The sequence below is a fragment of the Copadichromis virginalis genome, linkage group LG20 (assembly GCF_057382275.1).
Source record: "Copadichromis virginalis isolate Kocher_CV1m ecotype Utaka linkage group LG20, C_Virginalis_male_GT1.1, whole genome shotgun sequence".
Classification (NCBI taxonomy): domain Eukaryota; kingdom Metazoa; phylum Chordata; class Actinopteri; order Cichliformes; family Cichlidae; genus Copadichromis; species Copadichromis virginalis.
The window spans coordinates 7,229,220-7,340,000 of NC_140637.1; the positions used below are offsets into that span (position 1 = coordinate 7,229,220).

The following is a 110,781-nucleotide window of genomic DNA, read 5'->3' on the forward strand; positions in this document are numbered from 1 at the left end:
TAAACCAGAAAAAATAGCTTAAAAAATAACAACAAAAGGCGAAAACGCTAGAAACGATTCTTCTGCGTTTCTTTATTTTCAGAATGAAAAAGCAAATTAGTACACAATTGAAATGCTGCCCTTATAGTCAAACTGATGAGACTTTAGCTCGTAGTCCAGCGCAGAACATTGAAACCAAACTGGGTTCAACTTCAGAGAGCTTTAAAACATTTAATCTTGTTGCTGTTTTCTATTTTTATTTCATGTCATTTTATTTTATATTATTTTTCTGTACTATTATAAGTTCCTGCACAGTCCTTCAACCAGTGAGTGGGCGTGGTCTGCAGGGGTGCCCGCCCACAGACAGAAGCGTCTCTGTCACTGAGCCTCCAAATCTCGTGTTCTAAAAGGGCGCTCAATACAACCTTAGCCATCAGACTGACTACACGGGACTTGATCCACGAGCACAGGATCGGCGTGTCACACGTGGTATGTTTTTCACTTTTAATTTAAACGGCATCATACCCTTTCTGATTACAAAATATATAGATAAAAGTTAGATACAGTGTAGTAGTGTTGCTTTTTGTAGGAGAGTTTAGCTATTTATAATAACATTTGTCTGCTGTTCTTTTATTTTAATGGATGTATATATTTGAGATATTTGGTGTCACAATTTGAAGTAGACTATGTTGTTTGCGCTGTAGTGATATGACACCTATAACTAAAACTGCTATAACACGTGACCATGGGGTTTTACAGTATTGTACATTATCTTTAACAATGCTTACAAAGGGAACACTGGGAGTCCATCTTTTGAGTTAGTCCAATTATGTTTATCTGCAGCAGAATAATATAGCTGAGCTTAACTTTGAAAATAAGCTTGTCTTTTTATTCGACTCACTAGAGCATCAGAGTGCTGCCAAGGCCTTTTTGAATTTTTTTGCTGCAGGTGTTGCATCGTTAAAACGCCTGTCTTGTCAAATTAGTTGTCCTGTTTCTGTCCGGCACTAATGACCCTGAGTGTGAGAAACTCTGACCGCAGATATTCTCACTGCAGCTCACGGATGACTGGGTCGCTGTGGAGCAGACATCACGGCTGCAGGGTAAGTTCAAGGGGGCACAAGACGTCTACGTTTTGTCTCAAAGGCTGTGAGAACAACAGTAAAGGAAGTTTAAAGAAAGAAACTTTAGCAATATGATGGTAGGACTTGTCAATAATGCCGTATGCTTAATATTTCTAAAAGTGCATTGTTTCAGGTATCATACTGTAATAATGCAAATTATTCAATAACTATTACTATAATAAAAAATGCAGATTATCTTTTAGGGTGTTACAAGCCTGGAGTTTATTAGTCTGAGAGGAAAAAGGTATAATTTTACACAAAATCTGCGCTCAACCGCAGATGTTAAAAAGTAAAAACTCATTTATATATGTTCAAACTGTAGGTGCACTCATATTTAGATTAAAAAATAGGAACATTATAGAAGAATTACATACTTTATGTCTTTAGAGCACAAATGTTCATATTTTCTAAATATATGTTGTCATACCGACTTAAGCTGCAGAAAACTGAATTTTTTATTAGGCCTATACAAAAAACGTACAGCTACAAATACAAAAGGGTTGTTGTTCATTTAAATATCTGGAGTATGCTCTATTCCGCATTACAATAGTAATTCAATCTATGCATTGTATCAATTTCAAGAATATGCCAGTCAAACCGAAAAGAAAGAAAGAAAGAAAGAAAGAAAGAAAGAAAGAAAGAAAGAAAGAAAGAAAGAAAGAAAGAAAGAAAGAAAGAAAGAAGGCATTTGGGGATGGGAGAATGGAAAAGAATAAAGAATAAAGTATTTTCCTCGCTTTGTGTGTTGGTCTTCTTTCAGCAAATAAAGTTTATTTTTGGTGTCTGGTGTCTTTTTTATGATCAGTAATCTTACCACAGTCCTTTCGTGGGGTTTTTTTAATATTACATAATTACGTTGTTTGTTTGGGAATTTTAGATTTGACACGATGATGATAAAGACACACCTGTGTTTATGGTTGAGTATGCCCTGCTGCACACCGGAGGAACCTTCCCTGCACGCGCCCGAGTTTACCCAATCCAAAGCAATTCCTCTGTGGCACGCGCCGACCAGCAGGCTGGACAGGGAGCTATTACTCTGGCATATAGCCTAGAAACGGGTTTTCAAAACTGTGCCTCCTCACACGATAAACTGAGACTGGAAACTGAATGAATATATGGTGGCTTTAATAAAGATGATAACGCATTTATCGTCAGTAGGTTAAAATGGTCAAGCTAAAGTTACAATTTCCAGTATTTATTGAGGATTCTCCCTCTTTTTTAATAAAAAACAAAAAACAAAAAAACAAGTGTACTATTTGTGGCAGTCATTGACCACAGTAAACTCTCACGTCTAGGTTATTTTGGGATCTTATTGTGTCAGAAATACTGAATTTTACAGTTGTTGGGTTACAAGAGGTTGGTTTGAACTTGGTAGAGAATATCTCATTTAAATGTTCCCGCGCGGCAGCAGATGTGAACACACAATAGGTTAGATGGGGCCCACGCTCTAAATAATCGAGTCCAATTTGAATAACTGTCGCACTTCTGACGCGTGCAAGAAATATCCCAGCTTTCCCAGGCTCTGAAGGAGGGGGAAACCGTTGGCAGCTTCTTTCCAGTTCAATGGGGATTTGGCTCCTCACTGGTTGAGGTTGTTGGAATGTCTTTTAACAGTCTGGGAAAAGACTCCACAATTTCCTACACTTGATTAAACCCTGTGTTAGACCGATCATCAAAAGCTACAGCTGCAGCACAAAAGTACCCCGTCTTTCACGTCTAGAGTCCACATACCAAAGTGGGAAATAATAAGCCCAAAACAAGGAGATGGGATTAGTGTGGCAGTCAAATAATCTATACCGTATTTAATAAACGGACAATCCAATTTTAGTGAGTAGCTGGAAGTTGAATACTCTACTATAAAAAGGTCGACAGTTTTTGAAATTGTGGGTCTCGTGATAAATAAAAAATAAACTTTATTCAGATTCAGCTGAGGTTATATTCAGTTGAAGGTCATTTTTTCCTGCGAGTCAGGGCAGTGTGTCTGAAAATAAACAAACAGTGCTAGCGTATGGAAATGTGCGAAGATTTAATAGTGCCCATAAAACGACCACAATGTGCTTTGCTTCCGAGCTAACGGACTTGTTCCACATATATGTACTTTAGACTGAGCTAAAAAATCTTCTAGGTTAAATGACCTCTCCTCCCCCCTCGTTTATCTCCAGCCTTTTTGAGAGCTATTACTGTCCATTTCCTCTGGGGAATTGTAGTTAGCACGCTCGTGGGAATTCCCCCCTCCTCCCTCAAATTGGCGCGCGGTGTCCATGACAGTTGGACCTGTGAGACAGATGGGCGGAAGAGGCACGCGCCGAGCACGAGACTCGCTCATACCCCGCCCCCCGCCACCACCACCTCCAAATACTCAGGAGTGAATCTACCCGCATACTGCAGAAATTGGCTGAGCGGAAAAACCAATCGAGTTAGTCTGGCAGAAAGTTAACCTGGTGTGAAGCTTCATTATTTTTCAAAATTTGCCCCACATCTAATCATTTAAATACCCTAGTCTTAGGCTGTAACTATAGAATAGTCTTGTTTAAATCCGGCAGTGTATACCAAGACTGTATGTTTACAAAGCAGTTAGGGGAGCATATTGCTGAGTTTTGCTTATTTTTTTTAGATAAAAATGAAGACTTTCAAATTTGTCGTTTTTAAGACATGTTATCTGGCTCTTCCGGTGTGCAAGCTTATTTAAATTTGTCATTTTTCAAATAACTTGAGGTATCATCACCTGTTCCAGGTGGAGATAAGCTGCAGAATACGAGGCTTTCCTGCCACCGTTTGGTGGTGAAATGTATTACAGTTCTTTGCAATATGTTCATGAAAATACAGACAGCCTATCTGCATCATTTGCATTGAAACTTTTGTTAAAACTGTCAGTAAGGCCACATAGAAGATAATGCTCACCAACATGTGCTTCTATACCTTCCGCAGGTATAGCTGCTAAACGTTTAAAGTAGGTAGCTTTTGCACTATATGGACAAGAGTACTGAACATCTATACATTACACCTACAGGAGCTGCTCAGCCCATGCCGGAGAAGGTTCGCAGCCCTGCAGTTATTGGGTTAGAGCTTTGGAGACTTTTACTCAATGTGCGCCTCAGTACTCGGCGACCCTGCTCCATAACTTTATTTGGTCTGAAACTTTGTCTTAGTTGCTGAAGTTCGGTCAAATTTTCAGCAAAACCACTTACAATTAGTTGATCGTGGAACATCATAGGGGGAAACATCAAGACATTTCAATGGCATCCTGTCACTAATCGTGCTCCAGAAAGCCCCATTGTTTCACAAATATTTGCAAAGTCAGAGTGCGGCAAGGTGCTTGATTAGACACTGAACACATGAATTCAAAGGCTCAGTGGGTTTTCTCCATAAAGTGCACATAGGTTGGACTTCAGTATCGCTGGAAGACCAATTTGCTGTCTTATATGTAATGCAAAAAAAATAAAAAAATAAAAATCATAAAACTGCTTTTGCAATCTTGCACTATGAATATTTACTTTCTCCAAATGTAAAAGATGAAACTTTTTTTTTTAAGAGTCCTGCATCTGTGCCTTATCTTGCTGTTGGATAGCTTGCAAGCAGCATTTTGTTGTGGTTGATTAAGGGAATGTTAATTTAAGCTATTTTATTTCATGTCTGGCACCCAAACAATGAAACACACACCACTGGCGTAAATGCACTAAAATGCATAAACGATCATTGGGCAGGACTACTTCTCATGATTTATCCGGTTTCAACATCAAGTTTTTATTCCTCAGAAATAACTTGTTCATCTTTTAATCTGGCATCATTTAAGATGTATAACTATTTCCAATTGACGTATTAACATGCGGTCTATAATAACAATCAATATAGTTATAGTTATTTTTTTTGTTTTGTTTTGGGGTTTGTTTGTTTTTTTTTTTGGGGGGGGGGGGGGGGGGGGGTTACACTCCCCTGAAATGCCACTAGATGGACCTCTGTAGTGTGCAAAAGTGCTCGGATCCTGTGATGCTGATTTCACTGCTACATGTAATATTAATGCTGTTTGCAAACAGGATCTGGGGTGTGTTCAAAAAGTTCATTGCTGAATTAATGTTTCCTTGTGAGTCTATCTTGACTGGCAGCGACGAGCACCTTCACCCCAGCAGCATAATTAATGTATATCCAGAGTTGTAAGTAGCATGTACGTACTGCTCCTTTAATTTCTGAGCCGATTTCCAGAAAGCAGCAACCTGTAACAGGCTCAGTGATCCTCCCCCTGATGGATTATTTAACAGGCGCTGAGTCCCATGTCGCCATCTGCTATAGGAAGAAAAACACAGCGGAATATTCCCTGGGGCGCATGATACGCGATAGTTATTCAACAGCAAAAAAAGGTTAATAAACTAATTTGGGGGGGAAATATAGTTTAGACCGTCTGGTAACCCAGAACACAACTTGTGCAACAGGTGGATGCTATTGGAGACAGACAGCGGATAACCTACTGAGCTACAACGTCGGGCCAGACAAAGCCTAAGAAAGAGGTTAGTTTGTCAGTCGGGTATGAAGTTTTATTTCAGCATGTAAATATTGCACTACCTGGAAAACAAAAACTTATGAACGATAAAGGGTTCTTTCATTTGAACAGCGCTTTGGGAAGACCCATGGAGCGATAACCAAGCGTCTCTCCCACCAACACCCCACCCCAAAATTAACCCGGCTACTGACATGATCCACTCATTTATAAATACAACTCTGACCCTATCCGCACTATCTGCACGGTGATCGGGTCAACGGAGGCAACCAAAGGAAGGAAGGAGTCGCGCAATCTGCAGCAGTCATGGTGGTGGAGGGTGACAAGACCCTGCTGGCCGCAAGGCAGGGGGACATGCAGACTTTAAAAGTGCAATTAGCGGCAAATGCGCTGACCAGCGACGTCAAGGATGCGCTGGGAGCTTCGCCCGTCCACCACGCAGCCCGGGCGGGGAAGTTAGCCTGCCTGCGGTTTTTGGTGGAGGAGGCAGGGCTGCCGGGCGATTGTGTGGCAAATAACGGGGCAAGCGCGGCGCACGACGCAGCAGCAACAGGCAACCTGGCATGCCTACAGTGGCTACTGACCCAAGGTGGATGTCGGCCAGAGGTGAGTTACTACAGTTGTAGCTGGATCGGTCTAAAAGTGTAGCAGACAGTAGCCTAACTCTGCTTCATCCGACTTGGCTGTCATTTCTCATCTGTGGAGCCTACTCCAACCCCCATTTGAATCAGCTCTCCTCCTTAAAGCACATTATATCTATTTTAGTGCCTTAAACCTACACGTTTTTCCTAACATACACATTAAAATCCTTCTCCTTAGGAATAAAGTCTTTAAGCTTTTATTTTAACATAACTTTCTGTGGGGTTTGCGGGTTGTTTTGTGTCACTGTCAGGTATTTTGCTCCCAAGTCCATTTGGTGTGCTCTAAATGTCCTGATGATGTTGTTAATTCTCTTGTAATCTTTAAGGTTTTGACTATAAAAGCAGAAGGTTTAAAAACCCACTGGTCTTTTTCAAAAAGGGACCTTCCTCTTTCACAAGGCCCTGAAAGTTGTTTTCATATTGTTTTGGTAAGACAGTGAAATGCAACAAATTCAAACACTGTTGTAGGTATGAAAGAAATTACATTAAATACCAGAAGTAAAGTAAGTACACAGAAAATTATACTTTTTTTAAAAAAAAATTAATTTAAGGCTAAAAACCTGGTTTTCAGTGTTATGTCATGTTTCTATGGTAATAAAGTATGCAAAACTGGATTTGCAAATCCAATATCTCCTGTACAATAAAAACAGTGACTCACAAAAGGTACAAAAAGAAACACATAATGACAGTGTAGTTTGATATTATAATGAGGGGTGGTGTTTGGTGCTGTAAGGATTGTGGTTGAAGTTTCACATGATGAAATAAATCTTATTAACCTTTTCGACCTTTTATTGTTCCTATTTGTGCACAATGCGTTTTTTCACCTGGGAAGGAGTCATAGTAAATGCTCCAACACAATAACATAATCCATACCATAAGTATTCAGTGGGTTTCTTGTTTTATTAGGTAATACATTAAATCTCTCAGCTTTAATTTGTGGAGGTTTACATCAATACTCAAAGGCCTGTTTGAGGAATTTTCTATCCCTCTTAACACATTTCTTGGGCAGCTGTGTGTCTTTTTAGTGCTCATGCACATAAGAACTGGTGGCAACTAGTGAGTTGACATTTAGACTCAGGAGTTGTCTGCTGATATTAAGAGTAAAGTGTTGACAGTGTCACTAAAGAAACCACTGGACCCACAAAACGATGAGACTCAAAAAGCACAACTCTATCAAAGAGGTATCAAAGATGCCTTGCAAAAATAAAAATTAGACCTCTATTATTAAAAAAAAAATGAAAACAGGAGCAGAAAACTTGTGAGGATGTGCAAAATCCACTCGAGAATGATCTTAGGGCATATTTTCGCTTTATTTGAATCTCAGATGATTCTTAAATCGATTTGCCTTTTACTATTTAAATCCCAAAATATGGACACCTTGTAAAGGTTATTCTATGTTGATATAAGTCTTTTCAAATTGAAGCTGAACTTTGCCTTATGTATAATTTCTCATGAAATACAGATATCATGATACAGTTTTACAGTTTAGCGTGGCCCCAATTTACAACACTTAAATGTATAAACACATAAAAGTTATTCTTGTATATATTTATTTGTAGTATACTGCATATTCCAGCATATTCCAGAAAGATACACAGATGTGCATCATTTGTGCCCTTAAAAGGAAATTCAGATTTAGAGTTTACCTATGTAACCAATATGATAATGAGGAGGAGGAGGAGCTTTGCTTTGACTCACCCACATGGGTCTCATTTATCTTCACCTTCTTGAGCAGAGGTAAAAGTGAAACTGACAAAGTGACAAATTCATATTATGTTATTATGAGTACAACACAGTCCTACAACCCTGCAGTATTAAGTTATCCACGTGAAGAACAGTCATAAGCATTCCATCTTCAAGTGACAAAGAGTGCCCACAGATGAAGTGGTAACATGGCTGGTATGTAGTCAAAACTCTCAGTACACTTGAGTGCTTAATGCTTGCTTTCACCTTTGTTTTCTTTTTTTCTTGTTTGTGTTACGAAACTGTGATCATGAGTCTATTTGATGCTAACACCATTAGTCTGTAGCAGTGCACTACCTCAGACCTAAGCATCTGTGTTAGTAAGATGTTAACAGATGACATGTCTGTTCAAGGACCACACAAGTTTGGTCTTTTAGGTTTTCTGTGTTAGCTATTAGTCTGCCTCTTGTTAAAGCTAATTGTTTTATAGCACTGAGATAAATTCTGTGCTTTATATTCTTGCTACTGTGGTAAGTTATGAAGGTTTTTTTTACTTATTTCAGAAAATAAAAATTGATTCCCCTTCCCATAACAGTGAACAGGGTGATCGTGGCTCAAGAGCTGGCAGTTTGTCTTGTGATCGGAAGGTTGCCGGTTCGAGCCCCGGCTCTGACAGTCTTGGTCGTTGTGTCCTTGGGCAAGACACTTCACCAATCGCCTACTGGTGATGGCCAGAGGGGCCGATGGCGCCATATGGCAGCCTCGCTTCTGCCAGTCTGCCCCAGGGCAGCTATGGCAACAATTGTAGCTTGCCTCCACCAGTGTGTGAATGAATAGTGGCATTGTAAAGTGCTTTGAAGGTCTCGAAAAGTGCTATATAAATGCAATCCATTATTATTATTAACAGTACAATATACTTTGTAGCCAGTAAAAGTGGCTAGAAAAAAGTATGGGTATCAATTATTTTCTGGAGGTTATTGTTTTCTGGAAAAACAAGTAACCAGTTCAAATTAAATTAGTTATCAAATCATCATTTTATAATGCAAAGTCAGGCTGACAGTTGGTCACAGTTATTTTAAAAGGAGGGATTACAGGACTCCCTAGTTCAACATGTTCCTTATTTGTTTGCTTTACAGGCCAGGGACAGTTCTGGTGCCACTGTTCTTCATCTCGCATCCCGCTTCAGTCACCATGAGATCACCGATTGGCTGCTGAAGAATGGTGAGGTAGACCCTGGGACCCCCACCAATACAGGTGCCCTGCCTGTTCACTATGCTGCTGCCAAGGGAGACTTGCCCTCTCTCCGACTGTTATTGGGGCACAGCCCAAAGTAAGACCAACATGATATTGTCTCCACAATTTTGTCTTTATCCTGCTGTTGATTGATAGTCATATATTTTGGTAACTTGTAGGATTTCAGTTGATGTTTTGAGCAGGAACTACAGATGCTCTTTATTTAGAACATAATCTCTAAAAGCAAGTCGGGTGCCACCACCTACATTTTAAAATGCTCAACAAAAATTCTATAATATTGTATTTCAATTGGGGAGGGGCATATGAACTGCGATATGTATACAAATTGCAGTCCACTTTCTTAACTGCATATCCAATCAAATGTTTAAGAATATAAAACAGAAAATTAATGCATAGGGCTGTTGTTTCTGAAATATGTAACAGTAGATCAATTCCACAGATTCAGGTTTCAGACTCAGTAAGACCACTTAGAAAGTCTGACGCTGACAAATGAAGTACTGTGATTTACTAAGGTTAGCGCATCAACTCTTATTTCTTTTCCGAGGTTTAAAATGTTTAAGTCTGCTACAGAAATAGCCGAAAACACCAACTTTCACTCGTAGTCTGTAGAGTACAACTTGGCACTAGGGTGAAGTAAGTTGAACTTAAAGATTTAATTTGATACCTGATACTAAATGCTACCTATTACAATGTAAATGCTCATATATTGTTTTGAAAACAAAGGAAAAAAACTCTTGGTGGTTTAACTTTCCCAAAATACTGCACACTACTGCATCATTAATGCTGATTAAGTAATAATGCTGATATTGGTCTGGATAGCTGCATTTTAAGTATATATTGTATATTGTACATATTTAAAAAAAAATTGGTAAACTGTAAGAAAAAACGTGTTTTGATAATGAATTAATCATCAGGTTATTTACTTGATTAATCAATTAACAACACCAGTGCAAAAGTCCTAAATATTGGATTTCCTAATACCTGAAGTCTAAGAAAAACAGCAAATTTGTGAATATGTAACTAGCATTAACTTATATTAATATTTTAAATGTTGTTTTATTTAACAAGACAAGTCCTACTGAGGTAAGACATGGACAGCACCATTACAGGTTTTAAATGCAACACCAGCCTATAGAACAGTTAATTGACCAGTAATTGTAAGATATGTGTGCATATGTGCATGGGTGATTGCCTCCTAATGAATGTTACCCTAATCAATGCAGTGTCAGACCCATCTGTGCCAGAGATAATATTTGTTCATACTCATAACCACTGTATTAGTGCCATGATGAGGGAGTCATTGGTTGAGTTCTTTGCAGCAGCAAAACCAGATAAAATCTTTTATACATGTTGAGATATATATATATCTCAACCAAAGAACTCAACCAATGACTCCCTCACCTATATATATATATAGGTATTGCCCGTAGTGCTGCATTAACATTAACATCATGAGCAGGACACAGAAAGGAATTGGCAAGAATACCAGAGGCGCAAAACACCAGCTACTGGTGGACAGAACAGTCAGCCGAGACTGCAAGACCAGACTGACCAACCTGTGCACTGCCTGGATTGATTACAAGAAGGCCTATGACTCAATGCCCCACAGCTGGATACTGGAATGCCTAGAATTGTACAAGATCAATGGGACCCTAAGAGCCTTCATCAGGAACTCAATGGGGATGTGGCGTACAACACTAGAGGCCAACTCCAAGCCCATAGCACAAGTCACCATCAAGTGCGGGATCTACCAAGGAGATGCTCTGTCCCCACTGCTGTTCTGCATAGGCCTGAACCCCCTCAGTGAGATCATTAACAAGACTGGCTACGGATACTGACTACGGAACGGAGCAGTTGTCAGCCACCTCCTGTACATGGATGACATCAAGCTGTATGCCAAGAGTGAACGAGACATCAATTCACTGATCCACACTACCAGGCTATACAGCAATGACATTGGAATGTCGTTCGGACTGGAGAAGTGTAGTCGGATGGTAACAAAGAGAGGGAAGGTAGTCAGAACTGAGGGGATTGAACTACCAGAAGGCAACATTGCAGACATAGAGGACAGTTACAAGTACCTGGGGATCCCGCAGGTGAATGGGAACCATGAAGAGGCCGCTAGAAAAGCTGAAACCACCAAGTACCTGCAGAGGGTCAGGCAAGTCCTGAGGAGTCAGCTGAATGGTAAGAACAAGATCCGGGCCATCAACACGTACGCCCACGTACGTGATCAGGTACCCTGCTGGGGTAATAGGCTGGCCAAAGGAGGAGATAGAAGCCACTGACATAAAGACAAGAAAGCTCCTTACCATGCATGGAGGGTTTCACCCCAAGTCCAGCACCCTGAGGCTGTACGCTAAGCGGAAGGAAGGGGGCCGGGGACTGGTGAGTGTCAGCACCACAGTCCAGGATGAGACAACGAACATCCAAGAATACATTGGGAAGATGGCCCCAACTGACCGAGTGCTCAGTGAATACCTCAGGCAGCAGAAACCCAAGAAAGAGGAGGGAGACGAGGAACCATCATGGAAGGACAGGCCCCTGCACGGTATGTACCACCGGCAGATAGAGGAGGTGGCTGATATCCAGAAATCCTACCAGTGGCTGGACAAAGCTGGACTGAAAGACAGCACAGAGGCACTAATCATGGCAGCACAAGAACAAGCTCTGAGCACAAGATCCATAGAGGCTGGGGTCTATCACACCAGGCAAGACCCCAGGTGCAGGCTGTGTAAAGATGCCCCAGAGACAATCCAGCACATAACAGCAGGGTGCAAGATGCTAGCAGGCAAGGCATACATGGAACGCCATAACCAAGTGGCCGGCATAGTGTACAGGAACATCTGTGCCGAGTATAACCTGGAAGTCCCGAGGTCAAAATGGGAGATGCCCCCAAGGGTGGTGGAGAATGACCGAGCTAAGATCCTGTGGGACTTCCAGATACAGACGGACAAAATGGTGGTGGCTAACCAACCGGACATAGTGGTGGTAGACAAACAGAAGAAGACGGCCGTAGTGATCGATGTAGCGGTTCCGAATGACAGCAATATCAGGAAGAAGGAACACGAGAAGCTGGAGAAATACCAAGGGCTCAGAGAAGAGCTCGAGAGGATGTGGAGGGTGAAGGTAACGGTGGTCCCCGTGGTAATCGGAGCACTAGGTGCGGTGACTCCCAAGCTAGGCGAGTGGCTCCAGCAGATCCCGGGAACAACATCGGAGATCTCTGTCCAGAAGAGCGCAGTCCTGGGAACAGCTAAGATACTGCGCAGGACCCTCAAGCTCCCAGGCCTCTGGTAGAGGACCCGAGCTTGAAGGATAAACCGCCCGCAGGGGCGTGCTGGGTGTTTTTTTTTATAGATATATATATATAGATATATAGATATATAGATATAGATATATAGTTTCTACCTCTTCTACTTTCTACCTCTTCTTCTTTTAAAGAAACCAGTCGTCATTTTACAATCAAAATTTGCCTTAGCACTCATGTCAGATGCATTTAGCTAACACGTACGGCTGTTAGTTAACATGTCCCAGAGCCACATGCATGGATTAGGTGCTCAATCACGTGGCTGTTGTTTGGTTTGTTTATTGCTGTAGCCATCACTAGCTCTATTATTACTTGACATACTATAAAAGTTATAAAACAGAAAACATTAACTGCTCAGTGAAAGGATATTCTTTGTGCTTGTATCTGAACAACTATCAGTAAGAATTACATACTGCTACCATAAAGAAACAGAAATGAAATAATGGCTCAGTCTTTAACCCAAACTCTTTTCTAGAACTAGACTGACTTAAAATGACAAGCATGAGCCTTGTGCATTGACCCTTCAATATTGTGTGTTTGCACCCCAGATGGACGCATACCATCTGAAATTTTAATGAGTCTCATGGACATGTTAGCTCCCCGATAGCTGGGCTTCATTCACTCTTCTCCACCACCCCTCCCACTGTTGCTGTTTACCACCATCACCATGGTGACACACAGTAGCTCCAACTGGTGATAAGATAATGAGGAAAACAAATCCATCTGAAAAGACAAGCTGCTCTCTAAGCAGTAGCCTCGGGCATTGTTTAGATTGCAATTTTGCAGCCGAGAGATAAAATGGTCGTTTCGGGGTTTATTACAAGCTGCAAATTTGTATTAATGAGTTTTAAGAGGCAAAAAATCACCAGGACTTTTTACTCTCACAGCATTGTTCATCAGTATAAACCAATGGGTTTAAGGTTTAGGAAAGAACTCCTTATACATCATCAAAAGAGTGAATATGTTTATACAAGACCTCATAGAGTATTTCCCCCTATACTTAGTAGTCTTGAGCTACACCTCATTTCTTGGTACTTTGCCTCCAAGGAGTTGCAAGCAATAGTCTTTGAGGCTTTCTGAGCAACCTTTACTTTTACTTTGGAGATTGGCTGCTTTTTTGTTTTGTAAGACACTTAACACTGAAAAATGAATCATTCAAGTATCAAAGCTGTACATAACTCAAGAGATGAACCATTTTTGTGTCTACACATAACAAACAACTTAGCAAAGGAGCAGTTTTTAATTGTATCTTTAAGCACTTTGTTAGTAGTTTCCTGTCACATTATTTGTTCCTATTTCTAGTTGAATCTATGAAAAATAACAAACGTAACACAGTTTGACAGGGATAAATTAGTATTTCTGCACCAGAAAGGCAATTCTCAAAGAGCTTTTAACTGAAAATGCAACAAGTCCTGAAAAAATTTGAGGAAACCAGACAAGTGAAAGACATAAGAAGAAGTGCCAGGCCTTAAAAACTACATACAACTGATGAACAGAAACTAAAAATCATATCCCTGATGAACAGGAAGTAGTTTAAGGAACTGACACAGGGACCTTCAGTTAATCCATCTACTGTCCACTAAACCCTCATCAGAAATGGTCTCTGTGGCTGCCAATAAGCTGTTCTTAAGGAAGGCAAACAGGGAGAAAAGGCTGAGGTATGGCATATTACACAAGAACTAGACTGCAAATTAGTGACAACACGTCTTATGAATCCAAATTTGGAATTTCTTTTTTAAAATCGTCATCATTATTTATGGAGGTCATTTGGTAGTTTCAGGGCCTAACGCCAGTTGCAAACTACAAAATACTGTTCATCAGTTGTCTGTAGTATCCCCCAAAAGACAAATTATCAGCAACCGACCGATGTGGATATGGTTTGATAAATAGTGTGTTTTTGGTTATTCATCCGTATAAATAAAACATTTAGCTTAAATCTTTAAAAAAAAATCAGCTTGATACGCATGAACTCATGAAAGCAAGAACACACCCCTTTGAATGGTAACAAACATCATTGTTTGGGTGCGCAATCAGACCGGGACGCATTAGTGTCTTTACTTCCAGGGTGTCTGTTGGGTTTCAAATACACCTCTAAATTGGTAGTTCACCCCCACCCACGTCCCAGTAAACCAAAACGAAAACCCTCCTGGGCTGTGTCTCTGCTGATAGCCTCAGTACACAAAAGAGTGAATGAATGTAAGATGGTGAAGGAGGGAGTGAGCGTGAGAGGCTACAGACAGGTTATGCAATCTATTAGTGCAGCTTAAGATCTTTGGTCGTGCCACAGTTTCTTCATGCAGTCGAAAAGGTTGCACTTCTGCATTAAGATAATCCAGAAAAGTGGCCGCCTTAACCTCCTCTGGAAACATGCAGAAGGAACAAGCATCAAATATTTGATTACTTTCATCAAATCAGCTTGTTCATTTCTTGCTTTTCACAGATTTGTTGCGTAGCAGTTGCTGAAACAGGAGTGGTTATGACTGAAATGGTTAGCGAAATCCAGAATGTAAACCCATTTCTATTAACAAAGCATGTCCTCTCCCTCCAAGAAGTAACCTTGTGTTGGGTCAGGTGTCGCTCATGTCTCTGATCTGAGCATCAAGAGCACGGGAAAACCTCCCTGCTGAAAAACATAAGAAAAGACAGAACATTATAGCTAGTTTAAACATTTATTTAGACCATAGTACTTAATAAGATTATTGAACATTAAGTGTGTTTTCTAAAGATGTGTACGCTCTCTCATTTTTCTCTGAAAAACATATTTGTTATAGTCCAACAGGTGTAGCAGCTCAAAACTGGTGTTTATTCTGTCTCTGACTTGTTTATATATAATGTTGTTTGAATTCGTGATCAGATACACGGAAAGTAAAGGGTAAACAGGCCAGTGGAGTTTTTTAGTCAGCCTGTGGCTTAGCTGCACTTTTTTTTTTTAAATCTTCTTAATAACGTCTTGGTACATGTTGAGTAGACCCACTTTCTGCTCTCTTTAATAAAAACAGGTTTAAACTGAGGGGCAGTAATGTAAACAGGCTGCATTTTTGTAGTGCTTTTCTAGTCTTAGTGACCGCTCAAAGTGCTTAAATTACAGCCCACACTCACTTTCTCATTCACAGATGATAAAAACAAATCAGGTACCCAGTGTCACGTCATCTCACAGACTGCAGTTGGAGATCAAACCTTCAGATTAGTGGGCAACTGAGCCACAGCTTTCTTTGTCAGACTTCTTTCTTTATCAAGTAGGTAGCACACCTGCCATCAGGATAACATCTGTGCAGTGTGTTTCTTAAAGTGAATCAATAAATACTTTCACAGATTTCAACATGAATAATGTTTGGTTACGAAGCCAAACAAAGTATATTTTATTCAGTTTTCATCATGCACAGTATCAGTTAGAGATGTAAGCCAGAAGTGTTGCTTATATGTAGAACCACATCAGACATCCCTGTATGTTCCCGCTGGTTTATATCGCTGTTTCAGTTATACCTTTGTGGCTGTGCTGTCAATTACTGTATATAGAAAAGGTGCAGATTAGAGCTAAGTATTGTGCCATCCGATTTCCATTGTGAAATATGTAAAAACATACAATTTCATACAAAGAACTCACAGGTTGGGAAGCTAAATAAATCATATGATATTTTTCATTATTCAGATGGGAAAAACCACTGAGCGGGTAACAAGCTTTTATCAAGCAAGAAGGCCATTAGTGTGACATCAATTACTTTACTAGTAATGAAGACAACCTTGGTCTTTGTTACCGTGTACATGAGTGGCTGACGAGGTAGCGTCCCTTGTGCCACTTGCTAGCTGTGTTGTCACACAAGGCTAAGCACTTTCTTAGCTCTTTGAAATCTACACCAGTTCTCCACTTCTTTGGTAGAGAGAATTCAAGCCTATTCACTTTGAAGAGTTGTGACAAAGGGAGACTGTGCTTTGTTAGCCTGGTAACCATCAAGATTTTCAGCTATGATTAATGATAAATAGAACTTTTCTTCTACACGGATGGCTGTGTGCAGATAAAATTGTTCCCACTTTTGTTACACTCATGAATAAATAATTTGACTGCCCATTTCCTGATGACAGGAATGCAGATTACTTCCCCTTCTTATTTTGAAATATTTAGTATGTACTTTTTCTGCTTGGAGCTTTTTTCTCAGTCACCCAATAGGCCCTCCTTTTTTTGATCTTCAAAGGTTAAGTTATTCCTTAGCATATACTCTTCCTGTCTCAGAATAGGACCTGACTGATTGTCATTCACATGTGGCGTTAAGTGAGGCAAATCCTTTTAAGGGAAAGCACGACAGGTTTGTGTTTGACTCTGCAGGAACCAACCATCCACTTAAGCTCTGCCTCTCAGTTTACTCAACTTCTGTTGCTCTCTGGCTACTCAGTTTGTCTTTTCTACTTGCACTGTTGGACGAGCACAAAGCAAGCCAGGTAAAGCCAGTGGAGTGATAATCCTCTTAAGAGACTCCTTGCTCATTTGTCAGAGTCCAAATAAAGCACTACCTTATAGGATTTAGTGGAGATATTTTTGTTCACTCTCTGACCTCCCATTGTGACTATAAAGATCTGGGACAAGAAGGGATACAAGCATCAGATGAGGTTTTGCATTGAAGGCGGAGCCAAGGGTAATAAAGGTGAGCAGGATCTGGCTGTGCATCACTGCTGTCTGTTCTCAAAATAGCTGCATGTTGATGCTGACAAGTGTATCTTTTCCTGTCCCAGCTAATTGTTAACTACAGCTTACACTTTCAGTTTTTTTAGATTAATACCATTGCTTACATATGAAGATTTAAAAAGATAAGGCTTATGTTGTTTCAGGTTATTTTCATAGAGTGCTCTGTGCACACATGACGAAACTGATGTTTTGGCTGGCAAATAACGTGCACACCCATCATCTTGTAAGGAGCAGACACAGCCAGGTTTCTTCTCTTCAGTATAAAGACTGCCATCTTTTGTCAGAATTGCCACAAAGAGATTTTTTTTTGTTTCGTTTTTTGCCTTTGTGACAATTGAAATATAATTTAAAATGAAAAATCAGCAAATCTACAACAGAATGTATTGGTCAGTCATTAACACCTGACTGAAATATGGTGGTGGGACCTTAAGAGAGCTGTGTACAATCAAATACCCACAAATCTCAATGAACTAAAGCAATACTGTAAATAAGAGTGGGGCAAAGTTCCTTCACAACAATGTCAGAAAACCATCACTTCATGTCACTTTTGCTAAAAGCTACTGAATCATGTGGTGTACTTGGCTTTTCTCACACTGCTTCTGAAGTTTGGACTTTTTTTGTTACACAAATAACGTCAAATATCACATGTTGTTGCTCTGCAGCGGTTGTTTTAAACCAATTTAGAACCTGGTATGAACCAGATTATTTTTCTTTCATGATACATTAAAGCATAACATTGAAACAGGGTTTCACAGGTCTGTATTATCACCAATTTGGTTTTTATTTTTCTTATTATGCAGAAGTCTTTCATTTTCCTTACTGATTCACTTTCCTACAGCCTTGTCAACTCCCGAACAAAAAATGGTGCCACACCACTCTACCTGGCCTGCCAGGAAGGCCATCTGGAGGTTGTCCAATACCTGGTCAAAGACTGTGGAGCGGATCCGAGCATTCGAGCCAATGATGGGATGACACCTCTGCATGCTGCTTCCCAGATGGGCCATAACACTGTCATTGTCTGGCTGGTGCGTTGGACTATCAGAACACTGTAGATCATGTCTTAATAATGGAATAGTTTTTCTCCGCCAATTGTGGGGTTTTTTTTTAAACGGAACAAGTGAAGGTACAATACTGATATTTATGATTAAGCAAATTACTTAATATTAGTAGTATTAGTATAATATGCTTGTGATATCTAAAATAGCTTGTGATATCACCAGAAGTCACATCATAATTGAACTTTTAACCAAAATTTTCCTACATCATTTACTTGAAAAATGTGCCAAAGCCACCGTTTACTACTGGAGTCACAAAAATTGGACCAAAAGCAGCTGAAATCTTTCTGATGACTGCTAAGCATTAACCTCCATCTCGTTTCCTGCAGATGAGTTTCACCGAGATCAGCCTGACAGACAGAGATGGTGACGGAGCCACGACGATGCATTTTGCAGCCAGTCGTGGTCACGCAAAGGTCCTCAGCTGGCTTCTGCTGCATGGTGGGGAGATCGTCACTGACAACTGGGGAGGGACCCCCCTCCATGATGCTGCAGAGAATGGTGAACTTGAGGTGTGTGTTAGGTCTTATTGGATCAGCACAGTAGCAGAATATGTGTAAAGAAGCGCTCTTTCAAGAATTGTTGAAGTATATAGAGAAAACTATGTTTTTCATGATTATGTTTTTTTTCTTTTTTTTACAAAAGAGTTGATCAGTGTGGACTTTTAAGAAGCTCACTGAAACACAAGTCAATAGGGCAGAACAAAGGTTGCTCAGTCTGAGAACAACAAGCTTATTCCAGCTTCCACTGGTGCTTGGTAGAAAGCTTGTTAAATTCATGCTTTAAACTATTTCCAAGTTTCTGTAGACTTTGAAACAGAAACTTTTTCATGAGAGAGAGAAAAATGAATGATAACTAAGAGAAGATCAAAGAAAAGCATGATAAGCATGATTAAGTATTTTGCTTTTAGCTAGGACATTTACATTAATTAGTTGATCAGTGAGGGAGTGTGGTGATATAATATGGTGTTTTTCTGGTCTGATGCAGTGTGAAACAAAACACAATTTGTGTTAACATGTACTCTAAGCCTTGCATTTATCCACTCAATATGTCAAACATTTTACATATGGTAAATGGCCTGCATTTGTATAGCGCTTTTCTAGTCCCTAAGGACCCCAAAGCGCTTCACACTACATTCAGTCATTCACCCATTCACACACACAGTCACACACTGGCGATGGCAAGCTACATTGTAGCCACAGCTGCCCTGGGGCGCACTGACAGAGGCGAGGCTGCCGGACACTGGCGCCACCGGGCCCTCTGACCACCACCAGTAGGCAAACATGGGGTTAGTATCTTGCCCAAGGATATTTGGCATGCAGCCAGGAGGCAGCCTGGGATCGAACCACCGACCTTCTGATTAGTGGCTGACCTGCTCTGCCACCTGAGCTACAGTCACCCACAGACAGACTCTCAACATTTTACATGTTGAGAGTCTGTCACACTGAACTGAGTGGAGTGTAAACAGTTTTTATCGTTGCTAATTGAAGATGAGTCTAAGCAGCCTGTTTCACAAACACTGACCAATCCACTCTGGAACTTTCTCTGTCTGCTTTTCAGTGCTGTCAGATCCTTGTTGTTAATGGAGTTGACCTGGGCATAAGGGACCAGGATGGCTTCACTGCAGCAGACTTGGCCGAATACAATGGCCACTCCCAGTGTGCCAAGTATCTGCACACTGTGGAGAACATGGTAAGAGTACATGTCTAAAAAAAATGTAAATGTTGGATGGATGGATGGATGGATGGATGGATAGAAGTCAGCATAAAGTCATATGTTTTATACACACACACGCATGCACACACCCACAGATAGATAGATAGACAGACAGACAGACAGACAGATAGATAGATAGATAGATAGATAGATAGATAGATAGATAGATAGATAGATAGATAGATAGATAGATAGATAGATAGATAGATAGATAGATAGATAGAATGAATAATGGAGATATTTCAATAATGTTTAGCTTTCTATGAACCTGCCTCCCATGACAGACTTCAGACTCAGATAATTAGTCAAGCTACCTGACACACAGTGCTCTCCATGGCCTTAACCCTCTGAAGTTCCTGAGTGGCCAGGGGAATAATTCTTTCTCACAGAGCTCGTTTGGCATCGATGACATATTTCTCTCTTCTTGTGCTCTTTCTCATGGGGCGCATTCAGCCAATTGAGTCCTGCATTGTGGGAAAAGCAAAAAGATCCCCAGAGCCATTCTCACTAGCTGTGAGGTGTTTCATTAGTGTGCCTGTAATGCTGTTCTTCTCCTCGTTAAGTCACCAGGGACTGAGTAGCAGTGAGATTTAACAGCTGATGAATGCACATGTAGATTTTAATAAGAGACAAATTTATGAGCCTGCCATAATGACCCTGTATCTTTCTAAATCTAAAAATTAATGAACCAGATGTGTTTTATTAATGATTAATAAAGAATTAATTGATGTACAAATGCTTTTTGCTTTGTTTTAGTAATGTGGAAATGATATCTATATATCAGACAACCAAGTAGAATAAATTGAACAATCGTGAAAATTGAATGTTCATAAAACTCGTCCCCTCGCAGAGTGTGGAGCACCGCGTTTTGTCCCGGGATCCCTCGACGGACCTTGAGTACAAGCAGCCAGACTCTGGCCTGTCCTCCCCAAACACCACCATGCCTCCTTCCGCCCAGGCAGCACACTTTGACATCGGTTCACCATCCAGCTCCCTGTCCAACTACGACTCAGCCAACTCCAGTCAGTCCAGCACTGGGGAGAAGAGGAGCAGCTTGACAACGTCACGAGGCCCACCTGCTCAGCTGAGCGCAGTTGCACACACAGGTCTGCTGCTCTTTACACATTAAGGATATAATGTGTATCTTTTTCAAGCATTTCAGAATGACAAATGCCGATCAGATCAACAGCTACATATACTTTTAATCACATCATAATAAGAATGTTGCATGAAAGGCTTGCTTCAGTCTATATCATGACTCTACTATTATGGCATTTCAGCAATAATACAAGGAGTGCAGAATTTTTTGGCAAATGAGTATTTTGTCCACATCATCCTCTTCATGCATGTTGTCTTACTCCAAGCTGTATAGGCTCGAAAGCCTACTACCAATTAAGCATATTAGGTGATGTGCATCTCTGTAATGAGAAGGGGTGTGGTCTAATGACATCAACACCCTATATCAGGTGTGCATAATTATTAGGCAACGTCCTTTCCTTTGGCAAAATGGGTCAAAAGAAGGACTTGACAGGCTCAGAAAAGTCAAAAATAGTGATGCAGCAATCTCAAAATTGCAAAGCTTCTGAAGCGTGATCATCGAACAATCAAGCGTTTCATTCAAAATAGTCAACAGAGGTTTATTTCAGAGCTGCAACATCACTGGAGTGCCCAAAAGCACAAGGTGTGCAATACTCAGAGACATGGCCAAGGTAAGAAAGGCTGAAAGACGACCACCACTGAACAAGACACACAAGCTGAAACGTCAAGACTGGGCCAAGAAATATCTCAAGACTGATTTTTCTAAGGTTTTATGGACTGATGAAATGAGAGTGAGTCTTGATGGGCCCGTGGCTGGATTGGTAAAGGGCAGAGAGCTCCAGTCCAACACAGACGCCAGCAAGGTGGAGGTGGAGTACTGGTTTGGGCTGGTATCATCAAAGATGAGCTTGTGGGGCCTTTTCGGGTTGAGGATGGAGTCAAGCTCAACTCCCAGTCCTACTGCCAGTTTCTGGAAGACACCTTCTTCAAGCAGTGGTACAGGAAGAAGTCTGCATCCTTCAAGAAAAACATGATTTTCATGCAGGACAATGTTCCATCACACGCGTCCAAGTACTCCACAGCATGGCTGGCAAGAAAGGGTATAAAAGAAGAAAAACTAATGACATGGCCACCTTGTTCACCTGATCTGAACCCCATTGAGAACCTGTGGTCCATCATCAAATGTGAGATTTACAAGGAGGGAAAACAGTACACCTCTCTGAACAGTGTCTGGGAGGCTCTGGTTGCTGCTGCACGCAATGTTGATGGTGAACAGATCAAAACACTGACAGAATCCATGGATGGCAGGCTTTTGAGTGTCCTTGCAAAGAAAGGTGGCTATATTGGTCGCTGATTTGTTTTTGTTTTGTTTTTGAATGTCAGAAATGTATATTTGTGAATGTGGAGATGTTATATTGGTTTCACTGGTAAAAATAAATAATTGAAATGGGTATATATTTGTTTTTTGTTAAGTTGCCTAATAATTATGCACAGTAATAGTCACCTGCACACACAGATATCCCCCTAAAATAGCTAAAACTAAAAACTACTTCCAAAAACATTCAGCTTTGATATTAATGAGTGTTTGGGTTCATTGAGAACATGGTTGTTGTTCAATAATAAAATTATTCCTCAAAAATACAACTTGCCTAATAATTCTGCACTCCCTGTACAGTCAGCAAAGCGCAGGAAACAGCACGGAGCAGTTTTCTTGCTGTCGCTTGATGTCAAAGGTGCCATACTAGTGCTGCACCCTAGTGGCTTGTGTGCAGACGTCATTAGTGTGACATTCATGTTTCTCATTCATCTCTCAGTTGTGTAATCAGATGTAGACTGGAGGGAATGTTTTACAAATGCACACATTTTCCTTCCTGTAACAGGCTGTTGTTTTCACAGGTGCACCAGAGACAGCCATTTCAGACATGCAGGCATACATGGATATGCTAAACCCAGACATCAGCTCCGATACGCACAAGAAGAATGAGGAACCTGATGATGGAGCCTCCAAGCTTCCGCCACCACCGCCCCCCTTTCCCCCACCGCCTCCCCCAGAGTCTCCTCCGACACCCCCTCCACCCCCCAGCTACCCAGCTCCACAGCCTCCACAAGAGCCATTGGCAGCCGAGTTCCTTAAAGTCAAAAGCAACTTGCGCCGTGTGGACAACAAATCCCAAAAAAAAGAGACGCTGGTAAGCTCCCGGTTCAGCTGAGGAAAAGCTGTTTGTCGGAAGTGCCATGAGGTTGTGCAAATATTTTCTCTCTATGGAGGAAAATCTGACAGAAAAATGAAAGCAACCATATTTATATAAATTAGTGTTTGTGCATTTATCTCAGCAGGGATAGGGTTTCACAGCCTGGCTTATTTATATCGCAAGACCAGCAGAAGATTTCTTTAATGTGACTTCACACAACATCAGCTTCAACATGCTCACTTTTAGTTAAACTTCAGATGTCATTAATTTTGGGAAAGCACCAAAAGTGACATGATGTGACCAAGACTAGAAACAGAAGGAGCGGGATGGGGGGGGGGGAATAAACTAGCCATTAGCTGTTATTTTCCCTTGTGCCTAATCAGTGAGCTATAACTCTTATGTAACAATGTGCCTTGTCTTATACCCACAATGATGTTATTGTGTTAGCATTGCTAACAAGGGCAAAGAATATGCTCATTACCGTAGCAGGGCTCTGGCTTGACGCACAAACAATGGTTGATGGGTTTGATCTTAATGCCAGTAATTAATCTGGCCCAAGATCACTCAAAAATGTTGTTGACAAGAAGCAGCCATTAGGACTGGCATAAACATTAGTGTCTGCAACACTGCAGTACATGTGAATTTATTTAATATATGAGTCTCTCTCCAGTTACAAGTTTACTTGACTTTCACAAAACACTCAAACCAAGCATATATATTAAACAAAAAAATCAATTGTTCAGACAGGGGCCGTGTGTATGGTTGTTGCTCGCTGTCATCAAGTCCACAGTTAGTGAAAGTGTCCTTTCGCCATAGATCATCTCCATGGTGAGTTCTGTGTGTATTTGTATCTAGGAGCATGTGCCGTCAGCCATGTGGAGCTTTTAATTAGTACCCCCACCCGTCCCTCCCTTCTTTGTACCCAGGTGACCGGCCCTGGGCGGCCATCATTAACATTTAACAATGAAAGCACACATAAGATCATTGTGCGCAACATACGTCGGAAAGAAAACAAATTACCTTGAAACAGTGAATGGTGCCATTTCATAATCTAGTAAAGGAACTTCATGTGCAAAAAATTATTTTAAAAGCTTACTAAAAGATATTTTAGGAGGGGGGGGGGTGCATCTGCAGTCCTTCTGGAAAAATTTGGACTTTGAACTCTCACTTACATGAGATCTTTGCTGCTAATTCTGGGCCCTGAAAGCTAGAAAATTCTCATAATCCTAAAGCCTGGGAGATTTGCATGTGACTGACCACGGTCAGGGAAACACATGGGTGTTGGTGTTTTGCATAAGAGGAAACGGGCAGAGTTGAGGAGTGGTTGGTCTACGGGTTAGTGGTGACATCACTGCCAGCATTGTGGCCGGCCCAATAGGTTATTGATGAGACCTGTAGGTAAATTGAGAGGGCAGGTAAAGTGACAGGCATAGCACTGAGGAGAGAGGAGGTGAAGCTCTGGATCTGGTGACAGCTACCTTCTTTGCTCTGCTGGGTTTTTGTGGATGAGACTCTGTCTGTACTGGAGGAGAGCTATAAGAGAGGACTCTCAGCGCTGAGGTAAGGTGTTAACAGGAAAAAGTGCTGTCACGTAGTGGAAAAAAAATGAAGAAAAAAGATGCTACAAATTGTTTCACATATTATCTCCAGGTTCAGGTTGGAGCAGTTTAAGCCGCTGTATGAACGATGAGTGTGTTGCATAAAAAGTCATGCTTGAATTTTAGAGTTGGATTTACTTTACTTTTTAAAAGGTTATTTGAGTAGTTTGCTTTTAACTTTTAAAGGATGTCAAAATATTTTAATACGACCGTGCCTTTTGCAAGGCTACATGCAAATGTGCTAAACATCTTCAACAACAAACAGGTTAAACAACCTTCAGTAGTCAGGCATACTGACCATCTATCTATCTATCTATCTATCTATCTATCTATCTATCTATCTATCTATCTATCTATCTATCTATCTATCTATCTATCTATCTATCTATCTATCTATCTATCTATCTATCTATCTATCTATCTATCTATCTATCTATCTGTGGGTGTGTGCGTGCGTGCGTGCGTGTGTATAAAACATATGACTTTATGCTGAGAGATAGATCTATATAATGGGAAGAAAGGTTGTCTGTGTGTATGCTTCTCTGTGGCTGATGGGAGCGGGGGGCAGCTATAATGCTTTGTACAATTGCTATTGTTGACCCACCTCCCTGGAGGATGACAAACCATCTGTAGCACTCCCCAGCTCACATTACTCTCCTACTTGATGAGTGCTCAGGGACCATTTCTGTGACAGCAGACATGAGTCAACAAAGTTAAATAGGCTTATAAAAACTCAGAACATGACACCACAGAGGAGGAGAGGTCAGGGGTCAGCTGTCAATTATTGGTTATGTTAAACACTGTGCTCTTGTCTGGATTTTGTGCGAAGCCATGACCTATGCACGCATTACAATGTAAATGACCGCAAGTCTGTTGCCTAGCCCTGGATTTGAAAGGCAAAGTAATTGTATTTTTTGTCCGTCAACGACTCTCGCACGCTTGTAGCTGAAAGCTTTTAAGGTTCATTTTTGACATTAAACATTAAAAATGTGCTGTGTTGTCTTTTACACACATTTTGTAGTGTACACTTTTGAAAATCAATCATTTCAATTTTAAAAAGTTTTCATTGAACATGATTTGAGTTGAGTAAATGCAAATTTGAGGCTTTTTGCATTAGTAAAATCTGTCCACAGAAAGACTGGAAAAGCATGTTAGTTATAATGCAATGTGATCGCATCCATCGCTACTGTCCAGTAACCTGGTAACTCTCATGTATATGCACGCTTTAACCCACACAGTTTCTTTTAACACCAGCTTTGATATCCTGGCTTTACAGCTCCAATTGTTGGATAGATGTCGGAGTGGAAAGTGAGAGCCCATAACTAAAGGTTCAAGTTAGTGACCTCTGACCTTGCTCTTAAAGAACGGTCTCCCTTACGCTGGTGTAAAAGTTGCATTGCATGTGAACCATTATGTCCTATAGCTCCACAAATTTAGCATGAAATATCAATGACTATTGAACCAAACTAAAGCCTTGTTGTGAAGTGTTGTGAGTGAATAAAGCCACTTTGGTCACAAGAGAAGGCTAATCTGGGAATAAAAGATGGTAAATATGTTGTACATAGCATCGCAGAATGAAAGGTTCACTCCCAAAGCATTGACAATGATTATAAGTCACAATAAAATAATTCAATGCAATTCAGCACAACATAAATGATTATACATTTTTGCATCCAATTCCAATAATCAGTCTATCGATAGCAATCATTCATTGACTGGTTTTACATGCACTTCAAACTAAAAAAAAAAGCGTTAATGTACTCCTGTGAAAGTCGGTGGGTTAAACAACAAATTATATTTCTCCTTTCTCTCTCTTGTTTGAATCTCTTAATCAGTTGACTCTTGGAGAGAGCCACGACAAATTGCGCCGTGTGGATTCAAACAGGAAGTCAAGGAGTTTCAACAAGCAGCCCAGCACTGGGGACTACTACAAAACCCTGGGGAGCGACACGGCCGAGCCTTGTGGGAGCAAAATCATGGCACCCAACGAGGAGGTGAGCCCGAGCTCTGCCGTTTCTGCAAACTATACATGGTTAAAAATGATAATAATATGTCTGCCTCTATATATGTTTGTTGTATTATAGGTTCTTATTTTAATGTATGTACTTGTCTATATGTTTCTGGAAATGTGTGTGAAAAATGCTTTTTTGCCCTGGTATGTTTGCTTTTATTTCTTTATGTGACATACCTTTTTTAACACAAGGCAGCTTAATATTGTGTGCATTATACAAAAATATAAAAATAAATATTACTTTGTTATAATTCAGTTATCTCACTATTTTTGGTGACATTGAAAGTCAGTACATGAGCTGATGTCTGATGGATGTAAGGTTAGTAGTGGGTTGACATAGTGTGCCCTGGTTCTTCCATGAAGGCTCCTTTTCTCCTTTTTCCTTTCTTAACTCCTTATAAGGTCATTCCAGTCTGAGGTTTAGCTTGCTGACGATGGCATTCGGTTACAAAACTGGCTCCACTATTTGCCTAAGCATTGCCACTCAGCATGTTATATAATGTTGCGTCCTCTTGAGCTTTTGTTTGCCACCTGATCCAAATTATCCCCTTATTTCCATTGCCTCTTGAGTCTCCACCCCATTGTGTAAACTGTCCAAGAGGCTACAGTAGATCAAACTCAGTATGATCGCTGACAACAAAGCACTTAGCAAGAAATCACCAACGAAAGGGACACAAAAAGGAGAATCCCACTGAAGCTGAACGTATTTGTTAGATAAGTGGCCAGCTTGTATGTGTTAGGCTGTAATAAAATCCCCCACATGTACATCAGACTGCAATGCAAACATTTTGATAATGCTTTTTTATTGACTTAGGCACTATTTATTAGCCTACTCGGTTACCATTGACATAATGCGCTTGCACAACAGAATTTCCCCAGAAAGGACAAAAGGTTAGTCCAAAATTATGTGCCATTGTAGGTGCCCTGAAAAGTTGATCAAGGAAAATTTCTGTTCGCATTTGCATGTCAATCCCAGTATTAAATATAAGCTGTGTGCTTGTTGCCACATACCTTCACAGGCAGCTGAATGAATAGAATCTGGCAGACTCTCACCAACATCCCTAGAGAGGTGTTCTTATAATCTCATGGGTATCAGGGGTGGGGGTGTTTTGGATGACATGGGTTATAATCCTCATTGAGCCAATTAAGGCCTCAGCGGGGCCCCTCCTGGTCTCAGCACAACCCTAGCAGATGGGCTGGCTAATCAGCAGAAGCGGCACGTGCTGCCAAGACCCATCTGGACATGGCCAACCCCCTTCCAGCTCTCTGGGGGGTTTGAAAAGTAAAGGCGGCAACAATGACAAGCACACGTCTGAGGAATAATGGAGCGGTGGAGTCGAGTTAAATGTCATGGTCTATTAATTTGTCTCCACAGGAGGTACGGCACACTTTCAGAGTGTGTCAGACGTATGCACTGGGTGGGGCAGTGACAGATGGCTGTTTTCCCCTCAGACCTTTCCCCCTTGAGATTATGTCATATTAGCTGTTATTAGCAAAAGGCATTGTGTTGTTATGAGTTAATGAAAGACAGGAGGAAGCTGAGGTATGGTGCCACTATACATTTGCGCCTGTCAAGCCTCAGCGCAGGAATCTCAAGCTTTCTCAGATATTATTTTAGATAAATGTCGTGGCATCTTTTTTTCACCAGTGAATTTTTTTTAATATTTCCAACACTGAAAAAAAACAAACTGTTTTTGTAAGGCGCAAAGAAACTCTCAAGAGTATGCAAAAAAAATATTTAATTTGTGGAGCAAAAATAAGTGTTATTTTAATTCTTTCAGGATAAAGCAGTGTTTCCAGTTAACAACAATGTCGTTTTTAAGACAAAACCTCAGAATGCAGAATGAGTGACATTTTTTTTGCTCTCCCTTTTGCTGGTTCAGGGTTCTGTGTTATTGGAGGAGCCAAATGAAAATCCCGCCCAAAGCTCTGAAAATGGGACTACAGAGGAATCTGTCCCTCAACCACCACCTCCTCCACCACCACCTCTTCCCCCAAGCAATCCAATGCCAACACCCCCGCCACCTCCTCCTCTGCCTCCGGAGACACAAACCCCTCAAAATAATGCCAACGCCACGCCCACCAATCAACGACGCCCATCTTCGTCATCAGGAAGTAAGTCAACCAAACCTGCTTTTTTCCCTAATCTCAATACTTTTCCCCCCATCTTTGTTTCCTGCTATATTAGTCCTAGAAAGCAGAGACTGGTGTATTAATGGCTACAAAGTAATCACCCTGGGTAAAGATGAGTTGAGTCTGACCCTAGCATTCTAAATAAGAGATTATAAATTAATGATGTAGCGCTAGCATTACCCTGAGAACTGGTTTAGTGTTCAGCCATTTCCTTAAGTGCCCTGGACGCACTGGATGATGCAGTCTGACGGTGCACATGCCGCTCGAGTTGCAGGGAAATTTTAACTTTTGTATAAGGCTGTTTTTTAAGTGCTAAAAATGTGGAATTTTAAAATACATAAGTGTTTTAAGATTTGTGATCGGAAAAACAAAATATTTATCTTGTTCTAACGTTTATTAATGCATTTCCTTTTTCTAGAAACTCATTAATATACAAGGAAGTTCAGTGAAAGTGAAGTTCCTAAATTTGATTATGACAAATCCAGTTCTTGGAGCTGACATCTGCCATTCTTTGCATACATGTCTACATACATAACTTCCTGCTTATACTATTGGTCAGTATACTACAAAAGCAAACTGGAAACTGAGCAAAAATACCAAAAATCTTTGCTTAAAGAATTTGTTAATGATAGGCAGATATCAGTTTTACCTGATAAAGATATTACATGAAGAGTGACACATACAAAATACTTTTTTCTCTTGTAATTCTAAATACATTGATGTCGCCTGGTTATAAACTGTCACTTTCAATTCAGCATTGCTTTTCTGCTTTATACGTTTCTGTTTACATGTTCTTTATCTCTCCTGTTTGCTCTCCATGCACTTCTCTCTGTTTTGTTTCTTTTGTTTTTTCCCTCTTCTTGCCTGCCACCATGTGCTCTGTCAAGGCGGAGATAACTCTGCCTCACAGGCTGAGGGAGGAGCACTTAGACAGATGAAGAGTAAGTAGAGACTGCGAATCAATTGCATTTAAGCTAAATCACTTCATCCTGTTTAGATACGTTCAGAGTTCACAGTTGTCCTTCCCACTTACATGACATTTTATAACATTTGTCTAAATTCTAGAGCATTTTAACCTGTCCATAGCATTTTATGTAAATAACTTTATATGAGATGTTATTTCAAACCATATGTATCCAATTTATCAAAGCAGCTGTTCTATCACCCTTTGAAAACTGAACTGAAAGAAATTTACTTTTAAGTACAATGTGACCGTAATTGCTGTTAACAAAGGCAATGTTTGAATGATTACCTACATTTTTTTATCTATTTTTACCCAATGCCGCATGGTCAATACAGTGAGGACTAGTATTAGTGCAGAGTGACTGTATTCCAGGTAAAACAACATAAAAAAAAAAAAGATTTTTACTAAGATTTCAGAATCAGTGAAACGGCAACATAAAACACAGAATAACAGAAAATTCAACATTACAATCTAATTAAGAAACATTTTGTAACAAGTACAGCAGGCGAGGCGTTTTGTTACCTTAAACAAAGCTGTAAGTAAACGCACCATTAAAATATAACCTGGCTATAGCATAAGTGACAATTATACCTTTTTACAGTCTCTTTATGTTATCTGTACGCTTTGTTCAGCAATTATCCAACTGTCCTATCTGTTCATGCTCCTTCTGCCGACCAATGGTAGGAGAGCAATAAAAGACTTAAAGCTAAAGAGTGGTGTGTGCTCGCTAATGGCATGAGTCGCGTGACACTGTTAAACAAGTTGTTTAGTGGTCATAAAATGAAACACCACCAACTCGTTTGTGAGCTTAAGATAAATTTACAGCTCAAACACTCGTTGTCGCCACAGCAGCAGAACAAGTGGCAAATTCCAAATGCTGCTGCAACAATGGCGATGGTTACGAGTCCTTTATTGTCCTGTTGCTCTTCTATTGAGAACAACTGCTTACCTTTTATATTGTACTGCGCACATTTTCATCTAATGATTTGTTCAACAGAATTAACCAGTAGTGATAAACAGGCCATAAAATTAAAAACCTTCTATTAATCTTGGAGCAACAAACCAGGCGGCTGAATGAAGAGGTTTGTGTCCCTGTGGTTTTCTGTTTGTAAGGGTGCAAAGGATCCTGCTTTTTATATCATAGGTCATAGCTGACCTTAACAGCAACACGCCATAGGAACATGTCACACTGTTTGCCCACTGTGTGAGTCTCTTCATCAAACCTCCACCCTCTCTCCACCCACATCCCAGGCTAAATACAATCGTACTAGCAAAGACTCAAAAACACACATTTTAATCTCTTTTCAAAAAGTTGCAAGCACACCAACTTAGAATGTGTCTTTTTTTTTGAAAGATACAGCTGTTTAATGTTGTTTAGCTGTTTTTAAGTTTGAAAAAGCATTTAATCATGTTTATGTGCAACTGATCTAGTTACATTTTAGCCCAGGATATTTTAGATTTGTACCTCTCGTGCGATGTACTGAGCTTTTTAAAATGAATTTAAATAGCTGTCAAAGGTGTTTCAGCTCTTTCTTTTTTATCCTGAAGCTTTACACAGGCCACAGTTTCAATCAAGCACACATTGTAAAAAGGCTTAGTGGTGTCACACACAGGCAAATCTCTCTCTCTTTCGCTCTCTCTCTCTTTCTCTCTATCTCTCTTTCTCTCTCTATGTGATGCAGAAAATATGAGGGACAGCTGTATGTGTCTCGAAACAGTTTATCAGGTCGAGCGAACTGAATCTTGGTCTGGCTGTGGGCACTGAGAAGCCGGGGATTGAAACACGGTGTGTGTGTGTGCGTTTGTGTGTGTTAATTCCTAGCTGGCTTGCCAATGGCTGGCTGTCACTTCCAGTTACGGGTGATTCCTTTAGATTTCCCCCAACTGTGATGATAGGTCTTTAATGGAAAGCTGTTCTCTCCTCCCCACGAGAGAGACAGAGAGAGCAGGGAGAGTGAGGTGGGGTGGCACGCTAGCGAGTCTTTGTGTCCGGCCGGAGCATTGCGGTTGTCTCAACAGGGAGCACTTTTTCAGTAGGACTCTTTTTTGTTTTGTTTTTTTCCATTCTGCACATAGAGGATGAGTAAACAATGAAGGATTGAGGATATTTATTTTCCTAGAAAAAAACATTCGCAAAAACAGGTGAGGTGTCCTTTTGTGCGTTTGCTTCAAAATATTCTACATTTAAATCCTGGTAAAAAGATATGCGTAACTGTTTGTTGTGCACTACAGCATCATCTTTGAGCTTTTTCCATTTACACTTTAAATGTTTTCTTGCTTAAGAACTCAAACGACAGCTGCAGTGGTGCTTGCATGCAGTACTTTATGGTTTTCTTTATGGTTAGTATAATCATTTTGAAAAGCTGATCTATATGTATAATTGCATAAATTAGCGGCATATTTTGACATTGCCTGATTGGCATAGGACCAATTTTATTTTTCCTTTAAAAGTGAAAATGAAGTTAATTTTCAATTGCATTGAAACAGAGTTTGAAGTTGAAGTGTAGTTAAATTTGTTGAAGGATTCATTCAGTAGATTATTGTAAACGGGAACTGAATGTATATCTTTTTAGGGTGTTTAACAGCAGCTGAGCTGTAACGATAATGGTCAGATGACAATGAAAGAGAATGTGTGTCTCTGTTCTTTGAGTTCACTGTAATGAAAGTATATTTAATTGCTCATCCTCATTTAATCCTGGCTCACTCCAGCTGTTGGCCGATTTAACAGTTGCCCAACGATATTTACGTCTCCAGCAAACATTCGACCCCAGCAGGAATAAAGGCAGATGCCAACCAGAGTAATCAAATCTAAAAAGAAACGTATCTAGCTTATCCATGAGTGAGGTTTAGAATACCATTATGACCTCCCATCATTGTCCAACATGCTCCAGGTCAGCATTGTTACCTTGCTGATTGGATGAAATATTTAACAGTGAAATGCCACTCAAGCCCTTCTTCTCCTCATCAGTCTATCTCTCTCAGTCTGTCTGTATCCATCTCTCTCTGCTCAATCTTTCTACCTGGTTTCACTTGCCTGCTCCGTCCTTTTGTCCGCAGGCGCAAAATCTTTCAACATGATGTCCCCCACCGGCGACAACTCGGAGCTGCTGGCAGAGATCAAGGCAGGGAAGAGCCTCAAGCCCACACCTCACAGTAAAGGCTACACCACTGTGTTTTCCAACAGCGGGCCCACAGGAAACAATGTAGGTCACTTAGCTTCCTTAGCTACAGACAGTGACTCATGCAGAAGGGATCGTTCTGAAAGTTAACTCACAGTTTTTACAATCAACTGTGGATTTGATGTCACGCTCTCTATTTTAAATGAACTATATGTGAATCTAACCACATTCTGGCCTGATTTGTGAAAGTCAAAATCTCACTCTCTTTTAGCCACATGTGTTAAAATTTATGTGACTCCTGTTTGTTTGTTTTTTTCCATCTGTGCCTTTATTTCTCTTCAGGAAAACTCTACATCTCCAGAGAGTCGATCATCTAGCCCACCAGCCAAACCGCCATCCCCTCCGCCAACCAGCACACCAGTGACCTCACAACCCACCAATCCGAGCCCCAGCCCCAGTCCCAGTCCCAGCCCCAGTCCCAGCCCCAGCCCCAGCCCCAGCCCCGCTGGCTCCGGATCTGGCAGGACCGTGTCAACATCTGGGAGCAACGAGCAGCTGTCCTCCAACTCTGTGATCAATGGGAACAGTGGTGGAGGCACAGCAAAAGCGGATTCAGGGAGGAAGACGAGCCTCACAGATGTTGAGGCTCTAGTGCCTACTCACGATGAACAAGGGAAAGCCATCCCTGAATGGAAAAGGCAGGTGATGGTGCGCAAGCTTCAGGTCAAGATGCAAGAGGAAGAAGACCACAAACGCAAGGTAGGCATAATGGCTGAGTGTCATTAGCTATCCCATTTGTGGGCCTATAAATTTAACAGTGTACAGTAAAAATGACTAGAAGTGACTTCAGATTCAGATCATGAGCAAAGCAAAGGGGATAGCTGTTGCTTGGATTTGAGCGTGGAAGTTTGTGATTTTGAACCACAGACAGTATAAAAGATGGACGTAGCTACTGTTACATCACCCACTGCTTCTGCAGTCTTGTTTTGAAACCTCAAGATGAGCGTTTTCTCCATCACCGTCTTGATTTTGGGAATAAAAAGGATGTGATGAGGAGTTTTGACTGTGAAACCACATACTCACTGGCAACCACAAGACATTTTCACAGATAATCTGCCATTTTGAAACATGGTATGAACAAGATTTGCAAAAATAGACTTTTTAGCAGGTTTAAAGCACTTCCTAGCCAGAAACTACATCCATGTTTTATACTGTCTATGCTTTGAACACTGGCATTGTGCGAAGGCATGTTTAATTTAGTTCCATTTTTGCATGAGATCATTCTTGCTCTTTGTGTTAGCTTTTCTTAGAAGTCGCTAGTTTAAAGCTAAGCATTCAGTGGGGTCATATTTTTCTCAAGGACTACAGCCAGCATACACTGATGCACAGTCATAGCACTATATTATGACTATTTAGACAAGATGTTTGTACCGGAACAATCTGAACACTTGCTAATCCTGTGTAATACAAGAAGGACCCTAGTAGTATGTAACATGCTTGATTAAATTTGACTGATTAATAATTTACTGCTATCTAAGGAATTGTAATGTTGCACCACTAAACAACAAGCTTAAACACACTGCTCACGTGCAGTGTTTTAATTGTTTAGTTCCATTTTTTTCATAAAAACATTAAACTGGTAACACATAAGCTAATAACACATGAAAACATGTTCACGTCCACAAAATGATCATCTCCTTGTTCTCACATTTTTCAATTATTTATCCACTTCTTTTGCATTTCTTCACATGTTTCTTGTTCGTATTTGTACTTCTTGCCAATAGCAGACCTTTTTGGAGTGCACTGAATTGAATACTTGGCTACAACAACCATCACAGAATTTGGCACACTTGACTAATGGGTTCACAGTGTGGGCTGGTGTTTGATGGTGGAGTTTTGCTGTTCCAAGTTCTTACATGCTGATTCAGTGGTGTGATGCCGAGTCCATTCACACTACAAGTCAACCATTATTGATACCAACAGTAACACAAATAGCATATTAACAATACTGAAAACTTGTGTCCATTGAGGATTTTTTATTTATTTAAATCATCTCTATCTAATCATTGTAGCAGTCTTTTTTTTAATTTCCCCAACATCTTTTTTGGGGGGGGAGAAGCTGGCAGGGTGCGAGCAGATCATGATCTCATAAAGAGTAACGCCAATGGTTTGCAGTGTCAGTGTCCTTGTAGTAGAAGTGTTGTGTAGATGCATAAAAAAAATATCAGACAAAAGTAAACACTGGCTCATAAAAACAGAATAGAGCCTTTTAAGAGGCATTACGCAAATGTTGTGAAACATCTGCAGTGTTAAGTGCCTAAAATACAAATACTAACATGTTGTAACTCTTGCATGCCAGTATTGGTCTAGCTAACATATAATTTCGCATATAACTCAACAAAGTAGTCACTGTTCTTTGACTCAAAATTCCATTGGAAAGCTTTGTGCTTGTAATCAGGCAGTGCCATTGCACCACTAAATCCATGTAAATCCTGTGTGTTAGGATGGATTTGCACTGAAGCGTGTGTTCGTACCAGGAAATTCAAGCTGAAGGAATCCCTCCCTCCTTCCTCCTTTTTTTTTCCTTGTCCTATTGGTCTCCTTTGACCTCTGATTTAGTTTGCATCAACTGGGCAGTACCAGCCTCTGGAATGGCACTACTCCCACGCCCACAATGCCATTTTGGGCCCATTTGGTGAACTGATGACTGAGGCCGACCTGAACCGAATTGAGAAGCAAATTGAGAACCTACAGGTTATGCATAAGGTATCAGAAGTCGAGAAGGAACTGAGTGAATTGGAGCAGGAGCTTCACCAGCTTCTACCAGTTTCTGCTGCTCTCAATCAGGGGCACTTCTCAGTCAATCCAAAGCAGGTGCATGGCAAAGCTGAAGATCTTCCAGCCTGGTGCAGCAAGATTTCTACCCTCCTAAAGAGTATGGCTATCCTTCTTGCCACTCTGGGAGGCAAAGAGATAGACATCTTGGATCTTATATGTCCTGGATATTCCCAAGAAGACACAAGAAATGTGAGCACAGGTCAGTCAGTGGGATCAGCTGGAATTATGGGACGCTCTCAATCCTTTTCAACAAGAGAGGATGTAGAAAAGGAAATAAAGCAGTGCGGCGTTTCAGTGAAGAACCTAAAGGCTAATTATGAAGTTCAGAATCAGCCGCAGTCTGCAGATAACCAAGCAAATAGGGTTTACAAACGCAAGAGGTCACTCCCTGTGGTAAGTGAGTCTAGTTATCATCCAGAGACAGTCTGTGAGGATGAGGTCCCTTGTTCCTCTGCTTCCATACTGGAATCCAATACCAATGGTGGTTTAACTTCAGTGGAGGAATCAGTCTTACCACTTGTTGAAGAACCAGCTATCACCGCATCTCATGCTCCTAAGACATATATGTCTTCTGAAGCAATGGCACCAACTAATATTGAACAGTTCAGCCAGGTTCTTTCTGCAGACCCTGTTTTAAATAATGATCAACTAACAAGAAGCTTGGAGGTGCAGACAGATCTAAGCTATGTCCAGGAATGTATTGAAATGAGGAAAGAGAGAATTGTCTTCCTGTTCCTTGAACATTGGCGGAAGTATACAGTCTCTGAGTCTTATCAGACTAGATATACTGGCAGGAGGCGAAATCATTTAGATGTGGACTGGGAGGACTACAGCCAATTTAGTGCACAGATTGGTGGAGAGATGCACAGTGAAGACGATAAACTCCTCCTATTTATGAAATCAAAGCAGGTAGTAGGGAATCTGATTGGCCACTGGAGGGCAATCATGAGTCAAGTGCCCACACGCCAGATCCGCCGGCTGAGTCGTGCTCAGATGATCTATTGGCCACAGCATTTCCTGCCGCACATCAACGGGTTAACTGTGAGCTATGAAAGCCTAACTCTTGACCTTTTCATGCTTGGCTATTTCCAGCTATTGGAAATGAACATGTCTCGAAGTGAGCGGAAATTCCGACACCTTTTATGCTATGAGATGTTTGACCGTCTTGGCAGCCACAAATGGGAGGTCATAAGGCAGTTTCACAAGGAGGTCATGGAGGAAATTGAGTGCGAGAAGCGAGATTGGGCGGATGGTTTTGAGGACATAAAAGTCAAGTACTTTGGAGACTCGGGTGAGGGAGGAGGCATGCTGACAGCATCGCTACATTCCATGTCTCCTGACATGTCCATAATGTCAATGCAGGAAACACTCCCTCCCCCACCATCCCACCCACCACCTCCTGAACTCCCACTTTCGAATGCACACTCTGCACCACCTGCACCATCACAACAACCCTCCTTACCAGTCTCACATTCGGGGGTTTCTGAAGGTTCGTCACCTGCTGTGGCTCACGATGGTCAGTGTGTGGAGCAGGGACCCCCCAAGGACTCAGTGGAGGACAGTGTTCAGGGGAATGTCAGTTTAAATAAGCCTGCAATTTCTAATGGGAAAGGTTCAGAGCCGGACCACATGCAGGACTTGGCAAGCGTGCAACATGTTGAAGCAACAGCTAAAGTTGAGACACTTCCAGACACAGCAACACCATGTCCAGTGAAAGATGCCCAACCTGTTACTGTTAAAGTCAAAGAAGAACCCCACGTTGATAAACCTCCACCCAAAGAAGAACCCAATGAAGATTCAATTAAAGTCATCTATGAGCTTAAAGAGTTCAGCAATGAGGAAATCATCAAATACATTGACCGAAGCTTTGCTTTTTGGAAAGAAAAGGAAGCTGAACTTTTTGATATCTAATAGCTATGTAGGCTAAGGTTGTGCTGAAGGTTCACTGCTAAGATCAATTGTGGAAAACTAGCACACACAGTGCAACATGCTGACAAGAGAACCTAATCTGCTTTGTTAATGTTTAGGTCATGTCACGTAATGGACTTAACTGCAGCAAAGAGCATCCATGCTGCTGTGCTAACATTACCGCTTCTGTATGTTTAAGTGGAGGAAAGTATGCATTGTATTACAAAAGATGCACATATTGTGTGAAACCAAGAGCTTTTCAGACGAAGTGTGATTGATTGCCACAAAACACAAAGGAAAAAAAAGTTTAAAAGGAAAAGATTTGCCATAAAAATCAATGCTGTTTGTTTCTTTGGGTCATCTTTGTAATGGGGATGATTAGTAAAACTCTGCATAGTTGTTTTACACTGAATATTTCAGACTGCGTTTATGTGAGGGTTTTATCCCATCTCATTTTCATACAGTAGGTGATTAATTGGCACTGGTATTAGTAATGTGCATAAGAAGATGTGGCTCACTTTTAAGTGACAGACTCAGGTCTATAGATAACATCCATATATTCCACCGACTTTAAAAAATGACATGGAATTGCACACAGTTTTTGCTACATAAAAGTTACATTTCCATTTATCTTTCTTTCTATGCACATGATCAAACGTGTCCCTTTTTCTCCTCTTTGTCACATTTTTAGCCAGTGAACTCACACAAAAACAGCAAGTGACAGCGAGTGAGCAGCATCTGGCCTCTGTTCTACCTTCATTCTTGATAATTAGTGAAGGGGAAAATGGCCTTACTGTCTAAATGGTTCCTTTTTGCTTGAACTGAAAGAGAAAGTAGCTCAGTCTTTAGTGGGTTTGAAGTTTAGAACTACTTAGTGGTTCACAAATGTCTTTGTTTAAATTCAAGTGGATTATTTACTTATAAGGTGTGCCTTTTAATAAACATTACAGAATTGGTGAAATATGGTGAAAATGGTTCAAAAGTTACAATTATTTTCTCTGAGCATATTTAAAAGTATTCACCAGTCAAAGCTTTAACTTAAATAAAACATCACATTACAATGTTACAACTGCTTTATGGTGTTTATTCCATTGTTTGCTTATGTTATTATATAAGTATATTTCAAATATTGGCTCAGAGTTTCCATAATTGATTTCATGTTCTTCTATTTATTGGTTTCTAGGTTGGTGTTATAAGTAAATAAAACTGTCATTTTTGGGGATTAGCAGATTTAAGCAGCAATTATCCATTTGGAGTTTTTGCACTGATGCACCTGTGTGGCAAAAAGGCCAAAACAATAGATTACCTAAGATATTGTTTCCATCCTTTTGAGAACTTACATAACGACACTGATTTACCAATGAAAGAGCAACTGTCAAACACACACTCTTCAATGTGTAATCCTCAAGTGCAGTGCTTGTCGATGCAATAAACCGCACACTGCACACTATTCTCATAGTGTCTGTTCTATTGCATCAAGATTACCTTGGAATAACCCTCTTAACACCCCCTGCTGTCCTTCTATCTGTGGCTTACAGGAGCCATAAGGAGGTTACAGTGAATCTTTATCAACTTGCAGGTCGCACGAGAAGGCAGTCAGCTGGTAAACCTAAAGCCACTTTCTATCAAACTTTTTCCCCTTTGCACAATATTTCAGGCAGAGTTGGAGCACGTACACAATGCAGTAAAGAGTGATGTTAGTAACAACACTGCCTTAACAGATGGGCAAAACTATAATAGACTATGATGTAATCTGCTGAGCTTGCACAATGCGCTCTTGCATATATGGAACTGGAGGTCAAGTTGCTGTAGTAATTACAGTATCAACAGAATTAGTCTTGACTGAACTACAGTTTATTTGTTTATTTTTCTTTCATTAGACAAAAAATAATGCTAGATTCAATAAAATTACCTAAAACTATTATTGATTATTGAAATAGCTGCTAGCACAGCAAAGTCTAGGCAATAACTTCATCTTAATAATACAATGTCATTTTCACACTTCCAAATTTATAAATCTAATAGCCTACAATTGTTATAATCCCAAACAGTATGCAGGCACAGCAAAGGGTTGTGTGTTCTGACCCTTGTGGATGTCCACTGACACTACAAATATGGCCCACAAAACCAAAAAACTTTATTAAGCCCATCAAGAGAGCTGCTTAATTCGTATTTTGCAGCTTTTTCTTTTTTAATTGGTTGGCTTAACTGTCACTCTTACTTAACTGCCAGTTGACTTGATCACACTTAGTTTAAACCTTTAATAGCTACTATCAGCTACTTTTTGGTGAAGAGTTTTGGTGGGGGGCGGTGTAAATTTGTTTATTTTGGTTTGTTTTCTCCATGTTTTTTTCTTTTTCTTTTTTCTTTTTTTTTTTGAGGCAAAATTCCCAGGGGACTCATTAAATATTAATTCCATAGATAATCTTACCTGGATTCACACTGGCTAGGGCAAGTGAAATCCTTCAGTAAAATGAATGCAGAAGGGTAATGTGTCTAGTTGGGCGAAGATGAGAAATCCAAGATGGCTGCCTTCTTTCTCTCCCGCTCCACCTCCAGTTACAGCCTGAAAGGGAAAAAAGGGATCCAGTTACCATATGTGTACACAGAGAATATCCTGTAAAACACTGTCCTTTTCAAAGGCTTTGTTTCATTTTAAACAAACAGCAGAAGCAGACATTTTGTGAGATCTGTTTGTTTTGGTGAATTCATACATTAGTTTCAACTATATTGGGTTACCATTGTTTAGGTTCTTAAGTCTTACATAAAGGCCATTTGTTTAAAACTGACATTTGAGAATCTGCACAAACAAACAGACTGGACTAACATTTCATTACAGTTGTTCTTTATGCAGGTGCTTGCCTGCTTTAGTGATGATTTATGCAGTGCTACCGACATAAATCATCTCAATATCACCTTTAATTTAATATAATAGACTCAATAGTAATTTCCAAATATTTCAAATGTTAACACATCTATTATTATATCCAGGTGTATTATAACCAGATATTTTAAAAATGATCTCATGGGGCACATCTGTTCATGACTGTGTGCTAACCTAAAGGTGAAGACTGAGATTACTACTTTTTTAAAGAAGAAGGTTGCACACAAGATGATGCAAGTGAAGTCTGTAGCAGAGTTAGCTACTTAACTGACTGAAGAACTTGCTCACATTTACCAAATACATGTAGTAGACATTTTGCACTCGCGATTTCTCTTAAACTTGACACAAGTCTCCTCACAACAGAAGATACTTTAAAAGTACAAATTCATTGCTGACTGCTGTGGGCCCCTATCTCTGTCTCTCCCCGGACCCCTCTGTCCCCTTACAGGCTGAGGAGGAGGCGGCACGCTTGGCGTCAATGCCAGCCTGGAGGAGAGACATGATGAAGAAGAAAATGGATGAAGAGAGGTGAGTAGCCAGTGTTACTCAGCACATCTCATTTTTGGTGGCAGGTTAGTAGTGCTTAACCCAAATGGATGACATAAAGGCGCTCTGGGCTGGAATAAGTTGGCAGAAAACACTTAGTGGCTGTGATGCCACCAAAACATCCAACCAGTTGGGGGGTTTTGTTACTAGAGAGTTTTTTTTTCACAGGAAAGCACTTTAAATTCTTGCCATTGCAGGCCTTCTTTATTAATTTACTGTTTATTTGCATTTCAAGAAGCTCTTCTGCTCTTCTGCAAATATTCAGAAATACCCAGCTTACTAAATGTATTTTTTGTGTTTGCATTGGGAAAATGTTGGACCTAATCAAAACTGCAGGTGCGTCATATGCTCATATGCACTAAAAGTAAAAGGCTAGTTTTGTATCTGTTTTTAAATCCATAAATCAGAGCCTGGAAGAAGTAAAAGAGTCGAGAACTTTACATGAAAGGTTTCATTCATTTTTTTCCTCCAGTGGAAGCAAAAATATATTGACTAATTCAGCTTTACCTCAAGATTTGTGCGATCTTTAGCCTTCTTTGTGACATTTATTGTTGAACAATTTGAACTTGATGTTTAGAGTATAAAGTGTACTTCCTATTTTGTCACTTGCACGTGTTAAAATTATCATTTAATTGCTTTAACTTGTGAATTAACTGCTGTTGCTGTTTAAGATATTTAAACCTTGTCTTCTTGTGCTCACCATCTCCTGATGTGACAGGGAACAGAAAAGGTAAGAAAATTTTATTCATTCTGCTTTATACAACACGTAACACAAAATGTGTTGAATGAGAAATTTGTTAGGTGCTGTGAGTCTGAGATCAATGGATTAAAAACTTCTTTAATTACGTTTAAAAAGAGCAAAGAAAAAAAATTTAATATACAGAAAATACAGTACTATTCTTTTAACAGTAAATACTGCCCAAAAAGTGAGATGCCTTGGTGGTGGTTTGTGCTTCTGAGTGCTTCGTGTCTTGAGATGTGGTCATTTGCATATGTTAGAAGTAACAACTATAAACTGAAGATTTACTGTACAACTCTAACTACTGTGAATTATCCTTTATGGGTGCACGTAGAAAAGAAGAGGAGCAGGCCAAAAAGGTGAAGGAGATCGAGGAGAAGACGGAGTTGGAGCGAATACGAAACCTAGGCTATGACGAGACCAAACTGGCGCCCTGGCAGCGGCAGCTCATTTTGAAGAAAGGGGATATACCCAAATAGTAAACAGGATCATCTCCCCATCCTCTGCCCTGCAGCGCTCCCCACCCCAACTTATACCAATGCCTCCCCCTCCCTGATCCTGCATCCCACACTGCACAGGTCCACAGGGGAAAAGCTGGTCTTCCTTTAAACTGTGTGTTACTCTTTGGCCTCCAGACACACAGGGCCATGCTGTGGCTGCTGCTGTCCACACGGGCTCTGAGGCTCAGCTTGGGATGACCCTGCACCTGTTTTATTGACACAAAATCTTGTTTTTTTTCTTCATTTTTTTAACATTAACAACAGTTCTGAGATGCACTGATTCTTGTGACCCGATAAATGTATGTGTCCTGAACTTAGCATCTATCCGCTTTCCTGCAAATCACTAGACTAGACAAAAGTTAGAACATTTAACAGACTTATAATAGAAAGAGACTACTTTTAAGCCTATATGCCAGACTCACTCACCTTTATGTAATGAATGGGGAAAAAATACTCATGAAGCAGCTAATGCATTCTATATGTAGATAGTGTTACATCTCCATCATGGCTTAGTCATGACATTTTTGTACCAGTCTCATAGAAGCGTTTTACTGCCACGGTTGCAATTCTTTTCAATTTTTTAAAGCAAAATCTCTGCTCAAACGTATCAGCGTCTCGTAGTTAAGCTTGTCGTGCTTTCTCAGCGGATTTCAAAAGATGATAAAATATCCTATTTTTCAAAAAGAAAATGCAAAATGATATAGATTGATTTTCACTGGAAAAGGATAAAAGGATCCAAATGAGATTTTTCAGTGTGTGACCTAAACTTTAAACTTTAAGCTGTTCTGAGCACGAATGTTACATGTTGTGTGCATGTGTTGCATAAAGCGTATCAAGTTGTGTTGTTTTGTTAAGCATACTTGACCCAGGGGTTCCTGGATATTCTCAAAGGAAGAAAAGAAAAGACACAGAAAGTCTTACTAGGCATCCTCTATGTGAGCATAGCCTTTAAAAGAAATGCACATCGGCAACTTACAGCAGTCGTCATCTTCACACTAAATATTTCAAAAGTTCGAGAAAAGACAACATTTTGTCCTGTGTCATGTTCCGGTCTTTGTCCCACTAACCTGGACTCTAAATCTTTGATGAGCAGATCTGCTTACACACATAGTCACGATACAAATTTTGTGAAACGACAGTTTCAGTAGTCGACACCAGTGACTACAAAAAAGCTGATTTTTCTTTTTCAAGTATTCTTAATGATTCGCACATCTGTTGGGCACAGTTTGGCCAACAAATAGAAATTTGGAAAAGCTGTGTTGAATACTTTCGGCAGAACTGAGGAGACATACATACTGCAAGTTTTACCAGTTCACGCATTTGCACAGTGGAATTTAAGTGAGAGTAAAGCTCTTAAATGAAATTAAATCATGCTGTGTTTGTCCGGTGGTTAAAAACATGATGTTTCATTTTTGTTGGATGGACATTTTTACAAGTATGCACACGATGTCACATGAATATCATGGGACTGTTTGATCACTTGGATATATTCTAATTCACTTTCATCGGATGCCATATGATATTGAAATTGAGGATGGTGTAAATGTCATTGCCATTTGATTTTCTTTATATATAAACTGTGTACATAGTGACCCTCAGCATTTTGTCACCTCATTGTTTCCACATTGCATTATAATACATGTCTCAGCCTTGCTTGAATAGAATATTGGTTAATGTGTAATCATATTTTCAGACTGTTAAAGTTGAAGAAATTAAATCTTAAATTACCAAAAAAAGAGAAAATGTGTGCTTCGTTTTTTGTGTTACTTTCCAAAAAATATAATACTTGTGCAACACTAATTAATTCCCATACAAACTTGTCATGTATACTTTTTTTGAAGAAGCTTAAAATCTTATATGGACGGGAACACACTGGCTCTACACAAAAAATGAATTGTCCTCTAAGCCTAAAAACTGGTTGTCCCACTGCTGGCTGCAAGAACTGCAATCAAGCATTTGTGATAACTGTTGGTGAAGCTTTTGGATTGTTTTGTTTAAGCCACATTGGAGACTTGTTGAGCATTCAATCCAATTTAAGTTCTGACTTCGAATGGGCCACTTCATTTTGGGTTTTTTGAGCCATTCAGAGGTGGACTTGCTGGTGTGTTTCAGATTGTTGTCCCTTTGCATATGCTTGAGCTACGGGGCGTGAACTGACAGCCAGGCATTCTCCTTCAGGATTTTCAGGTAGAGCGCAGAACTCTCTCATGGATGCCATTTTTGCCCAGTCTCTTTTTTTATTGCTGAATTGTGAACTCTAACTCTAACTAACTGAGACATTGAGCCCTGCAGTTCTTTAGATGTTCCTGTGGGTTCTTTGGTGACCTCCTGGATGAGTCTTCAGTGTGCACTGTTTCAGGTTTCTCATAATGGCTCTCACTGTAGAGTACCAAAACCAAAACTTCACTTTATCTGTAAGGTTCTATTTAAGTGATTTTTTTTTTTAAATTAAACACATCTGGTAGCAATCAGGCCTCAGTGTGTCTAGTAAAATTCAACTCAGTTTGATTCATCGTGATTATACATGATGATTTAACAAAGGAGACAATTACTTTTTCACATAGGACCAGGTAGGTTTAAATAGATTTTTTTCTTCAGTAAATGAAATCATCAATAATCATTTGAATCATATTAAATGTGTTTGTGTTGGGGTTTTTTCCTCACAGCACTGTATTTTACAGCACAGCACTTTACTCAATTTGAGTGTTTAGTGTTTCTTTACTTCCAGACTCATTCACCCACCAGGCTTGAAGTAATTCATGCAAGCACTTCTTTTAACCTACCCTAACAACACTCATTCATTTTTTTCCTCCAGTGGAAGCAAAAATATATTGACTAATTCAGCTTTACCTCAAGATTTGTGCGATCTTTAGCCTTCTTTGTGACATTTATTGTTGAACAATTTGAACTTGATGTTTAGAGTATAAAGTGTACTTCCTATTTTGTCACTTGCACGTGTTAAAATTATCATTTAATTGCTTTAACTTGTGAATTAACTGCTGTTGCTGTTTAAGATATTTAAACCTTGTCTTCTTGTGCTCACCATCTCCTGATGTGACAGGGAACAGAAAAGGTAAGAAAATTTTATTCATTCTGCTTTATACAATACGTAACACAAAATGTGTTGAATGAGAAATTTGTTAGGTGCTGTGAGTCTGAGATCAATGGATTAAAAACTTCTTTAATTACATTTAAAAAGAGCAAAGAAAAAAAATTTAATATACAGAAAATACAGTACTATTCTTTTAACAGTAAATACTGCCCAAAAAGTGAGATGCCTTGGTGGTGGTTTGTGCTTCTGAGTGCTTCGTGTCTTGAGATGTGGTCATTTGCATATGTTAGAAGTAACAACTATAAACTGAAGATTTACTGTACAACTCTAACTACTGTGAATTATCCTTTATGGGTGCACGTAGAAAAGAAGAGGAGCAGGCCAAAAAGGTGAAGGAGATCGAGGAGAAGACGGAGTTGGAGCGAATACGAAACCTAGGCTATGACGAGACCAAACTGGCGCCCTGGCAGCGGCAGCTCATTTTGAAGAAAGGGGATATACCCAAATAGTAAACAGGATCATCTCCCCATCCTCTGCCCTGCAGCGCTCCCCACCCCAACTTATACCAATGCCTCCCCCTCCCTGATCCTGCATCCCACACTGCACAGGTCCACAGGGGAAAAGCTGGTCTTCCTTTAAACTGTGTGTTACTCTTTGGCCTCCAGACACACAGGGCCATGCTGTGGCTGCTGCTGTCCACACGGGCTCTGAGGCTCAGCTTGGGATGACCCTGCACCTGTTTTATTGACACAAAATCTTGTTTTTTTTCTTCATTTTTTTAACATTAACAACAGTTCTGAGATGCACTGATTCTTGTGACCCGATAAATGTATGTGTCCTGAACTTAGCATCTATCCGCTTTCCTGCAAATCACTAGACTAGACAAAAGTTAGAACATTTAACAGACTTATAATAGAAAGAGACTACTTTTAAGCCTATATGCCAGACTCACTCACCTTTATGTAATGAATGGGGAAAAAATACTCATGAAGCAGCTAATGCATTCTATATGTAGATAGTGTTACATCTCCATCATGGCTTAGTCATGACATTTTTGTACCAGTCTCATAGAAGCGTTTTACTGCCACGGTTGCAATTCTTTTCAATTTTTTAAAGCAAAATCTCTGCTCAAACGTATCAGCGTCTCGTAGTTAAGCTTGTCGTGCTTTCTCAGCGGATTTCAAAAGATGATAAAATATCCTATTTTTCAAAAAGAAAATGCAAAATGATATAGATTGATTTTCACTGGAAAAGGATAAAAGGATCCAAATGAGATTTTTCAGTGTGTGACCTAAACTTTAAACTTTAAGCTGTTCTGAGCACGAATGTTACATGTTGTGTGCATGTGTTGCATAAAGCGTATCAAGTTGTGTTGTTTTGTTAAGCATACTTGACCCAGGGGTTCCTGGATATTCTCAAAGGAAGAAAAGAAAAGACACAGAAAGTCTTACTAGGCATCCTCTATGTGAGCATAGCCTTTAAAAGAAATGCACATCGGCAACTTACAGCAGTCGTCATCTTCACACTAAATATTTCAAAAGTTCGAGAAAAGACAACATTTTGTCCTGTGTCATGTTCCGGTCTTTGTCCCACTAACCTGGACTCTAAATCTTTGATGAGCAGATCTGCTTACACACATAGTCACGATACAAATTTTGTGAAACGACAGTTTCAGTAGTCGACACCAGTGACTACAAAAAAGCTGATTTTTCTTTTTCAAGTATTCTTAATGATTCGCACATCTGTTGGGCACAGTTTGGCCAACAAATAGAAATTTGGAAAAGCTGTGTTGAATACTTTCGGCAGAACTGAGGAGACATACATACTGCAAGTTTTACCAGTTCACGCATTTGCACAGTGGAATTTAAGTGAGAGTAAAGCTCTTAAATGAAATTAAATCATGCTGTGTTTGTCCGGTGGTTAAAAACATGATGTTTCATTTTTGTTGGATGGACATTTTTACAAGTATGCACACGATGTCACATGAATATCATGGGACTGTTTGATCACTTGGATATATTCTAATTCACTTTCATCGGATGCCATATGATATTGAAATTGAGGATGGTGTAAATGTCATTGCCATTTGATTTTCTTTATATATAAACTGTGTACATAGTGACCCTCAGCATTTTGTCACCTCATTGTTTCCACATTGCATTATAATACATGTCTCAGCCTTGCTTGAATAGAATATTGGTTAATGTGTAATCATATTTTCAGACTGTTAAAGTTGAAGAAATTAAATCTTAAATTACCAAAAAAAGAGAAAATGTGTGCTTCGTTTTTTGTGTTACTTTCCAAAAAATATAATACTTGTGCAACACTAATTAATTCCCATACAAACTTGTCATGTATACTTTTTTTGAAGAAGCTTAAAATCTTATATGGACGGGAACACACTGGCTCTACACAAAAAATGAATTGTCCTCTAAGCCTAAAAACTGGTTGTCCCACTGCTGGCTGCAAGAACTGCAATCAAGCATTTGTGATAACTGTTGGTGAAGCTTTTGGATTGTTTTGTTTAAGCCACATTGGAGACTTGTTGAGCATTCAATCCAATTTAAGTTCTGACTTCGAATGGGCCACTTCATTTTGGGTTTTTTGAGCCATTCAGAGGTGGACTTGCTGGTGTGTTTCAGATTGTTGTCCCTTTGCATATGCTTGAGCTACGGGGCGTGAACTGACAGCCAGGCATTCTCCTTCAGGATTTTCAGGTAGAGCGCAGAACTCTCTCATGGATGCCATTTTTGCCCAGTCTCTTTTTTTATTGCTGAATTGTGAACTCTAACTCTAACTAACTGAGACATTGAGCCCTGCAGTTCTTTAGATGTTCCTGTGGGTTCTTTGGTGACCTCCTGGATGAGTCTTCAGTGTGCACTGTTTCAGGTTTCTCATAATGGCTCTCACTGTAGAGTACCAAAACCAAAACTTCACTTTATCTGTAAGGTTCTATTTAAGTGATTTTTTTTTTTTTTAAATTAAACACATCTGGTAGCAATCAGGCCTCAGTGTGTCTAGTAAAATTCAACTCAGTTTGATTCATCATGATTATACATGATGATTTAACAAAGGAGACAATTACTTTTTCACATAGGACCAGGTAGGTTTAAATAGATTTTTTTCTTCAGTAAATGAAATCATCAATAATCATTTGAATCATATTAAATGTGTTTGTGTTGGGGTTTTTTCCTCACAGCACTGTATTTTACAGCACAGCACTTTACTCAATTTGAGTGTTTAGTGTTTCTTTACTTCCAGACTCATTCACCCACCAGGCTTGAAGTAATTCATGCAAGCACTTCTTTTAACCTACCCTAACACTCCAGTGGGTGCAATCCTGGAAATTCAGGATTCAGTATCTTGCTCAAGGATACTTTGACATAAAGGGTGAAGGAGCCAGGGATCAAACCACTGGCCTTCAGATTATGCTCTACTTTCTGAGCAACATGAGTCTGAGGCTGGCTCAGCTTTAGTGACTTGTGGAGATATTTGCTGGTGATATTTTTAATCTACAAGGAAAATGAAATGGAAATTGCAAGTTCAAACACGGCTTAAACAAGAGTTGTTTTTTTGATGATTTTAAAATGATTTGTACATAAAACAGATTACCGCACAAAAATGACTGAAATATAATAATAATCATTTAAAAAAAAACAAATGTATTACTTATTAATGACTCATTTGTGGTTAAGTTTGTGAAAATCTGGATTTATGCTTGATGAACACAGTGTCATGCCTCTTATTGGTCACTAGAGGGGAACAACGAGCTACGTAGCTATGTGTTACCAATCAGGTATACAAAAATCAGAAAAAAAAATTTTGTCATTACAAGTTTACGCAAAAGGGAACACTTTGTCTTTATGTATGCGCAAACGGATTTCAGCTACTCAAATGTCAAAATTCTACTTGATGCTCTATAATAATGTATATATATAGCCTATATATATATATTTTTTTTTTTTTTTTTTTCAAAGTCAAGGTTTGTATGACCGAGACGAGACTGGTAAATAGGATAATCCAGCATCACAGGGGCAGGTGTTAAATATGAATGGCTAAATATAAGGCTGCTTATCCGTGAGAAGCTGTCTCGCGAGCTGTGTCCTGCTTTCATCGAAACGGTCGCTTATTAATGATTGATTGACGCTCACCTGTAGTGACGTAAAGGGTTCGCTTTAATGGGCGCCTGCAAACACAGGAGGAAGTGGGCGAGTAAAGACGGAGAATGTGACAGAAAGCGGCGGAGGAGTACAGCTGCAGCTCAATAAAAGCTGCACTCTTTCTGCGCGTCGGACAGCAGCTCCGGAAGCACCGGCGGACTGACCCGTGCTGTCAGCGAGTAAACGAGGCTGCTGTCAGAAGCTCTGCTCACTCAGGTAGGGCAGTTTGTTGGACCTCTCTCGGTGTTGCTTGCATTGCGTGTCATCTCGCTGTTTTGAACTGTGGGAATGCGAGGCAGACATTTTTTCCCTCTCCCACCCTAATCCGTCTTACAGGCAGCGAAGTTATTGGAAATCAATTTGCGAGTAAGGCGAAATGCACGAAAAAAAAAACCCCAAAACACTTAAAGTGGATTTACAGCAGCGGGATTTTATATTTGAAACCCACATGCAAAGCTGATTTCTCACTGGCTGGTAGGAATGCCACTTAAAGACTTTCGCCAGGCTTATTTATAATAGAGATGTGTTTATAAGAAGTACGCATGTATTAAAACGGGCTTATGGGTCTGCGCTGGACTGTTCACAGAACAGGACAGGAGTAGCCAGCTTATTAAAAAGTTTCTTTTCTTGTGGTTACTGCAGCGTACAGATTTACAGTCCAGCGTAGGAGTAAGTGGTGACTCATGGGTTAAGTCCCTTCATATGAGTTTGAAGGGTATCAAAACTCTGAGTGCTTGTGTGAGAGCGGAACTGGATCACAAGGTGGGTCACTGGAGATTATTTAGGGCCAGACTGTTGCCTTGTTTCTGTTTAAGGTCCTGCTTTATACATTATAACTCCTTTCAATTCTGTACTTTGTCCATTGTTGTAGTTGCTGAAGAGCCCAGACCAGCCAATATTAGGACAGGAGGACGCCATGTCTCAGAGCCAGTCAGAGGACTGCCAGGTCCCTCAGATCGTGGAAAATCAGTTCGCCACAGAACTCCATATATACGAGTCGGGTGATGAGTGCCCTTCGCCAGGCTCTGCAACACCCGAGCCTGAAGCATCCACACCCAAGGAGCAAGCGGAGGATGTGGATGATGATAAAGTGGACAGGCTTGCGGTGCCTCAGCAGGTGGTTCTGAGCACAACAAGTCCTGCTGCGCTGAAGGTTGGCAAGGAGCAAATGATCCCCAAGAAGTTAGCAGTGTCCAGCCGGCCTAAAAACCGACACCACACCACCGTGGTGACATTCCCAGTAGGACTGGAGAACTCCAGCAGTGCGAACCAAAGCCGTCGCTCGGATGTGTCCTGGGACGATTACGACAGTGATGGAGAAGGTTTTGGTATTAGGAGGAACCGCAGGAACCAGTCATACAGAGCGGCAATAATTAGCTTGAATTTTGAAACCTTGGCGACAGAACAAGCAACTGCAACCGAACTGAAACCTGTTAGAGAGGGCAGAGCACCCAGTCCTGCCCCAATTCGCACCCATGGACGTAAGGTACATAAGTTGAGGCCAGGGGGTCTAAGGATAGTGCTCTACTCTGCCCATCTGCCACAAATATATTGCAAATTAGATGAGAACTTGTATGCATGTCACAGTTTGATATTAGCTTATGAATTGGTTAGAAAAACAGGCATCCGAGCTAGTCCTTCTAATTAATCATACTTTAACTTATCCAATTACTTGGAGCATGTGCAGCATCATTTTCTTTGTGTAGTTGTGACCTTTAAACACATACACTTCGACTGGGTCTGTCAAGCTCTTTCAGTCTGGTGTAGCTACCAAAGTTCTTAAATGAGCAGAGCTGATGCAGTCTTGTCCTTTTAATAGGTGACAGGGGGAATACCCAATAGTGTCAGCAACATTCAACTTTAGTAATAAAGATGATGGCGTTTTTCCACAATCGACTAGACTAGTGTTCAGGAAGTTTGTTAAAGGCAGAATGAGGAAAGAAAGGAAAAAATATCAGCATCAGTGACACACATTTATTCCACAGTAACTTCAGGCTGCACTGCTGTTTTGTCTCTAGGGAACCCTGGGGAGAAAGAGGAACCAGAGACAACGTGGATCATTCAAAGATGGTATGTCCACCCGTGCGCCGCGTTGTCTGCGTCTCTTAATTGGGTTAAAGGGCTACAAATACTCAGAAAATACCAATTACATTTGACATTTTGAAACTAGATTGCAAATTAATCGTATGCTCAGTCATGAAAACCTCATGCAGAGAAAGCTATAATTTCCATGCCATAGCTTGGAAAGGAGGGGACCGAAACGGAAATCGTTCTCCCTGAACACTCCTGGCATGTTAACTACTTGCTGGGCCTTGAAGGTTGTCCCGAACCGTCAGGCACTGCGACGTCTCCTTTTTGAGATGTGATTTTTAAAGTAATCTCTGAGATCTAGTTATGTGGAATTGAGAAGAAAACTCAGTTTATAAAACTGATACTGAAGCAGCTGATTGAGAACTGCCTAAACAACACTTCTGTTTGCTTGTTTGCTTCTTTTTAAGTCCTCGAGGATCATTCGATGTTTAACCTGCTCTTTGATCTTTAACCTGCACATTTAACACACTCTCTGTCTACCGGCTGTCCACCTAACTGATACATTCTCACCTCCCTCGTTTTCATTCTCAAATAATCCATCTTAGTATGGTGTCACAATCCAGCTTTGGCATTTTTGTGGCATTTGTGAGTGAAAAACAGCAAAATCCACACGTAAGCTGATCATGATAGTAGATACTTTTAGAACTGTGCATTTAGGACTCTATGACTATAAAATTTTTTGAGTTCAATTTGATGTTGATGTTGTCCTCAGCTACACCACGCCTCTACCAGGAAATCCGTGAGCGGGGGCTGCAGTCCACCAACCAAGATGAGTCCCTTGATGAGTCTGTGGTGGCAGAGCCTGCTGCAAATGATCAGGGCATTGTGATAAAGAGCTACCGACCAACCCAGCTCACCTGGAGCCAGCTGGTACATGTCCAAATGCAATGAGGGAATCAAGTATAGGCTAAGAGCAGTCTATAATAATCTTCAGTTATCAATAAAGCAGCGTGCTAGTACAGAAATCATTTTCAGTCCTCACTTCCTTCCGCAGAGAGCACTGTCTGCCTTCTGGGGGGTTTTTTTCCATTGTTTTTTTTTTTTTCAAATCAATTTGAATTAAAGTTATCTGATATAAACACTTACTCTTACTGTACTGAATATGTTTTATATAACGGTCTCAAAAAAATTATTCAAAGAAATATTAGTTTCAAACTATTGATTATTTTTTTTATATCACTTTTAAAGGTGAAGGACACCGGTATTCTGGACTCGGTCACACCTCAGGAGCGAAAGCGACAGGAGGTAAGAGTGTGCGTGCTTACATAGCAGCTTACTATATCAGGTTGGCCTGGTAAGGTTAACTTTACTGTGTAACAAATCTCAGATTAAGTTGTCAACAAGAGATGACACAGAGGAAGGTGACAGATTATGGTCATTGTTAAGGACCAGAAGAAATGTAAAAATTGTATGAGTAGGTTTATTCGTTTAATATGGCAAGCACTGGGTAGGTGCATATTGTCTTGTTGAAGGTATCTGGTTTATGTAATGAAATCTCTTTAGCAATGAATAAAATGTGCACTGCAGGCTGTGGAACTGAGTAGTTTGTGGTAAAGATTAATGAACTAATTTGGTCAATCATCATTAGCTTAAATTTAAGATGATGCTGCTCCTTACGATCACTTCACAAACTCAGTCTTTGTAGTAGAGGTATGGGTAAAAGACAGCCACGATATGAGCTGATGGTGGATGGTGCAGTTGGATGAATCCAGAGAGACCAGTAAACCTCTGTGTCACAGCAGTACAGATCAGGTGATCACAAAGCCTGGCCATGAAGAAAACAAGTCCACGATGATTACAATACAAACCAATTTGGTTATTTTCATGTGAGTCATTACTCTCCACGACGCTGCAACACTGGATTTACCGGTTCCCTCATCTTCCAAGTACTACTGACCCCTTTTCTGAGAGGGATTGTGGTGTGCTTCAGCATGCTACAGAAAACCGCACACCACTAAAACTCCGTGGATAAACCATAAATGCAACCATAAAACATTTGACAAGTTCAAAGCATTTCACCCAAAATGTTTACATTAAGAATGACAACTTTTTTTGCTATATAAAATGTTTTAGGAATATTCTTGATGACAGAATGGAGAGAAGAAGAAAAAAACTATGATATGATGATATGATGATATGCTGCTTCCGTTCACTCAGATAAAGAGAAAAGCTGCCACAGCCTGTGGTTTCAATAAAAACTGATACCAGAATAAGAAACCCCCACACATGCAGTGACTATTAATAGTTTTTTTTTTATACTGGATCGCAGTTTATTAATGCAATAATTATTATCATATTTTATAGTTTAGTAGAATTGGGGACATACAGGGAATTGTTTTTTTTTTTTTTTTTTTTTTTTTTTTTTTTAAAAAGGTGATTAAATGGATTCAAGCACAACATGATTACTGAAGGTTTCGTAAGAAAACTCTGATTTAGCCCAATAGTTTACAGAGTTTTTGTTTAGGGGGAAAAAGTTCATCCTGAATTCATTTCCTGAATGGAAACCTGTTCTCAGAGAATTTGTCTAAATGCTCTCTAAGCAGGTTAGGATCCCGCTAAGGTGGGTTCGGGTGAAGTTAATGTAACAACAAATCCAGTTATATTTCATTCCAGAAACTTCTGAAAAGCCAACAAACATCACAAACTGATACTATCTGTGCAGGGTGGATTTTTCCCTCACCAGCCATCTGAGATGTCAGCTGTTGTGTCAATAGCAAAGGTCCACCCTGTATGCACTACAGTCCCTGAATAAAGCCACACCCTGTGAATGTAATCATTCTCTGGCTACACAGGTGCTTATCATGCTCCTTTGTACTTTTGGTCAACTCATAGGTCTACTTTAAATGGTGAACCAGTTTCCTGCAGTCGTTCAAATCATGTTTTAGGAACTATGAAAGCATTTTATTGAAGTTCAGGATTGCTGAGGTTAATAAAAAATGCTGCACTCCTTGTGGATAGACTGTAGTGTAATGAAGATTTGAGATTCTTGCAACAGAGATCTTTACTCAGTCCAGCACGCAGTGTTACTTATTGACATTTCAAGCTTCAAGTCAGAACTTGTTAGATTTAGCTCAGCTCATGCCCTTTGGTCATTCCTGGAAGGTGTGTCGTTCCCACCTCTTCGTTCCTCCAAGGTTCTAACCACAACACTAGTGGTAAACTAAGATAATGTAAAACATAGTGTTTATTTTGTTATACAGCTGAAAACACACAGCTACTAATCAAGCAGTGGTGAAGTGTCTGCTGGTTTTGCATTCATTACACTTCAGTGTTCTGTGAATTTTAAGATGAATATCTGCAATACTAAAACTGCATTTAGGCATTGCTCCCTTTGAACCGCCTGGTTTTTTTTTGGTTTTTTTTTTTTTTGAAAACCACAGCAGCCTTGATAAACCAGAATGCACAGCAGCAAACGCTCATGTTTTATAATGTTGTCACATGCTGCACACTGGGTTTTCTGGCTGGTTGTAATGTAGTGAAGCAGAATGCCGTAAGAAGATGCTATCTCTCTAAAGGAATTCTGGGATATGTAGGAACTCACTACATCACACACATGAAATAAGGAACACGGTGAATTAAAGTGAAAGAACTTGACAGCAGCAAGTACATGTTGCAGAGTGAATGGCTCATTCCGATTTACTTGGTTGTGTAACTTGTTGTCTTCACTTGATAGGCCATTTTTGAGATCATCACCTCAGAGCATTCATACCTGCACAGCCTGGGTATCCTAGTACGCAACTTCAAGGAAAGCGAAACACTGAAGAAGACAATGACGGCCACAGAGCACCACCACCTCTTCTCCAATATTGCCGTCATCCGTGACGTTAGTCAAAGGTTAGCGCATGACTCTTAAGGATCTCATAGTCATCATTACTGTATTTTGCTAATTTCAAAAAGACCTTCATTTTTATTTTATTTTTTTCTGGGGAAAGCAGTGATGTCGAATTCATCTGAAACCTATTACTTGTAAGGAAAAAGGTTGATTCAGGTAGAGCATTTGCCATTAGCATTTCTGTAGTGTCCTGTAGGCCCCATAAACATGTTAAAACTTGCTAGTCAAACTGGTTCTGCTGCCTATCTGCTCAGAGTGGTATTCCCAGGCTTTATAATGATAATGTGTTTGAAACCAGCCTATGTGTAATGCAAGCAACTTTATTAACAAAGAGAAATGCCCTTTCATCTTTGAGCCTCTTCTTCGGTTTCCAAGTAAAACAGTATCTGTGAAACTACTGAACGTGTATTGGAAGCTGCTGTCTCAGTTAGTGTGTGTGTGTGTGTGTGTGTGTGTGTGTGTGTGTGTGTGTGTGTGTGTGTGTGTGTCCCCTGTAGTTGGTTTGTTGGCTGGGCGGTTTTCAGGTTTCATTTTCTTTTTTGTTTGTTTAAAATGCACTTTTCAAGAGTGGGGCTAAAAGTCATTTTTCATGTTGATGTTTGTTATTTATCTGTTCGAAACCGGTGAGGCAAAGGTCAAAAGATGTTTCTTCCTGTTACTAAGGTTGCTTAACATTGCCACAAACTATTTCTGTGATCAGTGATAGAAGTTATATCCCAAATACTTTGATGTAACTTAAAGGTCATTTTTGATTTTTAGATTGTGGTGTGAAAGTCATAGGATTTTTTTTTTTTTTTTTTTTTTTTTGTACTAATATACAGTTCTGTGCAAAAGTCTTGAGCCACTTCTTTGTTATTTTGTTAGAAGAGTTAGGTGTTTGTGCAGTTCTTTCCTGAAACATGTATGCACATGGAAATACATTATACACGGCAAAAACCGTTTGTACTTTAATGTGCTAGAAAGGAAAGCTTGAGTATGGCCACCTTAGTTTTTCAACATAACCTGAACTCTCTTCTTCTCATTTCTTTAAGTAGTGTTCAAGAATATGTTGGCTGCCTTTTGCTCCGTTCTCTGTCAAAATGATCCCACACTCCATCTGTCCAATCCAAGACCGTGTTTCATTGTGGCTTTGTCTGTCTAGATGTGCTTTTACTCCGCTGGTAGTGTGTTTGAGATCATTGTCATGCTGAAAGATGAAGTTGTTGCTGATCAGATGCTTTCCAAATAGTATTGCATGGTGGATCAAAATCTGATGGCATTCTTTTGTGTTCATAATTCCATCAAGCTAATAGCTTGACAATCACAGCTAATCTAATTTTTCCCTAATTGCACTGTTGGGGAAATTTTTTTTTTTTTCTCTGTCAAACAGTGTCATCACAGTATTTTTCATTGCTTCAACTAAAGAAATGGTAACAACTGGGTTTTAGTTTGTGTTTTTGCAACAGGCTCCTAGTAACAAAGTGCCCAATCAGTTTAAAATGGGTTCTTTGCTAAGTAGTCTGTTATGTGTGGATAAAACACTGGTACTACCCTTGAATTAGGTGATTTTTTTTTTTTTTTTTTTTTTTTTTTTTTTTTTTTTTTTTTTTTTGTGCTTGAATAAATCATTGGTCAGTGTGTGTGGGGGGGGTGTGCATTAACTATTTAACTACTTCTCAAAATTTCAAAGAAGTTTGGTTCATTGGAGTCAGAGAAATATTTCATCTGTGCATTGATTGATTTGTATTACACATCAGAAATGTAAACTGTTCAGTGGTCACAGTCAGTTCAGCCTGAACACCCTCTGTATATGTCCTACAGAGGTGGGAGAAATAACATATCTTTTAAATTGTTACTGAACTCTCCCTCAGGTTTTTTGAGGACCTTGAACAACGTCACTCTGACAACCCAGTGATCATGGACATTAGCGACATTGTTCAGACCCACGCTGCTAACCACTTTGAGCCGTACATTAGCTACTGCTCCAACGAGACCTTTCAGCAGAGGACCCTGCAGAAGTTATTGTGAGTAGAAGAACAAGCAAGCTATTGAGTTTCTCCAGTAACATGGCTAAATGAGCTGAACATGTGTCTTTCTGCATCTCTTAGGTCAAGTAACAGTGCGTTCAAGGAGACCCTGAAGAAAATCGAAATGAACAGTGAATGCAGAGGTCTCCCCATGCTCTCCTTTCTCATCCTTCCCATGCAGCGAGTAACCAGACTGCCACTACTGCTGGATGTCAGTTTAAGATTTGCTTTACTATATGAGTAAAAGTTTTTTTGTTTTGTTTTTTAAGAGTGGAACATACAAAGCAACTTAAAAGGGACATTTAAAAAAATATGGGTTCATGGTCAGCAGGTTCTGTGTGTATTTTCTCTTTTAGTGAATCAGAATCATACATTCATTAGAGCCCGACTGACACAGGTTATGGTAGAAATCCAATACATCAGCCGATATTTTTTTCTTTCAGACACATGAAACATAAACAGAAGCCTGACAATGCAGTTTAAAAATAATCCTGGTTTACTATTTCAACAAGTTGTGGATTACTTGTTTATGCTCTGCCCTTCTCTGCTCAGATCAGCTGATTGTTTTTGTAGCGTTGCAAGATAGTCACAGAGTGCCCTCTGGTGGACAAACGTTTTTGAAGGGTGTTTCTACAAAGTCTTTGTGTCTATCCATCCATTTTCTTTAACATTTTTTTTATTTAAATTATTGACTATATTATTATTGAATTATAAATGCTGATACTAGTATATCAGCCCTGCCAGTATATCAGTCGGACTCTTATGTACTAAGTGTTAACTAATACACAAGAGAGTAACTGGTATTTGTTTGCTCCTCAGACAATCAGCCAGAAAACTACACAAGGAACAGCGCAGTACTTTGCTGCTATCTGGGCATTGCACTACATCAATAAGGTACTGAGCACACCTCAGCTAGTATGCATGTAAAGCACTCTGCAGCTTCACAGTTATCATCTGAGAGCAGACTGGGACATTTATGCTGCTATTGTTAAAATTATTATGCCAACAGCTGGTCACTAGCTGCAATGATGGAGCTAGACGGATGGAGCGAACTGAGCAGATGTACACCATTGAGAAACAAATGGATTTTGGTAAAATCAAGGTGTGCTTCCACACAGTCAAGAAAGAATACACTGATACATACATATGGTTACACTGATTAGTAAAATATCATAAATGATTGTAGTAATAAATAACAATGTCATTTAAAAATTCATATAAAACCTGAGTCCACTTTGCTAACCTGGAATGATAAATCTGTTGATGCTGACAGGCATTCCCACTGGTGTCATCATCGCGGTGGCTGAAGAAGCGCGGTGAGTTGCGCCTCTCACTTGAAGAGTTCAGCATATGGAAGGCTTTCAGCACCAGAAGCTACTACCTGTTTGTCTTCAGCGATGTACTGATTGTCACCAAGAAGAAGAGGTGAGTGGAGTGCCAACAATCGTATTCACCTAAAATACTATTATCTGGATACAGTGGGAAATTTTGAAGCTGAGTATGAAGATGACTGTCAGAGTTAGTTTAAGGCTTTCCCTGTGTAATGATTGAGTTTTTTCATTGATTTTGATGACAAATATTCAAATGATGTATCTTAAGATGATTCCTGGTGGACCATAAGTAGTGGACACCTAAAAGATTAATGGTAGAGTACAGTAGAACATGCCTAGACATCTGCTAAAGTGGGCAAGAGAAGAGAACACTTAAACCCACAAACAGTTTAATTCACTTGCTTGCTATTTCCTTGTGACTGTAGTGGATACGAAGTAGATCCAGCTGCTGACAGAATATGAGAAACAGAAGAGAGGAGGGAAAGGGACAGAGCATGGAGAGAGTATGGATGTGGTGCTTGCATACTTGAGATTCTTCGATCCTGCATTCAGCGTGTCAGCTCGACTGACTACAGCTTTCTGTTTTGAGTTAGGGAGAAAGCAAACAATGTCAGCTCAGAGGAACAACACTGGAGTCATTTAGACACTTTTTAAGTCAAGTGATAGTATCTAGGAGAGACCATTATCAATCAAGTGATGGAGTTTTAGCTGCTTGGGATCTAGGTACATTGACACATGCATAAACTAGGTTTCACAGCAAGTTTGGCAAGACAACACAATAAGCTTAAAACTGCCATGTGATGGACTTTCTTTTTTGTTTTTTTGTTTGTTTGTTTTCTCCCAATTGTTTGTCCAGTGAGGAGAGTTTTGTGGTGTTGGATTACGCTACTTTAGAGAATATTGAGGTGGAGATGGGTGAGGATGGAGAGAAAAGGGCGCCTACGTCTCCCAAGAACAACTCCAGCTACCTTTCTTTTAGACTACTGATGAGCAAGAACAGTGAAGGGAGAGCAGAGCAAATCTCCCTACTGGCTGAGTCCAGGTACTGTGACTTTCAGACTCCTCTTAAGCTCAGCTATATATATCTCAAAGAAAAGTTTACTTACCCAGAGGTCTAACAACTTCTAATGCTTTATATCACAATGTGATTCTAAAATATTGCTTTCTTTCAATACTGATAGTAGTTCTTTATTCAAAATCACATTTACATTTACCACCTCGAAGACCACATCTAATAGTTTGTGTCTGGCGCTCTCTACTGCCATGAATCTTAATGGCAGCCTAAGATCCTCCCATGTTATGAATTTCACTGTAGAAAACACTGGTTTGTAGTCCTTTTTTTTTTTTTTTTTTTTCTTTCTTTTTTTCTTTCTTTTTTTTTTTTTTTTTTATTAATTGTGCTTTTTTTTATTTTCTATCACCAAGGGTGGACCGGGAACGATGGATAGTTGCTCTTACAGAACACAAGGAGACAGCTGGCTCCAATAATACTGATGGTAAGCTTGTATTATTATAAAGAATAATAAGTTTAATCACAGTGTTTGTTTTCCTGAGATGTTATTCATTTGTTATGAACTCCTCAGCACAGTGCAGCACAGAAAACAGATGATTTGCATTCAGTTTTGCTGTCTTATTTGTTTACACAGCTGCAGTGTTTATTTCTTCTTCGGTTGAGCTTGTTAGATTTCCTTTGATCCATAAAGAACTTGTAAGAAAAGCTTCCAATAATTCAAACTTCCTACCATTTAGACTCAAAAGCATCAAATAGTAAAAGTATTTTGTTTTTTCTGTCGACACAGATGTAGCCGAATCATTCAAAGATTACCTGGCCTGGCGTGACCAATGTCTTTGTTGCTATAAGATCAGAATAGATACAGACATTAAAATGGTATTTTAAAAATGAAAAGTTCCAGAAGAACCAGTCCGTTTACCACACCGACAGCAAAACTATTAGAGGTGGGGTTGCAGCTTGTGTAGTTTAATAGCAAGCATAGCTGTTGACATTTGGGTTTGTTATCAAAGGGTGTGCCACTCCAAAGAAGTTATGGTATGTACTTTGGTGTAATTTTACACCCTGTTGGATATAAGTTAGCTTCCTACTCATTTGTAGGACAGTAAGCTGTTCAACATAGTTTTATGAACTTCACTGCCTTGTGCTTTTCAGGTCTGCCACAGTATGAGGCCACCAAATCCTACATGCCAAAGGAGCCAGATGAACTGGGCCTGAAAGAGGCAGAGCTTGTCATTGTCTTACAAAAACAAGAGGGTGAGACCTTAACTTCTTTCCAATCTGTAATACAATGCAAATTTCACACCATCAAACACAAGAGTGTCGCTGTTCTTTTGGTTAAAAGCGCAAAATAAAATGTAAGGTGCTTTAAAGTTGACCTTAACAGCGATCTTCTCCTAGGATGGTGCTATGGGGAGAGAATGCGAGATGGAGTGAGGGGCTGGTTTCCTGATAGCTGTGCCACAGAGATCACCAACCCTGACGCCATGGAGAGCAACGTACAGCGTATGAAGCGTTTGCGCAAAGAGACCAACGTCTGAGACATTGCACTGCTGATGAATCGTACTAAACAAACTATCAATTATAGTAGATGTGGTCCAGCAGTCCATTACCGACTGAAAAACATTGACTGGGCACAGAGAAAACCATAACCAATCATTAATGCTATTCTCTGGTCTCGGATGCAATGATTCAGGTTCATATTTCTACCTTGTGCCTTCCATTTCTCTCTACCATCAGGCTATCAAAACACATTATTTGAAACTGTGTCGATCTCTTTCAGGAACAATTGAACAGTAAGGATTTTTGTCCACCTGTACGAATGTGCAGCATAAAGACTTCTTGGCCAAGTGTACATTTTAGTCACCTTGTACAGCTCACTCCAGCCATTTTCTGTTTAGCTGGTTTTTAAGCTGCATTTTAATTTACTTGCTGCAGTAAAATGATCTTTAGATGTAGAACACATTTGTGGATAAATACTGGTACTACACTGTCAATGTCTACAAAGGGTTTTATTACTGTGCTGTGAAAAAGTGACCAAAGTTCTGATTAAACACTGTAAATATAGTTGATGATAACCACACCATTGCTTAAGTCCCTCATCTTTATATGAAATGGGGAATAAAAACAAAACCTTAAACTGTGTCCTCTGTAAATGAATGTGTCTTTTTCCATATCCTGTATACTTGAAATAAAAAAACAGCCACCACTCCAAACATTTTTCCTGGTTCTGGACTTTTATTTGAGCTTGCATTTTGTTAAAATGTTTGAATACATAAAAAGTTATTTAAAAATGTCAAACTGACCAGATATCAAATTCCATTTTATCTTTAAAAACCATTTGGTGTAAAAACTTAGGACAGATTTAGAAAAACATTTGCTGTTTCCCCAAAACGTTTTGTAGCTGTCACATAAAAATAATGGAAAAAAAACAAGTCTGCATAGATTCTGCAGGCCATCGGTGGTAATCTGGTCAAATGCATGGTGCAAGCTTGTGACGATCGTCAAGTCAAATCTTTATTGCTCAGATCTTATTTGATGTTTCTTCTTGTTGACAAAAAAACTGTAAAAGAAGAAAATTAGCAATTAGTCCACTGTAAGTTTTTATTAAACATTCCTAGCCTTTTGGATTTAGACATTTTGCATGGTGTATAATGAAATGCCTAAAAATGTGCATCACCAGAGACACTATTCAGAGATGCTGTTCAGACAAAAGACAAAAGTGATAGAGCTCAGTGGTGCCAGACTGTTTGCTTAATCAAATCCACTAGATTAGGCTTTCGGACTGTCCACTACAGAGCCAAAAAGTGTATAGGACAAGCTATTCAGCTTTACACTGCTGTAATGCTGCCTAGTTATTTTGCTTTCAGTCCCAGATGCTGAATCTAATGAACACATGTAAAATCCGACATTATGAATATGGTCAAAGCAGACTCACCCGGACGATGGTAAAAGATGGTAGGTGCCGGTGGGCAGGTTATTTCCTACTCAGCCCCACCCTGCTGGGCCTCGGGAGCGGACGTTTTCTCTGCCGATGTGTCACCTCCTGTCTTGGCCTCCTTGTTTTCCTGGCCAGGTTTGCCACCAGTCTGTTGGCGTCTGCGGCGGTAATTGAAGTTGCGGCGGTAGCGGCGCTGGCGGGGCTGCTGATTCTGACCACCTTCACCGCCCTGATTCTCCTTGTCCTCCTCAACGTCCCGCACCGGTCTGGGACGGGGTGGACCCCTAAAGTTAACAAACAAAAAGGAAGAAGCTATAAGCAAACAATAAGGGTACCAACTACAAGGCAGAAATACCATGCAGAAAAATACATCTACTAAAACAAGATGCAGGATTCAAGTGACTAACAAATTGCAGCTTTTCAGCAGCAATTTGTGGATAGGCTGCAACAAAAGGAGAGCTTCTCTATCCAAACATGTGGAGATTACTACTAGTAAAAGAATCAAATAGAGAAATCTTAGTTGCTGGACACAAGACCAGGATGGAAACAGCCCAAATGTTTATTCGCCCATTGTTGCAGCCCTACATCAGTGAAGCCAACATGCAAACCTTGGTCTGAACCTTGGTCGGAAGCCTCTGTAGTAGTTCTGCCTCGCTGGTTTGTTGCCCTGGTCTTGACCTCCCTGGCTCTCATCACCCTCACCTCCCTGAAAGCAAATGGATCAAACTGGTCAAACGCCTTCTGAACCATAGTTCAGTAGTGACATGCACCACTCTAATGAAACTAGCAAGCTTAAAGAGTTAATATTGAAATGATGAATGAGCATTACCGGGTAGTTCACCGTAACAATCATGGGACCCTATTAGAGTCAGTTTGTAAAATACTGGAAAGGCCCCCGATACACCAAGATTTATTGGTCACAACCACGTGAGGGTTAGGAGAGGGTTAAGAGCCGAGTATGACATAATCATATTACGGTCCCGACTTTAGGGACAACTGGGTGTCTGTTTCAGGATAGTAGCCTGTGACAGCATACCTCAGTCATCTCTCCGCGTGGTGGGTTGGTGTACGGGGGCCGGCGGCCGTATCGTCTACGTACAAAGTATGGTGGGTAGCGCCGTCTGCCAGGGTACGTGGGTCTGCGCTGCTGTTGCTGCGAGTCTCCTTCAGGGGCATTCTCTCCACCCTCTCTGCTTTTGTCACGTCCTCCGCTGCCTTGTTCACCCTCTCCATCACTCTGGTAGTTCTCTGGATAGTCTCCTCCACGGGGAGGGCCCCTCCTTCGGGGGTACCGCCTATAGCGGTTCCTGTCAGCAGCATACTTGCTTCCCTGGACTGCAACACCTCCTGGGCCGGTGACATTTGCAGCCTCTGCTCCCTGTGTCCGCAGTAAGATGTTTTTTATTTTTTTAAACTAGAGAACATTCATGGGATGTTTTCTTTAGAAGCTGGCAGACTACAAAACCAAATTACTAACCAAAGAACAGCTTACCTTCTCTCCTTCGACTACATCAAACTCCACAGTTTCTCCATCTCCAACACTGCGAAGATATTTTCTCGGGTTGTTCTTTTTGATGGCTGTCTGAAATCATAATGGTTCACATTTGAAATGTTTCTAATCATCATAATCATCTGATGTTGGTTTAAATTGTGAAAAGAAAAAAAACAACATTGCAAAGCTTACCTGGTGTACAAAAACGTCCTCTTTTGTATCATTCCTATGAATTTAAAGAAAAAGGAAGAAAAAAAAAAAAAAAAAAGCAGAACACCATTATAAGTATCCTACTGAGCCACAAAAAGCAGTTATGCCTCTGCAGACTACAACAAAGCGAATGAGTGTAAGGATTAACAGATGCATGCAACCAGAGTTTGGAGACGTGTAGATAATTCATCTGGGCAGCTTTGTAAGAGAATCATAGCCATAATAGGATTGGGAATGTTGCTTCACACACTCACACTGTTGTTATCAGGGTCTATGGAAAGAAGGGATGGGTGGAGTCAACTTACCTGTTGATAAACCCATATCCATTCCTGACGTTGAACCATTTGACTGTACCCAAGACTTTTGTTGCTGTAAAGAAAACAAATTATGATATATTACTGATCATTTTAGATGCATCTTGGTATTTAATAAGACTTCTAACAATGACAAAGTGTAAAATAAGAACAGACCATGAGAAAGTGACACATTTAATGTGTAAGTTAAATATAACTCCCAACTGTCATTCTTATTATAGATCCTGGCGCTTAGGAGTGTCTTGTGCCAGCTGCATTTGGTGTGAGGTAAGCACCATGAACGAGTACCACGAACGAGTACCGACTAGATTACTTCTCGGGTAAATTTCAAGACTGCCCCTATTTTTTAATGTCCCCGTCTACTGTAATGCCACCCAAATCAAAGATTTCAATATCATCATAGCAGGCCGCTGTAGCTAAACACATTGACTTTTAACTACAGCAGACCTACCGCCCCATTTTAGACGCACTACTGAGCGTTCACACGTGGTAGAGTCGCGCCCGGATATGTTAGCGAGTCCAGCTGGCTTGTTAGCATAGCTATGTAGCTGAGATGGTCTGAACCATGTGCTTGGATTACTGCCAGCAGGCGGAAATGAACATAACACATCGGACAGCTTCTATTGTGACCAAATGCTTAGAACGTTAAAAAAATTAAAATAAAATAAAAATGCCACGGTTATACTGGTTTCAATTAACAGCCAAGGAAATGGCGAAATAAATCAGCGGAATACACGGCGGACATTTTGGATGGCCTCTTTAGCCATGTAAATAGCTCAAGCTAGCTGGCTAGGCTAATATAGCTTCGCAAGCAACCGTCGGTCGATCACTAGGCCCCATTGAGACCTCATCAATTCCACCGAAAATAGTCGACCATTGACAGTTGTGCTATGGTGCTTTTCTGATCAAATCCAAATATAAATCGCTGCTAATTGTAACAGTGAAAAGTTTGAATATAGTTTCGACTGTTTTAGATTATTTTTTTTAATCTTTCACCGGGGAGCAAGACTCGTGCGAACAAAGGATGGCAAGTCGCTAACGCTAGCTTGATTTCGATATAATTTGTAACCGGTTAAGCCATTTGATATCTCGGTGTTCCACAAATATGGCATTAAAGTTCACTTTAATACATCATTTCCCATTTCCTGCCTGCTTAAAAGGAGCACCGACGTTGGCATATACACACAGAATCTGATAACGGGCAGAAACCTTTTAGTTTACGTGACGGCCGACCGGTACCAGAGCATTCTATGGCGTACGTTAGACGCGAGGAGGCCAATGAACATAAGGGATTAAGTCTAAAATACCTCATTTAAAAAGAATACTCACATGTCTTCTAAAATTATTTTAATATGAAGGCCAAAGTGTTAGCTATTAAAGAATGAATAAGCAGCGGTCTATAAAAACTATAAAAAGCTTGCGCCGTCTAGCTTCCAACCGATACTTTAATTCTGTATCGCCAGCACGTAAACGTTTAGCGTTTTTAGGCACCAAAAGAAAATTATTAAACTTTAAGAATGCTTCTCGTTAGTAAAAGCCAATACACTGAATAGAACACAGCCCATGAAATAATAATTTTAGCCAAAGGGACCAAAAAATATACTGGGTCCCGTTGGCTAAAATAAAAATTTCTCTAATGTTAATGTAACAGTGTAATTTAACATGTGCTAACGTTGTGTGGCTCAACGGTCGTGTCTAACGAACGTTTTTTAGTTTACAGTATACTGAGCTGTGGATCGAGTTGACAACCTTACCTGCCACCACTTTTGCGCATTGCCCCTGTGCCATAAAATACGTTAGCTATCTAGTTAGCTTAACTAGCTCCAGCAGTCTTACCGATGACCTTCTTATCCCCCGCGGAAGCTGCGGCTGCCGGGCTGGATGGGCTCTCCGCATCGGCAGCAGGCGGCGGCGGTTGTTGCTGTGTCTCGGCCTCGCTGCTCATTGTTACTTGTTGGTAATGGCTTCAGCCGGCGGCGGCTCTTTGCTATAGTTCCCGGTGCTAGATGGTAACCTGGGCCGGCGGTGGTGGGGGCTACTGCCTTCGGGCTCTCTGCTTTCCTCTTTCCGCTCCCGTTGCCGATCGAACTGGGCAGAATGAGATGAGGTGCCGGAGAACGTTCCTACTCGGAGGTCCGCCCAACTGCCATTCTAATTGGTTGGAAAGTGTAACAGGAAACACTCGCGTTCCAATTAGCCTGAGCAACTGTCAATTTCGCTTCAGAAACGCGTTGGGTAAAATGATTGGGTAAAGGAAACCGTACCTGTCCATTCTCACCACCCCTTCATGATGTCAGAGCCAGACGAATCAGACCACATAACCGTGACAGTTTTGGAACAGTGTCTACTTGGTAAAATCATGTTCTGCTGACGGACCTGGAGCTAATATACATATAGTTTAAAATATAATTGTAGTTATCATTATGCAATACATAAAACTGCATGGAAATATTTCAAAAGACTTGGCCAAAATAGTAGGATTATCGTGTGTTAATCGCACAGGGGGCAAAGGAAAGTCAACAGCTGAATATTCTGCTTAAGAGATCTAGAATCACGGGTCCATTAAGAAGAAAAACGATGCCTGAATGTTTAAACTATTTTCAGTTTCATTGTGCACGCTAGTTAAATTAAAAATAAAAAGGTGCATATATATATATATATATAAAGAGGGGTAACTGATAAAGTAATCCATGTTACTTATTACACCTAAGCATTTAAAAAACTAATAATCATTTAACATTTCTGGAAATCTTAATTACCTTAGTCACACCATAATTATCTTTGACTGTCAAAAATTACATCACAGTTTAAATAAGCTGTTTCTGTAAATCATTTAATTATTAACCTTAAACCAAATCTTAGCAGAAATAATGACAAAGTAAGTCAGGTAATTTTCTATTTTAACTGGTTAAAGCCAGTCATCATCCTGTGTGAATTTAGAAACCCCACTTCCAGAGCAGCCGGGCCCAGACTGAGTGTAGGACAACCCCACCATAGCCTCCCCCCCTTCCATTGTCATGTTAATGCTCCACTGGCACTGTTTACGAGCACTGGTCGATGTGTGAAGAGCTTGCTGTTAATGTCTGAGCACCGTTGTCCCATACACAAAGATGGGCTTTAGCAACGACCCCAGAAAGCTTCCCAACAGAGATCCCCCTTTCAAAAAAAATGGGGGGGAAAAAGCCTCCTTCCTGCCTCCATAAGAACAGCGTCTCCATCTGAAAAGCTTCTTTTATGCCAAGGGAACGATGTCCAAGGCCGAGGAGGGAGAGCATGGATGGGGGAGGGGGTCTGTGGAGGCTTAGATCTGTATAGATGGCTGAGATAGAAGAGGTAGCCATAAGTTCAGCAGACGAGTGCTTGGCACTGGAGTGCTTGCCATGGAAGATGTGTTTCACTGTAAAGTGGTCCTCTCATTTCCTCCATAACTTTGAGGTTAAGATCAATTTTTAATCAAAGGCACTATAAGGAAACAGAGCTAGTAACACTTACCAAAGCAGCTCAGATTACTCTGGGTACACAATGTTCTTTCAAAGTTTGGACACTGCTACAGTTTCTCAAACACACATTAAGTTGATAAAGTTTAATCATCAGGTAAATCTGATTATTACAGATGTGAATTATTGAATTATTATTAGAGGGACTATTTATAGTTGGCTTTCACTACTTTCTAGACCAGGGGTATTAAACTAAAATTTGAGGAGGTCCAGTTGGAGAAAATCTTCTCAAGCAGAGGTCCGGGACATCATAATGTCTAACTTACGTTATGATTGTGATAGAGAAGCAACCTTTTTTTTTTTTTTTTTAAATTTATATCTGAACGTATGAACAATAGACTGTCAAATCAATGAAAATACAAGTTAAAACATTTCAACAAAATTTATTGTTAACACTGAAACACACAGTAGGCCTACATTAGAAATAGGGCTGCTGTTTAAAATGAATTAGAGAAAATAAATAAAATGGCTAAATTGTGCATCTTAAAACAAAGTGATTAATTTCAGAAAAAAAAAGTTTCCCTTTTTCTTTACATTTTACATCTCGACTAAACAGTCTCAATACATTTTCAACAGATAACATCAAAACATTTTAACAATTTTACAGTTTCTCTTTCTTTCCCCCTTATATTCCACGTCCCAACTTTCTGTTGTTCAGTGAGAGAACTGAGCTTTAGTTCGCTCTACTAGGATTTTAAATCTGGGCTGGAATGGTGTCAGGGCCATTCTCATACACATGTGTAGGTGCTCATTGGTGATCCTGGAACGATATTTAGTTTTTATTATGTTCATTGTGGAGAAAGCTGCCTCACAGCTGTATGTGGAGCCAAACATGGTCAAGATGTACAGGGCTACTTTCCTCAGATTTGGGAAAGCTGTCTCAGAGACCAATTGGGGCCAGAAAGTGGCAGGTTCAGTTCTTCCAAACTGCTCTTTCAGGGCCACATCTGCTTGGAGATCAATTAGTTGCATTTGAAGAGGCCCAGCATTTGCCCACTTGAAGTGCTGTGTGACTTCCTTTGAGAACCCTCTGACATCAGTGATGGCAAATGGGTTCTTTATGAACATGGTGAGCTGCTGTCCAAAGCTGAAGCTATCAAAACGTTTGCTGAAGTTTTCAATCAGCTTATCAACAAAGTCAACAAAAGAGGACACATCTCTCTGTCCCTGAGCCTGTTCCTTCACTGTTGGGAAGTGTGCATAGTCTCCTTGCAGGTCTTCTTTGAACACTTCAAGTTTCCTCTGAAAGCAGTGGACAGCTGTCATCAGTTCACAAATTGAATTGTCCTTGCCCTGCAGCTTCAAATTCAGTTCATTCAGGTGTGAAGTGATATCAACCAAAAAGGCCACAATATCCATGTTTTTCCCATCATTTAAAAAGAGAGAAAAGTTTGTTGCTTTTTGACTTTCCAGCTCTTCCAAGAAAGCTGCTACTTCACTTCTGATGGACCAAAATCGCTCCAATGCCCTGCCTTTGCTAAGCCATCTCACATTGTTGTGAAGCAGAAGATCATCAGCGTGTCCATCAACTTCTCTGAGAAATTCCCTGAGCATGCGATGCTGACAAGAAGAAGATGCCCTGAGAAAATTAATCATTTTCATCATTGTTTTCATCACCTCAGCATACTCGTCTGACAGGGTGGAGCATAACACTGACTGATGAATAATGCAATGATAAGAGATTAGCTCGGGATTGTCCTCTTTCATTCTTGCTACAGCTCCTTTCTCTCTCCCCATCATAGCAGGGGCTCCATCTGTGGTTATTGAAACCACTTGGTTTGGCTCTATTCCTCGCTTTGTTAACATTTCCTTAATGGCCAGGTAAATATCCTCTCCTCTTGTAGTGCTGTGAAGGGAAGTTACACCTAGCAGGTCTTCACAGAACTCTTTCTTATCATTGTTGAAGAACCTTACATAAACTAACAGCTGAGCATTGTCAGACACATCAGTGGACTCATCTACAGCCAAGCCTACACATGGTGTCTTATGAATAGCTTCTTCCAGCTGGGATAGCACATCCTGAGCTAATAATTCACTTCTCTTTGTGGCTGTTGATGCTGACATAGGTATTTGCTTTATTTTGTCATGAAGCTCTTCTTTTTGTTTACCCTCAAGTAATGTTTCTGCTACTGCACTCATGCACTCTTTGACAACACCTGCAAAGGGCTTTTTGTGTTGACCTAAAATCCAAGCAACTCTGAGGGAACATTCATGAGCACGTTGTTGGGCGGTGAAAGAACTGGTTAAGATCCTTGTGGACTGATCATATTGGGCTCTGAGACTGCTAATTTTCTGGGACCTGAGTTCAGACTTGGGTGGGTATGATTGTTCAAAAGCTTTGTGCTTTGTCTCATAGTGGCGTTTGACATTGCCACTTTTAATCAGTGCCACGGTTTCTGAACATATGAGACACACTGGTTTGCTGCTTGCGGCCGGAAGAATGAACATATATGCGTCAGTCCATTCAGTCTTGAAAGTTCTATTTTCGGTGTCTACTTTTCTCTTTTTTGAAAGCGCCATAGTTGTTTTACCTCTTGTGACTCCCGCTCACGTCTTGTCTCACTGTATCGTTAATCGTCTTGCTTGTCATTCACCTCTCACCATGTCTTTCCTCTGTCTGTCTGTGTCTGCACTCAGCGTTGCGATCGCCTTGAATGCGCAGATGTGATTGGCTAAGTAGTGTCACGTGGGTGGCGTAACTCGCACACAATTGGTTAGTATGTTCCCTGGTCTAATACAATGTAAGGTTACCACTTAAAATTGAATCGCCCTGTCAAAATTAAATATAATTTAATATTTTGTTAACTATAGGTCCGGGTCCATATAGGATGGCGACTGGGTCCGGACTCGGACCCCGGTCCGCCTGTTAGTGACCCCTGGTTTAGAGGATAAAATCCCTGTGTTCATGAGAAGCTGAGTATCGCACTGGAGAGGAAATCGTAGGACGGAAGGCTGAAAGAAACACATGATTTTTGTAAAAAGGTGGCAAAGATTAGAAGTAAAAATGGTTAATTTGTTTTTGATTTCTTTTACTAAAATAAGTGGTTATTTTTATTTTCATATACGCATTGCAAATGTGCTCATAATGAGTTGGCACTCAGTCTTTAGAAGGTCATAAGCTTCGTTCGGCGTGATGGACCGGACTGATATATTGCAGGTATTGACTTTGAGTGCAGAGGGCTAAATGCAAACACGCTTACACACACATAGATTATGATTAGAATAAGTCCCTGGGCCAGAGAGTCCTGAACATTCTGAATATTCTAAACCAATTTTGAATCACTCGAGGAACAATGAATAACAACATTAGATTATTAAGGCTAGGCAGAGAGGTGTTTTGGTTTTCTGCCTTACAGAGAAAGGAACAGACACCAGACGAGGTCACGGAGATACGAGGATCCTTCGCAGCAGAGATAGGCGTGGAGACTGCCGAGACAGCAACTGGGGCCAAGGGTCATGCAGTTTGGGCTCTAGCTAGTCACCTCAAAAGGATGGATCCCATAAACACAGCAATAACCATGAAGGGGTTGGCAAAAAACCAGGAACACCAGACCAACGAGGTTCGAGAGGCTCTTGGTAAAAAGGGGGACACGGCTGTGACCCCAGAATACACAGATCGTTGTTTGAAAATCGGGGCAGAATAATCCCCTGATCTGTGCAACGACTGAAGGGTGGTCTAACCCCTGAGGTCGAAGAAAGAAGAGCAGAGAATCACCCGACTGGAAGACACTGATAGCTGCAGCAATAAAGTAAAGGTTAAAAGCTCCTTGGACAGAGGTTCTAGTCTGAGTACGTTTGAAAGGTACAAGGTGGCACCAAAATGAGGTTGGGGAAACTGGAGCACCAAGATAAAGCTGTGGGAGAACTGGAGAGCGATGGGAGTGTCATCTGTAACTACTATTGTTGTTGTAATCATAGTTTTTCTTGCATCTGAACTGTGCAAACACAGAGGTCATCCAATATGGTCCACTCGTTAAACGGGAACACAGGGCCTCAGGACTAAGAAGAAGAAATGGACCTCGCAAACCTGGATTCTAGGGTGTAAGTGATCTCTTTTAAAAGAGATCAAAGGGGGACTGTGAGATTATTATATTATCTTATGCCACGTTATGCCCCTGATTAATGATTGTGAAATTATTATGTAGTTTTAGTTTGCATTATTCTCCTGAATTAGAAGAAGGTGATAACTATTACATTTGTTAAACTGATTTGTATTACATTAGGCTGCTGATTTATTGTGAATGAATGATATTGTTTTATGATGCATTATACTGCTGAGTTATAAGAAATACTGTTTTCAGAGAGTCAGGACCTTGCTTTTTCTGATAATAGAGGAGACAGAGAGCACATTCCACGGGAGCTTCACTCCCACCGTTGTTAAAGGTAGACGAAATAGGGACCCAAGGCCATAAGTCAGGCTCGCTTTTGATTAGAGAGTCCCAAACATGATAGCTTGAACCAAGTTTGAAGAATTAAGAGACCAATTGAGGAGATGAGTGTGGGAGGCGTAGTAGGGAAAGGTGTTTGTTTTTGTCTGATGTCTCAGAGGGTGTTGTCTCATTCCCTGGGCCAGAGGACGGCTAGAGAGGGAACGGTGACCCGGGCCCATGATGCCATTAATGGACATGGAAGCAGCTGAGTGGGCCGAGGAGTGACACAAGCAACGTATGGTGACCTCTTGTGGTCAAGAGGTCAAAAGCGGGAGTGTGGAGATCAGGGAAATATTTTACTGCTACTATTCATAACCATCATCATTACCATTACATTAATTATCATTTCATCAAAGCATTTATTCAATAGATTACACATGTTCTTAGTTAAGATTATTACACCTATCACAGAGAGCTGTCTGGTAAAAGGTTAGAAGCATCAACGGGCGGGGTGAGGCTGAGTGCGTTGGAGGTCGAGACACACACACACAAACAGTAGTTAGACTCATATTTAGGTAAGAGTTCAAATAATAGTTTGCAAAAGCTTGTGACTGCAAAATTGTGTCTGCCTAAGGGACAGTTTGTTCCAGGAGATAAGCGAGAGTTAGAAGATTAATAGGAAGCACCTGGCCTCGAGACGGAGAAGATGTCCTTTTAAATGTGTCCAAAGTCATCAACAGAACATTTGTGGTTTTGAAACTTATGCATGTATTGTATCTGCTTGACGCATGAGGGGGCGTCATAAACGTAAACCCTGATGGTATAAAACAACTGCTTGTGTATCATTGGGCGGAGATCGATGCTGTCTGTGGGCAGTGTTCATCTCCCCACGCGCGTGTTCATTAAAATCATTGTTTGACCGAAGCTCTTCTGGACCATTATTGTTTTGTGCTCACCCTCAATATTTGAACTCGTAACAAACAGCAATAACGGCAAAACATGTAATGGACGTGCTGGTCCACTAGACAACATCATGTTAATGTAATGCTTTGGGTCTCTTATGCAAAGTAAAGAGGCTGAAATAAGGTGTCCATGAGTATCAGTTTTCAACATTCAGTATTAAGAGCCAAAGACTGTACGGGTTGGGCCAGTCGTCAAGTCCTGGAGCAAAGTGAGCCTGCAAATCAATAAGATGCAAATCAGTTTATACCTTTCATATAATGTTTGAATTTGTTTATTCTGAGTTTTATTGTTCAGTTAGTTTCCACAGTTCATATATCATGTGTAATTTTTCATTAGTTTCAGTGTTTGTTTGTATTTTATTCTATTATTGATGGTTGTGTTGACAGATTTATCCAAATTTAAAGCTATAGATGTGAACTTCTGGTTCCTTTATTATTACCTGTATAATTAGTTTCAGTGTTTGTGAAATGGGGAAGGAGGACCCAAAAGCAGGACTCGTGCGATGGACAGTGCTCTTTATTTACAGTGGAGTAAATAAGACAACACAATAATCCCTTGAGCTCCCTCGACTCCTGTGTCATGTCTTCACCCAAAACTCTGTGCTCTCTGCTCCCATGGCTGCTGTCCACCTGTGCTCCACTCTCCTCCTCCTGGGAAAAAAAAACAACAGAGGCAGCCGTCAGGACACCATGCCGCCTAATCAACAAAAAACAGTCCCAGTCTAAATAATCTAAAAGACCAACCACAGCTCCAGTGATGGCAACACACAGTTCTAGTGACCAACCCAGTGGGCGGCACTCAAGAAAAAGCAGTTCAGGTGGCCTGCATACATTTAGTATCAGGCTTTACAAAAAAAAGTATCAACTATGTTAGGATCCATGTTCATCATGTGTGATGTGTGTTTAAATTTGAAGGTGTTTGTGGATTTGTCACCTCTCTTCAAGGTGTGGTTTGTGTTTGATGCTGAAAGAGATAAAGACTGCTGATTGGCTGAAGTAGGGTTCAGTAAAAATTGTTTGGTTGTTGGTTTGGGCACTGCTCAGGTCCACATTAAATAAACTGCTGCTCGTGTGTTTGTAGGTTCTCAGTCATCCAGGTCATGGTTGTCTAAGGAGCCTGGAAAGAAAGCGACTTTACTTCTTTAAGGTTCTGGATGATGTTTAACTTCTGATCCAAGAAGCTTCTTCAGTTGATGTGCTTCCTTTGCTCATTTTCCACCTCTGCACAGTTTCGTTTGATGACAATGTAGTGCAGTTCTCCCAAACATACAACAGAGGGCGCTATGCACATTCACTGAAGTGCAGAAAAATACAAGTGGGGGAGGAAACAAACAGCAGCATCAAGAGAGAAAACTGAAGTGTTCAAAGCGAGTTACTTTAGTCTCTTATTGTAATATTAATTGACATCTAAACATCACGTTGATGCTTCATGTTTGAGTTCCGTGTCCTTTTACTGCTCAGTTGGAAAATATTGATGCAATTTAAAAGATGAGGAGAAGAGTAATTTCTCTGTACTACTTCAAAAGTAATTTGAAAGCACTGCCTCATATGGAAAATGAATCATGATGAAATCCTGAAACAAATAGTGTTTGTGAATATGAAGAGTTTAGTTTTCATTTTGGTCTTAGAAGTATAAAAATGCAGGACTGAAGACAAGATGGAAATGATGTGTTATGAGAAATAAAACACATATGTCGCTATGTACTATAATTTTATTTTGTTTATTTTTTGTTCTTGTAGGTTTTTTGCTTTAGTGTAAATTTTGAAAGCACTGCTTTTAGTTTGAAAATTGGATTCAGTTTTTAGAGTTCGGACAAAACAATGGACGGTTTCAAGAAATGTATTTTATCAACAAAACTTATTTTGATGGTTACTGTATTTATTTTAATGCCCTCAGTGCACGGAGGCCAACAGCCTCCACGTAAACATTTCCACCCCCAACAATCAACTCAGATTTATGAAGTCTATCATGTTCAGGCCCTGCAGCTGATTGGTGGCATGTCTGATCAGAAAGCCTTTCTGCATCTTCACAGTGTGAGTCTGAGAGTTTCTGAACAACAGGATGAGCTGCTACACACCTGACACCACATTCAAACACACACAAGCTGCAAATCTGACACAATATTTTAGACCAAAGAAAAAGGTTCACAATTTGCAGTTAACATGAAGATATTCTAGAGTAGAAACAACACACAGCACACAAGTTTCATGTAGAGATGATTGTTTATTCTGGATGTTATTTTCATTCAGTTATTTTCCATTATTTTGAGCAATTTTCTGATTTATCCAGTTCATGTCAGAACAAACATTCACAGTAACAGCTGGTCCAGTACAGACACGTTCAAAACCAGAACTGATTACACCATAAATCATGTTGTTGTAAATCACTCCACCACCAGAATCACCCTGAGAGAAGAGAAATGTAGTTTGTGCTCCCCAAAATATCTAAAACATACACAGATGATATACAGTAATATTAGCAGTTAACTAACCCCACGTGCATCTACTTGATGTTCTTCCAGACACAGCCTGTTGTTATATGGCACATATGCAGTACACTGAGAGTATCTGGTAGGCTCACAGTCAGCAACACACATGTCTGCACACTGAAGATTAGGTGGTTCATCAGGGACTAGAGAAAAAGGAAAAGAACAAAAGTTATTCATAATCTTTCAAAAGCTAAAATTGTGAGTAGAATGATGTTTCATCTTTTGTTATGTTTCCAAATGATTTTTAAACAAGGAACTTGGCGCACAGTATATCTACTCCAAAATTTACAAAAAGAAAAAAACTTGTTCTTCATTCAGTATTAAACAAAAAACATAAATGTAAGTATAAAACAGTCACAGAAACCAAAATCAGATTCTAGCATTAACTGTGAAATAATCAAACAAAATATGGTCTTACGTGTGTGGCCGGTGGCATTTACTCTATAACCACCAAGTCCTGCAACCTGAACGACGTCTCCTCTAGAAACAGACAAAAAACAAAACAATCATAAATTAATTTCACATCCATCCATGTGACATGAACACAAAATAAATCAATAAATCATATGATGTACTCTGCAGGCTGGGTATTTCCAGGTGGCTGAAGTGTTTCCAGGCTCCTTAGACAACCATGAGCTGGATGACTGAGAACCTACAAACACACACGAGCAGCAGTTTATTTAATGTAGCGGTGAGCACTGCCCAAACCAAAAACCAAAAAAATATATTGTACCCTACTTCAGCCAATCAGCAGTCTTCATCTGTTTCAGCATCAAACACACAACCACAATTTGGAGAGAGGTGAGAGATCCACACACCTTCATGAGAGGAGCCACTAATGTAAACTAACACCACACATGATAATCATGGATCCTAACATAGTTGATACTTTTTATGTGAAGTCTGGCACTAAACCTCTGTGTTCCTGTCATACTGCATGTACTATATATACATGTAGCATATACAAAGCACAATAATTAAGCTGTTAATAATTAACAATGTCTTCTGTAAGTATTTCATTTTAAAATACACATCCATTCATGCATTAATGTTTAATGTGTGAAACATTTAAAAAGTTAGTTAAATAATAAATAATAATAATAATAATGATAAAAACCCTCTGTAAAGGACTTTTGGATTTGATGCTTTATGTCTGGATCTTGCGCTTTTGCACCATCTGGTGATGAACAGTGGAATGTAGAGTTGGTTGCATTTTTGGGTCTCCACCCAACCCCTTTTTTGCTAGCACACATGGTTAGCTCCACACATGGAAAAAGTAATGTTCAAAATTAAATAAGTGCAAGAAATAAGTTAGAAAAAGACAGTAAGGCCACAAAGGACTATTTAGCCCCTCCTGGAGGTCAACTTACTTTGCTTGTGTTCTTTAAATGTTTTATTTTCTGTGATTAATTACGTTGTGATTGATTTACACAAAGTAGAAGAATGCATTTTGATGTGATGTTTTTAAAAAAAATCGTTTTCTTCTTTGAGCAGTTCTCCCGAGACCAGAATAAACCCCGTTTTATAACTCTACATGGTGCCTACGTCAACCTTTGAAGGCGCTACACCCTCAAAAGAATCAGCTGTACAGCACATTTGCTGCTGTTGTTACCAGACACAAATATAAATGTGCCAAATTTTAGATCACAGGAAATATTTCTTAGAGCAGATTTTAAATCAGTAACTTTGCAAATTTAGAGGAAATGTTTTTGGACAACAAACGTGTCACATTTTAAACAGGGTTTAATCAGCGCTGACATACAGACATTTATGCGCTGGGTATAACAGACATGCTTACCGTGTGAAAGGACCGCGGATGTCTTGGAGCAGAGAAACATGCTGTATTGTTGTTTTTCTTTATTGCATAAGCAGTGCCCGACTGTCCGAAACGCTCTGTGCGGGTAGCAAAGTCGGCTCCAACGCACCTGCAGGCTATGCCCCATAGCAGGCATCCATTTGAAAGAAAGGTGTCGCTGCGGCTAGGCTCACTCGATAGTCAGGCTTTTATTTGTATTTGCGGCATTCTGGTGCGTTAAAACTAGCAGCCTCTGTGTCCCGCTTGGATCACCATTCTGAAAATTCAGATATTTAAATAAAATGATGAATCGGCGAGTGATGAGGAGCCACGTAGATCCTAAAATGAGGTTTGATTAAATTAAACTCGTATGAACAGTGATGACGCGTTCCAAACAAACGATGCTTTCTACATGGCCAAATTGTGTGCTAACTACCTCACAGCGCTGTGTCCGGGGTCCGAAAAAAAAAGTTAAAACGATATACCTTGCGAAAGTTGTGAAGTGCTGAGGAAAATACTGTGTGTCTGATGGGGTGTTTTTATATAGGTGGACTTGGTTTCAGTTGACCTCTGACAAGGAGAGATGAAAAGAGCAGTTTGTAAAGAAAAAAGGTGAAAAACTATGGAACTACAGTTGGGATGTGTGTGCTGGGATGCTCTTGATAAGTATGCAGCTTTTATTGTTTTATGACTTGTTTTGCTGACTGTTGGGGCCCTACCTGTAACCCCCTCTGTCTCATCAAGTCTTACTGTTGCAGTGCGTTTGTGTGGCTACTAGACAATTATAGGTTGCATTAAAGGAACATTGGGGGGTCGATACAGTGCTATTGTGGCTAGTTAAGAATATGTGGTTTTTAGAAGTATCACAAGAAAAGTTTATTTCTAAAAGGATACATGTTGTTTGTGGTACTCTGTTTTAAAAACTACTAGCCTCTGTGTCTTTCAGAGCACAAAAGAAAAGTGCTCCTAAACTAGTTAAAAAAGTGCCTTTATATTACTACTGAGGTTGAGGCAGTAACAAAGTTCTTTAAATCATCAGGCAAGAAAATCCAGAAACCTTGGGTTAGCCGTGGCTATCCGGGTCATCTGAGCCCGAATAGTAGTGATGTGACGTTCTCTATCGAGGCTTCAAAGCTTGTGTCGAGTAATTGAGGGAGCGTTTCTGCGATGCGCGTATCGAGGCTTGCTTCATTTATGGGAGGAGCTGAAAATGATGACGTCTGAAGCCTCGCTGCCCGGCTGTACCACGTGACTGGTTCAGGAAGTGGTTCGAACTTTGCCGCGAGCTACGACAGCGATATAAACCCCTCAGACTTCATTCAAAAATGTGGGTGTTTGATGGAGAGTTGCGGTTAGTGAGAATTTGGAGACAGTTTGGAGGTTTATGAGAGAAAGTCAGGAGAGAATGGAGCCAGCTAAGAAGAGGAGGATGTCCTCCCCTGTGTGGGAACATTTTGATCTTATTCCTCCCAACAAGGTATGTAAATTTCTACAGAAGATGTATTTCCATAATACTGATGGTGCAATACAATTTATGTTAAGCTGTCTTTACTTTTGTACAAGGTGAAGTGTTTGCTATGTGCCAGGGAGCTGGGATATAACAACAACACCTCATCCATGCTTAGGCACTACAGAGCTTTGCATGAGAATAAGGGGAACGCCGATTGAGGAGCAAGACCAGGTGAGCCATCAAATGCAATGATAATATAGCATGCAGTAATGTTGCTAAATGATATAACAATATTATACAACTGTTATAAGTTATGTGTGTGATATTTATATTTGTGCTTTGTCTTTATTGTCTTTCCTCAGGAGAACAATCTCAAATAGATGAAGACCTGGTTAGCATGGTGATCGAGGACTCCCAGCCATTTAGCAATGTGGAGGACAAAGGATTCAAAAGATTTGTTAAATCATTAAATCCTAGCTATGTTCTCCCCACTAAAAAGGTCATAAAAGCAGTGAACATTTAGTTTTTACAGAATGTGAACAGGCAGAAGTGTGTAGCTGTCCATACCTCAACGTTACAAAAGCACAACTACTGTCCACACCCCAACCACACCTCACCTCACAGTAAATGATCATTTTCCATACTGCCAGTATAAATATACACAGTATACTGCCATCACTACAATATACATGTTTTACACACTCCTTTTGTTGTTGACATTTACAGGCTGTGTGCAAAAGGCCACACTCTTCAAATTCATGCCAACTAATATTTTTACGTCCAGTAGGTGTCCTACTAGAGCAAATGAAGCTTCAAGAAGCTTTGCGCTGGGATGAACCAATTGGATGAAAAGCTTCAGTGCTTCATGAAGTTTCATCTGCCCATCACTACCGAATAGCCTCCTTCTCCTCCTCCTGCACAGGAAATAATCCAAAGTCCGTTAAATTCAAAAGAGTTACTGAAATAAATGTCTGTTGGGTAAAACATGGTCAGGTTAAAAGCGAGCCGTTTAATGTGGCTGATAAAAGAGTACAAAAACAAAAGGCAGATGCACACAAGAAAGAACCTAACTAGAACTAAACTGGGAAAACTGAATGCTAAACACAAAAGGCAAAGAACAAAACCTTGAACGTTGCAAAAAACATAAACATGGAAACTCCTGGAGACATGGAACAACAGACAACTTGACAAAGAATGAACAGAAACACACAGAATAAATACACACAAGGGTGATTAGGGGGAAGTGGAAACACATGGGGAAACAGCTGACACTACTCTGACATAACAAGACAAAGGAAGCAAAGCTGACTACACTGACATAGGACACAGACCTTCAAAATAAAACAGGAAACAAAACATGAGATGCAGACAAGACAATATAAACTTGATAACATAAGACACGCAGCATGAAACACATAAAGGGCAAAGGGAGACTAAAACACAGGGGTAGAAGACACAAGGGGAATCTAAATAAACAAATGAGCTTAGATAACCTAATGAACTTAAAAATAAACCATAAACATCAAAAATAAACTAAAACTTAAAACGCTGGGTCAAAAGACCCAGGATCGTGACAGTGGGAGGTTGAAGCCTATCCCAGCTGCCACAGGGCAAAAGCAGGACAGGCTGCCAGTTTATCACAGGGCTAACACAATATATGTGATAGAAAATCAACTGAAATGTTTGATATTTATTTATAATAATAAGAGAATAACTACTATTTATAATAATATTATAGTTGTTATTATAAAATGTATTTATAAATATGTGTATATTTTTTATAACACCCAACATAAAAGGCTTCTTTCCAAACCTGAGCTGTTTCAGACGCTTCTTGAAATTCTGACTTCTCTGAACTCAGTGTAAGGTGTCTGCTCCCTCACTGTGGCTGTGCCTGGAAGTACTTCTGCTTCTTGTCTTCCCCTAATGCAGCTTTAAAGTATTAAGTATGAAGCAACAGTGCTTCTCTTTGCGCCTCTGAAATCTGTGTTCTCTCTACTGATAAACAAAAGAAACAATGTAAAATGTATTAATAAATCAGTAACAAAAATATAGCGTAGAAGGTAAGTAGAGATTTTCATACCATCTTCAAGCCTAATGCTTTTAAGTCCCACACTCAATGCAGCCTGACTCAAAACCTGATTCTAAATGGTTCAGCACAGACAGAGAGGCACAAATGTTTAGTATTAACCTAAGTTACTGATCATTTACAGTATTACAGAGTCTATCAGTCTTTGCATGAAGTAAACATTCCTGTAAGTTTCTAGCTGACTCTCAGGTGTCACAGGTGTGCCAGCAGGAAAGAGGGTCAATAAACCTGCATCCTGAAGTTTGTCATGCAGGATTAAAGGAGCCAGACTTTGTTCACACAGGTAGAATTTCATTTTACACTGACTCTGGGTAAGTATGAGTATCATACGGTTTAAATGAAGCGCTAGAACTAGCAGAAATTTATTATAGATCCATTGAAGCTAATCGGGATATTTACTGTGAATCTGTGAATGCGTTTAACCATGTTACTGGTAACTTCATTAACTAGTAACTTAGCAACTTAGTCATAACAGGAGTTAATATTTCTGTCTAGACACCATTTAAATAGTAACCGCTTTACCACAATATAAGATAACCTTTACACCGTAACTTTAAGCTAGCACCATAAAGACTGTAAAACACGTAATAATATCTACAAATGCATCTCAAAGCTCTTACATCAGCACTCGCAGTATTACTCAACACAACCACATTAACATTATTGAGTGCAGTGTTGGGGAGTAATACATGTACAGGTGTTAGGTATGTAAAGTACAAAATATGAGTAACCAGTTCGTCACAGTTACAGTTTAAATAGGTGATAATTAGAATACAGTTACTGAAATAAATGGATTACACAGCGGTCATTTTCTGTTTCATATGTTAGGCTATCCCACCTCTAATTTTGGTAATTAAACGCATTGCCGGAAACCCAAATAAAACACGTAATAAGAGTGTAGGAGCCATATGAGTTGTTTCCGTCTGACTAAGTGGGTTGGTTTAAATGGACTCACTGTATTGGTCATGGGTGTGGGGCGTGTCTCATGGGTGTGGTATAAGATAAATGTGGTTGCACTCACTTGTTCACAGCACCTAATGTGATGAGCAGAAGGTAGGGTGAGCACGAGGCAAAACTTTCTGTTGACTGCAACATACCGCAACATGATCGTAATATTATCGCAATATGAATGCAAATTGAACACAACGTGATCGCAATTGATAGCAGCTTGAATGATTGTGATATATTTGGACTGTAACTTGATGGTGTTTGTATATTTGTGCACTAATTGATGCCATAGACCAGTTTGTAATTTTGACATAGTAGCTAGTGCAGTTATTCGTAAGTTGCAGTTATTTGTTTGTGCAGTCTGTGCGTTTGTTTGATAGTTAATCCCATATGCTGATTTGTGGTTTGGACAGTTGCATGTGAAAATAAAGAAGCAAATGATACAGAAGTGTTTTGTGCGTTAATTGTTGCGCGTCATCGGTGTCCTCATGTTTAGCCTGCCGCGGCCACTGGTTGGAAGAGCCGCAACAAAGAAGCTCGAATGTACTGTTGATGTTGATGCTATCAGTTACACAATGGACTCGGAGCCAGCACAACAGAGCCTGCAGCAGGGCAGGAATGCATTTCTTACTTGGAAATTCCAACACCACTTCACATTTAAAGAAGAAAAGGATGGGCGAATATGACTCACTATATAAAGTAGGCCAAATCTGATGCAAGTCTTTTAGTTTTTACTATTTCTTTTCCATATGGGAAATGAAGACAGAACACTAAACAGCAGTAACTTTTGTAGGGTTACTGAAGTTGGACTAGCTGGTATATAATGATGTGATCATTTATTTAACCCTGATTTTAACAGCTCCCAAAGAACCCCCACAGAGTCACTCTGTGAGCAGTTTGCAGACCACTTCAGGGGAAAAGTCAGCGCCATCAGATCTGACATTTTATCTAATCGCGATATGATTCTAAACACATCTGAGGGCTCGATTGTACCTGAGGAGACACTGGACAGCTTTGTCCTGGTTAATGCTGAAAACCTTAAGAAAGTTTTCTCCACAGTGAGACCCACCACATGTCTTTTAGATCCAATCCCCTCTTCACTCTTTAAAACACTTTATGGATTTTTTGAAGCTGAGCTTTTATACATGATGAATTGCTTTCTTCAGCTGGGTGTCTTCCCTGTTGCCTTTAAAACGGCAGTGGTGAGGCCCCTTCTGAAGAAGAGCAATTTGGATTGTAATGATTTTAATAACTACAGACCTGTATCCAACTTACCATTTTTAAGTAAAATCTTAGAAAAACTTGTTTTTACTCAGATTAATGACTTTTTGAATGATAGACAGATCCTGGAGATATTCCAGTCTGGATTTAGGGTGAACCACAGCACAGAGACGGCTCTCCTAAAGGTTTTAAATGATCTTAGATGTAACTGGGACTCCCAAAAGCTCTCAGTCCTGGTGCTACTGGATCTAAGTGCAGCCTTTGATACAGTAGACCACGCTATTCTTTTAAACAGACTGAAACACATGGTGGGCCTCTCTGGTGCTGTACACAACTGGTTCACTTCCTATCTCTCTGACAGAACTTTTATGGTGAGTATGGATACATGCTCCTCTAAGATCCATAAAATGACATGTGGTGTGCCTCAAGGGTCGATTCTAGGCCCTGTACTTTTTAATTTGTATACGTTGCCTCTCGGCGGTGTCATCAGGAGGCATGGAGTGAACTTCCACAGTTACGCTGATGACACGCAGCTGTACATCTCCGTGTCTCCTGATGACACCAGACCAATGGATGCCCTTTTTAACTGTATTTTAGATATAAGATCTTGGATGGCAGAAAACTTTTTACAGCTTAACCAGGACAAAACTAAAGTTTTAATCATCTGTCCTGAGGCTCAGAGAGAGAAACTCTTGTCTAAATTACAGGCATTTTCACTATGTCCTTCACTACAAGTGGAAAAACCTGGGTGTTATTTTTGACTCTGAGCTTGGTTTTATCCCACATGTTAAATATGTAACCAAAATTGGATTTTATCATCTAAAAAATATAGCCAGAGTCCGCCCTATTCTCTCTCGGGCAAACACGGAGATGCTGATGCATGCTTTTATTACCAGTCGCATTGATTACTGTAATGCCCTGCTCTCTGGTCTTCCTAAAAAGAATATTTCAACTTTACAACTTTTACAAAACTCGGCAGCTCGTGTGCTGACGAAGACCAGAGGGCGGGCCCACATTACACCGGTTTTAGAATCGCTGCACTGGCTCCCCGTGTGTTTCAGGATCGATTTTAAAGTTCTTTTATTGGTTTTTAAATGTCTTAATGGTCTTGGGCCTTCTTATCTCTCAGATCTGCTTTTACCGTATGAACCCTCGCGGACTCTGAGGTCCTCTGGTACTGGCCTATTGATTGTCCCTAAAGTCAGGACACATACTCACGGAGAGGCAGCTTTTCAGTGGTATGGTCCTCATCTGTGGAACAGCCTGCTGGAGGAGCTCAGGGCCGCAGAGAATGTACAAGTTTTTAAGAACAGGCTCAAGACCCACCTTTTTAATTTAGCTTTTACTTAACGTTTATTTATTTTATGCTTATTTATTCTATCCTGTTATTCTATTATTAATTTAGGCTTTACCTAATATTTATTGATTTATTTTTTAATCTTGTTACTCTATTTATATTGTATCCCGTTCTCATTTATTTTATCGTTTTACCCTGTATATATCCTATTGTGTCATATCTCCAGTGTTTCCTCAGAGGGCGCTCCCTGCACCGGGGCTGTGATCGACCGTGGTTGCTGGGGCTCTGGGGTCCTCTCAGCCTGGCTGGGGGGCTTCTTTGCCTCCCTCCTGCTGTGTGCCCAGCCTGGAGGCTACGGTCTGTGACCGGCTCCCGGTGCAGACGGCTCCCTGTTATAGTGTTTCCTCACTTGGCTCATGCGTACCCAGCCCAATTTTACTCTTTGTGTGTGTGTGTGTGTGTGTGTGTGTGTGTGTGTGTGTGTGTGTGTGTGTGTGTGTGTATTCACATTGTTTATGTTAATGACAGTGTGGGGAGTGAGTTGGAGGGTGGGGTGGGCTGCTTTTAACCATGTAAAGCACTTTGTTCTACATTTTTTTTTTGTATGAAAAGTGCTTTATAAATAAAGATTGATTGATTGATTGCTACATGATCGCTAGCGACACAGCTATGTTAGCATAGAAACACAGTGAAGCTGGAGGATGAATGCTAACTTTTTTCCACTCGATAAACGTTAGCATGAGGGTTTCTGGTGGTCAGGGACAAATGCAATCGCATGGCAGGATGCCTTAAACAGATCAAACTTCAGTCAGGAGAATAACTGAGCTGTACAGTAAATAAGTTAAGAACAATGGAATAAAACAAAACAGTAAAAAATAAAACATAGTACATAAAAATTAAAACAGCCCTATATTTAAAAACAAGCTAAAACAACATTGAATCAACTAAAACAACTGAAGTAAAACTAAAAACCAACATCTCACAAGGAGTGAAAGGCCAGGGTGAATAGATGGGTTTTCAGGAGTGATTTAAAAACAGGCAGAGAAGGGGCCTGTCTTATCTCTAAAGGCAGATCGTTCCACAGTTTTGGAGCTGCTACGGCAAAAGCACGATCTCCTCTAAGTTTACGCTCAGTCAGATGTATTTAGGAGCAGCTGATCAGCTGACCTGAGAGAGCCGGTGGGTGTATAAGGCTGCAGCAGCTCAGAGAGATAAGATGGGGCTAGGCCAGAGCTTCCCAAAGTGTGGGGCCCGCCTCCTAGGGGGGGGCGCAGAGCCATTGCAGGGTGGGGGGAGGGGGGGCGGTATGAAAAGGGGAAAAAAACAAAATGCTTGGACACTGCTAGCACGGGGCGCCTACACAAACGCAAAGCAGGAGATGAAGCATCGCTGAATAGGTTTCCAAACCAACTTTATTCCAAGCCAAAGACTAGAAAATATGGTGAAGCATATCTGCCCTTTGGTTTCACCTGCACAAGCACTGAGGTAGGTCTCCCCTGCAGAATTGGTTTTCCCTTCGTCGGGAGCAGCGCTGGGCTGTTCAAATCACGGACAAACAGTATCCCACATTCTTGATTTTTAGTTCACAAACACTTGTTGTAATGACTAACTACTCCTGACATTTTGGAGACGTTAGCTCTTTATACAGTAAAGTTAGAGTGGGATACAAAAAATATCAGGCTGATCCTGCCACGATTTGTTCCCCCGGTTCAAATCACGGAATAACAGTATCCCACTGTGACACACGCTAGGCACAGATACACCCACACACAGGTCGTTGTCATCAGATCCCACATTTATTAAGAGTGTGCACTGAATTACAACAGAACACCGTCTGACAGCGGTCGGTTTCCCCAGCGTCTCTCTCCTCCGCTCCTCTCCACCTCACTATATAAAGGAAAGGAAAACCACCATCAGTCCAAAATCGCCATCAGCTGTTCTTACCAGCATCGCCCCGTTGAGCTCACTGCACCACTCCTCCCCTGCAGCCGCGCCCCGGACCACACCTCCGCCACACCCACAGTTTATGTTTTTAATCCCATTTTGCACAGAGAAGCATTTTTTGAAAAATGTATTGATAGCAATGCTGAATATTATTACACAGTAAAAAAAACAACTACATGTAAAATTACACCGTAGGGGTGTATGTCTAAGGAGCTCAATGAGGTAGCTTGGAGCTATATCGTTAATAATTCGGAAGGTGAGCAGCAGGATTTTGAATTGAATGCGATACTTAACGGGAAGCCAATGCAGGTCGGCAAGGACAGTGGGTGATAGAGGCATTACATCGGTCTTTCCATCACATTTGTGGCTTCTTCTCCGCTGCTTCTAAGTGGAAATTGGTACATTTGACTTCACTACAATTATCTGACATCTTTAGTTGTTATTTTACAGATGAAGATTTGTGCTCATGAAACGCATGAAGTACAATTTTGTTTCTGTAGTTGATCAGTTATTTGACTTGCATGAATTCAGCAACTATTATTATATGTTAAGTCTTTAAAAGTACTTACTGTTGATATTATTTTCTGTAAATTGTTCAAAATCATAAATGTGTGAGAAGCACTCAATCAGGGGCGACTCCAGCTCAAACCTTTAGGAGGGCTCAGCTCAGTCTTAATGTCATGCTTTTAGTGTTGCCTTCAAAAGAAATGTAATTTTTGGATGACCTACAGCAGTGTCTAAGAATAACAGATTTTAATATAATACATCAGCTTTACGGTGGTCACTTTAGTTTAAAACCCGATGCAATGGCACAGTCATGTTGACAGTAAATTTCAAAAACAGTTTAAGAAAAAGCAGATCAGAGGAGAAACCTGCACGGCATTGTTTCAGTCTCTTAACCACATAGAGGCAGGTCCACCAAATCATCAAGTATTTAAAGTACCATTATACAATACAGACAGTTCAAAATCCCCCTGCGACTCCACGTACCTGCACAAGAAGCAAACTGGTAATAGAGCTGATTTTAAATGACAGCTTTTGAATTCATGCAAACCCAAACACTTTGTTGTGCAGACTCAGCACAGAGACTCGTGTACACCAATTCAGAGAGTGGAGAACAGATTTGTAGTCTGTCACATCAGTATAGTGGCATTCATCCTGTTCAAGTTTACAGTGATGTGAATGTTGCTAAATGCTATTATTCACATTAATAGCAGAGTGCTACTGAAAAGCACACAACGCATCCATTTAATGCATGTAGATGTTGTGAAAAATCCACCTGATCTCTGTTAGTTCCAGTCTCTCTGTCCGCGCTTCCTCTTTGTACTGACAATCACACACAAACATTTTATATTCAACCAAATAAATAACAAAAAAAAATATGTATATATTCTTGTAATAATTATTTTAAGAGCAGTTTCGGATCATCGTTTGATAAGAGCATAGCACCCTGCTTAGTTATGAGCGATCACCATAGATGAATGTGGGCAAAGCAGAAGTGACATATATGTAGCCAGGTGGAAGGTCTTTATTATCGGACATGTCCCTGACTTTGACTTCATGTCCACTCTTACCTGTTTCTTATGTGTGCTGTGTTCCTCCATCTTTCTCCCTTTTTCTCCCCAGCCATGAAGTCTTTTGAATTTTCACTCAATAACAGCACCTTTTAAAGTTATTTGTTTTTATTTATTTAAACATATAGTAAAATTAATATAAAGTGGTACATGTTATGCACTACCTAAAGTGTGAAGTCACAGAATGATACTATTTAGTACAGTTTTTAATCATTACCAGTCTTCATCTTAGAGCTTGTGCTCTTATTGTGCCATGATGTCTCCTTTTAAACTGTGTGGATATTCACCTCTTCTTCATCCTTCCTGTTCCTTTCACCAAACTGCTCACTCTTGTTCTCCTCTGATCTCACTTCCTGTTCTGGTTATAAGAAGAATTCAGTCAGCATGTGTCAAAGACACTCCCTTAGATTAGATATTTAACATTTTATTTATCAACTATTTTATGCACTAAATCAATCAATTATTAAACAAATATCATATTGTAGAAAAGCAAATAATAATGCACTAAGCAGTTTCATGCCACAAGAGCTAAATGGTCACTTCACTGTATTTATTTCCCACAAACTACTATACCTAGGATCTTCAAGTTTCCACTATAATTAATTAATCTGCAGCGACTGTAGAACATAAAGTATATTGATCTCTATTGCTTTCTTTATGACTTGGCCTGAATACACACACATACACATCTTTGAATAGCACAACAAATGAGGTAATTTTCCATGTGTTTTAATAGGTTTTAGTGATTTATGGGTTTTATGTATGTGTGTGTATTTTGGTCTTCAGTGTAAATTTATACAAACTGTAATTTTTTCAGATGAAAGATCCATTATTTAATGTTGCTTTATGTTGACTCTATGGAGAATAAAGCCTTGCATGAGTGTTGCTATTTTTAATTGTGGAGTGGAAGACCTACTGTACTTGTTGTTTAGTCTGTGATCTGAATGCCAAATTTAACCAAATTGAAAGCAAAGGTTACAGCTGGGATATTCCACACATTTGAAAGACTCATTGTGTAACTCAGATGTTTATGAGCTTTGATCACTCCAGCATAATAATTATCATGTAACTGCAAGAAGACTTAATGAAACTGAAACAATGCACCCTAACACAGGCATTTGAACTGTACGCTAAGGAGTGCATGAAGTGTACCTCTACAGCTGAAAAGAGTTTGACTCTATAATTTCTGGATCTACTGATTTGTTTCTGATGTATCTCTTCTTTTATTTAGCCTGTATTTGTATAGTGCTTTACTAGTCCCTAAGGTCCCCAAAGCGCTTTACACAACCAGTCATCCACCCATTCACACACTGGTGATGGCAAGCTACATTGTAGCCACAGCCACCCTGGGGCGCACTGACAGAGGCGAGGCTGCCGGACACTGGCGCCACCAGTAGGCAACGGGGGAAGTATCTTGCCCAAGGACACAACGACCGCGGCCGTACAAGCCGGGGCTCGAACCGGCAACCTTCCGGTTACAAGGCGAACTCCCAACTCTTGAGCCACAATCGCCCCATTATGAACAGAAAGATGATGAAATCCTCTTTATTTGAGAAAATGTCCTTAAACTATTTTTCCTCCTCCTTACTGAGTTTCCAAGCTACCTCTTTGTTAAGTGAATAAACTATTTGAACAAGAAAGATATCATGGCATTTATGATACTGTGTGTGTGTGTGTGTGTGCGTGCGTGCGTGCGTGCGTGCGTGCAGAGGGGAGGTCAAGACAGGAGCTCGCTGAGTTGACCTGGTACATCAAGTTTGGATTTCCCCAGTTATTGGTAAACAAAAAAAGATTTAAACTTAAAAGATTTTGAGTTCATGCACACTAGAAAAAAAAATTCTCTTCATCACAATCATTTGTTTAAAAATATGGCTATTTTACTGATCTATGGTTATTATTAAAGAGGAAGGAAAGAAGAAGAGGAAGCCTGAGCCCAGGTTCTGTCCATTTTCATAACAAGTGACAGCACAGACATCTGAGCTTTTTCGTCATAAAGATTGTGATGTGAAGCATCAGCAGGTAAAGTGTCGTTAAAGTGTCACTTCAATAATGCTGCTGGGAGAAAGAAGTGTTGACACATACTAGTTTTGAATAAAAGGTTTAAAATAGGGCTGAACGATTATGGAAAATAATCTAATTGCGATTTTTTGCCCCAATATTGCGATTGCGATGCGATATGCGATTATTTTTTAAGGTCTTTGTCTTCTGTATTATTAAACAAAGACAAGCAATACATCATATAGTATGGCCAATACTATATTACATTAATTTTAAACTGTTCTTTCCTGGAAGACAGACCTCTGTTATGATGACATGAGGTGATGCATGAATTGATGACTGACATTTTTATTTAACTTCTTCAATCACAACAGTATATTTGAACATACACAATAGTTTATTTTTAGCTTACAAACATCTGAGCATAAAGTGCTGACAAGGAACCCTGGTGTAAACATTAAAATGAAAGTCAGTACAATGTGCAGATTGCAGAAATATACATAAAAAAAAATCAGTGGCTTTACCACACTCAGTTTTTCGACATCTGTGAACTACTAGACAGTCATTCAATTAAAAAATAATATTAAATAAATAAAACTAATAAATAAAAAATACACACATCTTACTGATCTCTGCAGTCAGTAACATTACACATAAAGTGCAAACATAATAGCAATGAGCCCATGAATTTGGACATGTCCAGAGTATAATCGCAGCCTTTGCGGTTAGAAAATTGCACTTGATCATGTCGCGATATTATCGCAAATGCGATATATCGTTCAGCCCTACTTTAAAACACAAACAGTCGAATCCTAGGTGTTGCTTTTAAGCTTAAAGAATATAATAAGTTCTAAGACAATTCAGTTTACTTCTTACTGTCCATGTTGTGTTGTGGTATTTACTTTATCATGAATGTACGCTACTTTGTTCTAGCGACTGTAAAAAAAATAATTGTATTCATGAAATAAACTAGACTTTCACAGTCTGCATCTTCCACAGTTTTTATGCTTTTTTTCCACTCCAAGTTTGACACAAACCCACAGACAACCAAAGTTAACTATGTGAAGCAATCACAGACACTGTAATGGCTGATTTTTCTAATAAACACAATCAGGTTAACATTAAGGTTTAACATTGAAGGAGATTTGTTCCATAGTCACAGTTATACTTGTATTTCCTTTACTTACATCCAACACTACTATGTTCTGTTTCAGTCCAGGTGCTGGCAGTTTATCCTTTGTTGTTTGGACAAATAAGCTTAAAGCTAAACCTTCATGTTTTTGATGGGAAAGTTTGTTAAACCATTGCTCAACTTATGTCTGCATGAGAGCAGATAATTATGATGTACTTGTAAAAAGACTTGATAAGCAGGTCACAGCTGAATCAAGGGGTAATAAAAATAAGACCACGCGGTCTCAGCACGACTACACATGCAGTGGGTTATCGCACACATTTGAAAGACTCATTGTGTAACTCAGGATGTGACCCCTTATAAAGGAGACAGAGAAGTTCTGTTGTTCAGTCAAGTAAAACCTGGTGAAAGCGCAATTCTAAGACTCTGGTCGTTGCTTAAGTGTATAGATAAAAAATCTTTTCTTCATACATTCTTTTCTTACTATATTAGTATAATCGCCAAATCGATCATTTAATATTTATCTCCTGAAACGATCTACATTAACTTTTTATCCCTAGAAATGTGTTTCCAGAGTCCCAGGTTTAGTGACTTCCTGTCCACCATCACATTAGCCGAGTAGTTGTCAAATTTGAGGGGAGCAGAGAAGATCAGACACCAGTCAGCAGGTCAGAGGCCATCTCTCATTTCACAAATCAATCACTTGATTTATAAATGGAACAAACACCCCATCAGACCAGGTAATGACCCATTACTGGATTCAGGCCAACCAACAGCAGGGGAGCTGAGGGAGGTGAGAATAGAGCCGACGAGTTGAATCTGTTTTTCAATAGATTCGACACCACAGTGTCTGCTCCCACCCCCACAACCTCACCTGCAGTCAGCCTGGAATCCAGAGCCACACCACTGTGCCAGCCTCTCTCTTCACATGTTGCCTCCTGTGAGATTCCTGACACCCCTCCCCCACCCATCACCTTCACTCAATACCAGGTTGAGATGCAAATGAGGAGACTTCACTCAGGCAAGTCTGCTGGACCAGACGGAGTGAGTCCCCTTGTCCTCAAGACCTGTGCCCCCCAGCTGTGTGGAGTCTTTCATAAACTGTTTATGCTGAGTCTGAGTCTGAGTCTGCAGAGGGTCCCGGTGATGTGGAAGACATCATGCCTCGTCCCTGTACCAAAGACGCCTCGTCCCAGTGGCCCCCAGGATTACAGGCCCGTGGCACTGACCTCCCACATCATGAAGACCCTGGAAAGGCTCATCCTGGACCAGCTGCAACCCATAGTAAGACCACATCTGGATACCCTTCAGTTCGCTTATCAGCCTCGTCTCGGAACAGAGGACGCCATCATCTACCTGCTCAATCGTGTCTACACCCATCTGGACCAGCCGGCGAGCACTGTGAGGGTCATGTTTTTTGACTTTTCCAGTGCTTTCAACACCATCAGGCCGACCCTCCTGGGTGATAAGTTAGCAGCGATGCAGGTGGATGCTTCTCTGGTGTCCTGGATTGTTGATTACCTGACAGGAAGACCACAATATGTACGTCTCCCACAGTGTGTGTCTGACAAGGTGATTAGCAACACAGGGGCACCACAGGGGACTGTCCTCTCCCCCTTCCTCTTCACCCTCTACACCACAGACTTCAGCCACTGCACAGAGACCTGCCATCTTCAGAAGTTTTCTGATGACTCTGCGGTGGTTGGATGCATCAGCAGGGATGATGAGACAGAGTACCGGGCTGTGGTCGACTCCTTTGTCACGTGGTGTGAGCAGAATCATCTGCAGCTCAACGTGGCAAAGACCAAGGAACTGATCGTGGACTTCAGGAAGACCAGGAAACACTTGACCCCTGTTTCAATCCAGGGGGTCAGTGTTGACATTGTGGAGGACTATAAATACCTTGGAGTACACATTGACAATAAACTGGACTGGGCTAAAAACACCACAGCACTTTACAGAAAGGGCCAGAGTCGTCTCTATTTTTTGAGGCGACTGAGGTCCTTCAACATCTGCCAGAAAATGCTGAGGATTTTCTATGAGTCTGTGGTGGCCAGTGCGATCCTCTATGCTGTTGCATGCTGGGGGAGCAGGCTGAGGGTCGCAGATGCCAACAGACTTAATAAACTGATCCGTAAGGCCAGCAATGTTGTGGGGATGGAGCTGGACTCCCTCAAGGTGGTGTCGGAGAGGCGGATGCTGTCCAAGATAAAGACAATGTTGGATAACACCTCCCACCCACTCCATGACATGTTGGTCAGTCACAGGAGCTCGTTCAGTGAGAGACTGAGATTACCGAAAAGCACCACTGAACGACACAGGAAATCATTCCTGCCTGTGGCCATCTCCCTGTACAACGCATCCACTTAACACACTGTTTGCTGCTACAACTACACATGTTTCTTTTCCAAATATTTATTTATAAGTGACTTATGTATGTATGTATGTATGTATGTATGTATGTATGTATGTATGTATGTATGTATGTATTGTACTATTCTTAGTTAGCGTATTGTCTGTCTTGTCTTAATGTTGGTTTAAAATGGAGCACTGTAACAAAAAATAATTTCCCCCAGGGATCAATAAAGTATTCTGATTCTGATTATGAGACAACAGCCGTCTGAGAGGAGATGTTCTGTATCACAAAACATGGGAAACAAACAAACTCTAGGCATTCTGAAATATATAAAGCTCAACAAAAAAAGACAACCATATCAGATCCTGATGTAATTCATGTTGTTGTTGTCTTTATTAGTCATTTAAAAAGAGGTCCAGAAAAAGTGTCCAGGAAGAGATTCTACTATTTATGCAGCACTGCCCCCGTGTGGCCACAAAGACACACAACAGCTTCATTTCTCAGCCTGTTGCCTTCTTTTTCCTTCATGATGTAAACAGTGAATGAACCGAAAGAAGTCAACCCATAAACTGTTAAACTGATACAACAATCATGATGATTATGTAACAAGTTGTAGTTGACTTTCTGGTGGTCGTTTTGGTATACAATTTAAAAGCCATTTTCTTTTATAAATACACCATACACTTTGTTCTTGACCATTTCTTTTCCTCATATCCTTAACGGACAGTGGAGGAACACTACATCTAGCTTCTGTTTAACATTTATCCAGGCGCCCCCACACTGTACCTCTACAGAAACCAAGGGAGAGACAGACACACAAAGATTTCCACTTGAATCTTGATCTCAAAATAGAAAAAGTTTTATCACAAAATAATTACAAGAGCACAAATAAAAACTCGAAACCAAAGACAAATGAAATAAAAGGGCAAGGCCCTGCGACTGAACACAGCACATCCTGCACACCTTTAAAATTCACAAATTTCAGTTTTCTTTGTCAGTCTGTGGTATTAAAAAAATCTCAACATGATGACCAATGTTTGACCTTTCACCTCTAGCATAGTTTTCTCTGGATTTCAATCTGGCCACTCCTGAAATGACATTTATCAGTGTATGTACAGCATCCATTTTTGGTTTAGACAGTCTGACACAGACCGTCTCCATGGCAACCTCCGAGACTCTTCTTTTCCTAAAAAAAAAAAAAAGTCTCTATATGACCACCAACAAACCTGTTACACCATATTTTTTCACCAGCTCACCTTTGCTGAAGGTTCTCATACAAATCTAAACATCTATTGAGAAAGTCCACATCACTCTGATCTGTAATGAAAACAGAAAAACAATGACAACACCAGCAGAGGCCTCCAACATAAACCTGGCAACATAAATCTAGATAACTTTGCTTATTTATCTCTTAAAACATTCAACAAAGATTAAAAATTCTAACAAATATACCAATATAAATATATATTCCAGAAACAGGACATTCCAGTTAGATCCTCTCCAAACTTATACTGGGCAGCTCAGCCCATCATCCACTTTCACAAAACAGAAAGCCGCCTGATACAACAGCCCCAAAAGTGACAAAAATCCACCTCCAAAAAGCAAAACTTCTCATAATGGAAAAACAAAAAAGATTGTCAATCCTATCAAACACTTTCTCTTAATCTAAAGAAATTATTCCAACATCAAACTGTACAATTTACAAATAACTACCAAGTCTCTCATGAGAAAACTCTTGTTCACATTAGAGCTGTGTGGTACATAGTACGACTGATCCCTGTGAGTGATTCATTTCACAAAGTGTTTCGGCCTGGTGGCCAGTACTTTTGAAGGAAGTTAGTAATCTGTGCATAACAGAGCCACGTCTCCATTTCTAAGCAGAGACAAATCTCTGTTTTTTAGGGAGAAGAGAGAGCCCCACATGATGGCTGGCTCGATGCCAGTAACAGTCTTTTACAGAAGTCTGCAGGCAGCCCACCCTGTGCAGGAGCCAGCTGACCAGCAGCAGCACTAATCTCCTCCAAAGAAAAGTTAGCATCCAGGACAGCTCTGTCCTCAGAGCTCAGCTGAGGAAGCCCCTGCAGCAGCTTCTCCACTCAAGCTTTATTACTTTACTCCATCCCTAACATGGTGGTGTAAAAGTCCACGGCATACTGACCTGCTCTGCATCCAGGAAAAACCACTAACGCCACATAAACTACGCTAACAACACCATACACAATTACACTAACTCATAATCAGCCTCACAACACGCCACACATAAAAAAAACACAACTTTCAGCCAGACAAACCACACAGTCCACCAAACTTCCATCATTCACCAGAGAGAGGGAGAGATATAAAACGAGAGAGTTTAGTGGATGTGTGTTTGTGTGTGTGATACACACAATTTATGAATGTACTCTCCAATAAAGGTTATGTAGTTGATGAAAAGTGGGTTAGATTAAATGTTTACATTTCTTGTGCATGAAGTAAACTATAATATTTATATGTAAAATTCCACACCTACACCTGTGCGCCCTCACACTGCAGCACATTTTACTCCCCTGGTTGCAGAAACCATTCTATATTTTGTCACAGCTGCAAAAGAAGCTCCACTCAAAAAAACTCAAAGTTGATGGAGAGGAAGAGATTTCAGAACATGAGGCAGGAAGGTGGGGAGAGAGTGAGGCGGTATGGCACACAGGAAACGGTCGAGGGCAGACTCAAACCCAAGCTCCTGCAGTGGGAACTCTAACGTTTAGTACATGTGTCCCCACTCAGCCAGGTGAGATATAGCAGAACCATCAATTCAGAGTCTGACAGTAAGGGTGAAGACGAGCCTGACTGTTGGTCTGCTCCAAAACAAGCCCATAAGCAAGCTTTGAAATAATATGTTACAAAAGTGTGAAACTGCGACATGAAATTTGATTTGAAAATGAAATTCATCCTGATCAGGAGCTGTTATGATCTAAATGGTGTTCTAGATCCAGTAAGCATTCATTCAACTTGTATGCAGCAAAATTAAAAATAAGTTACCACATGTTGTTTTTTAATTTGGTAAATAATTGATAAAATGTTAAAAGTACTGGTCGTACCTTAGCCACATGTTTTTTCTGTGTCCTGAACTACAAGGTTTCTGGACAGGGTATTTTGCTATTATGTCAACTGTTCTTGGGGTAACTCTTCATCCTTGTCCTCTGATTGCTGTATTTGGGATTCCTGTTCGCTCACTTACACTTGATTCCACACAAAAGGATATTATAGCCTTCACATCCCTATTAGCGAGACGTCTAATATTGTTGCATTGGAAGTCTGTTAAGTATCCTACTGTTTCCCGGTGGCTTGAAGATGTCATGTTTTTTTTAAAACTTGAAAAAATTAAATATACGTTGAGAGGTTGCACAGCCAAATTTTTTCACAAGTGGCAACCCTTTATCTCTTATTTTGCTAGTCTAGAGGTATTGCCTGTTTAAATCTACTTTTGTTACTGTTATATTCCTCTAATATGTTTGATGGTTGTGTTGATCTGTGTGGGACTGGGGGGCGTTGTGGTTTGTTTTTTTTTTGTGTTATTATATATATATATATATATATATATATATATATATATATATATATATATATATATATATATATATATATATATATATATATATATATATATATATATAGTTTTAACCTGCTGCTGTTGTTTAGAGCGACCACCGCTGGTTTCCTCTTTCTGGCTCGAAATGCGCGATAAACAAACAAGAGAGAAAAGCGATCAGCTGATCATTGATCAGTTTCATCATTTAAGTAGCAACAGGAGAGAGAGGGAGAGAGAATGGGAGAAGAAGAGGCAGCTGGCCATGTAAAGACACAGAAGAACTCCAGCTTTGTGTATTTTTTTTTCATTCAAGCTGGACATTCAAGCACACTTTACTTTCTGAACCTTTTGTTCAGTTTCAGCAAGAGCTGGTTTTCTAAATTAACAGAGGCAATCCGACTTCGTTTGGCTGTGAAGAGTAGACCAGCACAGCTAAAAAGTCGTTCACACGCAGCAGAAGCAGGCAGAGCTGTGTTCAGTTTAAGAGAGAGGTTTTTGATACCTGAGAAGGAGTGCAGCAGCTCCATGGTGTCTGTGGCACAAGCAAGGTAACCATCAAGCTCAACTGCACTTTGCAGCCTTCTGGAGATTGGTCTGGAGAAGAATTCATCTTCATCAGATGACTCTCTTTGCTGATCCTCACTCTCATGCTCTGTCGTTTCAAGATGTTGTTTGATGTATGTCAAGGCTGTAATTGCAAGTAGATAACACAATTTTGTTATTTAAATTTCAGTGATTATTCCTGAACACAAATTTAAAAACGGCAAATTCTCAAAAAGGATTGTTTAGTATTCGGGACAGACCATCAATAACTTACAATGTATTAGGTGAAATACTCACTAAAGCATGTGTTCAAATGTAAAAATACACAAAAATGGGATCACATGAATCCTTACCAGCCTCTGTTACATCTGCTCTGTCAGTCCAGGAAGTCTTGAACTTGGGTAAGAGGACTGCAGCTGCAGCCAACTCTGGATCCTCCATCATCGCTCCAAAACGCTTTTGAAGGCCATTTTGCAGGACTCTGATGAGTGGCACGCATGTCTTGCTTGATGTCTCCAGCCTGCTAAGTTTGAACAGTAGTTGTTGGATTACTGGCAGGAGCCATCCCATAAAGGAAGTGGACTCAGACTGAAGGATGTTTGAAGCTTTCACCAGTGGCTTCATGGTGGTACAGTACTCCCTAAGGAATGCAACTTCTGCAGGACTCAACCTGTAAGACACAACAACAAAACCCACCATGACTATAACAGGGATCTTCTGATTTAATATTAAGAGTCTGCTCACGTTTTTAACCATCCATTAAGGAAAATTCACAAGATTTGCAACCATATTGGTAGGTGTCCAATTTTACTCACATTTTCACCTTGAACTCCTCACAAATGCTCCTGATGGCATTTTCCCCCTTCTCATCAATGATGCGTATTATCCTTTCAATGGCAAGGTAGGTTGAATTCCATTGTGTTGCATTGGGACGAATGATCTGTAGTTCACACTTGTCCTCTACCACTTCATTAGCCAAATGAGTTTTGTTCCAAATGGCCTGGCATTTTGCAAAGCATGCACGGGAGAGCCTCTCGTAGGTTTCCTTCATGCTCTCTGCTAGGGCAGCATCAGATGTTGCCACAAGGTTTAGCAGGTGACATGCACATCGCTGATGAGACGGGAGTTGATACTCCAAACCAGAGTCTTCATCAAGAATTGCACTTGCCTCATGGTAGTCAATATGGTCAGTCAGGTCAATAGTTTCTGGGTCTGTTTCATCTTCAGCTTCATCTGCATCATTTTGTGCTCCAAACAGTGGATCCAACTTTGTCAAGGCCTTCCACATATCAGTTGTGGTTCTTACAACTTTGCCTCTAATCTTGTATTGGCAATGGATATCATCAAGCGCACCAGCAAGCATGTCAAATGTGTGAGACCCTCTCAATCTTTTGCATGCTGGTGCTGCAGATCTTCTTTCCAGGGACTCTTCCTCCAATGGCATGTGACTCCAAGGTAACTTTTCTGATGAGCTGACCAACAATCAGTAGTGGTAGCAACAAATTTGACTTTATCCAATGCTGCAACCAAAGTCATCTTCATGTGATCAGCAGCTTCACAGATTCTGGCACAGACAGTGGGTCTGGAGAGGACTTTGGCTTGAGGTTGTAATGTGGTAACCAATTCTTTGAAAGATGGCTGTTCTACCACTGCAAATGGCTGTAGACCCTCACATATGAAATTGATGACAAGCATGTCAACAGTTGCTTGTGGAACATGTTTGTTTGCAGCTCTCAACATCAGGTCTGGTAACTTGGCTTGTGTATTTGCTGAGAGCTTGTTTGGTGTGGCTGTGGCCTTTCGCTGACGAGATGTTGATGCCACAGTGATATTGTACTGCTCAATCTTCGATGGATGTTTCCTCTGTAGAGATAAATATTATCATACGTCAGGTTCATACATTACTTCATAACATCACTGTGATTAACACTACAGGAAAACATTTTTAAAACATCATTCAACTAGACATGAGCTAATCTTTGATTGTTTAGCATAGTATAAAAGAGTGGTGAATTTGGTCAAATCTTGCAGATATATTGCTGTATTTATTTACAAATGTAAACCAATTTTGAACGATCATTGCGAAAAACATGAATTTCTGTATACATTCCAAGTTCTGTAATCTGTATACTATCTGTAAAAAGAGTATCGACCAATGTATCAGTATCTAAATTTTTAAGTCCTTTTTATCAGTATCACCCTAAAGTTTTCAGTATTAGTCAGGTTCTAAAAATACTAAGAGAGCAAAATATGTGTATATAGCAAATGTAATTTAAGGAAAGGGATCACATACACAAAAATGCTGCCCATACAGCTAACAAATAAAAACAATCCACATTATGTTCTTTAAAAAAATATATCATATTGGGAAACATATAACCCTACTGATTAAGAGCCACGTCACTATGATAGACCTATATCAGGCCAATGATCCTGATCAACTGATCCATCAATCGGGCTCTGGTACATGTCAGCTGAGAGCTGGAAGATTAATTTGAGATGCAGCTCAGCACTGTGTTCAAATTTTGTTTTTGTTTTTTATATAGGCCAGCTGATTGTAGGCCCGTGAGTTTTAAATGACTACAAATTTAATTTATTGTAATGACGGTGGTTATCCAAATAATAAGCTAAAACATTCCTACGAATTTAGCTCAATTATGCATGCACACACGCACATTAGCTAGCTCCGTCTTATTTTAATATCAGGCTAACCAATGGCGGTGACAATATCTCAGCCAAACTAATAACCTTAACACACATGAAAAATAAGAAGGCAATATTGTACACGTATAGTTGTAAAACCTCTTACCTCAATGTGTTTTTTTTTTTTTAGATTAGACGCTGAAGTCTTGTAAGCTGAAATGACTGTAGAGGTCAAACAAAGTTTGCACTGCATCTGGACGCTGTCTCCTTTTCTCCCTCTGCACATGAAAAATTCCTCCAGGTATGGCCACGGGCACACGTCCTCCGTCTTTTCTACGTCGTTTTCATGGTTGACAGTTGTCCTCTGTCTCCATTTTGGCTTCTTTGTCTCCACATCTTCCGTCTATAAAGTAGTTTGTACTCCACCATGTAGCACCTCCAGACACCTGTGCCTGCTGCTGCATCAGAGTTTATTCTTTGCTTACGTCTTAAATTGGCCGGTCGGGATTGCACGGCTTTATTGGCTGCAAAAATGCAGACGAAAGGTTTGAATATTAATTCAAATTGTGGGCGTACTCAGTAGATTACATGGTGTAAGTTGTACTCAAGTATGAGTAAAATTACACACTTGAAAAATTACTCATAAAAGTACAAGTACCCAAAAAATCTACTTAATTACAGTAACGTGAGTATTTGTAATTCATTACTTCCACCCCTGACAGTAAATGACCATAAATTAACTGTAAATTACACTGCGGTGAGCTCCATTCATATCCGGTTGTTCAGTGATGACGCCACGAATCCTACTTCCGGGTCTAAAGTAGTCTGCGTTTAATATGGCTTTTGTGTTGTTAACATGTTTAATGTTATGTATTTTCTTCTATTTGATCTCAAAAGAAAGGGAGGTCAACAGGGATCACTGACTGTCAGTGATCCCTGTTGACCTCCCTCGGCTTTTATTACCGCTAATCATTTATTTAAGCTCAGTTTTTAAAACCTTAGGATGTAACTACAGCCCAGCCCATGCAGCAGTATATGAATGACTAACCTCGTATTTTGGATGGATTATCTCAGTTGTTCTCCTCGCGTATAGGTGTAACGGAGAAACAGCCAATCAAATCGCAGCTTTTCGGGCATTGGAAAAAAATGGGGTTTTTTTACACTGAACTGTCTGAGCGCGGGTTCGAGTCCTGGTTGGGACAAAGGTTGTGTTACATTATCAAAAGTTAAACACCATTTTCAATTTACTTATTGTGGATAACATTTATTTTTCACTTTGCTTTTAATTTTTATTTCATTATCATTTTATTTAGATTGTATAGTGTTATGGCCTGTGGAGCAATTTTTCTGCATTACGTACCTATACTGTCATAACTCAGACTGTATCATGACAGTCTTGAGATGATACATACCAGACATATAGTCTACAATTATGCAGACATCCAACTTTTAATAAAAATACTAAAGCTAAAACTATAATACAGATACATTCTGATGACATAGAAAATGATGCTTATACATAATTTAAACAAGGCATGTCTGTAATAAGTCATCTGTCTGCTTCCTGGTGGCTGTTAGTTTATATCTATTCATTTTCCAGCACAAACTCAGTACTGACATCATTACTTTATTCCAGTCATGCTCTTGCCAGCCTCCACTCTGCATGCTTTAAATCTGTTGCTCTTCTGCTTCTACCATTCTGTGTTTCAGATCCTCAGCTATGCAGCCCGCCTCCTCTCCTTTCTCCTCCTCACCGTGGTCACTCAGAACCCTGTCCCAGCCTCCATCTTCATCACTACCAGCATTTTGACTCTGGGGTGTGGCTTATGCAAAATCCTGTCACTGCTGAGATTTCTTCTGCTATGATGGGTCATTGGAGTCTAACTGCCTAACAGTTACATTTATTTCTGTATCTCAATAAATCATGTTCGGTTTTTCCACATGATCTCTCCTTATTGAACTGCTTTTGTAGATAAGCTTCAAGCCAGAAAGCAACAATACCTAAACCAAAAATATTATCATCAGAAGTGAGAAAGTGTCTGGACTATCTCCAGCTGTGTTGCATGTATTAAAGATAACTTCAGACACTGTCTGGTTGTCATGTCTGAAACAGGCTGTATAGTCACACAGATAAAAGACAGCAGTCATGTTTCTAATATTACAAATCAACCAGTAAGATCATAAAGATAAAAGCTGTGAGACCCCACTAGAGAAAGGATGGCTTGTTATCATTACATGAAGTGATTTAGAAATAATATGTAAGCTTTCAGGGCCGCACTCATAGCTTTTTAAAACTGATTACCTGATGGTGAGCACACACAGGTATATAAACATACAGGTGAACTCTAAGAGGTTATAAAGAAGAGAGCTGTGCTGCTATTTTTACAGAACACAATTTATTCACATTTTTATATTTACAATCAGTTTTTATTTATATAAACAAAATAAACATTACAAAACTAGAACAAAACTATCTTATGTACAATATCAACAGTTTCTCCCCTATTTCCTCTTTTCTTCCACCCATCTTTGTCTCTCTGCCTCGTAGAAAGGAGACTCCTGAATCTCCTTCCAGGTGCTCTTGGCTCGTGAGCCAAAGCCAACCAGCTGATCATCCTCAGAGGCTTCTGCAGCAACACTCACTCTGCTGGTCTTGCAGTTCAGAAGAGTCTTTATCTCTGTAAAGCTGAGGGCATACTGTACAAATGAATGCAAGCTCTCCTTGCCATGCCCTTCTTCCACAGAGGTCCCTGCAGCCTCTTCCTTCTGGAGATCTTTGATCAGGTACATGGTGTACCCGACATCATTCCCCAGAAGCCACCGGAAAGATTTCCCTTTATACTTTCCAAACTGCAGAATGTACTCTCCCTGCACTTCCTTCATGTCAGACTCATCCCCTCCTCTCTGATAGATGACAGTCAGAGCATTCTGATGTACAACATCATCCCTCACAGGTGCAGACTTGTCCTGCAGTTTGGGGTCATTTTTAATCCGTCGAGCTTCTTTTGACGGGTCCTGGAGAAGGTATCCAAGTGGCCCCTTGCGGAACAACCACAGAGATTTTCCCTGGATATGGCGCAACTTTCTTCTGCATCTTGACAAGCAGTGAAAAAATAAACAATTATATTAAACAAAATTGATTCCAAACACAAACAAAGACATTTCAGGTTATAATCTTGCTGCTGGGTTTACACAGCAGGATGCAGGAGAACAATAACGAGACTCAATTTGAAAGAACATTGACAACATTTGGGATAAAAGTGTTTTTTCCTCCAGGTATAACAAACTGTTCTGTCTGTAAATAAAAACCTTTCATGGTTGAATGATTATTGGCATATCTGCAAAATTTGTGGTAACTGCTTAGTAGTCATGGCACATAAGAATTGCTGGTAGATTAACAACATATATGTATTTAAGCTATCCTGTTTATTCATACACGAGTGGGCATTGCTCATGTTAGAGATATCAAAACAGATTTTCGCATTGATAAGGTGACTGACCATTACAACATGAAAGCAATACATTTTCTTTTAAAGCAGGTTCAGTCATTTAGCATGTCATCTCATAACAAGACACTTATTGGTTATTTAATTGTACCACATTATAGTAATGTCAGTGTCACAGCAGTCGGAAACCTACAAAGTTTATTTAATGGCAAAACACGTCAATGAAACACGTAATTTATTTAAGGATCACGTTCATTCATTTTTTACCGTGCCACTTTACAACAGCAGATAAACTCCCACCGTCTTTAACTGAGCGATGGATGCTTCGTAAATGCAATCGCAACACGCCTATTACCTGTAATATACACCTGTAAATGTATTCTGTTTGGTTTACTGTTATTTCAAACGACGTTTCTTACCTTTGATCAATGAATGAGGAGCGTTGGGATGTGTTGCGAGCGTTGAGTTACTTGTTTTCTCTCCCGAAACGTAAAAGAGGAGATTTTTTAAAAGTGCCGCCGCATCTCAAACTCGTTACAGCGCCGGAAGACCGTAGTGGCCAAAAATATATTACATCCGTAGTGGTTTAGCACTACCATAGAGAATGAATGGGAAACGGTTTAGGCCGTTTAGCTAAACAATCCCAGGCTCCCGCGCAACAAACGTCACTGCTGTTTAGTTTTCTGTCTTCATTTATGTTGGAAGTGATAGCAGAGCTGTACGTTTTAACTTGTTTCCAAAACCCCGCAGTCAGGACATGTTATATTGTATTTAGATAGAAGCTAGCGAGCTAACTCCCTGCTAACTTCTAACTCCGTTAAATGTCATAAATTCCGTTTTCATGGATGCCTGGATGTTAAACTCAATTGTTACACCTGGTAGAGCAGAACGCTGATCATTTTATTAAAGATGAAAGACTTTAGACAGTTTTTCAACTCTCAGTAATGCCATAGTGATCGTTTGATATATGGACCTGCAGCGGAGTTTAGACCCAGACACGGCTAGTGACGTCAGACTGAACAATCGGATAGTTCTATCACGTGCACGTGTACACGTTGACAACCGTAACCATGGTCGCCGAGGGTATATAAATGCTGCACAAGGTTCCAAACGTCCGTTTACACTTGCTCGTGGACTTGTTTCGACCTGCTCCAACCTCAGCCTGTGGAAAGCTAAGTTTTGCAAAACATTTTACTAAAAGCGGATTTAATTTGAGAGCACAACAAGTACTTCATCTGTGGATCGTTTGTACTTGTTTTTGTTTTTCAAGTTTGAAGATGGCTCGCCGTGGACCCGGACTCCCCGACTGTCACCTGGACTTCGCTGCAGGTACGTTTGAAAATTTCTTTAAATGTAAATTACTGTAATAATTTAACAAGTTCCAGTGTGAATATCAAGTTCTAACGTGATCAAATATGTGTATTCCAAGATTGTTTCCCGTAAATTGTTTGTATGTTTTAAATTTTCCGGGAGAGGTGTAGAAATTATTAACGACTGGTGTATGAATATGAAAAAAGGTGTTACTTTGATTTGAAGGCTTCAAATTTGACACTTTTCTTTAAAATGAAATGGTTAAAAATAGCTTAATGGACTAAAATTTGTAAAATGCCCAAAAATCAGTTTCTGTGGTAACGGCATCTTCAAGATGTCATGGCGTCAGAACACGCAGGCGTAAACGCACAGATCCAGGTCCCCTCCTGACATCCTTTTCTTCTCCGGATCAAAGGCTTTATTGACATAAACTATATTTTTTCTCTGCTGCAAAACACAAAGATAGCAGATAGCTTTTCTTCAAATTCTTTAATTCTCAATCGCTTTTGCAACTTTGTACTTTTGTATTACTTGCAGCAACAACTCCACCTCATTGTTAGTCCATTTAAAAAACTCGTCGCTTTTCCTTTTCATTTTCCTGCACGTTTCAAAGAGCCGGTGTTGTGCCAAAAAGTGATTGTCTGCCAAAAACTGATTTCCGGTATTTGCCAAAAACTGATTGCTCGTATTTAAACTGCTATAAGTAACTTGTTGGCCTATAATATGTGAAACATATGTCAAATGCATCCCTCATGGATGACACAAAGTCATATTGAGCCACAAACAACATTCGTGTAACAAGGTAGAAGCCGCAATCAGTTTTTGGCAGCGACTTTTATAGAACCTTTATTTATGCAGTTAAAAAAAAACTCATTAACATTAAAAATGTCTTTTGTAAGAGTAAGACAGCAGAAATGGCAGCAAATATTACAATAGTTCTGTAAAAATATTGTAAGTGGGGAAAAAGGACCGGAATGGTTATAATGTGAGTACAATAACACAGAGTTATAAAGATACTTGAAAAAACAGATAATCTTTTAATTCTATATATAACCCCTTTGTAAACGCTGTTCACCGAAGTCTATTTACCAACATACGTAAAGATATTACACATAAAAAATACACGGAAACATTGGAAATCACTTTTTGGCAGGCAATCACTTTTTGGCACAACACCGGAAAGTAAATAAACGGCAGACAGAAATGAGGCAGGTCCAGTCACCTTGCGTTTCACGCATGCGCAGTACTGGAACGTAAGCGTTTTCGGCCGTTTCAATGTGGACACACAACTCTGTGAAAACGGTAGTTTGGACACGAGCATTTTCAGACAAAAACGCCTTTTTCAAATTGATCCGGGCTAGTGTGACGTAAGATCACAGGCCGTTCCAATGACGTCACCAATCACCACACTTCAAAGCACAAAGCCTGCGTTGTCACAGTAACGCATTCTGCGATAGGAGGTCATATATAGGAGTGAACTTGACTCTCACACAGCCTTAACTGTCTGCCTGTCCTCATGTCTGCAGTGCTGCTGTCTCCGGTCACCCTGCATGTTTCTAAGGTTAGTTTTCTCCATATTTATATTGTTCTTGTAGTTTTTGTCCTCTGGTTTTTGTCCTTGAGGTTTGTTCCAGGCATCCTTCATACCTGGTCTGTAGGAAGTTCCTGTCAGAAGGAGGGGGCACCGCGAGGGCGTCGAGGGGCGGAAGGCGGTGCCTTAGTGCCTTCCTCCTTCTGACATTGTAAAGGAACCCTATTTTTTTTAATGGTAAGATGTGTGTGTGTGCGCGCGTGTGTGTGCGCGTGTGTGTGTGTGTGTGTGTGTGTTTTTTGTCCTCAGATTAGGTTTGAAGTGTCTGTGTGGTGCAGCTGGTCTGGTCTGTCTCTGTACAGTCGAGGCTGCACCCACCTATAAAAGGTGGAGGCTCACCAGGACATGCACACCTCACAAGTTCCCGGCTCTCTCGACTCTGTTGAAGACGGGTTTCTTGGAGAAGGGGAGGGCAGTGAGGCACAGTCCCCCATCCCCCGACGCCCCTCGCGATGCCCCTCCGTCTTCGACTAACCCTCTGCATAGGAGCCGTGAGAGCCAGGAACTTGTGAGTTTTGTATGTCCACTCGGGCATCCTTCATACCTGGTCTGTAGGAAGTTCCTGTCAGAAGGAGGGGGCACCGCGAGGGCGTCGAGGGGCGGAAGGCGGTGCCTTAGTGCCTTCCTCCTTCTGACATTGTAAAGGAACCCAGTTTTTTTAATGGTAATATGAATGTGTGTGTGTGTGTGTGTGTGTGTGTGTGTGTGTGTTTTGTACTCAGATTAGGTTTGAAGTGTCTGTGTGGTGCAGCTGGTCTGGTCTGTCTCTGTACAGTCGAGGCTGCACCCACCTATAAAAGGTGGAGGCTCACCAGGACATGCACACCTCACAAGTTCCCGGCTCTCTCGACTCTGTTGAAGACGGGTTTCTTGGAGAAGGGGAGGGCAGTGAGGCACAGTCCCCCGTCCCCCGACGCCCCTCGCGATGCCCCTCCGTCTTCGACTAACCCTCTGCATAGGAGCCGTGAGAGCCAGGAACTTGTGAGTTTTGTATGTCCACTCAGGCATCCTTCATACCTGGTCTGTAGGAAGTTCCTGTCAGAAGGAGGGGGCACCGCGAGGGCGTCGAGGGGCGGAAGGCGGTGCCTTAGTGCCTTCCTCCTTCTGACATTGTAAAGGAACCCTATTTTTTTAATGGTAAGATGTGTGCGTGTGTGCGTGTGTGCGTGTGTGTGTGTGTGTGTTTTGTACTCAGATTAGGTTTGAAGTGTCTGTGTGGTGCAGCTGGTCTGGTCTGTCTCTGTACAGTCGAGGCTGCACCCACCTATAAAAGGTGGAGGCTCACCAGGACATGCACACCTCACAAGTTCCCGGCTCTCTCGACTCTGTTGAAGATGGGTTTCTTGGAGAAGGGGAGGGCAGTGAGGCACAGTCCCCCGTCCCCCGACGCCCCTCGCGATGCCCCTCCGTCTTCGACTAACCCTCTGCATAGGAGCCGTGAGAGCCAGGAACTTGTGAGTTTTGTATGTCCACTCAGGCATCCTTCATACCTGGTCTGTAGGAAGTTCCTGTCAGAAGGAGGGGGCACCGCGAGGGCGTCGAGGGGCGGAAGGCGGTGCCTTAGTGCCTTCCTCCTTCTGACATTGTAAAGGAACCCAGTTTTTTTAATGGTAATATGAATGTGTGTGTGTGTGTGTGTGTGTGTGTGTGTGTGTGTGTGTTTTGTACTCAGATTAGGTTTGAAGTGTCTGTGTGGTGCAGCTGGTCTGGTCTGTCTCTGTACAGTCGAGGCTGCACCCACCTATAAAAGGTGGAGGCTCACCAGGACATGCACACCTCACAAGTTCCCGGCTCTCTCGACTCTGTTGAAGACGGGTTTCTTGGAGAAGGGGAGGGCAGTGAGGCACAGTCCCCCGTCCCCCGACGCCCCTCGCGATGCCCCTCCGTCTTCGACTAACCCTCTGCATAGGAGCCGTGAGAGCCAGGAACTTGTGAGTTTTGTATGTCCACTCAGGCATCCTTCATACCTGGTCTGTAGGAAGTTCCTGTCAGAAGGAGGGGGCACCGCGAGGGCGTCGAGGGGCGGAAGGCGGTGCCTTAGTGCCTTCCTCCTTCTGACATTGTAAAGGAACCCTATTGTTTTTTAATGGTGAGATGTATGTGTATGTGTGTGTGCGTGCGTGTGTGTGCGTGTGTGTGTGTGTTTTGTACTCAGATTAGGTTTGAAGTGTCTGTGTGGTGCAGCTGGTCTGGTCTGTCTCTGTACAGTCGAGGCTGCACCCACCTATAAAAGGTGGAGGCTCACCAGGACATGCACACCTCACAAGTTCCCGGCTCTCTCGACTCTGTTGAAGATGGGTTTCTTGGAGAAGGGGAGGGCAGTGAGGCACAGTCCCCCGTCCCCCGACGCCCCTCGCGATGCCCCTCCGTCTTCGACTAACCCTCTGCATAGGAGCCGTGAGAGCCAGGAACTTGTGAGTTTTGTATGTCCACTCAGGCATCCTTCATACCTGGTCTGTAGGAAGTTCCTGTCAGAAGGAGGGGGCACCGCGAGGGCGTCGAGGGGCGGAAGGCGGTGCCTTAGTGCCTTCCTCCTTCTGACATTGTAAAGGAACCCAGTTTTTTTAATGGTAATATGAATGTGTGTGTGTGTGTGTGTGTGTGTGTGTGTGTGTGTGTTTTGTACTCAGATTAGGTTTGAAGTGTCTGTGTGGTGCAGCTGGTCTGGTCTGTCTCTGTACAGTCGAGGCTGCACCCACCTATAAAAGGTGGAGGCTCACCAGGACATGCACACCTCACAAGTTCCCGGCTCTCTCGACTCTGTTGAAGACGGGTTTCTTGGAGAAGGGGAGGGCAGTGAGGCACAGTCCCCCGTCCCCCGACGCCCCTCGCGATGCCCCTCCGTCTTCGACTAACCCTCTGCATAGGAGCCGTGAGAGCCAGGAACTTGTGAGTTTTGTATGTCCACTCAGGCATCCTTCATACCTGGTCTGTAGGAAGTTCCTGTCAGAAGGAGGGGGCACCGCGAGGGCGTCGAGGGGCGGAAGGCGGTGCCTTAGTGCCTTCCTCCTTCTGACATTGTAAAGGAACCCTATTTTTTTAATGGTAAGATGTGTGCGTGTGTGCGTGTGTGCGTGTGTGTGTGTGTGTGTTTTGTACTCAGATTAGGTTTGAAGTGTCTGTGTGGTGCAGCTGGTCTGGTCTGTCTCTGTACAGTCGAGGCTGCACCCACCTATAAAAGGTGGAGGCTCACCAGGACATGCACACCTCACAAGTTCCCGGCTCTCTCGACTCTGTTGAAGACGGGTTTCTTGGAGAAGGGGAGGGCAGTGAGGCACAGTCCCCCGTCCCCCGACGCCCCTCGCGATGCCCCTCCGTCTTCGACTAACCCTCTGCATAGGAGCCGTGAGAGCCAGGAACTTGTGAGTTTTGTATGTCCACTCAGGCATCCTTCATACCTGGTCTGTAGGAAGTTCCTGTCAGAAGGAGGGGGCACCGCGAGGGCGTCGAGGGGCGGAAGGCGGTGCCTTAGTGCCTTCCTCCTTCTGACATTGTAAAGGAACCCTATTTTTTTAATGGTGAGATGTTTGTGTCTGTGTGTGTGTGTGTGTGTGTGTGTGTGTGTGTGTGTGTCTGTGTCTGTGTGTATGTATGTATGTATGTATGTGTTTTTTGTCCTCAGATTAGGTTTGAAGTGTCTGTGTGGTGCAGCTGGTCTGGTCTGTCTCTGTACAGTCGAGGCTGCACCCACCTATAAAAGGTGGAGGCTCACCAGGA

General features: G+C 40.6%; 4 protein-coding genes across 13 annotated transcripts; 2 read left to right on the plus strand and 2 right to left on the minus strand.

Moving 5' to 3' along the window:
* Nucleotides 1-5,888: 5,888 nt before the first annotated feature.
* Nucleotides 5,889-44,135, plus strand: espn (espin). The gene is made up of 15 exons (XM_085444262.1): nucleotides 5,889-6,201; nucleotides 9,056-9,249; nucleotides 18,000-18,186; nucleotides 18,546-18,728; nucleotides 19,777-19,908; nucleotides 20,783-21,038; nucleotides 22,867-23,159; nucleotides 26,596-26,754; nucleotides 28,655-28,886; nucleotides 29,792-29,845; nucleotides 32,926-33,071; nucleotides 33,330-33,746; nucleotides 41,066-41,144; nucleotides 41,872-41,893; nucleotides 42,237-44,135. The coding sequence occupies exons 1-15, from the start codon at nucleotides 5,902-5,904 to the stop codon at nucleotides 42,379-42,381; spliced, it is 2,799 nt and encodes a 932-aa protein (XP_085300388.1). The 5' UTR covers nucleotides 5,889-5,901; the 3' UTR covers nucleotides 42,382-44,135.
* Nucleotides 44,136-49,569: 5,434 nt separating this feature from the next.
* On the plus strand, nucleotides 49,570-62,429 carry arhgef16 (Rho guanine nucleotide exchange factor (GEF) 16). 2 transcript variants are annotated; one of them, XM_085442788.1, is made up of 15 exons: nucleotides 49,570-49,830; nucleotides 50,486-51,100; nucleotides 51,633-51,684; nucleotides 52,418-52,575; nucleotides 52,894-52,950; nucleotides 55,379-55,539; nucleotides 57,388-57,540; nucleotides 57,625-57,754; nucleotides 58,363-58,437; nucleotides 58,553-58,645; nucleotides 58,817-58,968; nucleotides 59,731-59,916; nucleotides 60,300-60,370; nucleotides 61,039-61,140; nucleotides 61,285-62,429. In XM_085442788.1, exons 2-15 carry the CDS (start codon nucleotides 50,531-50,533, stop codon nucleotides 61,422-61,424), a joined length of 2,100 nt encoding a protein of 699 aa, XP_085298914.1. In that variant the 5' UTR covers nucleotides 49,570-49,830; nucleotides 50,486-50,530; the 3' UTR covers nucleotides 61,425-62,429. The 2 variants fall into 2 exon arrangements, with proteins under 2 accessions (XP_085298914.1, XP_085298913.1); XM_085442787.1 differs by lacking the exon at nucleotides 49,570-49,830 and adding an exon at nucleotides 50,220-50,376.
* ybx1 (Y box binding protein 1) lies at nucleotides 62,100-66,848 on the minus strand. 4 transcript variants are annotated; one of them, XM_085442792.1, is made up of 8 exons: nucleotides 66,677-66,848; nucleotides 64,832-64,895; nucleotides 64,509-64,542; nucleotides 64,317-64,406; nucleotides 63,924-64,202; nucleotides 63,445-63,530; nucleotides 62,822-63,108; nucleotides 62,100-62,446 (listed from the first exon to the last, which is right to left on the minus strand). In XM_085442792.1, exons 1-7 carry the CDS (start codon nucleotides 66,783-66,785, stop codon nucleotides 62,868-62,870), a joined length of 903 nt encoding a protein of 300 aa, XP_085298918.1. In that variant the 5' UTR covers nucleotides 66,786-66,848; the 3' UTR covers nucleotides 62,100-62,446; nucleotides 62,822-62,867. The 4 variants fall into 4 exon arrangements, with proteins under 4 accessions (XP_085298918.1, XP_085298917.1, XP_085298916.1 ...); XM_085442791.1 differs by having other exon boundaries at nucleotides 63,433-63,530; XM_085442790.1 differs by having other exon boundaries at nucleotides 63,861-64,202.
* An 8,806-nt stretch (nucleotides 66,849-75,654) lies between these two features.
* Nucleotides 75,655-100,903, minus strand: LOC146684191 (uncharacterized). Of its 6 annotated transcripts, XR_014917212.1 has the most exons (6): nucleotides 98,889-100,150; nucleotides 98,427-98,743; nucleotides 98,033-98,218; nucleotides 76,577-76,638; nucleotides 76,162-76,301; nucleotides 75,655-76,075 (listed from the first exon to the last, which is right to left on the minus strand). XR_014917212.1 is itself a non-coding variant. In XM_085444336.1 (5 exons), the coding sequence occupies exons 1-4, from the start codon at nucleotides 99,515-99,517 to the stop codon at nucleotides 76,595-76,597; spliced, it is 1,176 nt and encodes a 391-aa protein (XP_085300462.1). In that variant the 5' UTR covers nucleotides 99,518-100,150; the 3' UTR covers nucleotides 75,655-76,301; nucleotides 76,577-76,594. The 6 variants fall into 6 exon arrangements, 5 of the variants coding, with proteins under 5 accessions (XP_085300462.1, XP_085300461.1, XP_085300460.1 ...); XM_085444336.1 differs by having other exon boundaries at nucleotides 75,655-76,301; XM_085444335.1 differs by lacking the exons at nucleotides 75,655-76,075; nucleotides 76,162-76,301; nucleotides 76,577-76,638 and adding exons at nucleotides 86,754-86,845; nucleotides 88,764-88,834.
* Between the last annotated feature and the right edge of the window lie 9,878 nt (nucleotides 100,904-110,781).

Coding starts and splice junctions, on each gene's coding strand:
- ybx1 (XM_085442789.1), bottom strand. CDS start 66,785: ATGAGCAGCGAGGCCGAGACACAGCAACAACCGCCGCCGCCTGCTGCC. Junction 64,203..64,316: donor ATGTAGTCGAAGGAGAGAAG/GTAAGCTGTTCT, acceptor CTGCGGACACAG/GGAGCAGAGGCTGCAAATGT. Junction 63,531..63,860: donor CACGCGGAGAGATGACTGAG/GTATGCTGTCAC, acceptor ATTTGCTTTCAG/GGAGGTGAGGGTGATGAGAG.
- espn (XM_085444262.1), top strand. CDS start 5,902: ATGGTGGTGGAGGGTGACAAGACCCTGCTGGCCGCAAGGCAGGGGGAC. Junction 18,187..18,545: donor ACACTGTCATTGTCTGGCTG/GTGCGTTGGACT, acceptor CGTTTCCTGCAG/ATGAGTTTCACCGAGATCAG. Junction 21,039..22,866: donor GAGCGCAGTTGCACACACAG/GTCTGCTGCTCT, acceptor TTGTTTTCACAG/GTGCACCAGAGACAGCCATT.
- LOC146684191 (XM_085444333.1), bottom strand. CDS start 99,517: ATGCCATTGGAGGAAGAGTCCCTGGAAAGAAGATCTGCAGCACCAGCA. Junction 98,744..98,888: donor GAGGAGTTCAAGGTGAAAAT/GTGAGTAAAATT, acceptor TGTGTCTTACAG/GTTGAGTCCTGCAGAAGTTG. Junction 98,219..98,426: donor AGCAGATGTAACAGAGGCTG/GTAAGGATTCAT, acceptor TTGCAATTACAG/CCTTGACATACATCAAACAA.
- arhgef16 (XM_085442787.1), top strand. CDS start 50,317: ATGAGTTTGAAGGGTATCAAAACTCTGAGTGCTTGTGTGAGAGCGGAA. Junction 57,541..57,624: donor AGGACCCTGCAGAAGTTATT/GTGAGTAGAAGA, acceptor TGCATCTCTTAG/GTCAAGTAACAGTGCGTTCA. Junction 60,371..61,038: donor TGGCTCCAATAATACTGATG/GTAAGCTTGTAT, acceptor TGTGCTTTTCAG/GTCTGCCACAGTATGAGGCC.